This window comes from Chrysemys picta, chromosome 13, assembly GCF_011386835.1.
Source record: "Chrysemys picta bellii isolate R12L10 chromosome 13, ASM1138683v2, whole genome shotgun sequence".
NCBI lineage: Eukaryota > Metazoa > Chordata > Testudines > Emydidae > Chrysemys > Chrysemys picta.
Genome location: NC_088803.1, coordinates 44,210,364 through 44,345,972, shown reverse-complemented (window position 1 = coordinate 44,345,972; position 135,609 = coordinate 44,210,364). Strand labels below are relative to the sequence as shown.

At 42.4% G+C, this 135,609-nt stretch overlaps 4 protein-coding genes across 11 annotated transcripts in view; 2 read left to right on the top strand and 2 right to left on the bottom strand.

Annotated features, from left to right (window-relative positions):
• Positions 1 to 18,357: 18,357 nt before the first annotated feature.
• On the bottom strand, positions 18,358 to 43,398 carry RAB22A (RAB22A, member RAS oncogene family). The gene is made up of 7 exons (XM_005305821.5): positions 43,153 to 43,398; positions 40,686 to 40,765; positions 36,345 to 36,426; positions 29,177 to 29,248; positions 28,972 to 29,078; positions 21,136 to 21,245; positions 18,358 to 19,837 (listed from the first exon to the last, which is right to left on the bottom strand). Exons 1-7 carry the CDS (start codon positions 43,186 to 43,188, stop codon positions 19,740 to 19,742), a joined length of 585 nt encoding a protein of 194 aa, XP_005305878.1. The 5' UTR covers positions 43,189 to 43,398; the 3' UTR covers positions 18,358 to 19,739.
• LOC101945969 (serine/threonine-protein phosphatase 4 regulatory subunit 1-like) lies at positions 43,395 to 89,775 on the top strand. 8 transcript variants are annotated; one of them, XM_065566062.1, is made up of 22 exons: positions 43,601 to 43,629; positions 43,818 to 43,862; positions 52,632 to 52,744; positions 58,660 to 58,792; positions 59,948 to 60,054; positions 62,129 to 62,271; positions 62,778 to 62,924; positions 67,064 to 67,171; positions 68,106 to 68,171; positions 69,563 to 69,721; positions 70,477 to 70,670; positions 71,120 to 71,574; positions 74,463 to 74,680; positions 76,162 to 76,254; positions 77,005 to 77,190; positions 77,530 to 77,691; positions 78,584 to 78,684; positions 80,923 to 81,043; positions 83,357 to 83,491; positions 84,539 to 84,680; positions 85,967 to 86,077; positions 86,486 to 88,082. In XM_065566062.1, exons 4-21 carry the CDS (start codon positions 58,695 to 58,697, stop codon positions 86,032 to 86,034), a joined length of 2,703 nt encoding a protein of 900 aa, XP_065422134.1. In that variant the 5' UTR covers positions 43,601 to 43,629; positions 43,818 to 43,862; positions 52,632 to 52,744; positions 58,660 to 58,694; the 3' UTR covers positions 86,035 to 86,077; positions 86,486 to 88,082. The 8 variants fall into 8 exon arrangements, with proteins under 8 accessions (XP_005305884.2, XP_005305879.2, XP_042714317.2 ...); XM_005305827.4 differs by lacking the exon at positions 52,632 to 52,744 and having other exon boundaries at positions 43,395 to 43,629; positions 86,486 to 89,775; XM_065566060.1 differs by lacking the exon at positions 85,967 to 86,077 and having other exon boundaries at positions 86,486 to 89,775.
• Positions 89,776 to 92,716: 2,941 nt separating this feature from the next.
• Positions 92,717 to 106,299, top strand: ANKRD60 (ankyrin repeat domain 60). Its single transcript, XM_065565236.1, has 4 exons — positions 92,717 to 92,945; positions 94,588 to 94,736; positions 97,367 to 97,571; positions 101,344 to 106,299. Exons 1-4 carry the CDS (start codon positions 92,717 to 92,719, stop codon positions 101,655 to 101,657), a joined length of 897 nt encoding a protein of 298 aa, XP_065421308.1. The 3' UTR covers positions 101,658 to 106,299.
• A 25,476-nt stretch (positions 106,300 to 131,775) lies between these two features.
• The window catches only part of CIMIP1 (ciliary microtubule inner protein 1), a 6,521-nt gene continuing 2,687 nt past the window's right edge, over positions 131,776 to 135,609 (bottom strand). The window contains exon 3 of the mRNA XM_005305828.3: positions 131,776 to 132,343. Within this exon, the coding sequence (XP_005305885.3) occupies positions 132,188 to 132,343 (156 nt within the window). The 3' untranslated portion in view covers positions 131,776 to 132,187. The remainder of the gene's footprint in view (positions 132,344 to 135,609) is intronic.

Here is a 135,609-nt window from a genome sequence, read left to right as displayed (position 1 = left end):
GGCGCAGGGCGGGGAGGGGGAGCGCGCAGAGAGGGGCGCAGGGCAGGGAGGGGAGCGTGCAGAGAGGGGCTAGGGCGCAGGGCAGGGAGGGGAGTGGAGCGCACAGAGAGGGGCTGGGGCACATAGCGCAGGGTGGGGAGGGGAGGGGAGCGGGGCTAGGGCGCAGTGCTCGCGGAGCAGGGAGAGGGAGCGCGCAAGGCAGGGCCAGCCAGGGCACAGCGCTGGGTGTGGGGGAGGGCCGGGCGCCAGGAAGAGGGAGCGCAAGGCAGGGCCAGGGCACAGCAGCAAGGGGCAAGGAGAGGGAGCATGCAAGGCGGGGCCAGGGCGCTGCATAGAGGGAGAACCCAGGGCTGGATAACACTCCTGTGGGCCCAGGACTATGAGATTTTAGGGGACCCCAGTATACAAGTCTTTTTCCTAATTTAAAACAAAATTATCACAATTATGGCATCGGGGCTATTTACGCTATACTAAACTTGCCTTTTAATTAACATAAAGCTGTTCTGTGGTTATATTTCAGTCTTAAAACATAGAAATAAATTAATTCAAAATAGCCTACTTCTTACATTAGAACAGCTGTTGTATTAATTTTTTTCCAGGAAGGAGTTTGGGTGCAGGAGGGGGCTCCAGGCTGGGGCAGAGTGTTGGGGTGCAGGAGAAGGTGATGGATGTGTGCTCTGGGAGGGGTGCAGGAGGGGATTCTGAACTGGGACAGGGGGTTGGGGTGCAGGAGAGGGTGTGGGGGCTGGGAGGGAGTTTGGGTACAGGAGGGGATTCTGACCTGGGGCAGGGGGTTGGGGTGTAGGAGGGGGTGCGAAGTGCAGGCTCCGGCCAGGAAGTGCTTACCACAGGTGGCTCCTGGTCAGCAGCGCAGCAGGGCTCAGGCAGGTTCCCTGCCTTCTATAACCCTAAGCCGCTCCTGGAAGCTGACAGCTGCTGGCACGTTTGCGTGTCCCTGGGAGGAGTGGGGACAGCATGTCCATGCCCGCAAGTGCTGCCCCCACAGCTCCCATTGCCTGGTTCCTGGCCAATGGGAACTGTGGGGATGGTGCTGGGAATGGGGGCAGCGTGTGGAGCCTCCTCCCCCCACCCACCAGTGGCTGCAGAGATGTGCCAGCCATAGGTGCCGACTTCCCCTCTGCCAGGAGGGTGCCCCACCTCCATTCCACCCTCTTCCCCCAAGTCCCCACCCCTGCCCTGCCTCTTCTCTGCCTCCTCTCCTGAGCACACCTCATCCCCGCTCTTCCCTCTCTCTCCAGGAAAGTTCTAAGGGTGGGAAGCGCTGTGAGGGAGGGGGAGCTTGGCTGTTGGTGGGTGTGGAGCACCTGCTAATTTTTCCCTGTGGATGCTCCAGTATATTATGGATTTATTTTTGCGGGGGGGGGCCCCCTTAGCCCGAGGCTGCAGCCCCTAAAGCCCCTGTGTTAATCCGGCCCTGGAGAAGGGGAGTGTGCCAGGCAGGGCCAGGTCAGCTCCACACTGAGCAGGGCGGGATGTGGAGGGCAGGGCCAGAGCAGAGCATGGACCAGACTGAGTGCATTGCTTGGGAGGAGCACGTGATGGCAACAGGTGAATTTGGTGGGCCCAGAGCTAGGCTGGGCTGGCTAAGAGCCCCGGGGCTGGATTCTGCCACCCTTACTCCTGTAGCTCTCTCTGCAAGCAGTCCCATGTATTTAAATTGAAGAACTACTTGGAAAGTGCTACTTAGTGGCAGTAAGGGTGCCAAATTCTGGTCCTGAGAGCACTGGCCAGTGGCTGGTCTTGTTTGGTTGTGGGGTTGGGATGATGCAGACCACAGGACTAGTGAATGCTGGCTGAGTGCCAAGCCTGGGTGCAGCTTGTGCTAGATGGTGACAGAGCCTGGGAATATGAATATGATGCAGTAGTAGAGATACATAGTTTAAGGTGGTATTTAGGTAGGTGCATAATTTAATAGTCTGGGAGCAGTATGGAATAGGCTAGACAGGCATCCTGGGAATATCACAGACCAGGATGGGTTCAGCCTGGATGAAACAGGTGCTGGACTCGACATATACCTTGAGAAGAGTCTGCAGGGCACAGTCTGTGAGAACTGCACAGAGCTCGAACCTGGCCCGGGATAATGTGAAATGCTTGAATATATCACATAGCAGGTTGGGTGCAGAGCCTAGGTAAAGCACGCAGCAGGCTAAGTGCACAGTCTTTGAATAGCACGTGCAGAACTTGGGTGCAGCTTGAAGCAGGGAATTCTGGTTAGATATAAGAACTAGTCTTCCACATGGCCAAGAGTATTTATTCTGAATTGTAAGATGTTCACTTGCCTCTAGAAATAGCTCCAAAAATTTTAGTCTTAAAAAGGAAAAGGCCCAGCCAATAACAAGCAATACTTAAATGACTTATGAAAAAGGGTAGAAAATGCAATTTATAATAGACTCTCTATTCTTTCCGGTAGTACTGAGATGAGAAAAAGTATTTACCTCCACCATCTCATGGCAGCTTTATTTCATCCTGTTTGTTTAGAACCTGATTCTGTAGACCTGGGCTGCAGAAACACTTCTATTTATGCAATGAGTTCCCTGAGCATGGTAGGTGATTATGAGGAGCAATGAAAGGTTCTTGTTTACTTGTGGAGGTGGTATCTATATGATAAATTGCAGAGCCACAATAATAAATGAATCATACACCTTTGACCACCTCACCTGTATTTTTGCATCTGTACTTTTGCCTAATCTGTTTCCCCAGGATTTAGTCAAACATTCCATTTTCTTGAACCGCTTTAAATAATAATCATTAAAAAACCATCAAAGGGATAAAGAAATGATTCCTTCTTCTGACTCTAAATGTGGAATTTTGAGTCTGCAAAATTACCCCAGTCCAAGGCATTAAAGATATCTGTTAATAACTTTTCTATACATAACATTATGAGTTTAAAGTCTGATATCTCATGACTGTAAATCTGGAGACTGGATTTTTAGACCACAGAAAAGGGGAAATTCTGATTTTCCAATGGAGCCCTGTACTCACATCTACCCCTGAAATGGACTAAGATATACTTGAAAACTGAGATTTTTATGTATAGGAAAAGCAGTTTCATATAATTTTTAGGTGTTTTAAGGTTCTCTGAGCCTTGTACTAATTTGACTCATAGTAACTAAAGCACCTGGCTTTATGCATCAGGTGATTAAAAAAAATCTAATACAATTTCTAAAAACTTTAAAACATTGCTAAAATAGTTTTTCTGTAACAGGTGTGGCATATACAGAATATATGATGGTATAGTATAACAGTTTAATCAAGTTGGAGTTTGGAATAGCAGCAAAGATTATAGTCTATAATACTCTGACTTTTTACCTACTGTACAGAAAAACTGTCATTCATTCAGAGTTGAATTTTGCCTATCCTAGGCCTTGGAGAGGTGTAATTTGGGGGTGGGGGATTCCCATTTTCAGGAATGAGAAATCTTGAGGCAGGTTGACTTTTAAAAGGAGTGGCTGTTGAATGTGCGTAGGCGTTTGGTGTGTTAAAGTCCCAATTAACTGGATTAATAGGCAGAAAAAGGTGATAAACTCATTTTTTCACGAGTGAAACTCTGCAATTATCACATTGATACAAATGCCATCTGTTTAGTATGTAAAAGAGAAATGTATATTACACACATTTTATAACTATATATAATATGAATACTTTCATCCAAACACATGCAAATAATGTATACAGAGCTAAGAGGACCTGAAGTTTGCATTGACAAGGCTCTAGTCTTTGGCAAGATAGAATCATAGAATACTAGGGTTGGAAGAGACCTCAGGAGGTCATCTAGTCCAATCCCCTGCTCAAAGCAGGACCAATACCAACTAAATCATCCCAGCCAGGGCTCTGTCAAGCTGGGCCTTCAAAACCTCCAAGGATGGAGATTCCACCACCTCCCTAAGTAACCCATTCCAGTGCTTCACCACCCTCCTAGTGAAATAGTGTTTCCTAATATCCAACCTAGACCTCCCCCACTCCAACTTGAGACGATTGCTTCTTGTTCTGTCAAAAAATTGGCATCTCTAAGTGGAATGGTTATATCAGGAATCAGCAACCTTTCAGAAGTGGTGTGCCGAGTCTCCATTTATTCACTCTAATTTAAGGTTTCGCGTGCCAGTAATACATTTTAATGTTTTTAGAAGGTCTCTTTCTATAAGTCTATAATATCTAACTAAACTATTGTTGTATGTAAAGTAAATAAGGTTTTTAAAATGTTTAAGAAGCTTCATTTAAAATTAAATTAAAATGCAGAGCCGCCAGGACCCGGGCAGTGAGAGTGCCACTGAAAATCAGCTCGCGTGCCGCCTTCGGCACGAGTGCCATAGGTTGCCTACCCCGGGTTATATTATGATCTGCACCCCGAAGAAGTCTGTACAAATACATCTGCAGTATTTTTACCACATATCAACATTTCAGTTGCTCTTGTCCATAGTTGTTGCTGCATTTCAGCTGCTCTGACCTGGTCTTTCTTTGGATGCTCAGAACCTGTTCCATTTTCTGTTTTCGTTTGCTATGAGGCATCTTTGATCTTGGTTGGGTTTTTTTATATTATACCATTTAATTTTACATATTATATAGCGCAAGTGACAACTGATTATGGGCAAAACTGACCTGCACCACTGAAGTCAGAGAGTTTTACCATGGACTTTAATCGGAAGTAGTATTGTGCCCAAATTCTTTTTCTATATTGGAGGAAAAATGGTCAAATAATACCACAAGGTGAATTACATAGGTTTCTTTTTCTTTTTTTCTTCTTCTGTGCCTGGGCTGTCCCTCACTTCCATTCAACTGGCCAGGAATCAGAGACATTCTGGCCAACTATTACTGCCCTTTATCAGGTTCTAATTTACTGAACCACCATAAAACAAAATTATCAAGCAACATTCATTCAGATTTGAAACAAGGGGACATTTCATATATTTATTGCTCCAGAAAGTATAGAACTTCTTTAGGCCACTCATTCTCCATATTATAATTTTATGATGCTCTGAAGTTTGCCTTCTACAGTTCTGATAACCTCTTATGCTGTTTTGTTTATTTTCATGAACAGATTGACCCCATTAAGCTGGGTGTCAATCCATAACCATAAGGTTATGCAGTCAGTAGAAAGCTTGCAGACAGGTACAAAGCTTGGTTTTAATAAAATATCAGGATTCAGAGCAGGTCAGAGGAAAATCTTGGACTTCCAAGTGTCCTAAAAATTATCTGTGTAGAAAAAATATATTTACCCAAAGTAAATAAATAAGCAAGCATTTAATATGCTGCTTATACCTTTTCAAAGATCTTGTGCCTGAGAAGCCAAGGATGTGTAAAAACATTTAGAGATTCAAAAGATTTGTAGAGTTGCATTATTCTACTGAGTGCAGTGTGACTGGCATCTTCCAACCTGACTCGTATGCTTGGTTTTGGAGGGCTCATCTATATTCGCCTCCAGGATGAAATGTTTAAGCATGTAAAAATTCTAGTCATGAAGGTGAAAATTATGAATCTAATGTGAACATAGTTTGTCAGGCTTTTGTTACAAGTGATTAATGTGTGTATATTTAGCACTGTACGGATCAAATTTGCAGAGTTGGGCATACACCAGAACCATCTACAAGCTCAACTCTGAATTTTTTAACAGTCCAGTAATGGTGGGACTATATGGTAACTTGGTGCCAGGCAGATTGTGGCAAATTGTTAAGGCAGAGGTGCAGTAGTATGGATGAGTACCCTTTTGTGACTAAAAACTTCTGGAGCTGTGTGCTGGAATTATTTCTGTAGAAACTTCTAACTAATAAAACTCTGTACCTTAAACGGTGTGTTAGACTTGGTCTGCGTTGGGGAAGCTGTATGTTCACAAGCTGTGTGCACAAATCAGGCTGTTTGCATGTAGTTATCTAACTTTCAGGTGCAAATATGTGGTTTTGGGGGCATACTATTTTTCTTACCAGTACCTTCATATTCAACACTGAACATTTGGCTCTAGCCATACATTTTCCCAAGCACAAATCATTTCTGTTATGCAAGCACATTGACATCTTTGAAAACAATACACATGGCCAAAGAAATACCTTAAATGATGGCAGTAGGAGAGTAGCTGAGAATTATGCATTAAACAAGTTTTTCTATTGCTCCTGTGGCAAAGACATACCAGCATCTATTTCCCAAGTCAACTGCAACCCCGCTCCTTGACAGAAAGATGCTGAAGTATATATTTTGACAAAATAAAGATCTTGAAACAAAGTGAAATAGCATTATCATTAATAGACTTTTTTTCTCCAAAATGTCTTGCCTTTGTGAAGTCTGCTGTTGGATAAACATCTTAAAGTGTAGTATCAAAAGCTAGAAGGAGAATACTGCATGCTTATGGCATTAGTACCAGGTAGTAACTAAGGAGAGGGTTTCATTTCCATCTTCTATATAAATTTATAATTGATCCTATGCAGATCTTACTGACAGTTTTGTATAATGTTACACTGACCATAATCCTCGAGCTGGAAGCATATTGCAACAGACCTTTTAATTAAAATTCTAGCATCCCACACATCAAGTTTGGCTAAAAATAAATTCCTAGGTAGGTGTAGGGCAGAGGATATTTTGAGAGCTTGGCTTGATACACTAAGAGGGGAAAGCAGAGGGAAGATGCTGCTGTTAGTGGAGGCAGTTCTTTAAGGCTTCCTTTTTCTTACCAGCATCACCTCCATCTTGCCTGAGTTCAGCTTTAACCAATTACTCTTCAACCTAGTGGTACATGTAAGCGGCAGCAGCAGGATCAGTAACTGACTAACTGCATCAGGCCAACCAAGTCAGGGGGATGAGGTTCCCAACAAGCAAAAAGGGAAAAAGTGTCAACTGCAAGCAGGCATCTGACATGCTCAGAGGGGAAGGGGCCACGAGTAAATATAGTGGGCCTCCCTATTCTCACTTCCTTTCTTCTTCTAGTGCTAGAGCTATACAGTCATGGCCTACAACAGTTCCCTTTGTGGGAAAAAGGAGGAGCCTGTTAATTAGGTTGGGGGCCTTTTCCAGCACATGACCTCTGGGTCCAATGAGGATGTTGCACCACCCTTTATCAATGTGGAGGAACCTTCTTCTTTCTGCTTCCCAATGGTAACAGGGGTGTGGAGTAAGCAAGAGGAATAGTCTTCAGGCAGCTTGGCTGCCTCTTCTCTTTCTAGCTTCGACAGATGGAGGCTTGGGCAAACACCTGCAGCCCATTTTTCCCCTTCTACATCAGCAGGTGGGGACAAAGATGCTCCTTGCTCAAAACATCAAGATGAAGTACCAAGTACATTCACTACATGCACAATTTGCAGAAGCTGCACGATGATGCTGGCATGACCTCACAACAGCAGCAGCACATGGCTTTGTGACTGTGACAGACATGGCAACTTCCTGCCATATCCTTAGAAGACATTATTGAATTAAGTTTAAGTATCTTTGGGTTCCATTGTACTAAATGAACAGTTTATGTATTTTTGTGACCTACCACTTGGGGGAGGGCTGCCACACCTCCCCCAGGAACCAAAAACAATGGGTAGTGATTACAGCAGGTCACACAGATTGTAACAGTGCCAGAGAGGTATCACCTCCCAGAAAGATTCACATACTCTAGTTCAAACTGAATGCTCCAGACACCAAGAGAGACACACACAAAAGGACTTTTGGATAAATAGCCAGAGTTTAAACTGACTTGGGGATCTTCATCCTAATCTAGCAGATAGGACTTTCTGCCCAAAGGAGGGAGTCCCAAACCTTGCAGAAGGGTTGGAAAGACTTTAGCCTACTAGGGCCCATAAGACTGATGAGCAACCTCTGCTGAGCTTTTAGCATGCATATAGTAACAGTTTTTTAAAATGCTTTCTGGGTTATGCTTTTAACCTAAAGAAAACATGTGCTTGCTTAGAGCTTGTCTGGTAACTTGTAACTGCTGGCCATACACTAGTTCTAGCCCTTGGAGTGAGCCAAGGACAGGCACTGGCCTTTTAAGCAGACCAGCTTGCTGGGGATATCTGAGCATAGGCAAGGAGCTGTGCAGCCTTAAAACTCCCAGTCAGGAGGGAATGAGACATGGGTGTCTGCCCAGCAAAGGTGACATTTGGGAGCTGGAAACCTTTAAGTAAATGGTCCCTCAGGGCATTGAGGGGGAATACAGGTGCAGTTCCCTGAAACTGACAGTGTCCACACAAGGCATGATTAGAATAATTCTGTTGTAGAAATGCTTCACCATGCTTGCAGGTTGAGTGCAGAAGCCTACTTACTCCCTGGCTTGAGCAACCACAGTCATTATGCAACCTATCTGAGGCAATTGTGTTTTCACTGTAGGAGGAGGCGGCCCAAGTACATGGAACTCACTTGCCTTTCTGCTCAGTCTATTGCACACTGGTGGTTAAAGACATCTTTACAGAAAACCAATTTTATGTATTATTCTCTTTTCCATTTTTGTGGTTTAGAGCCCTTCTGCTTCGCTCCAATGGTGAGTGCTTGTCTTATTTTTAAATAGCGTGACCAGACGTCCTGATTTTATTGGGACTATCCCGATATTTCCTTGTTTGTCCCGCGTCCCGACCGACGTGCGGTCGGGACACTGGACAAGGAAATGCGCCGGAGCCCGGAAGTGCTCGCGCCCCCTCCTGCCCCGACTCCACCCCCTCCTCCCCCGATTGGCTCCCTCCCCGAATCCCTGCCTCCTCCTCCCTCTGCAAGCGCTGGAGGGAGGCCCGGGAGACTCAGGGGAAGCGCGGGGCCGGGGTGAGTGAGAGTCCGGCCTGGCCCCGAGCAGGCAGGACTCAGTTGGGTGGTTGGGAGAGGAGGGGGGCGACCCGCGGGGCCAGGCGGCGGCTGTTGTTCTCCCCCCTGGGCAGCGGGACTCGGGAGCAGCCGCTGCTGCAGCTCCCACTGCCGCGGGGGAGGAAGCGGACATGGCGCTCGGCGGCTGCGGCGTCCCCGAATCCCCCCGAGCCGGGGCCTGCTGCGGGGACCCAGCAGCGTGCACGCTGCGCCCAGCCCCTGGCCAGTCGCGTCTGGGCTGCTGCCCAGGTGGTGCTATCCCACGGCGGCCCCAGGGTGGAGGCATCGGCAGCCCAGCCCCGTTCGTTCCCCTGCGGGACCCGAGCGGGACGGGGGGGCTGGGTCCTGCTGCTCCCGCTCCGGGGCCGCCGCAGGATAGTACCAGCTGGGCAGCAATCCCAGACGCGACTGGCCAGGGGCTGGGCGCAGCGTGCACGCTGCTGGGTCCCCGCAGCAGGCCCCGGCTCGGGGGGTTCGGGGGCGCCAGAGCCGCAGCTGCCAAGCGCCATGGCTGCTTCCTCCCCCGCGGCAGCGGGAGCTGCAGCAGCGGCTGCTCCCGAGTCCCGCTGCCCGGGGATGAGAACAGCCGCCACCTGGCCCCGCGGGCCGCCCCCCTCCTCTCCCTACCACCTAACTGAGTCCTGCCTGCTCGGGGCCAGGCCGGACTCTTACTCACCCCGGCCCCGCACTTCCCCCGAGTCTCCCGGGCCTCCCTCCAGCGCTTGCGGAGGAAGGGTTGTTGGTTTTTTTTGGCCACCCCCCCCCCCCCGCGTCCCGATATTTGACTTGGGTGATCTGGTCACCCTATTTTTAAAGCAAGTTACACATGCAAAATGTGTATGCAATTGCTCACCTAACTACCATGCCACAAGCACGCCCGGAACTGCATGCACCTATGACCACAATTAGCTAGTTGTGTGCAAAACTGCAGTGACTGAACATTCAAGTTAGTCACATGATTACAGATTTGTTCTGTGTACACAACTGCAGATGTATTTTGTTTCTATAAAGCAAAGTTTAGCCCCTCAGCCTTATACTCAAAAACCCAAACCATATATGAATAGCATGAATCTCCATTCCTGAGATTTTGGTTTAAATTGACAATGCCAAAATCCATTTTACACAGACCCAGGAGGGGGTCTGTGTGGTCAGGGGAAGGAGTAGGCTGAAAAGGGAAGTGTCTTCCTAGCTTATGTACATAACCAATAAGAGCTATTGCAGATTCCACAGCTGCAAAGACAAGTTTGATCTGGCTAGAGCCTACTGTATGTTATGTTGAATTGACAGGTTTAATCTATGTTCTTGTACAGACACTGAAGACCTGGGCATAAATATATAGTTTCATTAGGTAACATTTGACTAATAAATGCCCCCCCCCCTTTTTTTTTAAAAGACATGATACAAAACCATTGTTTTTTTTTAAAAAAAACCTGCAGTTTAACAAAAGTTCTGGTTTACCCAATCAAAATAATACCAGCTTGTGTAACACTTCTGTGAGCCTGCAACTAGAAAAGCAAGCTAAAAGCAATGCATTAAACAGCCTGAGACTAGTAAATGTTTGCCAGGTCTTGGAGTGGCTGATGAAACTCTGATGGTCTATATTTTCCTCAGAGGCTAGGTTGCAAGTGAAAGGAAGCATTAAAGACAGATGCTGCATTTCCTGTCTTTGTTATTACTCACTCTCTCCTTTTGTGCAACTTTGTCTTGTGTTGCCTAGTGTGTGCATCTGCAACAAAGATTCAACTTTTAGATGGATGATGGTAGGTGTAGCATTGTTTTTAAAAATTATATGTTTGAAGTATTACCTGTACTCACATTTTCCTTGGGGTATTTCCTACAACCTTCTTCCTACACACTATGCTGTACATACTGAGATGTAACAATATTTTTGAGAACTTAGATAGGGAAATTGTTGAAACCAAGCCAGCACATTTATAAAAACATTTTATTAATAAAATGTTTACACCTTTTTTGCACAATACATCACATTGGTAGTGATTTTGCATGTTATTATAAAAGTTTATTATGAATGATTAAGCTGAAACAAAGCAGTTTACAATATGCCAACTCATTTGCAGAGTACGTACTATAACAATACAAATTAAAAAGAGAGATCAGAAGTCTAGCTTTCTTCATTAGCATCTACAAACCAACAATACAGACTTACTGTGTACACTCTCAGGACCAGCCCAAGAGAAGACCATAAAAAAAAAAAATCAAGTCTCAAAACATTCATAAGCTTGGCAATTCATTCTTACAATATTTCATCACTAGTAATCAGACTATATTTCATGCAGTGAAGCAATGGTTGTAAATTTGTGCACTTTACAGTACTACAAATGCTTTTGTAACTTTGAGCTTATATTTTGTTTTAGTAATGGATGTTAAGTAAGAAGGCACAGACCTTTTAACCCTTACACCAGGTTAACCCCCAACATAGTCTTTAAAGGCAGAACATTCTTAAGAAGGACCAGAATTGCTGGTACAAAGATAAATGGGAAAAAATAATGTTTATAGACAAAACACTTATACTGCAAGAATTATATGCTTAATCAAGATTTTTTACTTTTGTGCCCTAATCACAGGAATTTAAATGCTTTCCTTTTTTATTTAAACTAAAAAAAAAACAACCCTTAAGACATGTGGAATGATTTCTTCATCCTGAAGAAGAATAAAACACATTTGACAATGTATTATACACATTCTATATAGGTCTTTGTACCGTTTCCATCACTGTGCTCCATGAGCACACGGTGTGCCACACACACAGTATCTGTCAGCCTCATTACCCTGTATTCAAGAATACTAAAGTTAATCATTTGTAAGTCTTATTAACAAAGTCTTGCAAAACTTTGCCCATCCTAGGTGAGTAATGTTTTTGGCAAAGGAGTAACACTTCCTACATCATCCCAGGAGGATGTAGATGTATGTGTCTTGGCTGCTATGTTTTCACAGCAGTTTTGCAAGGCAGTACTAATGAATTACCATTTTGTTTACAAATATTTGCTGCTATGGCAGATGCTTCAAGAAGAAGAAAAAGATCTGTCACCCCTTACAACCTGAATCCCTTGCAGCATAGTGCAAGATGTCAAGAAAACATAATAGGTTTAAGGTACAGTATAGCTTCATGGAAAATACAAATAATAACACGAGTAACAAAACAAGACACGAAAGTAGAAGTGAACCCATCTTCACTGACTACTCAAGTAAAGGGTTAAAATATGTTCAAGAGCAATAACTGGATGGAATTACTAGAAAGGAAAAGTAAGGCTAGAGAGAAGAGTGGCTTATTTTCCAACATCTGAAAAATTACAGTACCTATGCAAAGAAGGGTAACAGGAATGAAGCAAAGAAAAATTAAATCACATCTAAAGACAAAATAAAAATACCTTTGAATAGATTCAGAGGTAATGGATTTCTTTACCACAAAAGTGAAGACCAATTTTGGGGATTATAATATGGCCAACCCCAAATTCTTAGATAACATAAGGGGAAAGTCAACAATTGTTCCTTTTGGAAGAATGCCAAATCTTGTAAGTGTCCTGGAATTAGAGTAGTTTCAACAAATTCTGTTGTAATCTTTAGAGGTTAGATCATACGCCTCATGTAGAGAAACCCGCAGGTGAGGAAGAGGGGCACATGGCAGCCACTCATGTCACCTCCCCTATTTCCACTGGATCACTACCAGTGGAAGTGAAAAGAAAAAGCCAACCATCAGTCTTAAAAATTTGATCCAATTTTAAATAGTTATGCTCACACTAAAGGTTGTCAACATTACGAGCAAGATTTCCAGAAGCCTTCAGCATTTAGCAACTGTTATTGTTGTCAGATGGAGAATTTTTGAAAAATCTGCCCACTTCATTTAGGCACCTACATTGATCTCTTGAAAATCTGGCCCTAAACCACAGTCAAACCCAGGAGGTACAGCCCTACAATGTACATTACAGTATGGGACCATCAGTTAGGGTCTCAGAAAAACTTCTGCTGCCAGTAAGGATTTCAGGTTAAGATAGACTCTGGCTTCAAATCTATCTAGAAGTTTTCTTCCGAACACCCTCTACAGGATTTCCTTTCTATGACACTGCCTGGATAAACTTCAGGAAGGTCAAAAATGTATAACCAAGTTTGGCATCTTTGGTTCCAGCTGTATTACCAGGAAGATCTGCATTTATTTCTCGACGCTCCAGAGAATCAGAAGGCATTTTTCTGAAATTATAGGCCAGTACGATTTGGCACATGGATTCTTACATAAGAAACCGAAAAACGTTGTTTCAAACTTGCTTCCTCCCACAAGTTGGAGCCACTTGACAAGGCATCTGCTGTCACATTCTTTGGCCAGAAAGAACTGACAGCTTACAGATCTTTTATCCTAGAAGCCATATTTTATTTTTGCCTCAAACATCCACATGCCAACATCTCATTTCTACACGCAACAAGTTTTTTGTTGTCTAATAAAACGTACAGCTGGGAATGTAAAATGAACATTCATCTTGTCAGTTTTCTTTGTAGAATTTTATAGTCATCTTTTACGTAGTTTGGTTCTGGACACATGGTTCTTCTATTAAGTGACTGACTGTAGCTCCATAAGAATGCATGAAGAGAATATTATTTGTGAACTCAGACTACTAGAAGAGTGCAAAAATCAATCTAGACATTTAGTTCTTATCTCTGTGGTGTTGGGATGACTAATAAACTTGATCAATTTTTGGAAGCTTCCAGGATCCTCAAGTGAGTAACTGGGAGTGGATGGGTCACTACAAAAAGTAAATTTTCCCTTTGCTGATACTCTCACCTTCTAGTCAACTGTTGGAGGTGGGCCACGTCCACCATGATTGCATTGCCTCATTAGCACTACAAAAGTAATCAGCTGTGGAGAATAGGCCACTTCAACCCTAATTGAATTGGTCTCCTTAGCACTGATTTCCCCCCACACACACTTGGTAAGGCAACTCCCATCTTTTCATATATAATACTGCTTACCGTATTTTTCACTCCATGCAGCTGATGAAGTGGGTTTTAGCCCACAAAAGCTTTTGCCCAAGTAAATTTGTTAGTCTCTAAGGTGCCACAAGGACTCCTCGTGGTTTAACCTGAAATTATTTGAACAAATAAGATGTGGTCTGGGATGGTGCTAGTAACAGTAGGTCTTTGAATAATCCAAATTCTTGCCCTTTAAAAAAAATTTGCTTTGAATTTTTACTTTTATTTAGTTATTGCTATTTATAAGCAAGGCTCACTAAAGGAGGAGTGACAGGCGATGGAGTTCAGACAGCATCTCCTGTAAATCTGCAATTCCCAAAGTAGTCAACACACCAAAAATATAAAACCTCATTCTCAATAAATACTAGAGACACTTCCACAAGGAGAGAAGTCATCCAAACATCACTGATAAATCTTCTTTTTTGTCTCCAGTAATATTAAATACGGAATAGTTTAGATTTAACATCTTCATGAAGAGCCTGTCGAGGCTAGCTTTTAAATCATGCAAGATATTCACCTTGAATGATTTTATTTTCAGCAACTAAATTGAAGGCTTTACTATCTACGAAGGAGATGGCTCCCTGATGAGAACTGGCCAGTGAACAATGAATGCCCAGTCTCCTGATCAATTTAAAGAATGATGTTTCCAGAACACTATAGTGATCATCATATTTTCCAACTACACCATCTTAAAGGAGGAGAAACACTCCCATCACATGTGCTTGTAGGAATGTTATATTCGTATTACATATAGTCACATAAAGGGTTTATTTTGCAGAGAATGCCCCCATCAAAAACATTAAGGACCAGACCCTGTAGCACTTCAAGCAAAAAATACTACTGATTTCACTGGAAGTTAAGGGCTGCATCAATTTAAAGTTTAAAGATAGGCAAAACAAATAAATAAACTATTAATACAAGATGTGGTTTCTCTAATAAGCTTCAACAAATAGCTCAAGAATTTTAAACTTCTTGGTAGCAAAAACTGTTAACTCCCAAGAGAACTCCGATTCCTAGCTTCCAGAGGATTTTCAATAATTTTGCCTCTAGAAAAAAAAAAAAACAGGAATGTTTCTGCCTTTTGTTAAAGTAAGTACACTAGCAGAGCATGTCCATTTAGAGGCTTAGTAGGAGGATCTCAGCAGGTGCACAAAAACATGGTACTGTAAAGCCACATACATCAGAGAAGCAGTTTCTAAGCACATATTTGGGACTAAAGAGTTCAATTCATTGTAGTTTTGTGGGATTTTGCCCCCCCAAAATTTAGAAGCATGCTTATCAAGCTCCCAGCTTGATCTTAGACACATCAGCCAATAGTTGCTACACTTTTGCACTTCATTTGAAAAACAACTAAGTCTTGTCCACAGTCTGAAGAAAGAGCTGAAATGTTTCCACTTTGTCAATTTCGAAAAGATGCATAGGATCATTACTGAAAGACATGCGTGTGCTACAGAGAGGATAATGTTACTTTCATCCATTACTCAAATCATACCTCAAAAAAATCCATTCCCTTTGAGAATATCAGAGGCTAAATTTTCAAGAGTGCATTTCAGTCATTTAAAAAGTTGAGACCTTAGAAGTGCTGAGCTTCTGAGCTCCTACTTCAGAGAAGAGAGTGTTTTTAGAAAGTCAACTAGAACCAGTGATGCTCAGTACCTCCGAAAGAACAGACTTAAAAGTTATTTAGGGACAAAAAATGTAAGTAACTCAGCTGAACACTGTGCAGCACATATGAAGGCTACATCTACACTAGAAACTTCAAAGCGCTGCCGTGGGAGTGCTCCCACGGCAGCACTTTGAAGTGTGAATGTGGTCATGTGCGAGTGCTGGGAGAGAGCTCTCCCAGCGCTCGGAGCCTGTCCACACTAGCGCTTTAAAGCGCTCAAACTTGCTGCGCTCAGGGGGGGTGATTTTTCCACACCCCTGAGCCAGCAAGTTAGAGCGCTATAAATTTAACTGTAGACAAGCCTGAAGGCTGATGGCTTGATGAGATGCACTGATACAGTAGAATTTGCAGGAAAGCTACGTAGCTCTGCCAGAGATGAAACCGCACCAAGCCAAACACTCAACTACATGGATGTCTCTGATCCAGGGAGATGTTTACTCATGTAACTATATTTCAGCTTCCAGATAATTTCAAGTGAACAATCAAGTTGGGATCTGGGATCAAAAGAATTTAGCTCTCAGCATTCTGACACATTTTAAACAGGCATGATACTAGCAAGACACTTTGTGGCAGCTAATGTTTATGAAACTATTTTTAGATAATCTGATAATGAAGGCATGGAAATGGTCAAGTTAAGTCTAACAGTGGGTGATTCAGAATCAGAAGACTTAATTGCACAAAGGGAAAAAAAACCTACACTGATATCTCATTCAAGCGGGTAGAGCTATAGAGAAATTTCACTTGTGTAGATTTAAAAAAGTAAAAGGAAGAAGAGTTACGAGGCATCAAGATTTAGTCAGAGGAAGAAGGATATAGGACTGGCTTGTTAGAGAAGATGATGTATAAATCTTAGTCTATCTTGCCAATGATCAAATTTACCATATGCCAAACTTTATTTGGAAAAAAACAAACGCTGGCCAAAAAGAGGGGCTTTTCCTTGGACATTTCTCAAGTTTTTAAAGATTTGCTAAGAAGAGATATGGCTATATGGCGTCATTGGATCCTGATTGGGGAGTCTATTGTAAGACGATTACTACAATTCTATAGTCAAATATCTTCTTTTCAAGTAATGCATATTTTATAGGTGTAGTTAAGCCAGTTATTCTCAGAGAGGAGATAATGGAGTTTAAACCTATACTTTTATGTGCAAGGACACTGAAGTGATAATTTAGAGGGTGTGAATCTGTTTGCAGGTCCCTGAACGGATCTTCTGCATGAGAGATGTTATTGATCTTTCACAGATATTTGTTTTTTTAATATGCTGTTCAATGTCTGGACACTTGTCAGATTTACACCGCTACCTCGATATAACGCGACCCGATCCAACACAAATTCGGATAGAACGCGGTAAAGCAGTGCTCCGGGGGAGGGGCAGGACTGCGCACTCCGGTGAATCAAAGCATGTTCAATATAACGCGATTTCACCTATAACGTGGTAAGATTTTTTGACTCCTGAGGACAGCGTTATATCAAGGTAGAGGTGTACAATAAAATTCTTATGCTCAAACACCATTAACAAGCCTGAAGAAATCCAAGGCAGGTGAACATATTATATTAAAGATAGTAAAGGTACCTAATGCCTTGGTGTGGAATGGGGAAGGAGACTTCTGAAGCACTGCCAACATCAACAGCTTACAGGTAGAACCGTGACACCATGCAACCATAGGATAACAAAATATGGTGTGTAGTAGCAGCTTGACAGAACCTACTATACGTATATACTGAATCTTATCTTTAGATAAGAAGCTGGAACAAAAAGCAATTATTTGTAATCGAAGGGTACAAAATATTTTCAGTGTGGGGTTACAGTGATAATACAAGATTACAAAACCAGCATTAGCATTACAAAATGGTGAGCTGATGCTTCCAAGTTAACAGCTCCCAACCCTAAAGAGAAATATATTTTGTGTTATCCTGAAAGGGAACTCTGCTACAAAAGCATACTGAAGTGCCAGATGAGTATACTGCTTGACATCTTTTTTGGACTAGCTTTGAAATCAAAATTTTTTAATCTATCTTCATTAAGTGGATAACCACATCCCAGTCTGTTATTTATTAGAACCCTGCCAGTTGGTTAACTGAAGACAGAGCAAGACTTTCAAACAAGTTTGGCATTCAATGATTGCCATTGTGCAAGGGCTTTGAGTAACTATATATAATTAAGTGGTCAGTTGATAGCCTGCTTTGATAGAACACTATCATAGCTTTTACAAAACTTTATGCTTATAATCTATTGCTTCAAATACCACCCAAAGATTTCAATCATATTATTATATATTTTAGGCTGAACCATGCTGCACACCAATACATAATTATTCTGTCTTTATTGTAAGATTCTTTGTTAGGGCAATTTTTTTCATAGGGGCTTCAAACCAGCCTCCATTTATGTGCATGCAACTTTTTGGGCACACACAATAGACTTCATATGCTCGTAACCCATCTGCACATGCAGGAAGTTTGAGCACGTGTATGCTACTGCAGCAAACAGAAGTGCACGCGCAAAGGACTGCATACCCACAGATAGAGGCCACATTTTGAAATCTTGGTCTTAAGAAGTTTTAACCCCAACATTTCATTAAAGCCTATTAACCCCATTCAGAATATGCTTTCTATCACACCAAGTTACTATAATAGTGAAATAGTTTGCTTGAGGATAGCTTTGAAACAAGGATTCTGAATATGATTTAATCTGAAATATAAGCTGTTTCATTTCCTACTTATTCTTTGAAATTTCCTTCAGCTAAAATACTTAAGATTGTAGAATGCCAAATTACAAATCAGGAACAAATATCACAGACATGGCTTTAACTTCAATATCAAAACTTAAACTCAAATATTGAAAATACTTTATTAGGCTCTTTCTTTAAAAATAAGAAGTTCTCCACTAGCTCTGGAGGAAACTAAAAATAAATAATGAAAATAGCGTAATAGGATACGGTCAATTTATAGTTTAATATAAAATGTAAGAAAAACAATACAACATAAGCTAAAAGCTGATTTGCTTAAAAAAAATGCCAAGTAATTAAAAAGTTATTTGATCTAGACCCAGGAACCAAGAGGTAACGATCTACGCTACCATACGTGACTTGGATTTGGTTTCCTGTTTGTGTTTTTGTGCCTCAGCCAGCAAGGATTGGGTGCACTGCAGAGGTGATCTGCTCAATGGACAAGCCACATGCTTCACCAACAGCGACATCTACCAAACATTTCAAGCAGAAATGCAGATGTGATAGGAGGGGAGCATCAGCCAACCTTCTTCTGGAAGAGGTCACTGATTGCAATGTAAGACCTCACAAGCAGGGACAGAATTGTTGGAGATCCCCAGAGATTCTATCAATGGGTGAGGAATGGAAAGACTGAAGAAAGCTGATTTCTCAACTGCTTTTACATAATTTATAATACTTTAGGCATTGGTCTCATAAATATAGTACAAACACTTTACACATGCAAAGCAATAAAGAGCTTTCCCTCAAAATATTAAAGTCTTACTAGAACTATTGACGGCACCTGTTGTCAGTCAGTCATGCTCAAGTTTAAATTTAGAAAGAGTTTTAGCTAGGTTCTCTTCGACCACCATCTTTAATAGTAAAAATGCTTACTAAAAACAAATAGGTGCTTATAAATGTATCAGTTTGCCTTTAAATGATTAAGCCAGCATGAAAAGGTAAGATTGTCTATGGTTTAAAATTCATTGCTTGTTTGTTCATAATACCTTTAAATAAAAAGTGCAAGTGGGATCTGGGGACTGGCTGGGCTGATTTGCTCATTTTTATCAGTAACTTATTTTGTAGCCATCTACAACCAATTGCCTCACTGTACTTTGGATTAGCTACAATTATATTTAAAATAATGCTCATTATAACAATTGAAAGGGTAGCAGAATAGCCTTAAAATTAAAGTCACTATTTCAACAGGGCTGTTTCTTCCCCCTTCCTCATCCCTCTGGATCACAAAAGTGCTCATTTCCCTTTTACAAAAAACATTACATATAATGTTGATTACAAAACTATTAAACATTTCAGTCCTACCATCCATATGTCAACATTCCTTTCACGCAAGGCCAAAGAACTGATGATGGATTCCCTTTGAATACAAGAGACACTATATATGTTGTAAGTAAACAGGCTGACATTATCATGACTGCAGTCTCTTCTGTGAGCATACAGATGTCAGATGAGCTGGTCCATTTTTGTGGGACCTTGAAGTATGAACATCAGGCAGATAAGTTCTAAGACCAATAATATATACCCAACATAAACTATTAGCTTCCAAGACCACCTACTTTCAAAACAAGTCTGATTTTCTAAAGTATCAGTCAACAACAGCTGCGTTTTGTCACTGAAGGCTGTCTTCTAAGTTTGAAGCCCTTACCGCTAGATGGGGGGTTGGTGTCAGTTGATGGAATTCTACGACCTATAAAGAGAGGGGAAAAAAAAAAAAAAAAAGGTTTTAGCAAGAGTTACATTAATTATTGAAACTACTTTTACAGAGCATCTGATATTTGCAAAAAGCGTTTAATCCAATGGATTGGACTTTGGAGGGAGCCCCTTGTAAGGGCAGGTTCCCTTCTTTCCTGAATAGCTATGGGGCTTTTACGACTCCTCATGCCTGCTCTGGTCCCTTTTCTCTGTGTAAAAGTGCCAGAGTAGTGCATCAGATCTCACCCTACATCCCTAAGCTTAATGCTTAAACATGATCTGGTTTGGCATTTTTCAAGCATCAACATTTATTCAAAATCAACTAAATGCATAAGAAAAATAGCTTCCTGATTTCCTTAAATAGTTATAAAAGAATCGAAGTTGTAGTTAAAGTCAGTAGTAAACAAAATATTTAATTACTTCCATGAGTCTTTAAATTTGTTTTAGTTTAAAGTAAAAAACATTAAATAGCTTCACAATCATTTGACAACTCTGATGTGTTTATGCAAGGATTGCCTCTAATTTTATATTGTTTACTTGACTCAAAAGACAAAAGCTGAGAGATATTTGCACATAAGTGTCCAGTATTTATTATAGCCATCTGAATTACAACTCAAATCCTCACTATAAGAGTGCAGTACTGCACTGTACTCCCTTGTGGGTACAGTTTGCATTTCTTCCATGTAAAAGTCAATTTGGAATAATGTAGAAAAAAATTATTTGTGGTCTAATTGAGGGACAGGGTTATCAAATTTCCTAAAGGGAATCCTCACAAAAATGCTTTGTTTTAAATCACATTTAGTAACTGTTGTGTGATAATTACAAAATTACTCTCCCCATTAGCCAATGATGCTTTGGATAATACATTCCCCTAATCAAATCTAAACACAGTACTCTGATTGGAAATACTATTTCCCCTTCTGTATTTGTGAAGGTTTTGGTATCCCTCATGCATTTCTTTCCCTCACCCTTCAGTGACCTTGAACTACTAATTGAAACATTCACCAACCGATAGGGTAAGAGGACACTGACTTTTATGACAGTGACCTGCTTGCTATTTATCCAGTGATATGGATCATCATAGTAGGTTTAGAATCTCTAGGCAGAAGCTTTTAGAGGTCATAAGAAGACCAGAAAACAGCAGATCATCTTGCAGTCTTGTATCCCTACCAGTGGTGACAAATATGAACCCAATGTACTCTCAGCAAACTAGAGCTACAAACTAATGCAGTAGTCAAGTTTCTGCTTAGGCTTCCTTCAGAGAAAAAAAGTGTTAACTAAAGAAGTACTTACTAATTTCTATAAAGAGTTCATTTATGTTAATTGCATTTTTAGCACTGGTCTCTACAAATATGGCATGGATGGAATCTGCATAGTCTTTAGCGTCTTTTTCCATGACTTCTCTAAAAAAGAAAAGAAAACATTGTGAACAAAGCAGAAACATTAATTATCCCAATTTTAGAAAAATTGGCTCGCTACTTAACAGTAATTTCAAAAAGTGATTTAGTGTCAACTGTTTGGCATCCCATTCCTCATGGAGAGTTCAATTTCTATCCTCAGCTCTTCTTTTATGTAACCCCAAGAACTGGACATAGTGTGGCCTGAACAACAGTATTTGGACAGCACCATCATATAAATTCAACAGCCACCTACCATTTTCCTCTCTGGAAAATATGGATGTGATTTCTTAAGAGTGCCAGAATGCAGCTCTGAAGTCAGCCGAGGGGGAAGGGAGGGCTTTATTCACATAAAAACAGCTCAAATTATCGGAAAAAAACATGTTATTTCTAATATCCATCTCATTCAGTAGGAATCCAGACTTTGTTTACAAACCCTAATATTCTGCATCACAGCAATGTTCTGTACAAGCAGAGTTTAAAACGTTCAGATTGTACAGACAAAAGAGACAGGAAATGAAAAGGTTCCCACAGGCATCTGAGCCATACTACATGGCACACCCTATATATTTTATGGTAGATATTTAACACTAATGTCAAGCTTCACATTTATTGTAAATGTGAGTAGAAAATACATACAAATTAATTTTGCTTTGAGGGGTCAAGAAACTAAAGTTAACTAGGAAAAAACGGTACTTACCTTTTCGTAACTGTTGTTCTTCGAGATGTGTTGCTCATGTCCATTCCATTCTAAGTGTGTCGTGTCCACATATGCGGTCGTCAGAGATTTTTGCCTTAGCGGTATCCGTAGGGTCGGCAGTGGTGCCCCCTTAAGTGCCACGCTCACGGGTCAGTATATCAGGTGCCGCCGGCCCTACGTCCTCTCGGTTCCTTCGGATGGAGCGACCACTAGTTCCTAGTCCCGGGCAGCTGTGTGGCTACCAGATGAATGGCATGCTGCACACAAAAGTCCCAAAGGTGGATAGCTTCTTGGGAAAGGGTCAACAACCTGGATCTGCCCTGCCTGTTGATGTAATACATCGCGGCAGTATTGTTAGTGAGGACCTGCACCACCTTGCCCCTCAGGTGGGGTAAGAAAGCCTGGCAGGCCAAGCAAGCCGCTTTGAGCTCCCTGACATTGATATGGAGGGCCAGATCGTCTCGCAGCCGGCAGCCTTGCGTGCTGAGCTTGCCCAGGTGAGCTCCCCAGTCCAGGTCCGAAGCATCAGAGATCAGGGTCAGCAACAGGGCTGGGACTGCAATGGGAACTCCCTGCAACACCGACCCGGGGTTCATCCACCAATCCAGGGACGATAGGATGTGATCTGGCACCCTGACTATTCGGTCTAGGTTGTGCCTGTTGGGAATGTAAACTAATGCCAGCCATACTTGCAGAGACCAGAGATGGAGCTGGGCATGACTGACCACGTATGTACAGGCAGCATGTGGCTCAACAACCACAGGCAGGTGTGAGCCATGGTGAACGGGCTGTTCTTCACATAGGAGATCAGGTCTGGCATGGCCTGAAAACACGACTCCGGAAGGAAGGCTCTGGCTCGCGTGGAGTCGAGCACCACCACAATTAACTCTATTCATTGGACTGGCCTTAAGGTGGATTTTTTCTTGTTTACCAATAGGCCCAGGTTGTGGCAGGTGGAACGCACTAGATAGAGGTTTCTCTGTACTTGTTCCCGAGACCTGCCCTTGATGAGCCAATCGTCGAGATACGGGAAGATCTGGACCCCTCAATGTCTCAGGTAAATGGCTACTGGTGGCATACATTTTGTGAAGACCCTTGGGGCCAGAGGCCAAAGGGGAGCGCCGTGAATTGGAAATGGCATCCGCCCACAATGAAATGGAGGAAATGTCTGACCTTCGCTTATTTCCATATTCCTCCTTCAAGTCAAGGGTGGCGTACCAGTCTCCCGGATCCAGGGAGGGGATGATGGAGGCCACGGAGACCATGCGAAACTTCAACTTCTTGAGAAACTTGTTGAAGCGTCACAGGTCCAGAATGGTCTGAGGCCCCCTTTTGCTTTCGGGATTAGGAAATAATGGGAGTAGAACCCCTTTCCTGTCATGTCCCAAGGGACCTCCTGCACTGCCCCTAGGCACAGGAGGTTCTTGACCTCTTGAATGAGGAGTTGCTCATGAGAAGGGTCTGTGAAGAGGAAGAGGAAAAAGGGTGGGAGAATGGGAGGGAGGGGTGGCCGAAAACTGCAGGGTGTAGCCTTGTGACACTCTGTCCAGCACCCAGCAGCCCGAGATGACCCACACCCAGGCAGAGCGGTAGGAACGAAGACAGTCAAGGAAAGAACAGGGTGGATCCTGGGAGTTGACTGGCGGGGGAAGGAGGGGCAGGGGAGTATAGCTGAGAGGGGAAGCCGCTCTCGAGCGCACCCTCAAAATAGTGCTTCTGGCCCCCAGGCTGGGCTGCTCAGGTGAGTGGGAGGAGGAAGGGTGGCGACGGTTGTAACTTATGTCCCTATCCCTTCCCCTTGCAGGCCCCGACAACGCTGCCAAGGCCTTGGCGGCAAGGGCAGCCAGAACTGTTCCTGGGAAGACTAGGGCTTATGCATGCCCAGCGAGTGAAGGGTGGCCCGAGTGTCTTAATCCATGCAGCCTCGCATCCATCTGCTCTGAAAAAAGACCGTTCCCATTGAATGGGAGGTCCTGGATCGAGGTCTGCATCTCTTGGGAGAGGCCGGTGGTCTGAAGCCACAAGCTGCACCCCATAACCACTGCCGAAGCAGCCACCTAGCTGCCAAGTCAGCCATGTCCTACGCCTTTTGGAGGGAGCACTTAGCCGCCATGGCGCCCTCCTCCTCCCAGCACCGAATTCTTGGGCTAAACCCTGCAGGAGGTACTCCTTGAACTTATGGAGGGAGTCCCATAAGTTAAAATTGTATCTGCCTAGGAGGGCCTGATGTTTTGCCACCTGGAATTGCAGGCTGGCAGTTGAATAAATTTCCCTCCCAAACAAGTCCAGTCTTTTGTCTTCTGTGTTTTTGAGAGTTGAGCTGGTGAGCCCCTGCTTGTCTTTTTCATTGGCTGCAGAGACAACTAGTGAGCCCGGGGGAGGGTGGGTATAAAGATATTTAAATCCTTTGGCTGGGACAAAGTACTTCTTTTTGGCCCTTCTGCAGGTGGGAGGGATAGATGATGGTATTTGCCAGAGGGCCTTGGGAATTTTGAGGACTGCTAGTGCGACACGGGTAGAGGCCAAGAGGACGTCGAACAAGGTGTCTGCCTGCTCGGCCATCTCCTCCACCTCTAGGCCCAAGTTCTCGGCCACCCGTCAAAGCAGGGCCTGGTGTTCTTTAAAATCATCTGGTGGGCTGGCCCTTGAGGGTTCCGCAACCGCCTCGTCCAGGAATGAAGACGATGACTGTACCACCAGGGGAGGCCCGGGGGCATCATCTTCTGTGGGGGAGGGAGGTTTAGGGGTGGGTGCAGTCTCCTCTGCTTCGACCTCCTAGCGTGCCTCATGCACCCAGCCCAGTGCCATTGGTGCTGCTAACTGATGCTCTGAGGTGGTGGCAGATGAGTGGTGCAAAGGGGGTATTGCCATGACCAGCACTCCCCATGTGCTCCAATAAGGCCACTGTACTGGCCACTGGCCATGCTGCCAAGACGGTGCCATTGAGGTCAACATGGCCCCAGGTGCCCTATTGCGCAGGTGGAGTCTGGGTGAGGGGCTGAACTGCCCTTCCATGCTGGAGGAATTCAGCCGCCTGAGTCTGCCTGCTGACAGTCGCTGACTGGTGTCCAGAATAAGAGGATCGGTGCCAGTATCGATTGGCCCAGTACTGGTGGGACTGGAGATGCGACAGGGAGTGCTCCCACGGGGCAGGAGAGCAAAATCTGTGCCAAGATGACGACTGATGGGAGGGCCAACAGTGCTGGTAGTACGGAGACCGTTGCCTCCCTTTAGGCAATCTGTGGTGAGACGGCGGGGACCACGATCGCGGTGCTGGTGACCAAGAGCGAGCCCCAGAGGATCTGAGATGCAACTTCACCAATCTCCAGAGGTGGAGACGCTGGCTTGTCTCGGGGGGGGGGTATCAGTGGCATTCTACTGCCCCCTGAACGTTCTTAGTGGCTGGCTTGCCCTCATGGGGAGCCTTTCCCATTTCCTGTGGCACGTGCTGTGTCGGTGGCGTGGGTGGAGGCCTCTGTTCTCTCAGCGCTGGGGGAGCTTGGGAAGGCATCGGTGCAGTCAGGGGTTTGGGTCCCATACCACTCCCAGGAGTTGGTGGTGGACCTTTTAACGGGCTAAGAGCCCCAACCTGGGAGGCATGTATACATGGCTCTGGAGTGGCCAGGCGGCCCGAATTGGGTCTCTTGCCTGATGACTCTTGCTTGGTGCCAGGGAGCCGTACTTCCTTGCTTTCTTTTTGGGCACCGACAACGGGGAGCAGTGCCGGGCGGAGCCGGGTGCTGGGGGTGCACTGAGGCCAAGGTACTTGGTGAGTCTTGGCGGGACGGCTCGGAAGCCAGACAAAAGGCAGACTCCATGATGAGAGCTCGCAAACAAATATCCTGCTCCAAGTCCTGGGCCGAAAGTTTTTACAAATACGGCACGTGTGATTCCGCCAAGCACTTGAGGCAGCTGCTATGGGGGTCACTTACAGGCATAGGCCTGTTACAGTCCATGCAGGGCTTAAACCCAGGAGACCGGGGCATGATCGCCTGGGGCAAAGTCCCCGCTGGGACTATAATTTTAACTATTAACTACACTTAACTACTTAACGCTAACTACCATAAACAAACTATTTACAAGGTCCTAAGGCTTAAAGTCAGTAGAGACGAAACCGCTAGCCCTTGCTATGCAAGAAAGGCGCTCCGACTAACCACCCTGGGCGGTAAGAAGGAACTGAGAAGGTGTAGGGCTGGCGGTGACTGATATACTGACGCATGAGTGCAGTACTCGAGGGGACGCCACTGCCGACCCTACGGATACCGCTAAGGCAAAAGTCTCTGATGGCCGCGCATGTACACCTAGAATGGAATCGACATGAGCAAGCACTCAAAGAAGAACTATTGATGCCACATTACTGTATTATTTTTGCATTCAGTTGTCTTTATATTCAGTGTGCATGCTGTCTTGCCTAGTCAGGCTCTAGTCAGCAGTTGTTAATATGCATTGAGAAGTGCACATTTCAGGGAAACATGCATGCTCTCAACCTCCTGAAAGCAATGCAAACTCTCAGACTCAGTGAAACAGTCAATTGTCAATACCCAGTACAATTTTCAAACACATCAAAACACCTTATTGATTTCTAACAATTTTTTTCTCCAAAACTGGTCAAGGACATGTTTCTCACAAAGGACTCTACGTTTCAAGTTTCATATTCAACGGTTTCCAAGTTGTCTGTGTTTTATAAAATACAGTGCACTATAGTCACGCTCCTGCCCCAGCAAAACACACCCACCCAGCCACCCAACAAAAAAACAACACTACCCGAGGCTTTAAGAGAATACTTCCCCTTAGGGCAGAATTTCAGCCAAGAATGGAATTAAAACAAGTGCAAATATAATGGAAATTGTTCTGCAACTTTAGTTACAGTGTGACTGGCAGTAAGTGCTAAAATGCCTTAAGTCACAATGCTATTTCACATTACTCCTGGGGGAATTCTGTCCTACTGCATGCGTGCATAATTAATGAGCCGTGCATATTTTAATTTTTTTGTGCAGAAAAAAAGCTTCTGCTGAAATGTTGCTGCAGTTCCACCTTTTGCCCACCAGAGGGTGCTATGGTGCAGAAACAGCAGAAGCTCCCAGCCAGCTAGCAAAGAGAAAGAACCTGCCTTCTTCGCAGTACCTGCCAGGCCAGGCCAGTGCTATGGGGAGTCAGACAGTGTGGGGTGCTGGCCAGGGGTGTGTGGGGAGGGAAGGGATTAGACAGGGGCTCATAAGGGTTAGTGGGGGAGGACAGACTGGGGCAGGGGCTGAATGGAAGTGGAGGCACAGGGCCACAGGGGGGAGAGAGGTGCAGGGCCACATTGTGATTGGGGAGGGGAGCAGAGCTACACAGGGACAGGAGAGTGGCTGGGTGGGGGGGGGGGCAGAGTCACATGGAGACAGGAGGAGGGGTGCAGGGCCACATGGGGGTGCAGGGATACATGGGGACAGGGATAGATGTGCCTGACTGAATGGGAGAGGCTAGGGGTCAGCCAATGTTTGCATGGGGGAAGCTCCCTAACAATCCCGCTCTGCCCCCCCAAAAATACCCGTTCCATACTTTTCCCACCCATAACCAACAATCCTCCAAGTTCACACCCAGGCTCCTTCACAGCAATTTACTTCCCTCTCCCTGAGCTCTTCCATTACCCCGACTCTCACAAGCCTCTGCACTGCTTCTGAGGGGTGCAATACCGTTCTGTATTGTAGTTTAAATGAATTATTACTCAGAGCTCTGTATTAAGATGCCTAGTAAGGAATCTATATGTCAAAAACATTTCTTGAATTTTTGTTGTTGTCTGTATTGTTATAGACATACTTGCTGACAGGTATTCTGAAATAAATGACCAAAAATAATTGAAACTGGTATGATTATATTGTGTTATTTTGACAAATAAAATATGCAGAATTTTAAAACAGTGTGTGCAGAATTTCTATTTATTGGTGCAGAATTCCCCCAGGAGTATCACATGTAGGTTTAAATAGTTTCTATCTTAAAATTATAATTCTAGTCAATAAAATTGAAATTTCTAGAGTAGCATGTACACTGCATATGGCAGCAAAGTCCTAAGTCAGACTGCCAAAAGTCATACAAAACCATCAGCATTTTAAGTATTATACTGATTAAAGTTCAGGAACCCTGTCATTAGTTTCAATGGGGAATAGCGTGTGCACAACTTATGGTGTTATCAGGCCCCAAACCATCAGGAGGGACAGAACTAGGTTTGGCTTCACCAACACCAAGGACCACTACGAAGCATGCAGTATTTGACTTACAAATATTTAGCTTTTAGTCATTTACTTCATATCAATTCATTCTTGGAGAATATAAACAATGTTTCTTAAAGATTTATATTGGTGTTTGTTAGGTAACTGAAATGTTAGTATTTTTTAAAATACCAGTGACTGAATTTTGCAGTCCTATCCCCCTTGGGATCAATGTCAACAAACTTTGCAATGGCTCTTTAAAAACCATATCTGCCTGTTTTAGCTGAGATGCCAGCTGTGGCAGTAAAATATAAACAAAGGAGAAGCGTGTGAGCAGGTGCCTTTCCCAACCTGCTCTGAAAAGAGTCCACACACTATGTAGAATCCAAACTCATTCATTTAGGGGCTTGGCTTCATTAACCAGACATCAGTAATAAAGAAGTTGAGTTCAAACCTTTTCCAAGACTTGGCCGCCTCTAGAATTCCTTCCTCAGGACTTCAGCCCATGTTCTAGATCCACTTTCCCCAAAGCAGTTCCCACCCTCTTTTATATTGGTTGGGGTAACAAGGTACCTGAATCAGCAAGTCAGCAAAAACCCACTTAAACTTTCCCAGAAGGATCAACATTTGCCAATAAGTGTTGCAGACATCGCAAGCCTTTCTAAATAAGCCTTTCTAAAATGGGCATGACATCTTGTACTAGTTTTTAAAAAAAGACTTGCATTTTTTAATTACTATACATCTTTCATGGCTTGGTAAATCCCTTAATCTTCCTAACAAATATTTAGTACCATCACCTTGTATCTGAACTTATACCTGCACTGAACTGACATCAATTTACCTTACATCATTAAGGTCACACTTATTTCCCGCAATAGCTACAACAATGTTTGGAGGTCCATGTTGTCGAAGTTCTTTCACCCAGTTCTTTAATGTTGAGAAGGTTTCCTGGTATGGAGAAGGGAGACAGAATTAAGGTTCAGAACTGGCCAAATAAAACATACATGAGTGTTTGTAGAACTATATTGCAAACCATCTCCTCTTACCTCTTTTGTGATGTCATAAACTATAATAGCTGCTGCTGAGCCTCGGTAGTACATTGGTGCTAAAGCACGGAACTGTAGGGAGAAACATCATATAGAATGGATTTAATGCTGTGCCAAAGATCACGTGGCTCATTGACCAGTTAATCCAATTTTCACTGCTCTAGTATAGGAAAAGAGTTTAGGTTAGTGGAAAATGTATCCTTAAATTTACAAAGAGACTGCCAGTAGGATATAAAAGCTTCACATGAAGCAATCTTAGCCGAAGGCTAGCCAGTGAACATTTTTGGGTGCTAGTAGTGCAAGATTACTATAATACAATGGACTATAATAAAGCCATATGATGACAAACAAAACTTGAGTTTATCCAGATTAAAGCTACTAAAGAAGTGGTTTAACTCCCAAAAGAAGACAGAGTAGAACTATAATTTAAACTTGTAAACCACTCTGTTCCTCCAAGACCACTCAGTGTTAAAGAACTCAGTTTTCTGGTTACTATTCAGGCAGTCTGTACAAGCTCATTTAGATGTGGAATGATGCTCCAAGGGGAAAAGTTTCTGTTCCAAGCCTCAGCTTCAGGGATAGCAGGAATCTAGTACTAGTAAGAAGAGGGCTGCTTCTATTGAAGGTAGAGTATACTGCTGAATCTTCTAGCAATGACTAATCTTTTGTGATAGAGAGGATTAAAAGAAAGGATATAAGGGACAGGAGCAATACAGAATGTCAAAGGCATGAAGCAAAATTCTTGGACTTCATGTTATCTCAGTCTCTAGTTCATAGTCCTCAGAAGAGGCAGGTTGCAAAGGCCAAATTATAGAAGGAAGCCCGATAGTAGTTATGTGAGGTAGGGGATGGGCTACCCTCATTAAAAAAAGATCTGTAGCTATACAGATATAGACAATACACACAGGATATATGCCTACTTTTGAACACTGAGGGAGAGGAAGGGTGGGGTGAATTGAATACATTTCTTCCTTTTTGAGATACTCATGTCCACAGAAGGAAAAATAAAAAGAACCAGTGTACATTATTACCAATCCAAAAACATCCTGAGAATGGCTTAAAAGTGAGATTAAAAAAAACCCAAAAAACAACGTTGTGTTCTTTTTATTTACCGTCTGGTATTTAGGATTAATGTTTTCAAGCTTTTCCCCTTGAACCAAAAGAGTTGGGGGGAGGGAGGGGAAATTAAGAAAAAATAAAAGCTGAGAGAGTCTCACAATCACCTGACCCCTGAAGCAAAGGATTTAGGAAACACGCCAAATATCATAAGACTTACAGGAAATCTCAGGACTTGGCAACAGTGACAATTGCTACAAATCTGAATGAGCCTGCAGTACGTAGATCAGGCCACTATCCTTGCATGAATGCTACTTGCTTTTTGACTCCATAAGAAACTGCAATGGTTTAACATATGCTTGGCACTATAAAATAACTACTGTTTTAGATGCAGTGTTCAGAAATTCTGCTAAGGTAAGAAAACAAACAACTCATCTAGCACTCTGAAGTGTCAGTGGAAGAACAGAATAATTAACTGACAGATGCAGTGTTTTGATGTATGGCTTTATATACACTATTTACTACTCAATAAGAAATCTATAGATATAAAAATCATGAAGACAATGTAGCTTTTCACAAAGCCTTATTTGGTTATAATAAAATACTAGTTTCCTTTTGGTTAATATAGTTCAGCTGAGAGCAGTTCTATACATCCTAAAAATCTCCTTTGTTATAAAACAAAATTCCTGCCCATTTAGATTTGGCTCACAAAATTCTTCTTTTGAGAATAAGCCTTTACACAAAGTGCACAGAATGAAAATAAATGTTTGAGAGGTGGGAAAGAGGAAATGTGGGATGCACACAACTCATCCAAGAATGGTGTAATATACCCCCTCCCCCCATAAGTACTTAGAATGTAAAGGGAAACATTTTTGATAAACTACTACTCAGACTATTTAACTACCTGGCTTTTTGATGTCTATTTATCTTGGGAAAAATCCAGCTTTCACTTGCTGATCTTGTATTACTAATTTCCTGCCTGCTAACATTTTGATTTCTTGTCTCACCTAGGAATGTCAGCAGTTAAAAAAAAAAAATTTCCCTTTAACAAAACAGATGTTTCCAGAACTACATTTTCTTTCAGCTGTCTGTTCAAAGAGTTCAGCTTTCTTGCACTGCAGCCCAACTCTGATTTGAGCTTTGGCACAGAATTACCAGTGAGAGTCAGTATAACACAAGAATTTGGCAGCATTGATAACAGACAAAATTCAGATAGTGGTTGAAGGCAGTTTCATACTAACTTTAGTCAATGAAAGAGAAATAGTTACTTCTGGCACTTGAGCAGAAGTGCCCCAAATGAAGTGTTAAATTTAAGTGAGATGTAATCCAAAATGAAAGCTTCCATCAGCATGAATACAGGAATGGAAACTATGTCACCAAGAGAAACCGAGTAAATAAATATGGACTGGGGGAGAGGAAATGCCGGCTAGTCAACACCACACTAAATTAACGTTTTCTGCATTTGGGTTCCAAGACATCAGAACTTATTGGAAATACAGTTCTAGAATGAATAACTGAAGTAGAGAGTGGGGTGAAGGAAAGAAAGAAGAAGGAAAAATATCTTGACAGCAACTGGTGTGTTTTCATTTTTAAATACTAGGCCATTATTTGTAACAATGGAAGCAGACACTTGAGATATTTTAGTGCCTTACAATGCCAATTAAGGCATACTTTACAAGTAGTCAGTGATCCTCTAACTTACTGTTTAAATTGGATTAAAAAGTTTGAACTGGCTGTCAATGGAAATACACCCATTCTGAATGAAACTGCTTTACAACAGAGATATGTTCGTTGCAGACAATCTGCATTTCTAAAGTCCTTGATTTTTATCCCTCCTTGTCAAATACAACAATTCAGGGACAAAGGAGAGGGAGATCTGTGGGAAATAAATTTAAATCAGGTGAAATATTGTGTTCTAGCTTAAAAATTAAGCTGTTGTTAATCAAGGTGTTTATGACAAGGAGTTGTGCAACCTGCTGAAAAAGAACTGCTCACTGATAAACCTTGGAAGTGCATTGTTAAAATACAGCAAATGATAAAACTAAAATATGGGGAACAGCAGATGATACTGGTTGGGAACTCAATGGTTCACATGGACCACTGCATCTATGTTTTAACACTGTGTTCAAATCCTGATGGCTGAAGTCATAAGTGGTTTGATGGCAGTTCTTGGTAAACCTGAGAAAGCCAATAATTTATCCTAACTACAACAGTCACTACACACTTTGCAATTTCTGCTGAAGGCGGCCCAGGAACAGAAAACTGTCATGGAAGTTTCAGGGCAGGAGATTCACTGATAGAACTGACTAGCAGCTTTGATCAGTCCTTTCTGTAGTTGGTCCATCCCTAGCCAATGTTCTTAACCCTTCATTTTAAAGCACACCAAGTTCCTTGGCTGTACAAAGATTCTGCAGTAAGATTTTCTCCACGCTAATTTTTTGACAGTTCATAGCCAGCTGTGTTAAAGTGAATGCAAATTAGATCTTATCTGGCAGCCGTACAAACATTATTATAAAGGGGAAAAATACAAAAATAAAACAAACAGTACCAGTATTGGAAAACAAAACAGAAAAAAAAAATATGTTGCAACTATGCTTGTGTATGAATAAATCCTGGTTCTGTGATGCATTACATTATCACTATCTCTTTAATCCTTACAAGACTAAGTCTTTTGAGCCTGTAAGCATTGTCCAAATTAAGTACAGGTAGTATGTATATGTAAGGAGAAGATGCACCAGTGATTAACAGTGTAGTTTATCATCATCAGAGTGGTATTAGAATCACTGAAAACTTGATATAAAATCCAATACCACATTCAGTACTTGATATAAAGTCAAGTGTTGGATTAAAGAGCCCTACAAGTCACAAAGTTATGATAAGGGAGTTTACCATGGTTTCTAGTGGCTACCCAATTTGATTGATGGGCAAGTGGAAAAAACCAAGAGCCCTGAGCTTTGTCAGTTTTTCTTTCCTGGGCCAACAGAGTTTGGGGGCATCACATACGTTCCCTAATGCACAAGAGAGTTTTGCTCTTACACCAGAAGCCGCTACTGATAAATTGGGTTATTAGTAAGTGACCTGTGCTATGACATGGGAGTTTGTATTTTACTGAATTGCTATGAAGCATTAATGCTTTCACATTTAAAACAAAACTTTCAGTTTAAAATATATATAAGAATATAAAAAGACACATTGCCCTGACTGATCACTTGGAAGGGTGGAAGTATTGTTTGTAAAGGAACTCTGCCTAACTCTAACATACTGTCTGTGTGGGGCGGGAGGTGGGGGAAGGGAGAATGAGGCTACATGGATGCAGGTGAACTTGTAGATTCAGCAATAGCTGTCAGGAGCACTCTTTAGTGGAGGTCTGGAGAAGGAACTAAGGTGACATTGGCACCTTCTTATGAAGTGTCAGAATCTTGTTCCTCCATCACTGTAGTCTCAAGATGTATGTTCTCCCTCAAAATAACCCCTCACCCTCAAGGTGTGGAGGGAGAAGTCTACAGAATCGGCAGCTCTGAGTCAGAGGTGGGGGGGAGGACATCTTCATCTCTTCCACTAAGACAAAGTGTTGTAACAACTTGCATGGAAAAAAGAAAAGGGCATCACTCTAGGGATAAGAATAGAAAAGAGGAAACATTCACTTCATACAAGCCGACAGCAAAAATTGTCAGCCATTTACAGATACACCTCTACCCCGATACAACGCTGTCCTCGGGAGCCAAAAAACCGTACCGCGTTATAGGTGAAGCCACGTTATATTGAACTTGCTTTGATCTGCCAGTGTGCGCACACCCCCCCGCCCCCGAGTGCTGTTTTACCGCGTTATATCCGAATTTGTGTTATATCGGGATAGAGGTGTATAGTTCCTCATAGATTGCCCTACTTCGGATTCAACATACTACATTCTCCCATTGCTTTCAAACGTGATTCAAATAAACAGAATGAAACTCTAATACGTAATGGAAATCCTTTGCCAAACAGCTTCAGGCATGTTTATAAAACTTTATACATAATTGCAGCTTTTGTTGTTGCTGCCTGTAGTTCATGAGCAAGGTAATTAGTATGCAGCACAAAGACATTTCCTCCAACTTCCTTTTTAATTTTAGTTTGTGTGCTTGTAAGTCTTGAATAAGTTTGTTGCATCCCCTCAAAGGTGTGTATGTTGCAGAAGCAGCCATCAAGTTCTTCTCCACCTTCTGGAAAGACTGCCAGGTTAAAATTTGTATTTTAAATGAAAAACTTTCTGACATGAGCTTCTAACACAATCAGATTAGAAATGAAAATTAAAAAAAAGTTCATAAGAACGTCCATATTGGGTCATACCAAAAGTCCATCTAGCCCAGTGTCCTGTCTTCCGACAGTGGCCAATGCCAGGTGCCCCAGAGGGAATGAACAGAACAGGTAATCATCAAGTGATCCATTCCCTGTTGCTCATTCCCACCTTCTGGCAAACAGAGGCTAGGGACACCATCCCTGCCCATCTTGGCTAATAGTCATTGATGGACCTATCCTCCATGAATTTATCTAGTTCTTTTTTGACCCTGTTATAGTCTTGGCCTTCACAACATCCTCTGGCAAGGAGTTCCACAGGTTGACTGTTTGTTGTGTGAAGAAATACTTCCCTTTGTTTGTTTTAAACCAGCTTCCTATTAATTTCATTTGGTGGCCCCTAGTTCTTGTGTTAGGAGAAGAAGCAAAACACTTCCTTATTTACTCTCTCCGTGATTTCATAGACCTCTATCATAACCCTCCTTAGTCGTCTCTTTTCCAAGCTGAAAAGTCTCAGTCTTATTAATCTCTCCTCATACGGCAGCCATTCCATACCCCTAATCATTTTTGTTGCCCTTTTCTGAGCCTTTCCCAATATATCTTTTTTGAGATGGGGTGACCACATCTGCACGCAGTATTCAAGATGGATTTAGAAAGAGGCAATATGATATTTTCTGTCTTATCTATCCCTTTCTTAATGCTTCCCAACATTACGTTCGCTTTTTTGACTGCCGCTGCACACTGAGTGGATGTTTTACATACACTATATGTATAATTGGGATTGTGTTTTTCAATGTGCATTACTTTGCTTTTATCAACATTGAATTTCATCTGCTATTTTGTTGCCCAATCACCCAGCTTTGAGAGATCCTTTCGTAGCTCTTCGCAGTCTGCCTGGGACTTAACTATCTTGAGTAGTTTTGTATCATCTGCAAATTTTGCTACCTCACTGTTTACCCCTTTCTCCAGATCATTTATGAATATGTTAAATAGAACTTGGCCCAGTACAGACTCCTGGGTGACACCACTATTTACCTCTCTCCATTCTGAAAACTGACTATTTTATTCCTACCCTTTGTTTCCTATCTTTTAACCAGTTACAATCCTTGAGAGAACCTTCCCGCTTATTCCATATTATTCCACCAATATTATTGTTTCAAATGCAGTGTATAAACACCCAGGCCCCAATCCTGCAGACACGTAAATGTCTCATAATTTTATTCCCATGATTAGTTACAATATTGAAGACAATGGGACTGCTCATATCAGTAAAGCTACACAAGTGCATACATTTGCAGAATCAGTGCCTTAGCTTGTGCAATTGAACTGGGATGATGGGTGTTGCAAAGAAATGTTCAAAGCCAAATAGAAATGCTTCTGTGAAGTAAAACTATTGCCAAAAAACACCACCTTGCAAAGTCTGTTTTTGTGACAGACACTGTCCATTTGGTGAATATAACCGGCTTTTTTCTAATCCCTCTTGACAGTTATAGCTCTCCTCTCATCTATATTCTCCTCAGTTGTACCTTTTCTAATGTGTCAATATCCTTCTCATAATAGTGTTCGAAATTGTGCTTAATATTCCAAATGAAGTCTCAGTAGACCTTTCCATTACTATAAAGATGTTATATAAATAGGGTATCTTTACATTTTCTAATAATTTATTTCCCTAGGGGAGCCAAATAACCAAGGTGAAAGATGAAATAAGTTATCATGGGCTTGTCTCCAGTGTACTTTGAAAGAATCATGCGTGAAAACATACATTAACATGCATAATTTACAGAATTAGATCACACAAAAATCTTTACAAATTAAGGAGGAAAACAACAGCTCTACTTACTCGTTCCTGTCCAGCTGTATCCCAGATTAGGAATTTATGCAACTCATTTTGATACTGCACAGTCTTTGTCATAAAAGATGCTCTGAAAGATTTAGTGTAACATTACCAAAATGCAAATACAAAGAAAAATCTATTTCTAGCAAAACTAGTTCATATCTCCAAATTTTTATATATAAAAAGGTCAATATCTTCAATTAACTTAAATATCATAATTTTTCATAAAATAGGTCTTTTTTTAAAAAGTGAAGTGCTTTTTACTATATATAAATGTCATCATACATAATGTTTGACATTAATTACTGTGCAAAGGACCCAGACAAGGATGCATGCACCAATTAGGTCATCCTAACAGAATACAGTACCAAGGATCAGAGAGGGAATGAGAAGCCTTGTAAATTTGCACTCTCCTTCCTCTTAACTTTTCAGTTGAAGGTGAGGGGATGTAGGTTTTGCACTGCCACAGAGGCAGCTGGGGAATGAGTGGCAGCATTCTTCACACCTCCCCCCCACAAAGGAACACCACAACAAATTCACGAAAATGCACATGAATATTAGAGGAGCTACTGAAAGGATACCACATGGAACCTCTGAACTAGCTCTTTCTGGACTTATGTTGACAGGAAATTTGGCTGCCATCCCCATTCTGGGGAGTCCCACAGAGCAGACACTGAGACCAGATAAGTTAATGCCGACTTCCCACCAAAATTTAATGGGTGTTTGGGAGGTGAGTAAGGCAGTGGAGTGTGCTGCCCCCAAGCCCTCTCCCTATCAGTGTACCCTGAAACCTGCAGATCCCCTCCACTTTCAAAGAAGGGCCATAAAACTTCCTCCTCCCCACAGCTCCCTAAATATATATAAATTTTCTGTGCAGGAAGATGGCAATGATGGGGCTTCAAGATAAGTAAAAGAGATTACCCTTTAAAAAAAAAATGCCACGACCCAATGCCAGGATTCTACAGGTGTCCTACAGGAGTTGGATGGCAACCCCAACACCTACCATGGTTGCTTTATAAGGGAAACAGTTCCCAGCTCTGCTTTAAGTGTTACTTATATCATCCACTCTTGGAAAAGAAACATTACACTGAATTTGGATCTGCAGATAAGTGTACAAGGTGCCGTAACTTTTTATTTTCTGGTGGCATGTGTATTTTGTTCATGGTCTGAGAACTCAAACAGTTTCTTTACATTAGTTTTTGTCTTTCAAAATACTGCATATTTACCAGGTAATTAACATAGGAGCTAGGGCCCCATAAAGATGTCTTGTGGACTTCAATCACACAGCAACTGAAGTTGCCTGCTGAAGTATGCTATGGCCTAAAGGCCTGTGTGAACTTACTAGCTTTAAAAAAAAAAAAAAGTCTGATAAGTGCCAGATAAGGTGTAATTTTTCAAGTTTGAGATGAAAACCAAGGCCCTGATCCTGCAATGAACTCTACACAGGATTCATCACCTGCACAGAGCCCCACCGAAATTAGGAGTCCACCAGCCCAAAGCCTATTACAGAAATGAAGCCCAAGGGTGAAGGTCTTTAGCACAGGATGCAGTATTGGACACTAAAATTCAGTGACACAGGCTTTAGAGTCCTCCTGGGCTCTAAGTATTGTCAGGTCATAGAAGTTATAACTATAAGCCCTTCATAATTTCAGTTACACATTAATAGCAGCTATAGAGTAGATCAACACAGTTCAACAGTCAGGGAGCATATAATAGTTAAGTTTAATGCATTTGTTTTTAAAGGAAAGCAGAAAGCTCTCAAGTTCTCCCTGGAGGTTAAAACCTCCCATCACCTCAGATGATTTAGCTAGCTAGAGTCTAGCACAAAGACTGCAAGATTTTAAGTTTCCTTTAAAAAAGCTGAACAAAAGGTTACAATGACCTTAATACGAGTTAATACCGAAGCACAAGGGTAAGAGAGCCAAACTTTAGTGGATTTAAACAAAACTAATTATGTACTTGAGCAAAGGATAAGGGAAAGTAGCATGTTAAAAGAAAGTGTCTATTGTAGGCATTGTAAGCACTGCCACTTTCTTACATTATAACACTGCTACACAACAAGAATGAGGTAAAGTGTGAAGACCATGAATATGATGTCCATTAACTGATGATTGTTAGTGTGTATTTAAAGTGTGTGGATACACATTTTAATCCATCATTTGAAAAACAGTAATTTATACACTGTAGTTTAATGCACAAAGGGGCCAAATTTAGGTTGCACAGTTAATCTTAATTTTCTATTTCCTAACTTTTAAGTTTTTAAATCTAGGAAATTACACTCAAAAAACAAACTGAAAAACACAAATTCTATCACGTGACATCATACTGACACCCACATGGTTCATTGGCCAGATTGGAACTGTTTGAGCTACTGGACAAACCTCTACCACCTGAGCTAAAAGACTAACTGAAAGCAGTAGTAGATTGTCATACTGTATGTGGACCATAAAGGGGGGGGATGAGAGACACTTCACCCTGGGTTTCACAAATATTTGCGGACAGCAGAGGAAGGGTGAGACTCAGGAATTTGAGATTCCATTACAGGCTTTGGAGGGGAGTGTAGTCTAGCAAGCACAGACTCTTCTCTTCGTTTTGCTGTCATGGGTACAGATACTTCTGCCTGTTTTGCCCAAGTTTGACCCCTTCCATCCCATACGTTCCAACCTGTCTCAGTCCTGTCTCTTTGTCCATGGGCTTTTCCCGCCTGAGCTTGCTGTCCGAGTCTTAACTTCCTCTACTACTCCTAATCTCTCCCCCTCCTCACAGCCAGTACCAGTTCTGTCCCCTTACGCTAACTCTCTCTCCCAAGTCTCCTTGCCCAGGCAGTTCTTATACTCTCCTGGCTCCTTGTCTAATCTGTCTTTTCCTTCTCTCCCACTGGCTACACATCCTAATCCACCCCCACTCCTAATTCTCCCCCGCATCATAGCTCCTTGTCAGATCTACAGCCCCCTTTTCCTTCCCATGATGGATATCTAGTCCCAGTCTCCTTGTCCGGCCAGACTCCGTCTTCCCACTCGCCCCAGTTTCTCATCCAACTAAGTGTCTTTTTTCCCCCACCACCTCCCCCTAGTGCTCCCACTGAACACCTTTAAATATCTCGCCCGTAATGAATATAGCTGCAGATAATGATTCTCAACTTTTTTTCATACCAACACAGCTTTTCCATATCCTCCTTCCCCCACATCTAGCTGGGACTTCCCTGCTCCCACTCCATTTAGTAATATAAAAAGGGCAGAGCGCTCACAACCCCTATGTGAAGAACCTCTGCGGTAGATTAATTAACAGATAAAAACTCGTAGTCCTTACGTTTTATGACAGAAAATGATATAGCTTTTGTTAATAAAAGAACAGGATTTCTAAACTGCATGATTGTATTTAATCCAAATTTGTGTACCATAATTAAAACATAGAAAAGGAAAACTAGATATTTCAAAGGAACGAAGGAAACACTTTTGATCTTTATTAGGAAGTGTTACTGTATTTACCCCATTTTGTTAATTAAGGGAATATGCATTTTATATTAATCTAATTAAAGAAACAGAGCTGGGAAGGAGAAAAAGATGCAGTTGACAAAAATATTTGAACCACCCTAGAAAAATCTATGTACTTTGTTTTTACATTACTGTTTAAAAACTCGAGCAGCCTGATGGTTACTGTACTCAGTTATTTTTGAAGTTCCAGAATGGTGTCTCAACATAAAGTGGACACAGATTTATGTTCTTCTGTTGATGAATGAGAAACAGATATTGATGTTTGCATCAGCAGAAGAACACACTTGTTTGTTCATAATCCAGAAATCCTAACAGGATATTTTAGTTAAGATTATTAATACAAAAACAGGACAAGAATTTAAACCTGCCCATCAGCATAAAAACTGAAACTGCACTTAGCATTTTAGTCTTTAAGGGTATTTAGAAAACTCAGCCATTACAATGACACTGTAAGGCAGTTAACGCGTGGATTTTTAAAACTACCTTATTTCCATGTGCATTAGTTATGACGGGGTATTCAAAATCATGTAGCTGTGTATACAAATGGAAGGTTATGTATGTAACTGGTGATTTGCATGCAGCTTTTACTACATGCAGTTTTGCTGGTCAAGCCACAAAGGACTGGCCTAAGGCTTCACAGCAAGTCAGCGTCAGTGCAAAGACTGAATTCAGGAGTTCCCGACTCCCACTTCAGCATTCAGAGCATGCGTTTTTCTTGCATTGAAATGAAATTTGGATAGATTTAACTTCTGCTACTTCATGCAGAATGTGTTTCATATGGGACTCTTAGGGATTAAATGATATATTCCTCTATCTTATTTACAATTCAAATACATTTTATTTAGTGTCTTACCCTATCGTTGGGTTGATGTTAGGGTCAAAGCTGTCTTCTACAAATCGCCACACAATACTTGATTTGCCTACACCAGTGTCCTGAAAAAGAACATAGCAGTTACACCAGTGAGAATTTAACTATCAAAAACAGTTGGGCACATTTAGACCCCAATCCGCAATAAGCTCCTCATGGAAAGACTGACCTCAGTTCCTATAGAGAGCATCACTGAAGTCAAAGGGGGTCCAGCCAAGTGGAACAACTCTTAGGGTCAGGGTTTTAGTAATCAAAATATTTCAGTGCAGCAAAATTGAAAAACTGAAGGTCCATAAAATAAGGTTTATATTGAAAATAGGAGATAGCTCTGTTAAAGATACATTATTCCAAAACAGATATAAAAGAGATTTGATAACTTTGTATAAGACTTTAACAAAAAGCTATAATGTTCACCTCTTGAAACAGATTATTCGGTATGCTCCCCTCCCATCATGCCTCCCACACCAAAAAGTCTGCATAAGTGCTTGGTTTGAATTAGGGATATTCGTACAGACCGAGAAAGAGCTGCTGCTTTATACCTCAACGGTTAAAGTGTACATCTGAAGCTGAATAAGGTAATTAATACGTACAAGTAGATCAAGGGTGTCACACTATTACAAGCATTACAAAACACATTTCAGCCTGAGTCATTCAGTCCCACCCTATTTAATGAAAGTCCTTAAACATCTTCTGAGACATACCTGAAACTAATCTTTTTTTTAATCTCATGGCCGCATGGAACAAGAGAGGAGGAAGTCTAATTTTAAGGTGACAAACCACGTTCTAAGCCACACCTTAGAAATTTAACACCAGGTTGTCTGTGTGTTTCGAATAGTAACTATGCCAACTCGGGCTTAATAAAAGAAAGAAACAAAAGGCATGCTTCAAGTTGCATCTACTTTCAGAACTAAATTAAGATATCTGATTGCTCACATGCCTTGATTCAGGTTTCAGATGGCAATTTAGTTAACATAGCTGAACCACGTCACAATCTTCAGATGATAGAATCAGATAATCTAGACCTCAAATTTACAGTTTTGAAAAAGATAGTTTACCAAACCTAATATTACGAAATGCATGAATAAAAGAAGCAGCTTGCTTTAATTGAAGCTTGCTTTCTGCAGTGTTTGCAGCCCGGATTTAAAATTTTTATTAAAGCTAATGTTAAAAAATTATATAATACGCAGGTTAAGAAAAGAGCGTCTGTACATCTGGGTATAGAGCTTAGATTATCCACAAATACCAAGTTTATTTTTAAAGTCATAAGATGCTAATTATGCACTATATGTAATATACTACAGCACTAATTTGTACACAATTTAAGTTTGCGCTAATCCTCTGGAGGGTTCTCGCTTCTTTTGGGAGAGGAGAGGGGAATTCAAAAATACTTATCACTTACATATTTTAGTGTTTAGCAAATAACAATGCAAGTCACATAAAGTTACACAGAAGAGAAAGGGAGCTGAAAGTAAATACGTTTCCTGGCTGAGACATTTAGAAGGGAAAATTTTCTTAGTTCCTCTCTTATTTCCCCTTTTCCCACTCCATAAAGATTTCACAGGTAGAGTTTGATGTAAACAAAGGATAACATATTTAGCAAGCAAAATTAGGGAATATATACCAACTTTCCAGGAAAAAGGAACAAGACTATCTAGAACCAGGAAATACATAGTCCAACCTGTCAAATTTCATTTGTTTAGGAGCAGACAGAACCCCCATAAGAGTGACTCCAGGAAAAAAGCTCCAATTGACTTCAGTTGGATTTGGTTTGGAGGACCCTTGACTGGGAACACTAATTTTGGAGCTAAAATTTTTTAAAAACTTCCATCTTTTCAGATGAAGATTTTGCCATATATATATTTCCAAACAAGATTTAAAGTCTCACCTACATTTGTTTTGAAGTCTCCTTCACCCATTATCTAGTGTTTGGAGAGGGCTTTTGAAGCCTGAAAATGACATCAAACTACATAAATACAAGGGCTAAATATTATTCAAATGACCAAAGCCTTGGACCGCATAAGGGGGATGGGAGCAGAGCAGTTTCAACACAGGACCATTTTTTAATAGGGGAGCCTTGAAAATAAAAAAGTGTGTGTTATTTTGTGTCTCAAACACAGACCACAAAAATTCTTCCTCGAGAGAAAGGCTTTACTAGCTGTTGTGGAGCGTCTCAGTGGAGCACACAAACAGATGCTGCAGAAATCAACACGAGCACTGGAAAGAGACCAAAATATCGTCTCACCACAGGAAAAACACCGTCACAAACCACCTTCGCTTTAAAGCAGTTTTAAGGGCTCTCATGATCACACATGGTAGAAATCCCCCCCTTACCTTTCAAATGAATCCCTCTACGAGGGAACCCCCCTCCCCATTCACCAAGACCACCCGGGGGGGCCTATACAACAGACACCCCCTTCCTTATCACCCTAGATACCCCCAGCAGGTCACTTACCCCCAGCAAGCAAACTTTCAGCTCCCTCAGAGCCATGGCCAGGGAGGCTGCTGCCTTAAAGAGAACCAGAGGCGCAGCCCAGCATCACCATCGCCCCCACCCTGAGCACACCCGCTGAGGAGCCCTCCTAGGCACAGGCAGCAGGGTCCCCCTGCTACCTCCCCTCCCGTCACTGCTTACAGGTAACCTCCGCTTCTCAGGCGCCACACACCAGACGCCATCTTGGACAGCCCATACGAGTCACCTGACTACCCCCCCTTCCTTCAGGGGCACACTTTTTTAAAGGCTGTAATTTTCCTGTCTCCTGGGGCTAGCTGGGCACTTGGGGGGCCACCTGACTCCCGGGCAGCATTTGTTTATTAAATCTAGGGAGTGGGGGGAGTGGGGGTTGAGCCGGGGTCAGGCAGCGCAGGCAGCTCCGCCCTCTGCCCTCTCCCCCCCCCATCTCTTTTCCCCATGTCCATTCCAAGATGGCTGGTAAGCAGCTCTCGCTCCTCTCTTCCTGCTCCGTGTGGGGGTGTGCGTGTGTGTTGGGGTGTGCGGGTGACTAACGCCAAACTGCCGTGTAACTTCGTGCGTGCCTCTCTCTTCCTCTGTCTCCTGTCTCTCCAGAGAGCCTTGTGAAACCAACCCCCCGTGTCTCTCTCTTTTGTTTTTGTTTGTAGGGATCCCTTTGTATTTTGTGGATTTGCAGGATGACTTAGATGATTGTGAGTAACGGTTTTTACTTGTTTTACTCATTCACCCCCATGCTCCTTTCTGCACCGCCCCCCATCTCCCTCCCCCACGCTTTCACCCAGGTTAGGGTGAAAGAAAGAGACTTGTGAGGCTCATTTTACTGATAGGTGAAAGATCAGAGAGGGCTTGGGTTTTCTTATTTAACACACAGACATACAGGCAGTCTTGCCTTTTCATGTTGCTGCTGGCAGAGGGGTCTCTAATGGAGTAATTTCTGAGCTTTACGCTAAATTTTTAGGGCTCCTTCTGCCACCTAACTGTTGTGATTTGATTTTTTTTTTAAATGCTCATTGACCCTGTAAAATCCTTTATTGTAAGAAGGGAAAGGGGCGGGGGGCTTTAAAATGCCTTATAAAATGATAGGTTATTTTATTTTAAATGTCTCACTAAAACACACTGCAGAAAGCTGTGGGTACAGGAGGGAATTAACCCTAAATGAAGGAGGCTTGTCAGATCTGGATTCATGGGATGGAGACCTGAATAATGGGAATAGGGGACAAGTTAATTCAGAACTCTCATAAGCTATGATACTTCGAATGAGAGATGTTTCTAAATTGTTTTTATAATTTTTTTGCATGTCTAATTGTAACCCCAAAATGTCAATCTTACTTTATATTATCTGTGTGTGATGAATTTCTTGTTTAGTAAAATGCCTAGCACATATTTGGGTGTTGCAAAAATAATACTTTAAAAACTGAAATGCAATTAATTGCCAGTGAAGGAGCCTACTTTCAGGTCAGTGTTGTTTATAAAGCTGAAAGACGAAGTGGGCGAGGTAATATCTTTCTCTCTGACCAACAGAAGTTGGTCCAGTAACAAGCTTTCAATCTCATACAGAGCTTTTCTTCATGTCAGGTTTATAAAGTTGACATTAGTTCTGTTGCTTGCAAAGAATGTTTCTAGCAGTTGGCCTAAGACAAGGACTTTTTGTTGTGATAATTTGAATGAGTGAGATTTTTAAATGATTAATTGAAACACACAGGACAACAATTTTTTACAAGGTGGTTATTTGTTTTGCGTTTCTTATGCCATTGTGAGAGTTACAGTGATCCGGAAAAAACGTATGATCACTTTCTGTGATCTAGACTCTGTCTCAAGTGCTAGTGAAGGATATGAGGGAGTTCAATGTTCAACCTGTTACTGTAATACTCCTCCCGTCACCCAGTTTTCTACAAACTTCTCACTATCCTACTGAGGTCTGTCTCAATGAGGTTGCAGGTCTCATACATTCTCCTTTTAGCATCTCTCATTGTGACTTTTTAAAAAATGTGATTGTACTACTTTCCAGAACTGCCACTGATTTCACTCATGGATTAATTTTGAGCCTGCTTTTAAAAACATCTCCTCTACTAATGGCAGATTTTTACAGAATGCTTCAATGTGACATTTAAAATCTCCCTCCAGATTGTTTGTACCCTCCCTTATTTAGGCCCTGATTATGCAGTGAGCTCTGCACAGTAGATTCTTGTGTCTATGTAAAGCATTGTTGAAGGATTGGGGCCTCAGGTCCCAGTCCTGCAAAGAGATGTGCATGTCAGAAGCTCCATTGTCAGTAGGACAACTCACATACTTAAAGTTGAGGACATGCATGTCCTGAGTATATATGTGTTTAGTGGCTTGAGGGCCACAGACTCCTAGAGTGTGTGTACATTGTAATAAAACATGGTGGTGGGGCTGTGTCAGCTGATTCGGACTTAGCGGGGCTCAGGCTGCGGGGCTATACAATTGCAGTGTAGACATTCAGGTTGGGCTGGAGCCCTGGCTTTGGGACCCCTGTGTGGTACTAACTGCACTTCGGATGGCAATTTGGGTTTATCCTTTGAAAAAAATGGTGAGCTTTTTTAAAGTTGTTGCTTGTGGGACCTGTTCTGTATTGCTTAGACAATCCTGATTTGTGGGGGAGATGGCAGTTCAGAGACTGGGGTATAACAATTGTCTTAAAGCTAATTGAAAATTATATGGAATCACCCTTTAAACTGATGAAATTTGGCAGGTCTGGATTTGTAGGGTTATGCTTGTTTTTCCCACTTCAGTTTATACATTTGTCTCTCTGGGATATTGGTTTTAAACAGAGAGACAGAGGGCTATTGCTTACTAAGTTTGTGCCATGACCTCAAACAACACCAAGTACCTTTGTTGAGCAGAGGATTTAAATTGGGAGCAGATTGGCTAATACACTTCTGTGTGCCCACACTGGATTTGAAAGAAGCTTCTCAAAGCTCAGTACATCCCACCTTAAAGTTCCATTAATAACAAGGGGAGCCAAAGTAGCTGGATCTGCAGTTTAAACCCATTAGTAGAGTTGAAAATCTGTTCTGTTTTGCTTTTCTCTGCCACAATTAAAATAAACAAACCTGCTAATAATCCAACCAGAAAATAGACTATTTATGTCTTGCCAACTAATTCTTCCCCCTTTGATTGGAAAGAGTGAAAGATCTTTGTCTGCCAGCTGAACTCTTCTGTTTTCAGTGCACGCAACAGTCCAAACCTCCCACAGTGTCCTGCCAATGTGCCTTGACTGACTTGGAGGATACCATCTCCAGGGGTGAAAGGGCAGATCATTCTCCATGGCCAATGAGTCCTTGGCTTCTTTGCCAAGGCTATCAGCAGAAGTGTCATTTGTCCTGGTAACTTGACTAAAATAGTTTTATGATTGTAAGCCAACCTTCTGGCTTGGGGGATGAAGCTCAAGTTTGCCTCATCTGAGGATTTTTTTTTAATTATTTTGCAGTTTTGAATCTAGAATGGTGATCCAATAATGGAAAAAGTGTGCTTTGTATATGTCTATTTAATTTTACATCAATCTATATGTACCGCTATCAATTTCAGGTTGATATAGACATAATGCAACATGTTGATTATCGCTATGTCATGGACAGAGAGAGAAAAATGTCTGACTTGGTGTCATTAACAATACTTCTATTTAGTTTTGAACTAGATCTTGAATTAAAAATGCAGAGTATGAACTGCTCCTAGTTGGTGTGAAAGAGCACCTAAAATTAAGATGCAAAATCTGAGAACTCAGTGTGTTGTCTTGATAGTTTTGTTTTTTTAATTACAAAAGGACCCAGAAGCCCCAATCTAGATCAGTTGTGCTAGGTGCAATTGTGCTAGGTGCTGTGATTAGTCTCAAAGGGCATGTCTGCACTGCAGTTGGGAGCTGGCTTCACACTGCAGGTAGATGGGAGCTTTGCTCGAGCTAATAGCAATGTGGGCATGATGGAACGGGTGACCACTTGGGCCAGCCTAGCCACCTGAGTGCAAACCTACCCAACCCTCTTGTTATGTACTTGGTTGGCTAGCTTGAGCCGCTGCCCGTGCCACTGTGACAACACTGCTATTTATAGCTCAGTGGCTCAAACAGAGCTAGCATGTATCTGTCTACCTGCATTGAGAAGCATGCTCCTAGCTGCAGTGTGGACATACCCTAAGGAAAAGGTTATGGGGCATTTTTAAGCAACTCATTGCAGTGAATCACTAACTAAAACGAGATCTATGATGTCGGAAGGAAAGAAAGCATTAAATGGTGGAGATATTGGTGAGGAGATGTAATGTGCTACAACTGATTTTATTAAAACAATCAAACAAAAAGAGCCAGAAGAGCTCCTGGGAATTATGGAATGGGAAATTCCCCCTAAATTCCAGGGGAGCTGATGGAGAAACTAATTGTGGATAGTGTGATACTGGACTTGAATAAATATTAACTGAGGGTCAAACCAATACTGACTTTGTAAGATACTTTTTAATTCCCCACTGTAAAAGCTGTCAAACCTGTATACAATTATTTAAGAAGATTAATAAAATAATAAATGAAGCTGATTCTGTAGGGGTTTTTTTTTTTTTTTTAAACCTCCTCTTATAAGGCTAAAGAAAATATTGGTTAAGAAATGAGGTTTGATGGTGGATTTAAAAACTGAGTAAGTGAGACGAATGTAGGGAATGACTGCTCTTTGGTCTTTTGAGAGATTAATAGTTCCACAGGGGTGGGTATTGGTATTAATATATTTATTAGTGTTTGGGTGGGGGAAGTGGGCGGTGAGATGGTGGCATTTGCTGATGTCATTACATTGTTTGGATAGTAAAACCTATGGCAGGATATAAGATTTAAATACCTTTGAGACAGTCAACTTCAGTAGTGCACATTGGCTACACTAGTTAAATTTCTTATACACTGATGGATTCTGAACTTGTCTACTTGATCTTCTAAGTGGGAAAATATGGTAGGCCTCTCAGTGGATAGTTTAATGAAACTGTGAGTCCTGTGTATATCAGCAATTGTGAAAGCATATTGGGTGCATTAGAAATAACAGTTCATGATTTTCTGTATTTTCTTTTACACGTGCTTATAATATATCCAGAGTACTGTGTGCACTTTCGATTTCCTCACTTTTGGAAAGAGAGTTGAGATTAACATGGGCCAGAGAAGGTCAGTGAAGATGGTTAGAGCTATGGTGGAATTTATTTTGTATGAGTTAAGAGGCTGCTAAAACTAGGATTATTTAACTCTTTACATTCAGTATATAACAAAAGTGGTGTGTTGTGTAGCTGCTCTTCTGGGCGCCGATCTTGCAAGCACTTTAAGCACGTGCTTAACTTTAGTAATTTGAGTAATCAGTGGAACTACTTAAGATAGTAAAGTGAAGCATGTACATAAATGTTTACAGGCTAGTGCAGTATCACTTTAGAACAGACCCATGATTGGTTTGTTTATTTGTTGCAATCAGAGTTGCAGGGTATTCTACTGCAATAGTCAATTTTATGAAGGGTATAGGGGCAACTGATCAGTTCCTTCATTTTAATGCTGTTTCCTAATACGAGAACAAAGGGGCACTTGATAAAATTAGTGGCTGATAAATTTAGTATGAATTAAAATAAATATTACTTCACACAAAATGTCGTTAGTTTAAAGAATTCACTGCTGTAGAAATATGTTTAATATGTCTGGATTTAAAAAAACCCAACTTTTATTATCAATAGTATTTTTCATTATACCGGGTCAGACAAGGGTAATCAAATCTCATGCTTCAGTATGTAAACTGATTGTTGCAGAGTCAGGAAGGAACTCTAAGCACCTGACACACAGGGCATAACTTATTCAGAACTTTTAGTGATGTCATCAATGTCTTCTGAAGCATCAGGGTTTGTTTACTGCCAGTTAGGATATTAGACGTGCTGGAGCACTAGTCTTATTGAGAAAAGCACATCTTATTATCTTAAACTGATCTGATGTTTGCTGCACTAGCCTGCACCACTTGTCAACCCTTCTTGGGCCTGAGTAATGTTGATGGGTGGGTGTGGTGGTGGTTTTTTTTGTTTTGTTTTATGCAGATACAAATCGTAAACCTGTGGACACTTACCTGTAGGCTGGTATTGTTTCTAAAATAATTAGTAATGCCACCTGCAAGAAATAGAAATGGCTACTTAAGTGGAAGTAAATTTTAGTTTCCAGGTTATAAGTCGCCTGTATACAGTACTATATCTCTGTGTGGCTATACTGCCCCTTCAGCTGTCATATCTGTAAAAGATAGTTGTGAAGTAGTTGGATGATTTAAATATCAAGAGAAAAAATACTCCGACCCTTATTTATTGGGGTTTTTTTTTTTGTTTTTTTAAACATTAGCATGCCTAGTTATGTGGTTGTGGGTGCATTTGATAACGCCGTCACGTTAATCCCAATTTTCTTCTGCTTTACTTTGTGTGCATGATTCAGCTCTTACTTTAGTCTCTTGTTGAGATAGTTTTCTCTGAAACTTCATATTGCAGTAGAAGAGGCCAGCTAGCTTTCTTTTTTTTTTTAAGAAAGACTGGTATCAAATTCTGTCATCAGCTATGTGCACACCATTCTCTTTGAAGGAAATTAGCTGTGTGCCTATCTAAAGGCAGAATTTGACCATACATACGTAGGACATCCTGTGTGTGAAACCAACTTTTTTGTTGGTTTAAATTTAATTTTATCGCTTGGCAGGAAGTCTGCAGTATGCTCCAAGAGCCCTAATTTATAATGATGATACTAGAGGGGCATGGGCCCCTTTCTGTAGTATTCAGAGTAGCAGCCGTGTTAGTCTGTATCCGCAAAAAGAACAGGAGTACTTGTGGCAGCTTAGTTAGTCTCTAAGGTGCCACAAGTACTCCTGTTCTTTTTTCTATAATATGTAAATGTTCCCCGATATTACTGATGGATACCTCTCTGTGAGGTTAGGGGGAAAAAAGACACACTTCCCTAGGATGCATATTGGGAGGGGAGAGTAAAAAAGCAAATTTAGCATTTCGCAGCGACTTCACATTTTGTTTTTATTTCATATGCATCACACCTGCAGAGTTGTGCTGAAAATAGCTATCTGCATAGTTTTAATATTTGCTGATTGATACTCCAAATAATATACCCATATCAGTTTAGTATTTATATACACTGCAGTATCACTCTAACACTATCATTGGTAGTGGAGCATTTTAATGTGGTTCAGAGCCAAAGTTCGTTATATCAGGGCACACATTAAGAAGATCTTTGGGGAAAAGTGTTGACCTTTTTAAAATTAATGCTGTAATAAATGAAGGGTGAGAACAGAAGTGAAGGTGTTTATCCTTATTAAATGCAAGCATTTGAACCCTGTGAAGAGTGTGGTATCCAATAGCTTGGAGAGTGTAAATGACAGATATAATTTTTTTAATGTACTGGCAAATCCTAATTTGAAAATGAATAGACAGATATAACAAATACTTAATGAATATAAGAAGTCTTGTGCAATTTGTAACATCCCATTTGGAGGGATTTTCGTTATTGGCATGTCAGCTATTGGGAAGGTATGTTACTCTTATTAAACAATACTTTAACATAAAGCTTTATTTCTTCAAAGCATTTTATATGAATCAGTTAATCTTCACAATGTCCCAGTGAGGTAGATTTAAATATTATTATTCCCATTTTACAGAGCAGGAAACTGAGATGCGATTAAAGATCCTTTCTGAAGTATGTTGCAGAAGTTCCATTGATTTCACTTGGACTAGGACTGGGTCCAATGTGACTCTCCCACCCGAAGTCCATTGATGGAGTCTGTCAGAGCCGGGAGATGCTAGTAGGGATTTGGAGCAATCAAATTTTTTAATTGCTCCGCTCCAGCTCCGGGCATAAAACCTACTGGTCCGGGTTCCGCTCCAAAGCCCTGGATGCTAGATCACAATCCATTAGCCTACACATGCATCAATTTAAAATTAAAGCATAACAGAATATACCTGGTCAATAAGTGCAGTAAATACCTGATTACTTGTTGTTTTTATTGAGTTGTTTTAAGAGCTGCTTAATTTTATATACGCAACAATATCATTTAGCATTTCTTGCTCTTTGAAAGCTTCCACTGGTTTGAGAGACTCCCTTAGATGTATAGTGAGGAATTCTGGTGCAACCAATACCAATGTTGTAATTATGATCACAGTAATTACATAGATTATACTATATATGTGGGCTCTGTGTATAATTCTTAGTAAAATGATGTCAACAGGTGCAGAAATTGAAGTTCAAGGGACAAAGTAGAAGGTATAGCTGAATGGAGGTCATCTTTAATATACTATATGCAGCTTAATTTGCTGTTAGTTTATTTCTTTAAGGACAGAGCTTAGAAATATCTTATCCTGTGGATCAAACTATTATACCTATTATTTATGCGTGGTCTGTAACGTTTACAGGACTAGAAGCCAGTGACAACAGATGGGGTGGAGAGCAAATGCTAACAGAGTACTGTTTGGGTAACAATGTTGTTAAGAGTCTGAAATCACAAGAAAATCACACTTGCATGGAGATGTTTATGTATCTTCAGTGGAAAACTCCCAAATGTGTCTGCAAGGGAAAATTACTAATATTTATTACGGAAATTCTGATCCACCCTGCATTTCCTGTCTGAAAATAAATGAGAAACAAAGTGGATAAGGTAATATCTTTTATTGGACCAACTTCTGTTGGTGAGAGAGACAAGAAGTTGATCCAATAAAAGATATTACTTCATCGCGCTAATATCCTGGGACAGTCATGGCCATAACTCTGCATACAACAATGAAAATAAATCATAACTTTCCCACTCTATCATTATACTAGCCACTCTTATTTGATTTGTTTAAAATTATCCAAATTAGTGTTTCAACCCCTTGCATTCAAAAAGTGTTAAGCTTCAAAAATCACAAGATTAACTTTATAATCATGAGGGGTTTTTTAAAATGAATCGTGGGTTTTTTATTTGACTTCTGTGTTTGAGCCTTTACAGTTTGTTTTCAAGCTTTTCTCCACAATCACAAGGACTAGAAATTGTTTTTAAAATGAAAGATAAGATTCTCATGTAACTAATTGCACGATTCCAGGAGCTATGGCTTCAAGAATTACACCACATATCACACAATTCACGATAAATTTGCGAGACTTCCTTCACCCCCCCCCCAACTGATTTTTGGCTTGGGTGCTAGAGTCAAATCAGTATATTTATAGAAGTGGGATATACACCCCCAATAAAATTCTTTCTTCCCAGAAGACCAAAACAGTTTGCTAGTTTCTTATGATATGTGTATCCCTAAAATGTCAACACTTGGTCAAAATTTAAACAAATATTCATTTTTTTCCAAGACAAAATCAAGTTTTTATTCTGAAATGTGGGTTTTTTTTTTTTAAGCATTATAAAACCTAATTTTAATATAAATATCTTCATGGCTTAAAGAAAAATGAAAAGTATTTTTGTTTGAATTTAAACATTCACTTACAGGGTTTGGGATGTAAACTCTGTAGTACTGAGCATGAGAATCTGAAAGTGAAACTGAATAGTCTTCACTGCTGAAGCTGAGGGGCAAAATGTAAGCAATCAGCAAAAACTGAAAAGTAAGATTATTTTTTCATTTTTAATAATCTAAGGAATTTTTAGTAACAGGTAAAGACAAGTTTCTTAGATATGATTTTTAACCTGACTGTACTTACTGAACAGCACTCAGGAACACACACAAATATTGAGAGCCTTAAGGCAGCACTATTTCCAAAAATACCTAAAAAGCTTATAGACATTGATTCTGGATTTAATTGTCCATGTAATCACATTTTTGGTGAATCGCCGTTTCTAAAGGATGATTGTGTAAGTTGAGTCTTTGGGTGTGTCTACACTATAGAGCTTTTTGCTGGCCATAGCTACTCCAGCAAAGCCCCCTAGTGGATATTCAACATATACCAGCAAAAGCAGTTCTGTGGGTTTAGTTACACCACCTCCCTGAGTGACATAGGGTATGTCTACACTATGAAATTAGGTTGAATTTATAGAAGCCGGTTTTATAGAAATCGGTTTTATACAGTCGATTGTGTGTGTCCCCACATAAAATGCTCTAAGTGCATTAAGTCGGCGGACCGCGTCCACAGTACCGAGGCTAACGTCGACTTCCGGAGCTTTGCACTGTGGGTAGCTATCCCACAGTTCCCGCAGTCTCCGCCGCCCATTGGAATTCTGGGTTGAGATCCCAATGCCTGATGATGCAAAAACAGTGTCACGGGGGGATCTGAGTACATGTCGTCAGGCCCCTCCCCCTTCATCAGAGCAATGGCAAACAATCGATTCGCACCTTTTTACCTGGGTTACCTGTGCAGACAACATACCACGGCAAGCATGGAGCCCGCTCAGCTCAGCTCACCGTCACCATATGTCATCTGGGTGCTGGCAGACATGGGGCTGCATTGCTACACAGCAGCAGCTCCTTGCCTTTTGGCAGTGGATGGTGTATTACGATTGGTATCCGTCGTTGTCGTCGTACTCCTCAGTGAGTTCGGTCAGAGGCACCTGGGCAGACATGTTTAGTCTCCTGGAGACTCAGTCCTGCCGGCAGTCCTATTGAACCGTCTTGACGATGATGGCTAGCAGTCGTAATACAGCATTTTCTGCCAAGCACCCAGAAGATGCCGATGGCTATCAGTCATGCTGCACCGTCTGCTGCCAGCTTAAGATCTAAAAAATAGATGGACCAGATTTGTTCTGTATTCATTCTCACCCCCCCCCCCCCCGTGAAATCAACGGCCTGCTAAACCCAGGGTTTTGAGTTAAATCTTTGGGGGGGCCATTCTGTGTGACAGTTGTTTGTGTTTCTCCCTGATGCACAGCCACCTTTGTTGATTTTAATTCCCTGTAAGCCATGTCATCACTCGCCCCTCCCTCCCTCCGTCCGTCAGATACTAGTTTCGCTCCTTTTTTCAGCCCAGACGCCATAGCACTGGGATCATGGAGCCCGCTCAGATCACCACGGCAGCATTATGAACACATATGAGCATTATGAACACCATGCGCATTGTCCTGGAGTATATGCAGAGCCAGAACATGCCAAAGCAAAACCAGGCAAGGAGGCGATTGCAGCAATTGCAGCGCGGCGACGAGAGTGATGAGGAAATTGACATGGACATAGACCTCTCACAAAGTACAGGCCCCAGCAATGTGCAAATCATGGTGTTACTGGGCCAGGTTCATGGCGTGGAACGCCAATTCTGGACCCGGGAAACAAGCACAGACTGGAGGGACCGCATCGTGTTGCAGGTGTGGGACGATTCCCAGTGGCTGCGAAACTTTCGCATGCGTAAGGGCACTTTCATGGAACTTTGTGACTTGCTTTCCCCTGCCCTGAAGCGCCAGAATACCAGGATGAGAGCAGCCCTCACAGTTGAGAAGCAAGTGGCGATAGCCCTGTGGAAGCTTGCAACGCCAGACAGCTACTAGTCAGTCGGGAATCAATTTGGAGTGGGCAAATCTACTGTGGGGGCTGCTGTGATCCAAGTAGCCAACGCAATCAAAGACCTGCTGATACCAAGGGTAGTGACTCTGAGAAACGTGCAGGTCATAGTGGATGGCTTTGCTGCAATGGGATTCCCAAACTGTGTTGGGGTGATAGACGGAACCCATATCCCTATCTTGTCACCGGAGCACCAAGCCACCGAGTACATAAACCGCAAGGGGTACTTTTCAATGCTGCTGCAAGCCCTGGTGGATCACAAGGGACGTTTCACCAACATCAACGTGGGATGGCCGGGAAAGGTACATGATGCTCGAGTCTTCAGGAACTCTGGTCTGTTTCAAAAGCTGGAGGAAGCAAGACTTTCTTCCCGGACCAGAAAATAACTGTTGGGGATGTTGAATGCCTATCGTCATCCTTGGGGACCCAGCCTACCCCTTAATGCCATGGCTCATGAAGCCGTACACAGGCAGCCTGGACAGTAGTCAGGACCTATTCAACTATAGGCTGAGCAAGTGCCCAATGGTGGTGGAATGTGCATTTGGACGTTTAAAAGCACGCTGGCGCAGTTTACTGACTCGGCTAGACCTCAGCGAAGCCAATATTCCAGTTGTTATTGCTGCTTGCTGTGTGCTCCACAATATCTGTGAGAGTAAGGGGGGAGACATTTATTGCGGGATGGGAGGTTGAGGCAAATTGCCTGGCTGCTGATTACACGCAGCCAGACACCAGTGCGGTTAGAAGAGTACAGCAGGGCGCGGTGCGCATCAGAGAAGCTTTGAAAACTAATTTTGTGACTGGCCGGGCTACGGTGTGAAACTTCTGTTTGTTTCTCCTAGATTAACCCTCTACTCCTCCCCCCTCCCTCCCCGGTTCACTCTACTTCCCTGTAAACTAACCACCCTCCCCTCCCCCCTTCGAGCACCGCTTGCAGAGGCAATAAAGTCATTGTTACTTCACATTCATGCATTCTTTATTAATTCATCACACAACTAGGGGGATAACTGCCAAGGTAGTCCGGGAGGGGTGCGGGAGGAGGGAAGGAAAAGGACACACTGCAGTTTAAAACTTTAAAACTTTAACACTTATTGAAGGCCAGCCTTCTGATGCTCAGGCAATCATCTGGAGTGGAGTGACTGGGTGGCCGGAGGCCCCCCCACCGCGTTTTTGGGCGTCTGGGTGAGGAGGCTATGGAACTTGGGGAGGAGGGCTGTTGGTTACACAGGGGCTGTAGCGGCGGTCTCTGCTCCTGCTGCCTTTCCTGCAGCTCAACCATACGCTGGAGCATTTCAGTTTGATGCTCCAGCAGCCGGAGCATCGACTCTTGCCTTCTGTCAGCAAGCTGACGCCACCTATCATCTTCAGCCCGCCACTTGCTCTGTTCATCCCTCGATTCAGCCCGCCACCTCTCCTCTCGTTCATATTGTGCTTTTTTGCACTCTGACATTGATTGCCTCCACGCATTCTGCTGTGCTCTGTCAGCGTGGGAGGACATCTGGAGCTCCGAGAACATATCATCCCGAATCCGCCGTTTTCTCCTTCTAATCTTCACTAGCCTCTGTGAAGGAGAAACATTTGCAGCTGGTGGAGGAGAAGGGAGAGGTGGTTAAAAAGACACATTTTAGAGAACAGTGGGTACACTCTTTCATGTTACATTTTGCTGTTCACATTACACAGCACATGTGCTTTCGTTACAAGGTCGCATTTTTCCTCTTATATGGAGGGCCTGCCGGTTTGGTGTGAGAGATCACTCACGCAGTGCCAGGCAACAGATTTTGGCTTGCAGGCAGCAATGGTAAGCCACAGTCTTTTGGCTTTTTTAACCTTCTTAACATGTGGGAATGGTTTCAAACAGTAGCGCCCCCATTTCCCATACCAAGCACCTGTTGGGTTGGCCATTTAAAATGGGTTTGCAATGTAAAAGGAAGGGCTGCGGTTTCCGGGTTAACATGCAGCACAAACCCAACTACCCCCCCCTCCCCCACACACACACCCAATTCTCTGAGATGATCACTTCACCTCTCCCCCCTACCGTGTGGCTAACAGCGAGGAACATTTCTGTTCAGCTGAGCAGGAACGGGCAGCTCTGAATGTCCCCTTAATAAAATCACCCCATTTCAACCAGGTGCCTGTGAATGATATCACTCTCCTGAGGATAACAAAGGGAGATAAGGAATGGATGTTGTCTGCATGCCAGCAAACACCGTGACCATACACTGCCATGCTTTGTTATGCAATGATTCCAGACTACGTGCTACTGGCCTGGTGTGGTAAAGTGTCCTACCATGGCGGACGGGGTAAGGCAGCCCTCCCCAGAAACCTTTTGCAAAGGCTTTGGGAGTACATGAAAGAGAGCTTTCTGGAGATGTCCCTGGAGGATTTCCGCTCCATCCCCATACACGTTAACAGACTTTTCCAGTAGCTGTACTGGCCGCGATTGCCAGGGCAAATTAATCATTAAACACGCTTGCTTTTAAACCGTGTGTAATATTTACAAAGGTACACTCACCAGAGGTCCCTTGTGTGCCCTCAGGGTCTGGGAGCACGCCTTGGGTGAGTTCGGGGGTTACTGGTTCCAGGTCCAGGGTGATAAACATATCCTGGCTGTTGAGGAAACCGGTTTCTCCACTTCCTTGCTGTGAGCTATCTTCATTGTCTTCATCATCATCTTCCTCATACCCCGAACCCGCTTCCCTGTTGCGTGATTCTCCATTGATGGAGTCAAAGCACACGGTTGGGGTAGTGGTGGCTGCACTCCCTAGCATGGCATGCAGCTCCGCGTAGAAGTGGCATGTTTGCGGCTCTGCCCCGGACCTTCCGTTTGCCTCTCTGGCTTTGTGGTAGGCTTGCCTTAGCTCCTTAATTTTCACGCGGCACTGCTGTTATGGCCTCTGTCCTTCATGGCCTTTGAGACTTTTTCTAATATTTTGCCATTTCGTTTACTGCTACGGAGTTCAGCTAGCACTGATTCATCTCCCCATATGGTGAGCAGATCCCGTACCTCCTGTTCTGTCCATGCAGGAGCTCTTTTGCAATCCTGGGACTCCATCATGGTTACCTGTGCTGACGAGCTCTGCGTGGTCACCTGTGCTCTCCACGCTGGGCAAACAGGAAATGAAATTCAAAAGTTTGCGGGGCTTTGCCTGTCTACCTGGTCAGTGCATCTGAGTTGAGAGTGCTGTCCAGAGCCGTCACAATGAAGCACTGTGGGATAGCTTCCGGAGGCCAATAACGTCGAATTCCGTCCACACTACCCCAAATCCGACCCGCAAAGGCCGATTTTATCGCTAATCCCCTCGTCGGAGGTGGAGTAAAGAAACCGGTTTAAAGGGCCCTTTAAGTCGAAAAAAAGGGCTTCGTCGTGTGGACGTGTCCAGGCTTAATTCGATTTAATGCTGCTAAATTCGACCTAAACTCGTAGTGTAGACCAGGCCATAGTATTCAAAAGCACTCTTCTGTTGTATCTTTGAGTATACACCTGGGATTTTGCTGACATAGCTACGTTGGTTGGGTGTGTATGATTTCCCCCCCACTCCTAGCTGACATAGCTATTTTGGCAAAACTTTATAGTGTAGACTAAGCCTTAAGAAGGAACGTCACTTACATGAAGGAGTTTTGCATTTTCCAAATATAAACCAGGTAGGGCTGAGACTTTCGGAGCCATCAATAGGAGTTAGATGCACAGCTCTCATTAATTGCAGTGGGAAATATGTGTCTAAGTGGCTTTGGAAATCTCAACCTATATTACGTATAAGGGACAAATCGTGACTTTTGCAGTCATTGTTAAAATTCCCATTTACTTCAATCAGACTGACTTCACTTCTGGATTCATCCTTAAAAGCTTAGTTGTTGAAGTGCGTGGGGGTGTGGCCATTGACCTCTCTAAGTGAAGTTGGATTCTATCTGAGCAGTTTTAAGCACTGTACTGATAGGTGGCTCTGTTATGCAGAATATTTCTAAAAGGGATTCTGCCAAGGAGATACATTCAATACTGTGATTTCTTCTCTTACTGACACGTTTGTTTGTTTGTTTTTAAAGTTGGATTTGAAGACTATGGACCAGATTGTGATAGCATGAGGATAACTGCATTCTTGGACATTCCGGGACAGGATAACTTGACTCCGCTTGCTCGTTTGGAAAAATATGCTTTTAGTGAGAATATATTTAATCGGTAAGGACATGACAATTAGACTAATATTCTTAAAGACAAGGTTAGACATTTCTGCATTGTTATTTTACTCCCTATTGTTTTCTAGCCATTATGTTAATATTTTTTATTTTATTCTGAATCTTCTTATGACTTTTAAATGAAGAATAAAATATTATGTTACCATACCTCTTGTGCATTTTTAAATGCATATTTATTATAGGTTTTATTGTAGTAGAAACAGAATTTTTGTTGTACATAATTTCTACAAGGGCCCAATTTTCAGTTTTGGTCACCTTAACAGGACATCTATATCCCACAGTTCTACATTTGGTTTGGGATGTAGCCATACTGTGTACCTGTTCTGTATGCCTGAACATTTAAAAAGAAGATTGGCCATCATTTTAAGGTGCAAAATGCTGCACTTAGGAAGGAAAAATCAAATGTACAAATATAAAGTTGGGAATAACTGGCTAGGGGGAAGCACTGCTGAAAAGGATCTGGGAGTTATAGTGGACCACAGAGTGAATATGAGCCAACAATATGATGCTTTTTTGCAAAAGCTACTACCATTCTGGGGCATATGTATGACCACAAGAGGTAATTGTCCTACCCTATTTGGCACTGGTGGCCTCAGCTCAAGTATTGTGTCCAGTTTTGGGCACCACGCTTGAAGAAAGATGTGATCAAATTTGGGAGAGTCCAGAAGAGAGCAACAGAAATGCTAAAAGATTTAGAAACCTGATCTATGAGGAAAGGCTAAAGCAAACTGGGTACATTTAGAGAAAAGAAGACTGAGGGAGGACCTGATAAGTCTTCAAATATGTTAAGGGCTATTATAAAGAGGATGGTAATCAATTGTTCTCCCAGTGTAGGTAGCTAGATCTATTAGGAAAAACTTGCTAACTATAAGATAGTTAAGTGCTGAAATAGGTTTCCAAGGGAAGTTGTGCAATCATCATCATTGATGATTTTTAAGAACAGGTTAGACAAATGTCTGTCAGGGATAGTCTATAAATAATGGCCCTACCTCAGTGCAGGGGACTGGACTAGATGACCTTTTGAGATCCCTTCCAGCCCTGCATTTTTATGATATTCTCCCCTGCCCCTTTTCCCCCCCACCTCTCCCCAAAGCTGTCAGCAAGATGTTAAAGTGCACATTATGTTGTCCCTTCACAGACAGATTATTGCCAGAGGTCTACTTGATGTCTTTCGAGATTTCAGTAATAATGAAGAAGATTTCTTGACGGTAATGGAGATAGTGGTCAGACTGTCCGAAGATGCAGGTTTGAGATTCAATTTCTTAATTTTTTAAAACTCCTTATTTAGTATTTCACTGACTTACTACTGCTTGGTTTGGGTTGACAAATACTGTGTAAAGGTTCATTGAGCAGGCGGGACAGGTCTATGTACTGTGAATACCTTGTGACCTACTTTTTATTCAGCTCTCCACTCTACCTTTGTATATGTGATATACGCTCTCTTTGGAGTGGTGTGACATCTGTTAGTGACTGAAGGACGTGGCTTCTGGCAGCAGTTCCACATGCAACACTTAGCAGCTAGGTGTATCAATGAACTCTTCTCGTCTCTTAGTTTAGAAATCATACTCATTTTGGAGTATATCTTTGATCCATCTGGCTCTGAAGAGGAAGAGGAAGAAGGAATGTGAATGTGTTAAAGCACAGGGTAGATTGAGCAAAACACACTTGCTTAATGTACCTCATGTATCTTATATGACACCCATTACTGTAGAGTTTTAACTATCTCACAATCTTTAATGCATTTATCCCATAACATCCCAGAGGTAAAGAAGGGCTGTTTATCACCATCTTGCACATGGGGAACTAAGACCTAAAGAAGCTAAGTGACTTGGCCAAGGTCACACAGGAAGGCTTGGGCATAGCAGGGACTTGAACCAAGATTTCCCGTAATCCAGTGTTCTAGTCACTGGACAATTCTTCTTCTCTGGAAACGGTTAATGGCTTTGCCATATGGGAGCCATAGAGACTGGAACACCAGCTTCTGTGTTTTTGCTTATTTCTCTATGGGCTCTGTCTTAAAGTCAGCTCCTGACTTAAAAAAATCAGAAGGCAAAGTCTGTACATAGAAAAGGTACAAACATAAAGACTTAAGCCAAGGTACTAAGAGAGTTAGGAACCCAGATCCCATTAAAATTCTATGGGAGTTGGGTGTGTGACTCCCTTAGGTTCCTTTGAAAATCCTGTTCCAAAACGATATTCCTTCATTTTAAATTAGCGATGAATACTTACAAATTCCATTGAACTCAGCAGGGAGCAGCAGGTTGTCAGGACCTCTAAAAACCAGGCCACTTAATGTAGGTGCCTAAGAATAGATCTGGGTGCTTAACTTTAGGCACCCAGAATTGAAAAAAGTTATTTCCCAAAACATTTCTCTACTTACTAAGAGTAGTTAGGGTAAAAATATATGTAACCCTCCCCCGCCTACATGCCCCCAAAAGCGCACCCACACTTTGCTCATACTGTGTATATTATTGTGGGCAAGTTAACATTGATTGAAGAATTTTGTATTTGAATTTCCTGATGTTTGGGCGGGGTTGGTTTAACATATGCATTAACATATGGTTTTGGGAATGTTTTTTGGTCACATATTATTTATGTATATTTAATATGACAACTTCTGTAAGTGATTGCTTTCTTTGGGTTATAGTGTGCTGAGTTTACGTCTGAACTAGTTAACTGTTTAAAGTTTTGTTTCTATGATATTTTTCTGCTTGTTTCTTTTAAACGAGTCTGTCTTAAAAACAATTGGAAAATGTTAATTGCAATGAAGATCATTTCAAGGGAGAAATAGCTTTAAAATACATATCTCTACCTTATTAGTAATTATATGATATGTTTTTTATGACAGACTCGTTTAAAAGAAACAAGGATACTTTTCAAAAGATGAAAAATATTCAGTGAACCTTAGCAAAACACAGGAAAACGGTGTGAAAAATGTGTGCATCCCTTTTCTTTTAGACCATTAGCTCCATCTGCATGCATTGGCTCATAGTTAATGAGGTACTAGTACCCAGAAGCTGTAAGGAAATTAGTTATAATGCATGAAAAGGGCAAGATTCTCAAGGAAGATAGCTATCCATTTGTTTAAAAATATGGCTCTAAGTCTCTTGGGCTGATGGGAGGTTATATTTGAGACCGTTTGATTTCTCAGCTGACCTTTAAACACAGATATTTTAAATGGTGACATTTCTAAAAACAGGATTTTTCTTTTTTTTGTGTGGCTTTTCATAGTTTCACAAGAGGAAATGCTATTTATTGAAAGTATCTGGTTCTAACTTTAAACTTACTAAAGCCATTTTGACTTTCTCTATGCTGCCAGAGCCTACTGTACGGACAGAACTGATGGAACAAATACCTCCCATTGCCATTTTTCTGCAAGAAAGTCGACCAAACTTCCCAACAGCATTTTCTGACTACCTTATGCCCATTGTAGTGAGATACCTCACAGACCCTAACAACCAGGTAGGAAATCTCAGACTGTAAAAGTTGTATAGTTAATTCAGTATGGCATGTGGACCTTTCACAATACGGAGGAGTTGTACATTAATTTCTATTAGTGCTAATAATACTTAGATCTTACAGACGGCCTTTGTAAAGTGCTATATATCATTCCCATTTTACAGATGGAGGAACTGAGACAGAGAGATTGGAAATGACATTCCGAAGGTCACTCAGCAGGTCAATGATAGAGTCAGGAATAGAATCCAGGTCTCCTGAGTCCCAGTTCAGTGTTCCAACCAGGAAGCTAGTACCCAAAGTTGGGTTAAAAGTCCCCTTAAAATCCTCAAGGTTTTATGTTTGTTACTAAGAATATCTTAGTTCTATTAAAAGTTATGAGCTTTTCACTGTTTTCTTGACTTTTTGCACTCCATTCCGTGAAAACAGATATTGACTTTACTTTTATGGTTCTCATAAAATACTGCATTTACAGTGTATTTTTTTTAATTTTTTCTTTTGCATGTTACTAGGTTAGAAAAGCAAGTCAGGAAGCACTGCTGATACTGCTAGAACAAGAACTCCTTGCTCAAAATGATATTGAAAATAAGGTGTGTCCAATTCTGTTGGACCTCTCTGCTCCTGACAGTGACGATGAGTACAAAGTGGAAGCAGTGAATGTAAGTGGCAGTGAAAAAGATTTTTTTGTTTTAAAATTGTATCCCCTATTTGGACACTTTTTTTTTTTTTTTTAAATTGGTGTATACATTGGTCAGTGCAAGGATCTGGGAGATGGACTTTGTATTCAAACTTCTAACTTGCTAATTAAGTAAACTAGTTAACTGGAAGATTAGTTTTAATTCTGCCTGTATTTCTCAGTTGTCCCATTACAAGTGATCTTTCTGTAAAGGACTGACCAGTTTCCCAGCCCCTTTCCAGTGTCTCAATATGCATGTCTGCATGTGAGATTTAAACACACGCGCACACACACACACACACACACCCTAAAAAAACACAACAAAACTAGCGAATGAAAATTAAACTCAGGCCTTGGCTACACTGGCGCTGTACAGCGCTGCAACTTGCTGCACTCAGGGGTGTGAAAACACACCGCCCCCCCCACCCCGAGCACAGCGAGTGCAGCACTGTAAAGCGCCAGTGTAATCAGAGCCTGCAGCGCCGCACGCTCGCTCGCAGTGCTGCAAGCTACTCCCCTCAGAGAGGTGGAGTACATACAGCGCCGCGAGAGCTCTCTCGCAGTGCTGGCGGCGCGACTACGCTCGCGCATGGCAGCGCTGTGAATTCCCGAGTGTAGCCAAGGCCTAACTTGAGTTCTGGAATTTGCTGTCTTCCAGCCTCAGCCAGTGCTGGTAAAACATTTCTAGATCAAGGAATATGAGTTGATCAAGGTCCTCTTTTGTAAACCTTCTGGAATAGAATTAAAGCCTGATTTAATGAAAAAAACTTAGAATTATGATTAACACGGAGATGCAAGATGGTATTGGCCATTATTTTGAGAAGTTAGAAACCAGTGTTAAAATCCTCTCTAAGCTTGGAATGCCAGCTTTAAATATGGTAAGCCATTGAGGTTTGAATTTATGTGGTCATTAGTAACTTGTTGTATTGGGCCCCTTGTGACCCCAAACTTGCATCATTGTCATCAATGCAAGTTGTGCCATTAACTTGGATGGGAGCAGGGTTGGGCTCTTAAACACTAATTTGGATCTCTTGTAATGAACCTTATCTAGTTCATAAGAGATCACCAGCTAAAGTTGAAGTGGTGAAGAAAGCAAGATGGTAATGAGAACAATGTCACAGTAAGGTTTTTCGGTCTGCCAAAGATAGAAGCACTTTGTGAACCAATTCAAATAACTTTTCAACTAGTACATTTTCTGGGCCTAGTACCTGTGGTCAGACAGAAGAAAATTCTGAGCCCTACATCAGTGAAGTGTTTGAGGAATCCTTTGGACTCCCCTGCTTTTGAGACTGTTATTTATAATAACTCCTCTTCTTGGAAAAATCTTTTTTTTTTCTGCTTGTAAATGTTGTTACACCCACCTTATATAGCTTTCAGTCAGACAGTTAGTCAGACTTTCCAAATCTTATTTTCCTAAGTAATTTTCAAGAATAGGCATCATTATGGTGTTGACAAACAATTTTAGTTGAGACACTGTGAGGCTACATCTACACTATGAACTAGGGGAGTTATCTTCCGGCTTGCATACACATACGGTAGCTCATAGCAGTATAGCCACGGTAGCATGCGTAGCAGCAGTGGAGGCACGACTTAGCCTGCAGAGTACAAACCCACCTGAAACCAGTGGTATGTACTCAGCACAGCTAAGCCATGCTACAGCTGCCACTACTTGTGCTACTTTGGCCACACTGCTATTTATACTCACATTAGCTTGATGAGAGCTAGTGTGAGTATGTGTAAGTGAGCAGGGGAATTTCACCCTAGCTTGTAGTATAGACGTAGCCTGATGGTGTGTCTACACTGCACTTGGAGGTGTTATTCCATCACATATAGATGTAACCGAGCTAACTTTAATTTAGCTAGCTCAGGTACCAATAGTAGTAAAGCTGTGGCAGAACAGGCTTTGGCGTGGACTAGTTGCCTGAATACATACCCAGGGTCCCAGGTGGGCTTGTACAGCCTGTGCTGAAGCCTGTGCTCTTGAATCTTCACTGCAGTTGGTATCCAAGCTAATTAGATTAAAGCTGGCTAGAGTATGGACATACACCTGTACCCTGATATAACGCTGTCCTCGGGAGCCAAAAATTTCTTACCGCGTTATAGGTGAAACCGCGTTATATCGAACTTGCTTTGATCCGCCGGAGTGCGCAGCTCCCCCGCCCCCCAGAGCACTGCTTTACCGCATTATATCCGAATTCGTGTTCTATCGAGTCGTGTTATATCTGGATAGAGGTGTACATGCTGCAGTTCCCCCCCCTCCATTGCTTTATGGACATATTCTTAAAGAGACAAAATTACCTATATTAAAATTATAATGTAGTTGGCTTAACTGTCTGTTTAAGGAAACTAATAGTAATTCATCACAAAAGGATATTTTTTCTGTATATAAAGTTCTTGGTATGTAATGCTCTAATAAGAACTCTGTTATAAACGTGTGCCCCTTCCTCTGACTGCAGTATCAGTTAATCTACAATCCCAGAGTAGTGCTGACATCACAGTGTTGATGCACAAACAAGCAAGCAACAAAACCTATGTTAATTACAAGTGCAATTAAATTCATAGGGAAAAATCAATGTTCTCCATATTTGGGAAAAGATCAGAATCAGAGTTTATATTTTCAAGGTGCTAAAAGATTGTTAGAAACGGAGAGCAAATAAAATTAAAACACTTGGGCAGCATCCCTTAAATAGATGCAAAGGTCATAATTTCCTCCAATGATCTCTTTCTGAAGTCTTCAGATTTCTACCCTGGTTCTTGTTAACTTTACAGAGAGTATGAATGATGATTAAAGTCTTAAGTGTCTTGATGAAAAAACAGATTCTGTTCACTTACAAGAAATCAGATTTGGGTTCAGGAGGGACCTCTGACACTTGACCTCTAAAATAGCTTTACCAGCTAGATTCCCCTTCCTTGTCTGGAAGTTGGTTATTGCTCAGGGTGACTTCCAGGGTGACATCTGAATACCAGATGTCTGTTTGAAGGACTGACAGTTCCATTTAAAAATTGGGATTGTACGGTATTCTTCCTTGGTTTTTATTTGGCATTCTATCACAAAGATGGAATATTCTTGGGAGCAGTACTTGTTTTTATGGAGGTAGAAATTATATATTTTCTGAAATATTAAAATAAAATGTAGAGTTCTATTGAGTCAATAATATTTGTGTCAGTATGCGATTCCTGGCTCTGTGGGACACTGACCTTATCAGTGGAAAGGCATGTGGAAGCCAGTAAGCCCTTCCTCTCTCTGGAGTCACAAATTTGGGACTCTTCATGCACTGTAGTGAAAAGACAGCTGAAAGAGTGTATATGGCTAAAGTAATTAAATGCTACAGGTAACATGGTTTGTGGTGACCTTTGAAATTGACAACTTCACACGGAAGCTTGAATTAATGAGGGTTTTTTTAAGCTGAAGTTTATAAACTAACAGCTAACTGAATCTGAATTCTGTCGAGCTGTGCACTAGCTAACCATATAACCATGTTGTCTTAATCATTGTTTCCATTGTCCTTCCTACCCTTTGTCTGTCCTGTGGTTGGTCAAATTCACTTGTTTTTTGTCTTCAGTTTAGGCCCTGGTCCTGCAAAGAGCTGTGCACATAGAATCATAGAATCATAGAATATGCCTAACTTTAAACACCTGAGCTGGCTAATTGAAGCCAAGGAGACTACTTGCATTCTTAAAGTTAAGCATGTGCTACAATGTTTTCAGGATTGTGGTTTTGGACAGCACCTACCACAGCGGGGCCTCAGTCCTGGTATAGTCCCCCAACACTGCTGTCACAAATATTTAAGTGTAATCCACACTATGAAATAGTTTGAGAATCCTGGAAACCATGTATAAATTATTGATTTCTGTAACTCATCCTATGCAATTTAAAAAAAATAAAATCTCAATCCTCTAATACAGAAATGTTATGCATAATAGTATGATGTCAGTGGATTTTGTAGTTTTAATAACTACTGGCAAGCAAAAACAATGTCAATTTAACTCATACAATAGTTGTATTTTAAAGTAATAGTTTGCCTTTTGCTTGCAGAACTCTTCTTTTTAGAAAGAAAACTTGAACTAAAAGTTCTTGGAGACTATTGCATTAATGTTTTTTCTCCCTCTTCTGTGTTATAGATAATTTGTAAAATGGCTTCTATGCTAAGCAAAACTATTGTTGAACGTATGCTACTTCCCCGTTTCTGCGAGCTGTGTGGTGACGGGAAACTTTTCCAAGTCCGTAAGGTTGGTATGACTTGTTTCAAAACTGAAACACTTCAAGTACATTCTAAAGTATTTTTAATATCTACATCAAATTATCTTTAAGCATAGTATTGATAGTAATATGATTTCAGACTTTAGCAGTGCCTTTGATTCTCCTTTTTCAATGTAAAGGAATTGCCTTATTTGTTTGATTTGTGTGTTCTATGTTTAAAATATAATGCTCATGAAAGTGACGTACCTACACCCCTGGCTTGAGCCAAATATAGGCCTTGATTCAGCAAAACGTGTAAGCGTGTGTTTGAAATTAAGCCACTCAGGGCCATAGTGAAGATAGTTTTGTCAGTGGTTTGAGCATTGGCCTGCTAAACCCAGGGTTATGAGTTCAATCATTGAGGGGGCCATTTAGGGATCTGGGGCAAAAATCAGTACTTGGTCCTGCTAGTGAAGGCAGGGGGCTGGACTCAATGACCTTTCAAGGTCCCTTCTAGTTCTATGAGATGGGTATATCTCCATATATTATAATACACTTAAGTACTGACCTGCACACATTTTTCTTCTGCTCCATTTTTGGCAACCTCTTTAAAATATTCAGGTGGCGAACCCCTGCAGTCCATTCAGAGTCCATTAAAGTTGATGAGACTCCTTTCACTGATGCAGAGGTCCAAGCTAGGGGTGTTATTGATTTCAACGGTGCTGTGTATGTACCACAGGGAGCTGCCCTAATGAATCTCTTGTCTAGGACTGAGGCCTTAGCATTTACAGGATTTAAATTTGTCAATAGGATTTGTATTGTAAAAGACATGCAAACTACTGAGTCCAAATTTGATGCTTAGGAGTGAACAATAAGGGATAAAATTCTTGACTCCAGTCAGTAGCAAAACTCTAATTCATTTCAGTGGGGCCAGGAGTTTACCCATAACTTTTATTGTTATGTGTGGTTTTGTTTTTTTTTTAGGTTTGTGCAGCTAGCTTTGGCGATATTTGTAATGCAGTTGGACAAGAATCCACAGAGAGATTTTTGGTATGTAAAGTTTAGAGATACACAAAAAGATTTGTATTTTGCTTGAGCTTTCATATCTGCTTTTACAACTGCAATGTTTTAACAAGGAAATTACCGATAATACCATTTAGTTTTCTTTGAGACAAAAGAACAAACTTCTGGATAACTCTTCCTTGAATGTAAACCTGCTTCGCTGGTTTAGTCGCCATTGGTGGCAAAAGTTTGTTTTTTAAAAAAGACATTTCAATTTATTTTTTAAAACACTGTTTGTTTATGCAATAAGGGAGGGTTCTTTTCAGTGAATGTATTAAATTATCAGGAAACAATCAACTTGAAATCTCAACAATGGTAAAAAATTGAGTTAAAGTACTTTCATGTTTTATACCTATTCATGAGTGTCCTGGCAACTTTTGTAGTTTTACATTACAGTTTATTATATTTTAAATGTTTATTTTCTTTCTCATCCTGATGTTGTATAAAAGACGCACACAAACAGTAGAATTAACTTACAATATTCACTTTTTTCTTTAGGTAATAGTGAGTAGTTTTTAGGTGCCAGGGCAGGACAGGAACTAGCTGTACTTATTGCAAGTGAGAGTCCTGGTAAAACACCACAGTTTGTGCCACTAATATTCTGTCTATTGCTTTTAGCAAAAGGCAAGGAAAAATCAATTTTGATTTGAGTGTGATTGCTGTACGGATATGTATAAAATAGCATTTTAACAGAAACATCGAGGTGTTTGCAAAAGTCTAATTAAAACAGATTACTTTCTTCTGCGAGTAGCTGGCTATTTTCCCTTTGCTAGACTTTTTAAATAAAATCCCAGAAACTTGTGTGAGAGAGGAAAAAAACAAAGGGGGGGAGGAGGTGGTGGTGGAATGTTCCTGAGGCAGTGTTTCCAAATGAGGAGCTGGTCTGGTACTGAATAGGAAGACTGTATTTTTCAAGTTAACAGTTTTATCCCTCACCTCCAACATACTTTTGTGCTTTCAACTGTGCTTAAAAAAAAAAAAAAAAAGTATTTTTAAAGTGATCTGATTTTTCTGTCCCCATCCCGCCACCCTCCCCAGACTAGAAAGAATTAGTTTCCCATGCTTAATAAGTTATCCTTATATCAAGATACGCTTGCAGAAAAGAAAGCCTATTACTAATTTTCCCTATGCCCTCCGCTTAATTTAAATGAAAGCAAGACACAACTGAGATGAATGGGAGAGGGAAATTTTAATTCTTCAATAATTAATATAATAATTATTTTTCTTCTCAGTCACTACTTTCGCATCCTTTTTCACCCATTGCACACAAACTACTACTAACTACTTTTTTCCAAGTAATTAAACCAACCGAAAGTGGTATCTCGTACTGCAGCTTCAATACCTGTTTGATTAGCTATAGTTTCATTCGTTTTTGACAGATTCCAAAGTTTTTTGAACTCTGCTCTGATAGTGTGTGGGGAATGCGAAAAGCTTGTGCTGAATGCTTTATGGCTGTGTCTTACACCACTTCTCCAGAAGTTCGCAGAAGCAAACTGTCCCCTCTCTTTATCAATCTCATCAGTGACCCCTGCAGATGGGTAAGTAGGTGGTGAGGTACCTCTGACCTAAAAGACATTAATGTATGCAGTCTTGGTCTCTCAAATGGAGGACACTGAGGGCAGCATGGATGCAACACGCATATGCTTTCTTCATGCACACATGCACACCCTGTAAAATGTAGTGCTAATATAATTAGAGGACAGATTAAAATCCAATTACATGGGCACCATGTACAGTCACCACCAAAGACTGAAAGCTGGGTATGTTAGGTTTGTGGTCTTCTGCTCTTTTTGGTTTCCATGTTCACTTTAGAAATGTAAAATGCCATGCTTAGAAGGTGGGTGTCATTCTGGGCCTTCTAAATTTTGGTCCGTCAAACTTGGGGATGGTGCTTTAAATTTTTTTTGAAAATGTCATAATGGCGATTACATTAAACACTGTATTTTCATTGTTGTGATACTGGGTGCATGGGGCTTTTGGACCATGTATGTGAAACAATTATGATTTCACTTGAATCATGTAGTGAAAAGTTAAATAAGTCAGATGAACTATATTTACTAACGCACATTTTGCTTCTTGAATCCCCTTACTCTGATGTCTTGCTTGTTCCTGATAAACTCTAGTAGTAAAATGTATTAAATGAAGCCAGGACTCTGAAAAGCTTAGATAATAGCGAAGTATAACCTTGTAATATAGTAAGAGCTAAATTTGAGCCATATTTCATGATTAACAATTTACCAAAAGGCAGCATGGCTACAACATATGTCACATCTTTATTTTTGTACTGTGCCAGGTTCGCCAAGCTGCTTTTCAGTCTCTAGGCCCATTTATTTCTACCTTCGCAAACCCTTCTAGTGCTGGCCTTTATATTCGGGAGGATGGGACCCTCAGTATCCGACCATCAGCACAGGATGTGACTTCCAGTTCCTGCCAAGCAGGCAACAATGCAAACATCACATCTGCCAGTACGAACATTGTATCCTCCAGGTAAAGCTATGGTTGAGGTGTGAAAAGGGAGAGGAAAACCGACAAAATATTTTTTCCTCCACAGTCTTTCAGTTAAGTCTTTAGTTGATATGATCTTGTGTTTAATATACGTGACTACCAAAGGTCTTATTTTTAATGTAGGTGTAGTTTCAATAATGGTTTAAAATGTGGGCTACATAAGTCTGATGAATTGCCACATGATTTAATCTAGCTACTTTAATGTTTCACCAGTAATTTCTTGGAGGGGAAGGGAAGAGAGGAGGGGGAAAATGTATTGAAACTAGAGGTGAAACAAGTAGTTCTAAAGCAGGATTTGTCCTCAAGTAGAATAGCTCCACCTATTGTAATTGCTCTTGCTGCCTTATCTGGAGTGTGTGTCTTTTTAACTGGAAAGTGCTGTTCTAGGGTCTGTACCTTTTGTTTTCCTAATGCTATGTCTCTGTTCTCAGTTTAGAACAACCAATAGAAATTAAATCGGAATCGTCAACTGAAGGGACTTCAGCAGAAGCCAACCCCTTGATCCGTGTTGAAAGCCCAAGGACAGACCTACTGAAAGGAAGTTCAAATAGTTGTGGTGGTCCTGGAGAGGCTCTTACCAGATTGTCCCAGAATGACAATACCACTGCTTGTGTGATAGAAGGCATTAAAGACTGTCACGTGAGCAATTGCCAGGGAGTGAACTCAAGGTTCCAGTCTGCTGAGGATATCTTTAATACTTTCCTGTACTGGCGCCCTCCACTCCCTGATATAAGCCAGGATTTGGAGCTGCTTCAGTCCAAGACTGAGAAGCATGAAGAAGGTTGCTCTGTGTCAAAAGCTATGTGTAATAACTGTGTTGCCAGTAGTGAAATAAAAAAAGTGCTGGAAAGCTTGCAGGAGCACATGGATGATCCAGATGTTCAAGGTAAAAGCCTACAATAGTAGTGATATGTGGAGGTATATTTTCTGATATCTCAAGTTGTGAGGGTTCCTCATACCCTTCAAAGCTCCTTATTGTAGCAGCCCTCTCTTGCCTAAAGCCAAGTTTCTCAGCCTGTGGGTCGGGACTCAAATTCGGGTTGCCAGAATGTTTCAGGGAGTCGCATGGCAGTTCCTATGGCTCCTGTCCCAGAGGGCTGGCTGGGCTCGTCTCCCTGCTCCAGGCACTGCAACCTCTGGAGTGCCAGCACCACTCAGGTTTGGCCCAGACGTTATGATGACAGACATCCGGGTAGGCCAAATTTCAGTGAGTGGTACTGCAACCCCCTGAGCCAGGTCACAACTCGACTCTCATTTGATCCAGTCAGGCTGGGAGGGGCAAACCAGTGTGACGTTGCAACCCTGGAGATTGCAATGCTTGAGGTGGAGAGCCAAGTCAGGCCAGCCTCACAGCATAGGAGCCACCACTGTGGGGTAAGTGCCGGGCAAGACCCAACCACCCTGGGGGGCAGGATCCAACCAGTACAACCCCAGGGCCTCCACCCCCAGACTATTTACTGAGTCACGACAGGCCATAAACATTTTCAAATGGGTCTTGAGAACCACTGGAAAAAGTGGAAGGAAAAAGTGAGTGGTGGGGACAGAAGGCACAATAAGAAATATAAGAACAGAAAACTCAAGGGGAGAAAGATTAATGTCTAGGAAAAGAGCAAGAAGTGAAGTGGAACTGGAGCATAGGAGTTGGCAGCAGAGTCGGGAGTCACATGGCTGACACATATACAATAGAAAATAAAGAAAAGGGTTTGAGGCTATTAAGAAACAGTGAAGGAGTTAGACAAGTAAATCTGTATCTTTTCCATCATACCCTCTACTGTAATATCCTTGCTTTTCATCATTCCTCAGCTAAGCAACCTTCCTCCCTTTCAGAATAAAAGGATGTGTGGATGCTCATTTCTCTTCCTTCCTAGCCAAGCTGCCAAAACCCTCTTATATACCTCTACCTGATCTGATCCTTGTCTCTTTTTTGTGACTGTCATCTCATCTCTTCCCATCTACTCTTAAATGGTCGTTACTTTTGGTCCCAGTATATGCTCTCGTGTTTCACCTTTAAAATCTAGTCACCGGGAGCTGGACCATTGTAAATATTTTGAAAGCTATTTGAAAATCTGAGTTCGTGGAGCCTTTTTTGTTCATTATTTTCACAGAATTGTGCATTACATAGAAATGGAGCTGTGTTCAAAACTGCATTGGCGGAATCATGGCAAAACACTCATTTTTGTTGTTTTGATCCATTCCTGAAAGACCGTTTGAGAGACATTCACTAAATACTTCCTCTTGCTTATATTTGATCAGAAATGGCTTCATCTGTGTGTATGTGATATTCTGGGGATCACCCACACTGGTAAGGGGTTCTGTCACTGCCTACCCTGGAATTTTGGGGTGCCTTAATGCTCTGCTGCTACGGCTCAGATCCCTGGCACCAGTAGGTTGCCCACAAGCACAAGGTCTCACCCTGGCTTCCACCAGCTTAGTTACTCTTACAGGCAGGGCCGGCTCCAGGCACCAGCTTTTCAAGCAGGTGCTTGGGCGGCCGCTCCGGAGAGGGGCGGCAGGTCCAGGTATTCGGTGGCAATTCGGCGGACGGTCCCTCACTCCGCCTGGGAGTGAAGGACCTCCCGCCGAATTGCCGCCGCAGATCGCGATCGCGGCTTTTTTTAGATCGCGATTGTGGCTTTTTTTTTTTTTTTTTTTTGGCTGTTTGGGGCGGCCAAAACCCTGGAGCTGGCCCTGCTTACAGGGCAACACTAACAGCCCTTCCAGTCCCAAGTCTCATCTAATCTATCCTCCCCAACTTCTTAACTACCAGAGTCTCGGACTTTTGCCCTCTGGTTCATCACCCCCGAAGGTATGAAATCAGCCACCCAGTTATCAACTCACTTGTTGCACAACAGAGATCTGCTTGGGGTAAAAAATTCAAAGATGCAATAGTAAGGGAGAACAAACATAACATACAAGTTACATAGTAAATAAATACGAAATGCAACTTCTGGCATTTACACTTGTAAGTTAGATACAATTCCTTTTCTATTACAAGTTACCTGTTGCCTTTAAACAGTTTCCCATTATACGCCCTAACTGCAGGGGGGATCCAGAGTTTCACAGGCAGCCTCCCACCTAGAGGCTGGCCTTCAGTTTCTGGATGAAGGCCTCAGTTTCAAGCTTCCTTTCGAAAAGTGCTGCCCCCATGCCCCACTCTCCATGTTAAATTGTTTTAAGGATAGTGAAATAGGACACGATCCAGGGTTCCTTGTCATCCGAGATTATCAGAGGTCTGTCCAGAGAATGGAAACAGATACTTATATGCTTCTGCTGGAAACGGTAATACTGCCTCTAAATCTATGCTCACAGCTTCTCTGAAAGGTTTTGCTGAAGTTAATTCTAGACCTTTTTTTGCAGAGGTAAATATTTCCTCTCATGTTTCTATGCATTTCGTTGTGTGTTGTTTTTTTTAAATCTCTCAGTATAAATAATTGTAGCGTTAATACTCCTTTAAAATGAAGCACAGAAAGGAAACTAAGGACCTGTATACGCTATGCTGGCGAAGGGCTGTGTTTTGTAGAGCGCTCTAGCTGCCCTGTGTAGAGCCTGATGGTGTGCTCTAAAAAGTACCTGGTTCACGTTGATGTTGTCCCATTCTACACAGGACTACGTTAATGTGAACTAGTTATCTTTCAGAGTGCATCATCAGGGGCTGCACAAGGCGGTTAGAGTGCAGCCTCTTAGTGCTCTTTACAAATCACATCCATCTGGTGCACTTTGCCAAGCTGTGTAGACAAGCCCTAAATGTGCCCCTGATCCCTTTACTTTATACAGCCCAGGTTCAAGTATTGTCCGCTGCGCTCAGAGCTGCTCAGTTGGAGTCCATCAATGATTATGAGACCAAACGCACAGAAGAGAGCAATGGCAAACTTCAGAATGAATTGTCCACTTTTGAAGCCAGCCATGCCACTGTGGAGAAGAACACTTTGTCCTCTTCATCATTCCAGGATGATGTAAGCGACCAATCCACTACCAGTATACTGAAAAGCACAGTAAGTATACACTCATCCTCTGGATAGACAAGTAAGCTCTTAAGGTACGGACAATGTCTACCTCTGTTTCCCCAGCAATTAGCACAACAGTGCCCTGTTCTTGACTGGGGGCCCTAGACGCTACTGTACTACAATTTATTATATCCACTTATAATATAAAACAAAATTTAAAGTTTGTCAAGGAGGTTATTTCTATTTGGGTTCAGGTGAGCCAGGAAATAGAAAGCTTTAAGTGGCCGTACAGGAGCTTCATAGAAAACAAACGTAACAAAATCTTCCCTGTTTCTAAAGCAAATATAAGTCATTTGTCCCCAGACAAGGGACTAAATCAACCAGTGACAATACACATTCTTCCTGACTGCCATTTTACAATACTCTTAATGTGCTTGTAGGCTAAATAGGAAAACTTTTTCACAGTGCTTGTAATTTTGTCTTTATGATGGAGCTAATCATAGGAAGATACTAAAACCCTGCTTGTCCCCTAAAATAACACATTCAGTGCTAGCATTTGTGTTAACTACAACTTGATGTTCGCCTTCAATTCCTCCGCAATACAGGAGTACATTTTTTAATCACCAGCATTTTATTAGGAATTCATAAGGGGGCATGCTTCACAAATTGACATATTGATCTTGGATTGGAGTTCACCAGAACAGTTTCTTCACTGGTCTGTGGGAAAATAAAAGCAATATCTTGTGGGAAATGCAGGAGAATTAGAGTTTTCAGGAGTGTACTCCAAAATGAATACAACTTTTATCGGTGTATTATTTTTTCTGAAGCAAATATATTGAGCTGCTTTGTCAACATCTGCTAAATTTGCAGCGAGAGTAGAACCTTTAGAGAATAAATAAGAAACTACCTTCCAGTATCTGAAGGATGTTAGGTTCATTGCAATTACAATTAATAATTGATTATACCTTTTTAAAGTATTGAAAATATTAATCAGTTGCTCAATCTGAACATGGTTCTGAATTCACAGAGTGTGAGCATGAAGGCAGAGGCGTTATTTCAACATTGACCTTTTCATTGAAATCAAAATATTCTGGCTAGTGTCCCATGGACATTTTAACAATCCTAAAATTTGGTTAAAGAAAGTCCTTTGGAGTAATATTTTTGTTGCCATAGTGGGTCAATAACTAGATGTGCAGTGTCTGTTAATCATAGTGATTGTTCTTGATCTGACCTGCTATTCATGAAGCTGAAAACTGATCCTTTTTTGATTAAGACATTGCATAGAATCTGTTTTGTTGTGGGTGATTCTTATATGGCCAAATTCTGCTTGCATTACTCACATAAGTAATCATCTTGACTTGGCTACTTACATGAGTAGTGTGAGCATGATTTGGCCCTCAAAGACCTGCTCTATATCTGAATTGTGTTGCTCTTCAGTGTAATGCTTTGAGATATACTAAACAGTAGTTCTGTAATGAAAGAAAGTAAAACTAACTGTTTTCATCATAAAATCCAACATCCTTTTACAGGAGTCAGAGGAACAACACAATGGGACCATTGAATTTTTAAAGAAAGAACAACATAATAATCCACCCATTGAAGTTGATAAATCCAAGTTACAGGTGATTTAAAATATTCATTCATGATGCCTTACCCTCAACTCTGTGGCATTTCTTTGTTTGTCTGTAATGTGATAATTTGTAAACCCCTGTCCAGTCAATTCCATAATTTCAGAAAATATTCTAGGCATTAATGAGTAGAACTCTATTGACTTCGATTAAAATAATTAATGGAAATCCAGGCTTTTCCTTTTCCAGGCAAGCCCACAGAGTGCATATTTGGTGCTGTAAACAGAGGAATCTCTCTCTGGTATCCCCAGCTGCTGCCTACACATCACAGGCAGCAGCTTAATATGCTGCTCTCACTGGGTATGCAGATTGGCCTACAAACAACAATTTCGTTTTTAAATTGCCAGAGAAGTTTATATAAACAGAACTGCATTGGAAAAATCTAGCTGTTAGATCTAGCTGCATAAAATAACTTGATGCAGCACCCAAAATGATGTTTATTCAGTAATAAAAATCAACCTTTGCTATCTTCCTGATTTGATACATAGACTGTTGCCTACTGCTTTGTCTAAACTGGATGACAAGCCACCCAAGGTAGTGACTCGTGCTGCAGTTTGTTGCGCTAGCCTGACATAGGCTGTGGAGTGTTCAGTCATTTGTTCTGTCCTGGCGTGTGCCTCTGGTGCACTTGCCATCTGTTTAGAGGCAAGAGAGAAGGCTGTGCTAGAGCAGATGTCTTTCCATACTGATGATATCTTCCTCTTTCTTTAATGTATTATTGTTAATAATTTACTATCTTTGTAGGATATCATACCTCAACCTTTATTGGACCAGTACTTGTCAATGACCGACCCAGCTCGAGCCCAGACTGTTGACACTGAAATAGCAAAACACTGTGCATATAGTCTCCCAGGGGTGGCCTTAACTCTGGGCCGGCAGAACTGGCATTGTTTGAAAGATACGTATGAGACCTTGGCAGCAGATGTACAGGTAAAGCTGCATTTTCAAATAAGCGTTCCGAATTCTAAGCAAATTATACAAATTAGAAATATAAGCAAACTATGCTGTAGTTCACAAGAAATAATATCTAAAATTGACAGTGAATACAATTTTATGATAAATCTGGAATGTTGTGCCAGGTGCCCTTTTTTTTATTTAAGAAAGGAGACTTTATAAATGACACACATGCTATGCAGCACCTGGCTTTCATGTAACGAATTCTGCTTTTTCTGCCCATACCCTTCAAAATATAAGGGTACTTCTATTTAAGAGTTGCTCAAGAATCTCTATAGTGTTTAATCTAGATTGGTTTTTCTTAACTATGGACAGTGGAAGGTCCGTCGGACACTAGCTTTTTCCATACATGAGCTGGCTGTTATTCTGGGGGATCAACTAACAGCAGCTGATCTGGTGCCGATCTTCAATGGATTCTTAAAAGATCTGGATGAAGTGCGGATTGGAGTTCTTAAACATCTCTACGACTTCCTTAAGGTAGGAGATTATATAGCAGTATAAATTTCTGCTTTCATTTTCTTAGGCACATACAAACCTCTATTTTTCATGCAGCAATTGCCACAGAAGCTTTTTGTGGATTCAAATATATCATTTAATAGTTTTTTGGGTTTTGGATTTTTTGCAGAGAAGTTAATTTTTTAATTAAAGATCCTCCACTTTCCCCTCTGAAATTCAAACTAAATCCAGCTGAAAAATCTGACTTTGTTTGCTTGCTTTTGTAAGCTGTTGTAGTGGAATTGTGTTCAGAGCAATCTAAGTGGCCTATGATTAGTTGAGAAATACAAAAAGGTATGAGCTCATCAAGTCCATCCTCAGGGTCCATTGCAAGATTGACCCCTGTGGTAGTGTTTTTAAAAATGTTTTGCCCAGTCTTGTTTAAAATGTCTCCAGAGATGGGACTTCCACCATTTCCCTTGGAAAAGTAATATGTTGTGCATTCAAGTGAGGGCAGGCCTGAACTTATGCTCTCTACTGACCTTAGCGGGTAGAAAAAGTGTGACTGGAATAAATCTTATAAGGATTTGTGTGAAGGCTATGCAGGCCTAATTTGTTCATGCATTATTTGAGTAACTGCACAGGCAGAAGTGCCTCGGCATATGTAGCTACCCCAACTGGGTGTGCATAACTTTCAGAACCTGGGCTTTAGTTTTCTGGAGAAAAAGCAGATTCCCTGTAAACTGTAATCTGATTTTAAGAGTTCTTTCTAGCAGGAAAATACAAATAAACAGGAGTGACAGGGAGTAAAGAATAGTAGAATAACCCTGAAAGAAGTGAAAAGTGTTTATAAAGCTTCAAACAAAGTTTTGAACTGTTGGATTAATCAGTTGTATTTACTAATCAGTTGTTTGTGGAACGACATTTCCTGTAGTTGCTTCATGCAGACAAAAGGCGCGAGTACCTTTACCAGCTTCAAGAATTTGTTGTGACTGATAACAGCAGGAATTGGAGGTTTCGTTACGAGCTGGCAGAGTAAGTAAAAATTGTTAATGTGTGGTTCCATTACCTTTCATGGTAATGTTCAGAATTGTAACACACCCTAAATGTGAGTAAATGGCAGTAGCTTTCCATTTAAAGGGTCAGGGAGATTATTTTTAGGTTAAACTTTGAATTACATTAAGGCCAGAAGATCTTGTACAGTTGCAACAATTTAGGTTACAACATATTGCCCCACCAATGAGCCTTAGCCCAACCTTAGGGATCATCTATTAGACGAGAGGATAGATCAATATCCATGATGGATTTGTGATGTGGACTCGGTCCATTAGGAACTGTACCCTCAACTTATTTCATATAGGTCCCTATCTCGCTGAACCGTACTCTGACAGCATTTCTCATTGTTGGCAAATAGTAGGGTTATCTAATTACATGGGAGCAGTGAGTATGAGTAGGGAGGTAATTTTACACCTGTATATAGCATTGGTAGACGTTTTAGAATACTGCATAAAGTCTAGTGTCCACAATTTAGAAAGGATACTGAAGATTAGAGTGGGTGCAGAAAAGAGCCATAAAAGTGACTCAAGGGCTGACGAAAATGTGTTACAGTGAGAGACTTAGAGTTCAATCTGTTTAAATGATCAAAAAGAAGATTGAGAGATGACTTGACCCCAGGATAAAAGTACCTTCACAAAGAGAAAATATCAGGTAATAAAGGACCGTTTACTCTAGAGGAGAAAGGCATAGCAAGAACAGGTGCCTAGATGCTGAAGCTAAACGAATTCAAATTAGAAATAAGACCCATGTTTTTAACAGAGTGATTAACCGTTGCAGCAAGTTACGAAGGCAAGTGGTGGATTCTCCTTCTCTCAATGCCTTTGAGTCAAGGCTAGATGCCCTTCTGGAAGATATTATTTATTAATCATGTTTACTATCATAGGGCCAGCCAATGGTCCCTTTTGCAATATCTCTGTATAAATAGAGTACCAGGCGGAGTCAAATGCAGGTTATTGAGCTTGATATAGAAGTAACTGAGTGAAACTCAATGGCCTGTTATATACAGGAAGTCAGACTAGTTTGTCAAAGATTCCCTTCCAGGTCTTAAAATCTATGAAACTGTGGTACATTATATTAATGCTCATTCAGTTAGTTGTATGTCAGTGGCAAGAGCCAATGACAGGTATGATCCTATTCAGTTCTGGCGCTTATGTATAAATCAACAAAATGTGTATGGCATTGGTTTTTCCATTTGTACAATTAGTTGACTCATTTTGGTATTTTCACTTAAGTGGGAGTGGAATGGGATGGAATAGGGACTGGTAATGGTTCTAGTAATGGTGGCTTGTTTCAATACAATTTTAGGATCTAAATGGCTAGCCTGTAGATAGACACATTCATTGATTGATGTTTCTAGCTACTTAGACTCTTTTCATAAAGCATTTTAATGCATACAATTAAAATACTTTCCTTCACAGTAATCTTAGTTCAGTGTGCTTTGTTTGGGCTGTTGAGGTTTTAACCCCCATACCATGCTGCTGGTGTAATGTTATCCTTGTATTATAAACCCAGTGAGGAAAACTGCATTGAATGTTGTGTAAGTTCCCTGACATCTAGTGGGAGAACTTTGTAGCGTCAGAATTATTTTTTTTGCTGTGATTGGCAGAATTTCACCAGCTAATTGTTATTCTTATGGCTATGATATGTGCAGTTTCCCACAGATGATGCAACTTGAGTAGGCGATAATTACATATTCTCTGCAGTAATTCAAATATTTCTCATCTTAACTTCCTAAGAGTATGTGTGGTTGTGTTCTGCAGTTAGGAAGAAATTTCCCATTATAGCATAAAAATTTCAAAATTCCTCAACATTTTTATCTAATAATAAACTATTTTAAAGTCTTCGTGAAGAAGGAATGAGGGGAAAGTAAGATAAGGAATTTGAGAATCCCTAAGTAACTTACTTTGCAGTTTCTGATAATTCCCTTATACACCTGCAATTTATGTCAAGTCTCATCACTTTAGCTGCATTTTTTTGTATTTAATTTTATTGAAATGTAGTAGTTCTGAAATGTGCACTTCATGTATAAATTTTAGTCTGGCTGGGAGACTAAACAGAAGAACAAAATCCCAAAGCTTTGCATAATAAAAAATGATTGTTCTCCCAGATTTTCAACAACTTTGTTCGTGAAACCAAAATGATTTCCCCCCATCTTCATCAGGAAGGCAATAAAGAAAAGAGAGGAATGTTTTGACTCAATGATCCCTTGTGTTTCAGACAGTTGATCCTGATATTAGAACTCTACAGCCCCAATGATGTGTATGACTACTTACGGCACATTGCGTTAACTCTCTGTTCGGATAAAGTATCGGAAGTCAGGTGGATCTCCTTCAAACTGGTAAAGCATTTTACTTGAAATTTTTTTTTATGAAAAATGTATTTAATATCAACACTTTTACTTGAAAAGCTTATTGAAATTATATAGTAACAACAGATACTATGAACACACATATGTTTCAACTAGACCTGGTCAAAAAATGAAGAGACAGGTTTTTTTATGAAGTATTGTGAAGTAGTTTCTGTGCTCCAAATGGGTTTTTTGTTTTTTAATTTCAGTTGTCAAAAAATGCCTGCAGGGAGGAAAAAAAGACGTGGAAAGGAAGAAAAAAATAAACCCCAAAATGATAAATGAAAAATTTCAAAAAAATCTGTTTTTGAAAAATTTTATTGAAATATTTTTTTAAAAATCTACACATTTTAAAATTTTGAAAAAATAGTTTTTTCATTTAAAAAAATCTTGTTCCAAAAAAATCTGGACCAGCTTTAGTTTCAACATCTACCATGTATGCTCGTTTTTTTCTGGGCACAATACAATTATACATGCACTTTTGCAGAGACAAAAGTGGTGTGGAGAAAGTAAATAAGGAAGTGTTATTTACTCCTCATAACACAAGAATTAGGAGTCTCCAAATGAAATTAATAGGCAGCTGGTTTAAAACAAACAAAGGGAAGTATTTCTTCACACAATGCACAGTCAACCTGTGGAACTCTTTGCCAGAGGAAGTTGTGAAGGCCAAGTCTATAACAGGGTTCAAAAAGAACTAGATAAATTCATGGAGGATAGGTCCATCAATGGCTATTAGCCAGGATGGGTAGGGATGGTGTCCCTAGCCTCTGTTTGCCAGAAGGTGGGAATGAGCACCAGAGAATGGATCACTTGATGATTACCTGTTCTGTTCATTCCCTCTGGGGCACCTGGCATTAGCCACTGTCGAAAGACAGGATACTGGACGAGGTGGACCTTTGGTCTGACCCAGTATAGCCGTTCTTATGATAAAAGGTGAAGTCCTGGCCCCACCTGAAGTCAGTAACAAAACTCCAATTGACTTCAGTGAGGTTGGGATTTCATGCAGACTTTTTCAGGTGCATTTTTGCAAAGGCAAAATCAGAGCTTTCCTGAGCAACATGGTTTAAAAAATTCTCACCCACAGTCTATTACATTAGACTTCTGTTTTTTAAATTGTGGCTCAATAAAAGTTTACAGCATGGACTGGGCATTGGGTATATTGACTGAATATTAATTTTACAAATCTATAAGCCTGCTAATTACATTGTTAACCAACAGAACTATTTTTAGACATATTTCAAGATAAAGGGGGAATTTTAATGTATGTACCCAGGTCTTCATAGACTTTTTTTTTTTTTTTTTTTAAACTTACTGATAAGAATATATATGTATAAAAGAGATTAAGGAAAACCTAGTTCTTTTTTTAAGTAAGGCTAACTCGTATGTTCAGAATGTCGGGAATACAAACTGAAATCCTGACTACTTACTATAATCTGATGTGCTGTAGTCCTGATAGTATGTAGTGCTGCACGTCATGTGGTGGTAAAATATTAGACTGCACTTGGAAGATGTGGCTGCTTTGAAGGGAAAGCTGAACTTTGAATTTCCCTCCTTTCTTCCTTTGTGTCATAGTGTTAATGGTAATTTTCTTTGTGAATAATCCGCATATGAGTAACTGCTATTTTCTTTGTCTTCCTCAAAACTAAGATTCTCATACGTAATCATAACTGTTCAGGAGATAGCAACACAGTCTCTTGAATTTGTTTCTAATGACTTCTATGAGCCCATTTTGTGTCAGACCTTTCCTGTTAAATGTAATATGCCTTCTGTAGAGAAGGACATGCTAGTAATCTGATACATGAAAAAGTAGACAAATGATCTTACTGTTCACTGTTCTTTCCTGTAAATTGGTTTTATGCTGCAATATAGGTTGTTTAATAGTGTTTAGTAAGTAGAGAACTTGTCTATATGCTGGCACCACAGACATCACAGGATCTGCTCTTTGCTGCTTTGGTCCTCCACAGAAAGGTGGTGGTGGTGGTATTATTATTATTAGCAAGGATATCACTGAGAACACCCCAAAGTGGTGTTGTAACATTTCTTTTAAAACCAGTGTTTTAGTGAGACTATAGCAAAGTAAACAGTTGGGTCAGTAAAGAAGCTTAAAAATGGCCTCTTCTCTCAACCTTTGCGTTTCAGAGCTGTGCTAAGTAAAGCTTTTGTCAAAACAAACAACACTATAGTTTAATGATAACTATAGTTCTGCAGAGGTTTTGGCATTCCTAAGTAGTAGTCTTCAAGTGAAGTGATGCCACTTAAATGCTAGTATTCACAGTGTAAATCTCCCCTCTGATCTTTTCACAGGTTGTGGCAATACTACAGAAGTTCTATGCAAATAATGCAAATGCGTTGGGATTAAATTTCATTAATGAGCTTGTAGCAAGGTTCCGTCATTGTTCCAAGTGGATTGGAAGACAAGCTTTTGCCTTCATTTGTCAGGTTAGATTGCCTCTTTACATGTATGGGTGTATCAACAAATAATTGAGAGGATTCATAATGCTGGCAGGAATTGCTTTCAGAATTGGTAGAGGAAAATAGAGCCATTTACCCCCAGAGTATTTAAGAACTATTCCAAATCAGTAATGAGTGAAAGTCATTATCTTCTCTGGGTGGTTCAGTGGCTTATGTGAACTGAAGTGTCCAAATCACAAAAGCAAACCTCAGAAGTAGCACCCTCCCTTGTCAGCACTCTTGGCAACAAAGCAAAATATAGATGAGACTGAAAACAAGCTGTGTTTCGTGAAATCCACCTATAGTACTGGCAGGAGCATATCGTCCTGCTTTGACAGGGACTATACAGTTCACATGTGCTCTTTGAATTAGTGGTGGTGGCCGGGTGCCCAGAGTTGGTGAAGAACAGGTATGTCTCTAAACTTGTTTGCTACCAAGAGGAGGGGGAAGGGAAGTGGTCATTGACTGCCCTACTCTTCAGTTTGGTGGTCAATACTAGCCCCTGAAAAGGCCATATATCATTTCTTTTAGCCAGGGAAATGTTTCGTATTAGTAGTTCGTTATAAGGCAGAGGGAAGAGAAGAGGCAAAGTCAAGGTGTTAATGATTCCCAGAATGAAGATTGAAAGTAAGTCCACTGCCTTCATTGGGCCAACTTCAAATGAATCCTGACATCCTAAATTCATATCTAGACAGGGTAGAAGGACCAAATGATACTTATCCTTGAGTGGGTCAATCAGATACTTTGATTGCGGTGTCCTTCCAGAAACTTGCAGGGGAAGGAAGGGCCATTAAAAGAAAAAACTATATACAAGTAACCTCCCCTTTGTTGAAAACATAAATTTAGGCTGCTTGTGTGGAACAATATACATTTGAGAGTTAGGAATACATCTGAAATAGTCAGCCAGACAAGTAACATTTTTTAAATACAAGCCAAACTTGAGGCAAGTTGGAAAAGAATGGGAGATAATAGTTTTTGTTAAAGATACACTGATTATTCACCTTGCTTTCTTATGTTCTGCTTTTACCTCCACAGGCTGTAGTAGAAGAAGAGTGTATGCCTGTTGACCATTTTGTCGAACACTTACTTCCCAGTCTTTTAAGTCTTGCTTCTGATCCTGTGCCAAACGTAAGGGTTCTGTTAGCCAAGGCTCTAAGGCAAACACTGTTGGAGAAAGGTACGCTAAACTAATTCCTTTGATGTAAGAACTAATTTCTCATTAATTCCATCGTTTCTGTAACACCGCAGCTTTTCACAAATTGACTTGCTCAACTGATAAAAAGAATGTTCAGATTTACTATATAACAAAGGCAGAAACTAGGACATGATAATTTGGGGATCCTACATTTAAATTCAATCTGTGCAGTGCTTGATATGAGTTAGTTTGCAGAAAGAACACAGGCTTGTTTTTCCTTTCAAAAAGTTTTTTTTTTCTGCTAGCATTAAAAGGCTACTGTATACAGGGCCGGCGCTTCCACTAGGCGGTCGCCTAGGGCAGCAGGATTTGGGGGGCGGCATTTTGCTGCCCTCGGCAGAAATTCGGCGGCGGGGGGTTCTTCCACTCCGGGTCTTTGGCGGAAATTTGGCGGCAGGTCCTTCGCTCGCTTTGGGACCCGCCACCGAATGCTCAGAGGAGGAGCGCTGCCGCCTAGGGCGGCAAAAACCCTGGCACCGCTCCTGACTGTATATCCTCTGTAGTTTGTCACCCTTTTGTGTTTTTGACATACATAATACAACAGATGTGATAGTCTATTCAGTGGAGGGCAGTTGAATGCCTATTTATAGTGGGAAAGTCACATAGCATGTTATAGAAATTATTTAAGGTAGGAGTTTTCAAATTTCATTGCACCGCAACCCCCTTTTGACAACAAAAAATTACTATATGACTGCAGGAGGGGGAACCGAAGCCTGAGCCCGCCTGAGTCTCACTGCCCGGGGGGAGGGGGGCGGGACAAAGCCAAAGCCTGAGCCCCACCAGCCCAGGCGGGAAAGGGGTTAAAGCCGAAGCCCAAAGGCTTCAGCCCCCCGCCAGGGGCCCTGTAACCTGAGCCCTGCCGCCCAGGGCTGTATCCCTTGGGCTTCGGCCCTGGGCAATGGGGCTTGGGCTTTGGCCCCGAGCCCCTGCAAGTCTAAGCCAGCCCTGGCGACACCATTAAAATGAGAAGTTTTGAGAAGTGCTGACTGAAGGCTAAGAGGAGATATCAGTGAATTATAGGTCCAAAGAGGAGATGCTTTTGAGAAATTCAGAGGTTCAAAATAAATGAAAGTAATTGTAATCGGATGTTTAAAAGGTTCTGCACAAACTGAGTTTGCTATATTCATCAACTATTTCTCAGTTCTAGAGAATGAATAGTATAACAGTCTTGTTTGCAAATATGGTCACTCTTCCACTCATAGGCATATTCCTGTATTGGTGTTTCTCAAAACATTCAGGCCACCTCTGATACATCTCTTTTTATACAGGGAGTCTCCCTTCCCCACTCCTCACCGGAATCAGTTATGTCAATGGGAGTATTTTGATAGTACTTTAAGAAAAAATGAACATGGCAGCCTGCCAATTTTCCTTTCTTACTGGTACGTTTCCACTTGGGGGCCAGCAAAAGCAAAGAACCACTTATAGAAATATTGAGTATTCAACACAGAGCTCTCCCTTTGCCAAGTCCTAAGTGAAAGAAATTAAGAAAGAAAAACACAGCCGCCTTTCTCATCTTCCGTGGGCTTGCTTTAGCTTCCCCAGGGAGGCTAGCCTCAAAGTTAGACACACTTCTCTGGATGAAGGAAGACGCTAACACTAATCTCACCATGTCTTTTGTGTGATCTGTAACTTTAAATTAATTTAAAAAAAAATTAAAAAAAGCAAAGCTTCATTCTCTCTCTTCTGGCATAGGGTAAGAATAATTTTGTGATGTGCCTGGACAGTACAGCACACCTTTGAATAAAACTGTTTTTCCCCCTCCCTCTTTCTCCCCCTACTTGTTCTAGCTTATTTTAAAAGTGTTGGCAACCCTCATCTAGAAGCTGTGGAAGAGACTGTTCTAGCTTTACAGTCTGACAGAGACCAAGATGTGTCTTTTTTTGCCACTGTAAAACCAAAACTGAACAATATGGACATGACTTCCCTTGAAAAACAAAACTAAAATGTTCATCTACTACAAACCCCGAACATCAAAATGGTGACACCCTTCATGTTCTTGGAGGAACATGGAACCAAGCAATTTATTGCCTCCCTGGTCTGAGAGAAAAGGGCTTGTTGAAAATGCCATTATCTTCATTCAGTGACTGCTTTTATATCTACAGCTGTTCTTCAGATGGGACGACTACATTCATAATTTTGTTCTTTTCCTTGTAAACATGACTTGTAACTCATCTCTACAAAAGGTCCAGTATTGTAAATACCCTCTTACGAAGTTGCACACATACAGCATTTCAGTATCATCCGTTACAGTAATATATTTTTAAATACTGTATTTTAAAAAAAATCCAGTAATAAAGCGGTTTGCTAGAAACCCCTCTAAGCTTGTAAGTTTAAAAACCTGAAGTTAGTAAGCTTAAGTGTAGCTGCTTTCCCCCATTTTATTGTGGTTTTTATATTTTTTTGTTTATAGTATTGCATTTTATTATTTACCTGAAAAAATGTACATATGTGAATAGCTCCTGAAACTTGGCAAAAGAACTGAAAAAATTGTAATCCTACACCAGTGAGAATCATATAAGCCATTTTACGTTATACAACACAGGTGGCTTGTTGGAACTAAAGCATGGCTTAACTTCTACTTTTAACATACATGTGATGTTTTTAAAATCAGGGCTTGACTTTCTCTGTATATTGGGGCAGTTTTTATTATTTTGTCTTTTGTAAACTGTATTACTATTATTAACATTTTTTCTCACTTCCTGCTGTTAATCCTTGGTCTCCTTTTCTCACTGCTAGTACTGATGGGTGTGTAATATACATGGACTGTTAACTCCCCAACTGGAAATTGCTAATTCTGCCCTAGCAAAGTTCATTTCATTCAAGGAACTTGAAGGTCACAGATTACATGAAGTCTCCGCAATAGGAAGTTAACCTCTATAAATGCTCTGCAAAGTGTGTAAGTAGGGATGCACGTGTATGGGAGTGCATCACATACACCTGTGACTTGAAAAACACTGTATCTGGTTCAGCGTTCAGATCCCTGGGAATCTGTCTCTCTCTACTGTAATGACAGAGAGATGTTCTTATGTTGTGGTCTCTGTACATTTCCATATAGTGCAGATTTCCAGAGTACAAAAGTTGACCTATTTTACTTTGCAAATTCGGTTTGTAGTATTGTAGCTGTTGTCATGATTCTTTGGATTGGATGTAAAACAAAAAATGAAATGGGGGAAAACCAAGATTACATTAACTTGACAGGATACTGGATTCTTCTCATATCTAAACAGGAACTTCAGTAGAAAAAAGTAGGACGAAATCTTCTTCACTAAACCTGGCAGTTTTGCAAAATAGTCACTTAAGCTAAAGAACTGATGATCTTTGTTGGGCCCTGCTTATTTCAGCTCTGCCTTCCCCTCTGTACAAAGACTTGACCTAACATAGGACCTGATCCAAAACCTATTGAAGACAATGGGCTTTGAATCAGAACCACAGCCTTGCAGTATATATACTGCATTATGGGGAAATGATCTCATTTAATGGCAAGTAAATTACTGTGTTCAACATTTGCCTAATGTGTAAACAGACCAGTGAAAGAATAGTTCCTTCCACTTTATTTCATTGTTATAATATGAATTACTTATATTGTCTGGAAGTGAAAAATACCACTCTCTTAAAACTGGATTGTCAGCCTCATAGCAAGTAGCTTTCCCAGCCTGATTTGTGTGGGTTTTTTTTTTTTTTTTAGTGTTTAATTTTGTATAAATATTTACCAAACTAGTTTTGCATTACAATGTATAGTATTTGTAATAAATTGTTTGCTTGCAAGACCATAAGATGCTTTTAGAAACTATAGGCAGAAATATATTGTTGCTATTTCAGAAAACAGTTTAAAATCTGTAAATTCCACAACTTCCATCCTTAATTTTTTTATATAATTTAAAACAAATGCCTCTTCAATGCAAACCAATTTTTTATGACCACAATTTCTCAGAAAAAAAAATGCAAGTTAGTTTTTTTGTAGTTTTAATATCTTTTTCTAATGCTAACATTATACTAATATTTTTTAAACAGTTCAAATTTTCTAAGATTGTTCTGACCAGGTTTTATTTTTGTTGACTATTAACAGGTCGTTAAATTTCTCAGCACTGATCATAATGTTTTTAAGTGTACATAGATATGTTTTAAATGTACTGTATATAAACTGGTTACTTTGAACATTAATACAACCCAGCTTTCTGCTTCCAAAAAATTACCTTGACCTGCAATAACTTACTGGAAAATACAAACTTCTGTATGTTTGTGAAAGTTGGGATAGTTTTTCATGATGGTATTCTTAGAATCACTTGTAAGCCACCAACTAAGGTCACTAAACATTCAAAACAAAAATTTGTGTTTAAATCTTTTTTTGGCACCTTTCTAATTCCAGAAATTCACGTCCATTTTAAATGATGTGATTTTGGGAGGTTTTTTAGTAGAGCTTTTAAAAATTCGTTAAAACTCTATAGTTGCATGCACTAGAGGGGACAACATAGATCTTCCTTTAACTTCAGACAACATGCAGTTCTATTAAACTGGCTCACTTTTTCCAAGGTGTGCATTTGTTTTCATTTTATACTGGAAATATGACTTCAGCATGACTAAAGACTGCACTTTACCACTCACACTAGACAAATGGTTGCAATGAAGATGAAAGCTGTGTATTCACATGCAATTCTCTGGGCTGTTTAAATTATGCAAAAACTGTATTTGAAAGCCAAATGGAGCAAAGTGAGGTAGTCAATCCACTTTTGCAAAAGCAGCAAGAATATCACTCTAAAACACTTTTGGCTAAGGGACATGAGAATAACATTAGTGGTGCAATATTGCTTGGATGCTGTAGAAAATTATCAGGCACTTGTAATCCAAAGCATGTTAGTCATGTTGCTTAGAATTCAAACTCCCTGTATCCGCTATATAGGATACACACTTGGCAACTAACAGGATTCTGCCCTAGTGGCAGCTGTCATCTATAAACAGTGTTGTTTAGAGTCCAAATAAGTGGAGACACTCTGGAAGTGCCACTGATTTGCCAGAATATAGAATCTATGTAACTTTCTATTGTATTTATCTCAATAAATCTCATGACTGTTTTATGAAATGTCTTTGTGGTAATTGACTCGTGTTATAAATAGCATATGCAACTTGTTTTCTTCACCTGCTTCAAATACAAGTTCAGTACTAGGGGTTATAAAGTGGTAATTATGTGGTTAAAAATAAACCACGGACGGTTATAGATTAACAAGGAAAACAGGAATATAAAATACCCCAGTGCATACGTGCAATGTGGCAGAGTTAATGTTGCTGTTGGAGCCTTAATAATAGAATTTCCTCACTTTTCTGTGCTTGATTACTTAATGTTGCATCAGTGCTAAGTTTTCCATATAAGGGAGTGGGGGAGGAAAGAGGATGTCACAGGGGCCATTCACTGCTGGGGCACCTCCTCCTGGCCCATCTGGGATTTAGCTCCTTCCAGGTGCTGCCCCCTCCTCTGGTGGTCTCTCCACCCAGCTTCTTCTCTCACCCTGCAGCCCGTCTTGCTCCAGGAACTGCAGCTTTTTCCTCAGTGCCACTCAGGCAGTCTTCCCATTCATTTCCCCATGGTGCCACTTCCTCCATGGCTGGCAGGGGAACCTGGGCCTGCCCTCTACTCTGGGTTCCAGCTCAGGGACCCTCTAATGAGCAGCCAAGGTCTGTTCTCTCCTGGATCTTCCTACCTTTCCCTGAGCCTTCCCCTACCTTTCTGTCCCCCCCCCCCCCCCCCCCGTTTGCCTGCCCAAACTCCTTCCTCCCAGGGAGTAACTGTAGGCTACTTGCCTCTGTAGTCCCAAACACATTTCCCTCCTTCCAGGGAGTGACTGCAGACTATTTCCCCCACAACCCCCCAGCTGCTCTCAGCTATTGGGTTTGATTCAGGCCCTTCTTGTTTCACCCCACCTGAGCCTCATCCTGCTTCCTGGCTCCTCCTCCAGGTGCAGCCTGGGGAGTTAATTGGCCCACTAGCCACCTTAACCCTCCCAGGGCTTGTGGGGGTGGACACCCCATCACAGGGGGGATGCTGGTTATTAATTGTCACCCATCTCTGTGCTGCTCTCTGCCTCTCAAGGTCTGTCATCCTTCCTCTTCTTTTTCACCTCCCCTAGATCCCTGTGCCTTCCCATAAATGGGTTGTGAAGGTCTCCCATACTTCTCCCCAGCTGTTACTTACCCCTCCTGACCCCAACCTCCTCTGTACCTGTCTCCCCTTCTCAAGGTGCTCTCCTGCACTCCTTCCCCAGCTCTTCCCTGTTTTCCCTCTTTTGGGTTCCTCACCTAATGTGCTCCTATGCCCAGTCTCAAGCTCCCCCCGTGTCTATTCCCCACTCCTGCCTTCACCAAAGAGCAACTCTTCTTCCCGCTCCTCCGTCAGACTCCTCCACATTATCATAAATGAGAACTCTCTACCTATCGCCTCCACCCTCTATCTGGCTTCTGTGAACGAGGAAACGAAGCTGCTGGTGGTGAACGGGCTGGTGGCTGTGACTCCTCCCCAGCTGTCTCAACTGCTGCCCTTTGAGGCTCTGGCCTCTGTTCCCCTCTGAACCGGAAGACAGGAAGGACCCCAGTCCTGCAGAGCAGAGACTTAGGGCTTGTCTACACTGGCAAGTTTCTGTGCTGTAAAGCAGCTTTTTGCGCTCAAACTGCCGAGGTGTCCACGCTGCCAAGCCACTTTGTGCGCAGAAACGGCTCCGCTGCAGCGCTGCAAAAAACCCCCACCTTGGCGAGAGTCATAAGGCTATTTGCACAGAGGCTCCAGCGCTCTATTCCCAGTGTAGACACTTGATTGCTTTCTGCGCTGTAATTGGCCTCCAGAGCTGTCCCATAATGCCTCAAGTGACCACTCTGCTCATTGTTTTGAACATGGCCGCCCTGGAGACATGCGCCCCTCCCCTTTCAAAGCACCGTTGCTGATAGCCCTAGTGTGCTGTGCTGATCTGCTCCGGGACACAAAGCAAACCATTAATGTGGAATGCTTGTGCTGTTGAACACTGTGTGTGTGTGTGTGTGTGTGTGAGAGAGAGAGAGAGAGAGCAGTTGCTGTGCCAAGAGCCCAGCGAGGGAGGTGGGGGCTGATGGTGGGGTCCCCCCTGCCTCAGTACTGATTGCTTCCTGCTGCTGTCTGAACATGCTGACACACTCTGTCCCCCAAAACACACTCTCTCCCCCCTATACATGCACACACTCTCCCTGTCACACACTTTCCCCCACCCCCCACTTCAGTTCAAAAGCAGCTGGCAATGTCGTAGGATGTCCATGGGCCAATGGGATTGGGAAAGCTGCATCATGTGATGCTGTGCCTGCCCCATGAGGCATTGCAAACCCTTCCCAAAGCACCCTGCGGCCAGTTGCACCATGGGATAGCTACCACAATGCACTGCTGTCTTTGCCGTTGCAAGAGCTGCTAATGTGGATGCGCTCCAGCATCACAAGGAGCACAGTGTGGACACGCAACAGTGGTTTAATTCCAGTGGTTTAATAAAAGTGGTATGACTTGTGGCGCAGAAACTTGCCAGTGTAGACATACCCTTAGATGCAGCCTTCACCCTGCTCCCCAGTGAGCATCTGAGTACAGAAAGAAGGAACCGAGTTGGCTGAGTTACTGCTCCCAGCAGGCTCGCTCCCTCTCCCCTTCCCTGGCTGCCCTCCAGCCAACTAAAAGCTCTTGTCATCCTTGGTGAAAGTTGGGGGGGTGAGACTGAGCAAACAGGCCCCCCTTTAATCACACTGCATGTGCCCTGATGGAACATATGTTCAGAGGAGCTATGATGACACACCCATGCCACTGTGATTGCAACATGACATCATACTTAAGCTGCCTAGCTAGCTATTATGTCACATGTACGGTGTACATCTGAGCCACGTCCTTCATGCTGCCCAGATGTATTCTGACATGCTAATGCTGCCCAGGTAACGTCACCTGGAGGGTGTTTAATAGCAACAGCCCATTGGCAGGAGGAGGGAGTGGCCACCACCAGGTCCAACCCCAACCCTTAGGTGGTACTATGTTTTGGTTCAACCCCCGCTCCAAGCGGGGAAAGAGCCACGAAGTGGTCCCGAGCAGCAGTTTGCCCCACCGGCTCTTCAGCATCACACTCCACCTGGCTGAAACTAGTGAGACTTTCCCGTTAGCCGGGTGCTACAGCGACTTGACTGTGTTGAAGCTGAAGCACCATCTGGAGCTGCTGACTGGCATCCCCCTGCATTTCCAACGCCTCCAGTACCTGGATGAAGGTGGGGACTTCTAACATCCTGGGGGTTAACAGTCTGGGTTCCTTGCCACATCTGGTGTCCCCAGTACCTGCTTTAAGGTCAGGGGCCACCCCTGTCAATTCCAGTGACATTAGTACCTGGATGAAGATCCGAGACCTTCTTTCCTTTTTTCTACTCCATTCCGGGAACCCATCTCTTGCTTCAATCTTTAGCATTCTCTCCTCCAGCCCTGGGATGCCCTGCAGGGCTTGGAAACCCCACTCACCCATAGCTGCTTGGGAGCTTTCCCTAATGGATGCCAGGGCTGAGCTCTCAATTTTGGCAGAATTTAACCTTTCACTATTTTTTTTTAATTGCCTAGTGCTCAGGGCCGGCTCCAGGCACCAGCCGAGCAAGCTGGTGCTTGGGGCGGCAGATTGACCGAGGCGGCGTTCCGCCCAATCCTAGGGCAGCACGGCCGCTGCTTATTTTTTGTTGTTGTTCTGCTCCGGTCGCCCTGTAGGGGGCGGCGGCATGGAGGACGGGAGCGCCCTGCAGCAAGCCCGGCAGGGCAGTCCTTGTCCTTCCCTCCCTGCCGACCGGAGCGGAGCCCTCCCGGCAGGCGGCGTGGCGGGAGGGGCCGCATGGCAGCACCCCGCTGTAGCCCTGGCCGCCCCCTTCTCTCTCTCTCTCTCCCCCGCCCCTCCGCTAGCCGGTCCCCCTGCACCTGCGCTCCGGCGCACAGATCACTGTGGGTTTTTTTTTGCTTTGCCGTTCTGGCCGCCCCGTTTTTTTTTTTTTTTTTTTTTTGCTTGGGGCGACCAAAAAGCCAGAGCCGGCCCTGCTAGTGCTTAAGGCTTTGGTGAAACCCTTCCAGTGTGAACAGAGTGCGAACTGAAGCAAGACCCTCTTCTTGAGCCTGCAGAAAGGCAGCTCAGAGCTTTGCCAAGCTGCAGCACCGTGAAACTAACAAGATTTCTGGTCAGTTTCCCTGCTGCTCTTTAGAACCCAGTGATAACTGTCCAGAGTTACTTTTGCTGCACGACTTCATATTTTTGGAGAGTTTATACAAATGTTTGTCAGGGATCCCCTCCTCAAAACCCACCTATACCTTAACACTCATTTCAAAACAAACAGCTCCTTCTCTCCCCGCCCCCTTTGTTTTTAGAATAAAAAGCAAACAGTTGTGTGTGACACACACATGCTCTGTATATATTTTGACTGTATCCCTCTTTACCTCTTACCCTCCCCCCACCATTCCACCTTTCATATGTTACATGCCGTCTTAGGCCCTGATCCTTCAATGAGCTCTGGGTTGAAATGGGTCTACTCACATGGAGCTTTTTGCAGAATCAGGGCTTTAGATTATAAACTATTCCAGGCAGGAAGCCTGTGTTTGTGTTTGTGTTTGCACAGCACTAGCACAATAGGGCTTTGATCCTGGCTGGTGCATCTGGGTGCTTTTGCGACCTAGTTCTCAAAACAATAAATGAGCAAACTGCAAAGCCAGTTCAATGTTCAGTTTACTAGAGAAAAACCAAGAGCTTTTCAAATGGATGATATCCACCATCTAATGGTCTCGTAGCGAGGGAATCTCTTCAGTTGATGTGCATATTCATTTCTCTCTTAATAACCCAGGTCTTTGCAAATGCTGTCTTGACTTCTTGTTTTTCATTCCCTCCAGTAGATCTGCCAGATGAGTCTACGTTTAAGTACAATGATATTGTCCCTGGCGGAACAATTACTATACGCATCTGGCGACAAGATGGCTGGGGGCTTCTTGTGGCAGCTGCTGCTGAAGGAGATATTACCCAGGTTGATTCCATTGCTTTTGTAAACGATAGGTCTGCTTTGTGCAAACGCTCTAAAAGGGGGATTGTGAAAAGATTCATGTACTAGATGAATATCTTCAGAGAGCAGCAAATAGTGGGGAGGCTATCTATGGGGTTCTAGGTCAAAACCCAATGAAAGGTTGACCACAGGAATACTCCAGGACTTCAATATGTCCATCCATTTCTGAGGGAAGTTTATGGACAACTGGGAATCCAAAGAGGATGAACAGCTTTGGGAAGGAGGGAAGAAGTTAAGGGGAGAAGATCTTTGATGCAGTTGGTTCACTTTAGCAGCCAGCCCGCTTGTTTTGGTTAGCTATGGCCTTAGTTGTAGTGGACTTCCTTCTGTCGCCACTACAATTTGGCTTTATTTTTGGTAGTGGTATTTCCCAATTCTTTTTCCTGCGCACAGTCATACTACTGTTTGATCAATATACGACCACATGGGAGAGTCTTTATTATTCTCATTGCAAATTGCCACTATTTTAACTATCTCTTCTCTTCTGACACTTTTTATCACCATGCTTTTCCTGTGGGTGCCAATAATAATAATACTTGGTATTTACATAGCACTTTTCATCCATATATCTCCAAGTGTTTTAAAAAGGTGAGTAAACCTTTATTATCACAGTTATAGCTAGGGAAACTGAGGCACACAGGATATGTGAGTTGCCCAAAGTCATGTGAGTCAATGGCAGAGCTGTGAATATAACCCATCTCACGTGGTCCTTTATCCACTGACTCCTGAGTAAGGACCATAGGCTAAGGACTCCTTCAAAGCTCATGAAGCTTCCAAAATCAACGGAAGGGAGGGACTATTGTAGCAAAATCTGCATCTTCTCCACAGTTCCTGGGAGTTCCATTGGTCTGCAGCCATACTATCTTGAGCTGTGATCTTTGACTAGCTAAGTAGGCTTTGGCTGGGTCAGTTCTGAGAGGGGAGATCTCTGTGGAACACACAGTCTTCAGTGATTCAGAAGATGGCATTCTTCTCTCTGGAATTAGTACTGAACCAGGGTCTGAATTAGAGGGTAATGTGCTGTAAATTCAAGGTCCTGACTAGCTGTGGTTATGAAATATCCCATGGCATGTTAGGAGGGCTCTTTACCCAGTTGTCTTGGTTAAATTCCAACTTGGCTAATTACATTGTGCTCATCTACATTTCCACAACTATTTGACATGGATACAGAGGTGTTCTTCACCTCCTGTTTTACACTGTTGTGTAATGTAGCAATGCACTGGTAAGTAGCTGCTATGTTTTGAGCCAGAGGTGGCTGTATTTCACTGTTAGGTAAACTGAAATTGGTTATAGTGTATATGTCAGTTTGAAGGCCTGATTCTATGTTCCGTGTGCACCCAAAATTCCTACCAATCCTGTATTGGCTGGGCAGGCAACATAGGAGTGGGTCACAAATGCTATGGTGTCTTCTGAGATGAAACATGCAGTGTATTATTTTATGCATTATACTTTTAGCTGGTCAAAAAAATTCCTGTAAAAACTTTTTTTCGCCCAAAAATTGGATTTTCAACTAAACGACCCTGAGAGTGCCATGATACGTTACCTCCCTTCACCAAGAGGAATGACGATGGTGCCTCATTGGAGATATAATCTGACCAGGCAATCCAGCCTATTGAGCATGAGACACCTAAACTACAACTCCCATGAGGCACCATGGCAGCTTTTCAGAATTGAAATATTTTGGCTTTTGATTTTTCATCAAAAACTCTAAAGCGTTCGGTGGAGGTGGATGGGAGGGTGTAGTGGGGTGGACACCCGCTTCTGCCCTGAAGGGCTTGAAATCAGCCCTGGGAGAGGGCTGAGACTGTGAGAGGGCTGCTGCTAGGAAAGCAGCAAGCCTCGGCTGATTGGGGAAGCGGCCGCAGCTGGGCTGGGAGCTGGCGCTCAAGAGTCTCTCTCTGCATTCAGAGAGAGAAGGGCCTGGCTGCCGGGAGCTAGAGACAGGGTACCTGAATGGAGCAGGGATGGAGAAAGGCAGAGGAGCCGGGGAGCTCCAGCCTGGAAAGCCCCACGCTGCGGCCTAGCATAAGGCCAACAGGTAACTGGGGGTTGCAGAGGGCAGCCCAGGGGTAGGCAAAGGCAGCAGGTACAAACCCAACCTTGCCAGCGATGAGTAGGCTGATACTGCAGTCTGCCCCAGGGCGTGGGGGCTAGATGATGACTGGCAGTAGCCTTATACTGAGGCGAGGTGGGGATAGTGGGTGGGGGTTTCCTGGGGAGGGGAGACCCTGAGAGAAAGGGGTTACTGCCAGGGGGCAGCACCCCAGCTAACAGGGCACCGGGATCCAGGGAAGGACACGGGGGCCAGAGGACAGGCGGATCACCGGCCTGCAGAGGGTGCTCCAGAGCTGGAACGAGGTAATTCCTGGAAGTCACCAGCAGGAGGCGCTGCAGGGGTGAATCCGCTCCTCTACGGAGGAGAAATCTTTTCTGATCAGCTGTAATTATAATTCCACCTACCAGAAGATCTGAAGACCCAAAGTCTTCTAGACTTTTTTTTTTCCTGGTTCCAATGCACAAGGGTCACTTTAAGTTTAGAATGTAAGACCCTGTAGTTTGAGTCTTTATAGGTATCTACACACCTTTAATATTGGAATTGATTGATTGAATAATCGGTCAGCATTTGTGTGATGTTTTCATTTATTTTCCAGCTAATAAGTTTAGGAGTTACAAAGGGATCCACATGCAACACTCCAAATTCACAGTTACTGAGACCAGAAGAGAAAAGGGAATGGATCGCGCACCGAGCATTCGTGGCATTGTACGTTGCCAGCCACAGAGGCCACATTCCAGCTGTAGAATTTCTCCTGGAAAATGGTAATATTCATTCATTTTTAAGGGGCCCTTATGATCATCTGGACTGATTTCCTGCATAAGGCAGGGGTAGAATTTTCCCCAGTGATTCCTGAATCAAGCCAAATGCCCGCTTTAGTTCAAGCGCAAGTCAACTTTTCGAAAGGCATTCAGTGGGAGGAAGAATCCACCCCAGCCCTTGGTAAACTGTTCCTATAGTTCAAGACCTTCACGGTTAAAAATGGGCATCTCATTTCCAATTTGGATTTTTCTGACTTCAGCTTCAGCCACTGAATTTCGTCGTTATTTTTGTCATATTTATTCCGATAGCACCTGTAGTCACTTTCAGCTCTTGGGTGGCTTCACCAGCCAGGGAAGGGGGAAAAAGCACCCAGAATTATTTGTTGAAGGCCTGTCCTCAGGGCCTGCTTGGTCACACACAAAAGCAAACCAACTGAAAACCACTAGGCAATAACCCCCAGAGATTTCCCCTGCTGGCTGCCAGCCAGGGGGAGAGACACACCCTTCCCCTCCCTTTTATACTCTGCCTGGAGCAGCCATGTGACCAGCTGGGACCTGTTAAGTTTGCAGTCTGCAGCACCTTTACATAGTTATTCTTATTTGCTTAAAATCTGGTATTCCCCTCCCCACCTAGTTTTCTTTGGAGAATCTGCTATAGAGACTAAAGAAATGATTTGTTTTTGTACCTTCTAACCCAGGGGTAGGCAAACTATGGCCCTGGGGCCGCATCCGGCCCTTCAGACGTTTTAATTCGGCCCTCGAGCTCCCGCTGGGGAGTGGGGTCTGGGGCTTGCCCCACTCTGGCTCTCCAGCCGGGGAGTGGGGTAGGGGGCTTGCCCCACTCCATGCGGCTCCCAGAAGCAGTGACATGTCCCCCCTCTGGCTCCTATGCGTAGGGACAGCCGGGGGGCTCCACATGCTGCCCTCGCCCCAAACGCCGCTGCCGCAGCTCCCATTGGCTGGGAACTGTGGCCAGTGGGAGCTGCAGGGGTGGCGCCTGCAGACAGGGCAGCCCGCAGAGCTGCCTGGCTGCGCCTCCACATAGGAGTTGGAGTGGGGACATGCCACTGCAGGGACATGCCACTGCTTCTGGGAGCTGCCTGAGGTAAGCGCCACCCAGAGCCTGCACCCCTGATACCCTGTGCCCCAACCTCCTGCCCCAGCCCTGATCCCCCTCCTGCCCCCCAAACCCCTTGGTCCCAGTCCCACCCTAGAGCCCACACCCCTGCCAAAGCCCTCACACCCCCTGCATGCCCCAACCCGCTGCCCCAGCCCTGATCCCCCCCTCCCGCCCTCCAAACCTCTTGGTCTGAGCCCAGAGCACCCTCCTGCACCCCAAACCCCTCATCCCCAGCCCCACCCCAGAGCCCGCAACCCCAGCCGGAGCCCTCCCCTTGCCCCAGTCCGGACACCCCTCCCGCACCCTGAACTCTTCATTTCTGGCCCCACTCCAGAGCCCCCATCCCCAGCTGGAGCCATCACCCCCTCCCGCACCCCAACCCACAATTTCGTGAGCATTCATGGCCCGCCATACAATTTCCATCCCCAGCTGTGGCCCTCGGGCCAAAAAAATGTGCCCATCCCTGATCTAACCCATATATAACTTCACCATCTGGCTGGTCCTATGAAAATTGACAATGAAAATAAGACCAACCAGGGCAGCCCTCTGTAGGGCATGTGGAAGATGCTGCACATGTCCTCTTTTTGTGATGGGCTCCCTGGAGTCCCCTTAAGGTGAACCTTGGTGACTCCGAGGCTATTGACTGGCTCCTCAAGACTATTTAGCTGTCGTCGTGCCCCCCCCCACCCTTACTAAACCTAACCTTACTTGTCTTGCCCACAGGCAATCAATATATGGGAAATCACACACTCAGCCATGTGCTTTGAAAAGCCAGATGTTTCGTCTCAGGTTGTTCCCATACTGAGCAAAAGCCGGGCCAACCAAACACCGTTTTTGTATTTTATTATATCTTCATATGACACTAGGAGTCTGATCCAAAGTGCATTGGAAAAAAATGGGATCCTTTCTATTGGCTTCACTGGGGTTTGCAGGCTGTATGCCAGCCTTTCTACTTCAGCTGCCAGTGTGCACTGTGATCCAACCCCTACACTTTCCCATCTGTACTGCATGAGTATTACTTCATCACTGTTTTGCTTCTGGTGAGGCAATCTCCATCGTTAACAGCTGTGCTCAGATCCTGAAGTCTATTGCTTTAAACCTCAATAAATACTTGACCCCACCACTGAAGTTAGCTAGGAACTACATAGAATCATAGAAGATTAGGGTTGGAAGAGACCTCAGGAGGTCATCTAGTCCAACACCTTGCTCAAAGCAACACCAATCCCAACTAAATCATCCCAGCCAGGGCTTTGTCAAGCCGGCCTTAAAAACCTCGAAGGATGAAGATTCCACCACCTCCCTAGGTAACCCATTCCAGTGCTTCACCACCCTCCTAGTGAAATAGTTTTTCCTAATATCCAACCTAGACCTCCCCCACTGCAACTTGAGACTATTGCTCCTTGTTCTGTCATCTGCCACTACTGAGAACAACCTAGCTCCATCCTCTTTGGAACCCCCCTTCAAGTGGTTGAAGGCTGATATCAAATCCCCCCTCACTCTTCTTTTCTGAAGACTAAACAAGCCCAGTTACCTCAGCCTCTCCTCGTAAGTCATGTGCCCCAGCCCCCTAATCATTTTCGTTGCCCTCCTCTGGACTCTTTCCAATTTGTCCACATCCTTTCTGTAGTGGGGGGCCCAAAACTGGATGCAGTATTCCAGATGTGGCCTCACCAGTGCCGAATAGAGGGGAATAATCATTTCCCTCAGTCTGCTGGCAATGCTCCTACTAATGCAGCCCAATATGCCGTTAGCCTTCTTGACAACAAGGGCACACTGTTGACTCATCCAGCTTCTCGTCCACTGTAATCCCCAGATCCTTTTCTACAGAACTGCTGCTTAGCCAGTCGGTCCCCACTGTAGCAGTGCATGGGATTCTTCCATCCTAAGTGCAGGATTCTGCACATGTCCTGTAAAGTGCGGGAATTTGTGCCTACCATTCAACATTTGCCTTACACATTTTACTGTCATGAATCTTATAAATGATACATTGATTCAGTTGGGAAAATGTGGTTCTTGACATTAAGGAGACATTAATACAGTTTAACCTAGAGTATTAACAAATGGCACTGAAGAGCATCCCCGATGTTTTTATAACATGGCCTCAGCTGTACCTATTCAGGCTGTGAATCCATGCAACACAAGAGCAAAGCGTGAGTGGTTTACTCATGTCACCCAAATCCCCTAAATGGAAGGACATTTCTTTACCATCACTGACATGTCTTACTGGGGAGCTGCTAAGAGGCGAGGAAAAGGATCCAGCAATGATCTTCCGGTCCAAGGTTCTCACACCCAACCTTGATAAAGATGGCTGTTCCCGGCCTGATTATCATCCTTGTAACAGTTTGATCAGCCATCAGGAGCTCCAGAAAAAAATCTGGTTAAATAATAATTCTTCATGTGCCCTACATGAGGCATGGGCAGACTCTGGTGCCCTGAACAGAACAGGTGTATATCAGTTCTCGGACGTGATGCTACCCAGAACCAAGGCAGAGAGATCATTTGGCCTGTAGATATTTGTTAATTTAGATAAGGGTGATTTATTCAAAATCCTTTCTTAAGGAGGATTTAATTTTCACCGTCCTTGAACATGCCAAGGGACGTGCATTCTCCTCTTCTGGCTTATTGGGTTCTGAGTGTGCATTATCTTCTCCGCAGGTGCAGATTTGCATGCTAAAACACCACTGGGGAGGACTGCTCTTCATGCTGCCACTGTCATGGGCCGATGTGACTGCATTGATCTGCTCCTTAGCTGGGGGGCACAAACTTCTGACCCAGACAACGAGGGACAAAGTGCAGTGAGCCTAGCCCGCCTCTGGGGCCAGAAGCAAAGCGAACGCAGACTGTTCCGTTTCCAGTGGCAGCAGAGAGCAACTGGCAGCACGTCACCCTCAGCAAGTCAGAGCTTACATCAGAAGTTGGATTCCAGGACACAGGGGTCTCAGTCACGTGCTAAAATACACGTGGGCTAATTTATTTAGTGCTGGCCAGTTTCAGGGGACAGTCAATAATTCTCCCAGAAAGCCACATGTTAAATATTGGGGAGGGGGGGGAATCCGTGTGGTTCAGATACTAAATGAGCTTTTGTGTTGGTGATGCTGCAGCCTTGATGACAGAAGGCTTGACAGCACAGCTCCCAGACACGCTCTTAATTTGTAGGTTATAGGGATCTGGAAAATTGTTACATACCCGTTTAATTAATACACTTAGTAGTGAGACCTCAGACCTGCCTGTGAACTCACCTTGGAATGCTCAGTGTTGGGGTAATTTTTTGATGGTTGGCACTAGGTTGTGACAGTATTGTCTAGTGGGTGTATCAGAGGGCTAGGAATTAGGACTTCTAGGTTATTAACTCCGTTTTCCTGCTGACTTTCTATGTAATGTCTGGCTGGTCACTTAAGGCTTGCTTTATTCAGACATGGGGGGGGTTCTGTTCCCATGACTGTATGTAAATCAGGTGTGCAGGTGAGTGGCTAATTATGGTCACTGGCAGGTGCAATCAGGATAATTGTGCATGGAAATTCGACAGGCCATTGGGTGCCCAGCTTTTTAAGCAATTCGGTCTGGAGGAGGGTGGGTTTTCAAAAGCACCTAAGGGAATGACACACGCAACTCCCATTGACTTTCAAGAGGTGCTGGGCACCCAACTTGGATTCATTAAGAAAATCCCATTTTAATTTTTGGGGTCCCATTTTTCAAGGGCCCACTGCCAGATCTTTCAAGAGCTCTGCTCCCATTTAGGCACCTAAATGAGGGGCAGATTTTCAAAAGTGCTCATCCCCCAGCAGCTCCCATTGAAAATCTGCCATTTAGGGTCACCAAACAGCTCCAGACCTAGCAGCTTCTGATTAGGCAACAGCCGTGGTTTTCAGTGAGTGCCGAGCACTTCTGAAAATCTGGCTCTCTGCCTTGGTAGGCTCTATGCATACCCGGGGCGCTTTATAAATGGTCACAAAGCGATTCATTCTCCGTTCCTTGTGTCCAACCAAAGTTTTCTTAATTTGCTAACGGGAAAGCACAAACATTTCCAATTTAAATAGCATGTGAGTGGATTTCAGAGTCAACATCTAGGTGTTTTTATGCCGAGATGAAATGAGCATATCCAAAATGTGATGGACAATGGTGGACTGTTATGGATCATTGCTCTCAAAGCAACATGTGAATCAGGAGCACCTGTAAGACACTAATGCTTGTGCAGGGCTAAGGTCCTCTGTGGGTGGGATTGCAGCTGTAGTGTTGGACTTTGAGTTGACTCCAGAGTTTGTACCCAGCTCTGCCACGGATTTTATTGCATGTCCTTGCCAAGTTATTTGGGGTGGGATCCGTGAAGGGACTGGGATATTGCAACTCTGAGCATCATCATCACCCTAACTTTTAGGCACATAGTAAATCACAGAAACAACACGTGAGCCACAAAGCCAAGTTCGGTGCCTTGGCTCCCTGTACCAGGATTAGGGAACCCTCTGCTGCAGGCGACAGAGGCATTCTCTCTCTGGCCCAATGACTGTTCACTATGGATAAATACTGAACTACCCTGGGGTCAGTTCCCCTGCTCCAATCACTGGTTCATTATTTATCCACAGTGGAACAATGGAGGGAGCCCCTGGCCTGCCCCACAACAGAAAATCACATAGCTCAGCTGTTAGCGCACCCTCCTGGTAGGTGAGAGAGGGAGGAGTTGAACCTGAGTCTCCCACCTCCCAGGTGAGTGCTCTCACCACTGGTCTAGCAGTTTCAAGGTGGGTGGTGCTGGCCCCACCTCCTCCTCTGGATTTTGAACGGGGCTTGATCTGGTAGGTGTGTTCAGAAGGCAGCCTACTGGATTGGTCCTGCGCGCAAGTTAGGTGACCAAATGCCTGTCTTTCCCTGATTCATGGATCGCTCTGGGGCTTAGTCATCCAGATGCATGAAGTGAGGCAGCAGTCTGCATGCTCAGAGGCAGGAACATAGGTGCCTGGGACACTTTTTACATTGCAAACGTAGGCACTGAGGGTTTGTCTACACTGCGATAAAAAAACCTACGACACCGAGTCTCAGCTGACTCAGGCTATGGGGCTATAAAATAACAGTGTAGACGTTTGGGCTGGAGGCCGGACTCTGAAACCCTCCCCCCTTGTGGGGTCTCAGAGCCTGGGCTCCAGCCCAACCCCAAACGTCTATGCTGCTATTTTCTAGCCCCACAGCCCAAGCCCTGTGAGCCTGGGCCAGCTGTGGCTGTGCCGGTCTTTTATTGCAGCAGTGCATCTTTAGGTGCCTACAGGGTTTGGTGGGAGTTTTGTGATTCACAGGGAACCCAAAACTGGGACTTAGATGCCCAAGTCTGGGGGTTATGGGCCTTAGCACTTCTGTGGCTCCTACCCCTAGAGTCTGATTTCTCAAAGACACTGAGCTCTGGCACATTTCATCGACTTCGGAGTCTGTTGTGCCCGCTCATTCCCTCTAAACATCAGGCCCTTACCCTTTCTCTACCATACTCACCCCATCTGTAAAACAGAGATACTAATTCTTACCTACTTCACAAGACTCTGTGAGGTTTAAATAATCCATGTTTATAAGGCGCTTTAAAAAGCTATGGGTAAAAGGCAGTGTGCGAGAACAAAGCAGCATTACTGTGCTGGAGACACAAGATGGTGATCCGATTTCGCATTCTTTCACACTCATTCCGTCCCAGGGGTGACCACACTACAAATATAAGGTGGGTGGAGAGATGCATGGAGAAATAGAGCTTATACAGCTGAGAGATGTATTTCCAATTTCCAATGCAACTACATCAGCTCAGTTTTACTTTATAAACAGTTTCCCCTCCCCCCACGTTTAAAATGTGTTTCAACCTCAAGGAAAAGCTCCAGGTTTTTTTTTCAATCCTATTAATAAAAGTTGTACAACAGAAATGGCATGATATGGAATTAGATGATCATTCTTAAAATTCACAGCAGAGGGCACTCTGGGATCAGACATAATGATACAATAGGTCACTCCTATTTAGAAACAGGATTATTAGTAAAGCCTGTGTTTTCATAGACTCATAGGACTGGAAGGGACCTCGAGAGGTCATCTAGTCCCATCCCCCGCATTCATGGCAGGACTAAGTATTATCTCTAAACCATTCCTGACAGGTGTTTGTCCAACCTGCTCTTAAAAATCTCCAATGATGGAGATTCCACAACCTCCCTAGGCAATTTATTCCAGTAATTTGGATGCCAAAACATCCTTAGTATTACATTTGAAATACCGGAGAAGACGTTGATGTTTAAGGAAGCAGACACACTGTTGGTGTAATATTGTTTGCCATTCATGTTGGGGGAAAAACAACTCACTTTTTAACTTCCTTCATTTATGATTCAGGTATATTTTTATTGTTCCTGTCTATCGTAAAACAGAACATATGCTGAGTTTGGGGGCGACTTTCAAAGGCGGCCAGCTCCCATCGACTTTCTGGACCTAAGTGACATATGTGCCTGTGAAAATGCTATGTGATAAGTTCACATAGCTTCCTGTGTTGTTGCTCTCGTGAAACAGTAAATGAAGGTTCAGATGTTTAAAACATCGGGTGCATAATTTGTACGTGGGGGTAACTACCTTCATTCTGGTAAACATTCCATATTGCTTACACCAACCAAGCATAATTCTAACAATCTGAGCATAGATTTTCGACAATCCAAGGGCTCCAAAGTAAGTGTTTAGCAATGTTCTGCTCTTGAAAACAAAAAAATAATTTTAGTAGGAAGTGAGATGGTTTCCTGGAAACCTTTCTCTGTTCACTCTGTTCCTTAATACTTCAAGGTTTAAAAATGCAGTTGTTGTAAAATGACAGCTGACTGGGAATGATAGGCCCTACGTTCTATAAGTGACAATCAATGGAGCTGATATAAAAGAGGTTGCTGCCGGCATTTTGCTGAGTAGTTGCATATTCCAAGGGAGAATATACAGCTGGTGTCTCTGGAAGTCCTTTATCCTTCCCTTCTTTTATCTGCATGGACTGTCATTTAATCTACATCCAAGATCCTAGAAACATGCAGAGGATTTGGAGCTTTTTCTGAACCGTTTGTGGTCTGAGGAATGATAGCCGGTGCATTCACCTTTGGTATCAGGAAAGACCAAACGGGGCTGCTGAATCCACAGAATTACCAGCACCTTTTGCAGTTTTTGCTTTAACTATTCGAAAGAACAAAAATTCTAGCTCAGTGTGGATGAAGGGAGCATGTTGCTTGTTTGAAAATTGGGCAGTGAACCATGCCATGATGCTTATCAATACATAGATATCCATGAAAAAGAGCATCTCGAGGGGTAGAAATCACTAGAAAGAAAGTGTGTTCTAGCAGCTAGTGAAGGGGCTGGAGTCTAGTTTCCTGGTTGCTGTTCTTAGTTCTGCCACTGTTTTATTACACGATGTCAAACATCTGTTCTTGGGTCTGATTTACAAACATCAATGTGATTCTGTATAAAAATATACAAATGCATTGTGCGCGTGGTACAGCTGTGTACATAAACTGGTTACCTGGGCAAATGGCAAGGTATATCTCTAACTGGCCATTTATACATGCAAATACCTGATTTGCTAGTGCAACTATGGTATCAATGTGCAAATTTGGCATGCAAATACACATGTATTTTTGCATGCATTCCTTAACCTCTCTTTCTGCTGATCTACCCCACAGGGCTCTTGCGAAGCTTCATTAAAGTTTGAAAAATGCTTTGAGATCCCTGGAGAAATGTTGTTCTAGAAGGCAAAAGTGAGATGATTATAAACAAGAGGCTGCACTAAAAAAGCCCAAGCCCTAAAACACAGGGTTAGGAAACATGCAATGTCTGCTTTTGCTTCACAATATTAAGAAATATGAAGCAGCTGGTTTCCGCTGGATGTGAAAGGCAATAAGAGTGTAAGTTAATAGTAATGACAAGCACAGCAATAACCCATCACACTTCCTCTGTGTTACCAGCTCTACTCCTTTCCCTGTGTGGGAAGGGCCTCTCCAGTGCTGCCTTGGGCCATCACGTTGAATGTTTTCACTAGAAGCTTGATAAAGCAAAGGTTCAGAGATCCTGAAATATCTGACCCTTGCTATTTAGGAATAAAGTTACCTTGAGCAGTACCTGTCCTACAAGTCTCCTAATTGTCACCCTCCGTGCCATTTGTTGGTGAAATTTTGCAGCGTGTTCTGACAGTTCCTCCATATAGGATGCCCTAGAGGTTTCTTCTTCATTCCCATCTGCTCCAGAATTACATTTTGATCTTGCTTATATTTGTTATGTGATAGAATTCCTCTTTTTGGTCCAAATTCCTCCTATGTGGATAGTGCAAGTCAGCAGGATCTTTTGGCACAGTTGTTAAAATCAGTTACTCTCTGACCTCAACAAAAGACTCTCTTAGCTAATGGCATTGCTCAGAGGTTCTTTGTCACAGCCGCATTGACAAGGTAAAGTAAGTGGGATTAGGCCTTAAGTAAATAACAATGCACTGAAATGCAGAAGCAAACATAGCTGAAGAACACAATGTCACTGTTGGAACTGGAAGTTGGCTAAGCTGCATGGGTTAACCCTCCCATGGAGTACCGAGTACAGTACCATGGAGAGTGAAGCAATGTGGTAACCTGGCTGCAAAAAAGCAGGTCGCTCTCTGACTCCGTGTAACGGTATCGGTACCCACTTGTCGCAAATGCCCCCTCTCTGGCTGATACGTGCCTGCAATCTCAGTTTGGAATGGGGCAGCACCCACCTTCCGTGAGCACCCCCCCTTCTGGTCAAGTGTGAGCCTTGGTCTTTCACTGGGATGGCACCTATCTCTCGCAAGAGCCGCCCTGGCCGATGGTTCTTTCATTGGGTCTTCAGCGACTCAGCCCTCCAGCTGAGTCACACACACTGTCCCCACCCCCCTTTGGGGAATACAGTCTCTAGTTCTTGCTCACGGTGCTGGTATGGGGCCGTAGCACCAAGGCTTCCTTCCTGGAGAGCTCAAAAAGGCCCATCTCGGTGCCCTCAGTTGGTATGTTCTTTTTGGCAGCCCTCCTGGGCTCAGTCTTTAACCAGACCAGCAAGGCCCATCACGGTATCCTCACCCAGTCTGGCTAGATTCTAGGCTCAGTCTGCCCTCCCTGACCGGTCCATGGGTCTGCTGCTCTTCCAGCCAGCCAGGCACCCAGTCCTTCCTCTTTGAGCTCCAGGCAGCAACTAACTGCTCTGCCTCTGCTGCTTTCTGTCCCCCGATTGGTCACTCCAGCAGCCCCTCTGATTGGCTGCTCCCCTGCAGCCACTCTAGGCTGCCTGGAGGACTTCTCCTCTGCTCTTTCTGGGGTGGGGTGAGGCCGGGGCCACAACCTAGTCCACCCCATCACACTCGCTTTCATCATGAATATAGGACATGTTTAGATACAGAGGTCCAAATCCTCCTTTCTATAGTGGCCCCTTTAAACTTCTCTGGTGGCATAAAAGGGGCTGCATAGCTGGTGCATCTGGGCATAGGGAAGTACTCCCAGCATAGGAGGAACCCCAGTGTAGCATGGCAGCTCTACATCAAGTTTCTACATATGTGCTCCTGCAAAGGAGGCATGGCCAGGGGGAATGGCCAGAGCTCTGACACCTACTCTGCTCTTACCTAGCTTGGACAGACCAGAGAAAGTCCAGTTATGAAACAGGTGAATCTATAAAGGTAGGTAATGAAGTCAATATGACTCGTAATTCCATATAATCTAAAACAACCTCTTCTCTATACAGTCACGTGTCTTTCTGTTTGTCTCACCTGCTCCCATCTGTAGTGTTTCCCACTTACCTCTGACATCACAATCGCACCTCTCTGCAGTGACCTGTTCCATGGGAGACTTGTTTCTGGGGGTCACAATTCCCCCCAATCAGCAGTGAACTTTATGGTCCCAAGGGCGGCAGCAGCAGAGGGGATAGGAAAGGTAGGACAAGGTTCCTTTGCATGTTACAGGTCTAGCCACCTGTTCATTTTTTTTACTGATACCAGCTAGCAAAGGTACCACTTGGTTGATATCAGTGCTTGGACACACTTTTTCAAGGACTGTACCAGAGACAATTAAACATAACAGTAAGACTCCAATACCTCCACCAAAATCTCTTGAGCTATTCAACTATAATAAGCAGAGAAGAGTGGAAACCAGGCACACATGAGTGGAGGGAGGTAGATCTCCAGAAATTGTTTTATTAAAAGGTAATTGAGGCTAACCACATCCCCTCCTTTTCCTTTGGCTGCAGTAGAAATACTGCCTGCCTCAGCCAACCCAACAGCCTCCCATAAGGCTACTTATCATGATATGTATCAGGGGCAGATTTAAATGCGAGCATCTGTAAATGGAAGTGACATTAGAAATCAGCTGACTTGCTCTATTCTTATGTCAATAGCTTGAGCCAAAAGAGAGAAGAGAAACATTTGGGGATTAAAAAAAAATCAAGTTGTGATATTAAAGCAGAGAATCTGTGTGACTAGAGGCCCATAAGACTTTTTGCATGGTCTGCCACACCTACAGCCACTCTAGGTTAAGTCATACATTCTGGCTTTTCCACTTATACATGAAAAGCTTTGTTCACTAATTTGCAAAACCTCTAGTTCCTAATAGCACTTGCATACGTGGGTCTTGTTCTCCAAAATCCCAGCCAGTCTGTGACACAAAAAGGCCTTTCTTCATTTCCCCATTGCCTGTGCTTTTCTACCCTTTTTTGGTGGGAACTCAGTAATCCTAACTAACAGTTAACTAATCGTCCAAATACATCCTTCTCCTCTCCGCAAGCTCCTTTTCACAATAGCCAGCTTTGGATCAGGTCTTAACACAGCCTTGTTGGGAGAGACTCCCAGCATTTGCATGGTGGTCAGTGGTTTTGGATTATAGTGAGAATGGATCAGAAGATTCTTCATGGAGAATGTAATCCAAAAGCCCTAATCACCAGGCAAATCCTTGGATCATCTCTCAAAGAGGCTATGTGCAAGGCCTGATGCAAAGTTGGTTAAAGTCAGTAGGAATCTTTCCATTGACTTCTGGAGGCTTTGGGTCCTTGGCCCATAGTGACCAAGTCTCTGCTCAGGTGAAATATGGACTACAACAACAGGGAAAGACCACACTTCCCTTCCCTGTTGGGATCTGTGTATTTGTCTAATGATGAGATCCATCCAACAGAGAGCTAAGATTACTGTCTGTCTTGCACTTTGTCAAAGCTTGTATAACTTGCTAGTTTGATGAAGTATTTTAAATAGAAAATATCCAGCCACTCCAGGTCATTATTAAATCTATTCCATAATGGGATGCCCTGTGTTAAGCAGTAGGCAGCAAAGAACCATTGCAACATTTCTCCACTACGTTCATTCCTTAAAATGAATCAAATGAACAAAACAATTTAAATTCCAGAGTACAATATGGTTTTAAAAAGAAAAATCTCCCAGTAGATATCAGGAAAGCTCTTAGATGTTGTTTTCCTCTCACTTTAGAAAGAGAATTGTAGTTAGCTTGCAATCTTCCTGACATTGTTCATGGAGGCAGCAAAGAAAAAGCACCAGCGAAAGAGAACGACTGCAATTTAGTTAATTTTATGCAAAACAGACTCAGCATTTAAGCTGGGAGTTACTGAGCATAAACGTAGTGATGGAGAAGCCAAATATTCCATGTATATAAATGGATGAATTATTAAAAGGATTGCAAAGATACTCCATGCACCTGTTTCTAACTATGAGTCTGGGAAGAGACATGTGGTGAACCCAGGCTCCACTGAAGTCAATGGGGCTATGACTTTGTTCATGACAACTTAGCTCCTGGAGGAATTATTGGGCTAGATCCCCAGCTGGTGTGAATTGGTGCAGCTCAGTTGAGGTCAGTGGAACGATACCCAGTCACACAAGGTGAGGGTTTTTAGTTTTGGAGGTAGAATGCCCGGAGAGAGATATTTGTTATCAATAGACTGTACTGTGTCTTCAGCAGAATGGAATTGGAAATTCTGAAAAGCAGTAATAATTTTTCCCCTTAAATCTTAAGGCCTACAAGAATATCACATCAGGTGGGAAATATAGGAAGAGTCATGGATAGCAAATCAACTGCTTATAAACATGCCAGTTGTAGAAGAGAGGAACATTAAATCTTCAGTCAGGCTACTAATAGCTTTGGGTTTAATTTTGATCAAACACATCAAAAATGAAATGAAAATGTGAAAGCCAGAAGTGGGAGCTTGTTGGAATAGCTGAGTATCTGTCAAATATCTGTGTTTCTATGTGAAGGAGGAAGAGGTCTAGACTTCCTTGGTCACTTGCTGGGATCTTGATACCACATGGCCTTATGGTCTGTTTTTATTTTTTTTTCACTGGCTTGCGTCTTAAAAAGTATTTGTCTCTGCTCATGCCCCCATGTGAATTCTCTGAAGTAGAACATTAGTCATTAACCTGGGCTAAAAGAGAACAAAGAATAATGGCAAAAAATGACAGCTCATCCTAGAACAAAACAAAAGTCTTAAAGGCAGCTAGTGCATAAGATATCAGTGAGCTTTAACCATATGGGAAGTTTGAAGCCTCTCTATTGTTCCATTATTAAGATCTCTCCAGACATAAGTGATCATTTCTGACGCCAGGTGCTCAATCTCTTAAAGAACCCAAAGGACTCATTTTAAAATTAATTTAACTCTTAAGCTAAGTCACTGACTTGTAAATTCTCAAAAATGTATTCTGTGCCCAAAGAGCAAGCGCTGTAATTTTGGGGAGGAGCTGCTGGATCCTTCAAAGGTAACCAGACAGTTGAATTCCTGCTTTAAGTGTATAACTTGGATGAACTCAACTTGATTATGAAATCACAAGTGGTGCTTCCTTGTCTTTTGCTTATCTTCCCAAGAGTAAATGTGAGTATGTTCTCTCCATGCAGGCCTCTCGGTCCTACTGTAATGCAACCAATTAATAACAATAATGGGTCTGTTTGCATGTGCACCTTGAGGACCAACTCCCACAGCCTTCCTTAGGTGATGCTCCCAATGATTTCAATAGGAATTTTGCCTGAGTAGGAACAGCAGGATTTGGCCAATATTTATATTGTGTATCCACATTCCCACTTTGGATCAACAAGCTGATGTCACTAAAAGCATCATTTTGTTAATATGGATGGTACTAATGTTTAAACTTGGGTGAGATTCTGGCCCCATTGAGGTCAATGGCAAAGCTCCCAGTGACTTCAGTGGGGTCAGGGTTTACCTGAAATGCGGGCTAATGACTGTGATGAAGGATGATTTTGTGATTAAGACTTGTGACGCAAGAGTTCTGAGTTCAATACGTGGCTGTGCTGTAGGTGTTCTGTATGACCGTAGACAAGTTACTTAATTTCTCTGTGCTTCAGTTTCCCATCTATAAAATGGCGATAACATTTCCATCCTTCACAGGATAAATTCACCAATGTTTTTGTGAGATGTTTGGATGCAACAGTGATGAGGGGCATATAAGTGCCTAGATGGAGAGGCTAATGCTAACCAGCCAGATATGGGTGTTTAGTTGTATGGACCAAACTGTGTTGGTTTCTTCCAAGGTTTCCTAGGTCTCATCACAATATTCCACTATCTTCTGGTTGAGTTGTTGTTATATCCTGGGTCTTTTAAAAGTCATCATCCAGTTTGCATCGTTTCCCTCCTCCACTGGGGTTGCTCTCTTAGGCACATTTCTCTGCCTTTGTATATTTGGTTTCTAAATTTGCTATATTCCCTTGGTGTACTATGTTCAAAGGGGATCAGAGTTCTGCTGTGAGGATCATGTTGGCCATTAACATTTAGAAGGGATGGCATTTTCAGAAGGAAGCTAAAAAAGGTACACCTCCAAGTATGCTTTCAGGATCTCTTTTGTGTTGGTTGATGCCTACCCTAGACTTCAAATGGAGGATTACCTGAGGTTAGTGCTTTGGAGCTCCAGTTCACCATATATCATTCTATTTGCTTTCTGCATTGTATCTCTTACTTTACATTAAATGTAAGGCTCAAATGTTGACTTTGCTGTGTTGTAAAGAAAAAAATTCAGGGAATAAGAAAAGGTTGCAAAATGTGGTTGACATTGTTGCCTTGTGTATTTTGGAAGGATTCCTGCATGCACAGAAGCTGAAAAACTAACGGTCAACTTTCAAAAAGTAAATCTTAAAACCTGCCATCTCCGGTCTGGATGAAGAAAGGCAGACACTCCACTGCCAAACCTCTGCAGTGGAATTTGTGATCTATTTCAATTTCTGTGGTTTTCCAGGTAACCAAACTACTGTGAAAGTCAAGTAAAAGTCAAGGTGTAAAAACTCCTTGTTTTATATACTAGGCTATAAATTAGAGGAGTGATCTGTAGTACAGAAGTTGTCTTATATCCCTGATGAGCGTTTGTGTGCATAATTCAAGTGCATGCGTGTGTTTGAATTCCAGCCTATATTGATTGAATTGGTCTCTTATAATAAACAGGATAAATAAACCTGATGTGAGTTAAAGCAGGTATATTGATGTGTTATATGGAAAACATTTAAATTCAACGCAGTGATCTTGAGCAGGATGTAATTTCAAAAGTGACTTAAATATGCTGACACTGACACACACACACACACACACACACACATACAAAGGGGGTGGAGTGAGGAGGAGGCAGAGGAACAGAACAAACACGTTCAAAATGATTTGGATATATTGGGATTATGGGCTGATAAGTGGCTTATGCAGTTCGTTGTAAAGAAGTGCGAGGTAATGAGGCCAGGGACCAAAACTAATCCGAGACTGCAGCCTGAGTGTGAGAACAATGCAGAATACAGATTGGAGCGTGGCAGAAAGGCACGCATGGTTTTGGGGTAGGTTTTGTTTACGATGGATGGCCTAACAGACACCAGGGCGCCTCCTCCCTTCAAGAGACCACTTCCACCACTGTGACTGCAACCTGGCTGGGATTCTGTTGGTTCCTCCAAAAAGGCTTCTGCTCAGTATGACTGTTTCATGAATTGGCTTGTAGATCAGATTTTTTTAATGTCCCATCCCCCCTCGGTTTTAATTCCCCTTTGTAGACTGGTGCCTTACTCTCTGAGCAGTCCAATTAATTTCAAAGGAAGTATATGTGGAATAAAGCCCACTCAGCATGGGTAAGGAGGACAGAATTAGGCCTTATCTATATGTATAAAACCACCCAGGACTCCTTTTACTTTCACTTCTAAGCTCTCTACATATTTGACCGTGTCAGAGATTCACCAAGGACTTTGAGTGGTTCCTGCCAATCCAATTTTAATAGAATTCCGCCCAAATTTGACTTACTCAGTGGTCAAATTGATACTCGCTGTCCTTCTCCAAAGGAAATGTTAAATATCTAATGAGCTATCTGACATTCCATCACCTCTGCTTATGATTTGATATGCTAGAACCTCATATCACTTGTCTTGTCGGAAAAATGTAAAGCCACATTTTTTTAGCTTGGCTCCCTGCTATCAATCTGGTTAATGTGAACTCAGTCTAAAGTGCTGCTGATGGGCAGATGCAAAGTACTATTGATAGTCAGAAGCAAAACAAACAATAGTCGATGAAGTGTCTCCAGCATTTGGAGGTAAGTTACCAAGGTTATTAAAACATTTGGTTTCTTCTATTTTTCTTTTTAAACTTATTTCTGCATATCTTAACTTTTAAAACGGTCTTCATTTCCCCCCTAAACGTTAAGTTTTTGATCTCACTTGAAATGTAGCCAAAAAGCTTTTGAAACCTAGTCAAGGAGAGAGATAATTACAGAAAAGGAGAATTTGTATCTCTTTCTGAATTTAAAATATATCGACTCATCTAAAGCATCACTTCATTTTATTAAATAGCACCTTAACTACTCCTATGTAAAGGTACACCATCAACCTTAAAATCATATTTCTGAATATCTGTTTTCCACTTAGATTTTTTGCTTAACATCTTAGAAATTTAGAAATCGCTTTTCATACCAAATATTTCTAACCATTGCAGTTTAATTTATATCCAGAAAAAGCCCCATATTTGATTATTTCAAGCTTCTGAACCATCCTGAAATATCAGTAACATTTAGACTTCTCTTTGGCCACTGCTTTACCAATCCTATGGTTTGGTGCAGCATTAGACTGATGTCTGGGATTGTCCATGTAATCTGGTTCAGATTTGACCTAGGAAATGTGGCTGCATGGGTTATGTTTGCAGGGGTGTTTCTGTCATTGGGGAACTGGAGGAAGGCTTCACTCAGAAAACGGAGAAAATGAAACCAGAGTAAGAAAAATATTCCTTCCTTCTAGTTCATTCAGAGCTCCGTCATTAACACAATTGTCCTTCTGGGTGAAGGATCCATGGAAGAGTAGTGCTCAGGTGTTCCTGTGTGTGTCATTCACGTGTGCCCATTCTTACGGGGGTAAAAAGCAGCATCAGAACTTCATAGGCTAGCATAGCAGAGGACTTAGGGACATGTTAAGTGCCCTCTGTTACCCACCTCCTGGGCAGCTAAGGCAAGTTGTGGACTGGCACTTTACCTAAAACTCTCACCCTTAGCTGCCAGTGGGTGGGAGGCTGCATGCCTGTCTGTAGGGCAATCTGCGTGAGGATGAACCGCACCTGAGATCATTGCACAGCACTGTGAAGTTCATTTGTATAAAACTGAGGGCCACATTCTGCTAACAGTTACACAGGCATAAGCGTGGAGTAACTCCATTGACTCCAAGCTGATTTGAGATTAGCCGGGCCCAGAGTGTGAGGGGGTGGCGGAACACTCAGAAGATGTCTGAGACGCATCTGGAAATGCTTCTATTCTGGGTTTCTTAGGGCTTAGTTGCTGCCTGGTACACTGGCACTTCCTGAAACAACTGGGAGCACATTGTCTTGCAGAATGCACTTTAAGTGAGGGGTTATCCTGCCACACCTGCTACTGGCGTCGTATCTCTCTACAGTTGCCCAGCAGCTGTTCTTTGTCTCTTATGTCCATCTAACTCCTGTGCCTAATAATGAGGGTGACAAAGAATCGTCTCCACATCCTATTGCTCTGTGTTTTCGCTTGCTGTCGATCCACCACGTCGAATGGTCATTACTTGTTGGAATTGGCGACTTTTTCTTTGTTGTCAGTTCAGGCTGTTGTCACAGAGTTAGCTAATACCCTCTAGCACTTTTATTCCTTATTCACATGCACTCTTAATGTCCTTAGTCATTAAACTGAGAAATGTTAACCTTGTCATAGCTAGTGACTGGAAGCAGAAAAGTCCATTTAGTTCTCAGGGGGAATGAATTCTAATTTTCTGCCTGTCAGAAACTGACATTTTACATATTTTCCTCCCCCCGCCTCCCCACCCCAGTTTAGTGCTAAATTTAAATGTGTGTGCCATAGGGAAGGACCTTTTGCTCATGCTAAACCCCAAAGCCTTAGGAGATATCCAAAGTGTGAGGCTCTTGACCAGTAGCTGCTGCTGGAGCTAATTTCATGTGCTGAAGGGAAAGGGAGGTGAGAATGAAAAGTTGCAGATGAGAGGTCTCTGCAAAGGCCACATTAGAGTTCCATGTCAGAAAACATTGCCTCCTGCCCCCCTCTCCCCCCAGATAGAGTGGATGAAAAACCACTCATCAGGAATTAAAATATGAAACAAAGAAACAAATTATGTTAATCAAGCAGACTGGTATCTAATATTTGTCATTACAATGTAACACCTCTTATTTAGTGTCACAGACTATTGGAGGCCTTTGACAAGCGTATTGGTTGAAATGAAACATGTCTAAAGATATCAAGAGTTCACTGTTCTAGGCTCAGGTAATATATTGCTCATGTCTTGACAAATATATATGATACCGTGATGGGGTGTATACAGCCCCTACAGGCCCATAAAGAGTGAACAAGAGCCTGAAAGCCCAGTTAGCCCACTTTATTGCACTCAGCAGGTCTGTCGGCCTCAATTTAGTATTAGACCCAGCAGGGGAGAGGCTGGCTGGTTGCCGTAAGTTCAGAGCAGTCGTGAGGGGAGACCTCGACCTGAGGAGACACTGCCTAAGGCCCAAGAGAGTAGCAGGTTGGAACTTGTCTCCTGGTGGAGAGTCTGAGGAAGGACATAGGGAGTAAGAGAGGAATAAGTTGCAGGAGTCAGGATTAGTGTCTAGGTGGGCTGCTAGGGTGGGGCAGAACTTGAAGCAACTGTCCCCATGGATCTTTGTCCTAATAACAGGACTGAGCACAATGGGAAATTGGGAGAGAGACAGAAATCTCAGACCTGCAATGGAGGTAGTGAATTGGTTAGTGTTTTATTGTTTTGATGTCACTAGGCGAAGAGAGAGGAACTGAAGTAAGACCCTCAGCTGGGGAAGAAGACATTTTGATTTGCTACCTGTGTTTTAATAGGGATTAAGGTCATTATGGTCACAGATGCCCTGGAAGGGATGGGACTCCAGAGGGACCTGGCCATTACATGAGATTGATGATGGTGCCACAAGAGCGAGCTCTATGATGGTAAGACCACTACAGACATTTACTGGAAAGAGCCACATTCATCCTGCAAAATCTCCAGTTATTTGTTATGTTGCTTCGGTGTTGTATTGACCATATCATCTTTAATAAGTATTATAAATTCTAGCGTATTATTTTTACTGTAATGGTGAGAAGCCTGACCAAAATCAGGGTCCCATTGTGATAGGTGCTGTACTTATACCCAGTAAGAGATGCTGCCTCAAAGAGTTTGCCATCTAAATAGAGAAGAGGGTAAAGAATGGAACGAAGGCGAATTCTCCCCATTTTACAGATAGACTCCTTTTATCTCAGTTGCCAGTGCCAGGGCTAGGAACTGAACCCAGAACTCTTCATTCCCACTCTGCTGCCTTCATCTCAAGATCATCCTTCCTTTCCCTATTACAGCTGAAGGGGGAATTAGGATGAGGTGTCATACAGGCACTACATGTGTTTAATGAGCCGAATTCTGACGTTGGGGGCTTGTGTCAGTTAGTGCATCTAAAGGCTGGAGCTAACACACTGGATGCAAAACATTATTAGTATTTATTCCATGAACCATCCACCTGCGAAGCTTGATGTGAGATTCAACCCTTCCCATTGGTGTTTTAACCAGCCAAGGAATAGCTGTAGACTGGAGTGGAGATGGCAGTCCATTGTTCCATTAGTTGGGTGGCTGCCTCCTCAGCGGTTGAGTGTTTTGGCCCAGTTATGTGGCCGTGGGTGTTATCCCAATGCACCCAGGCATCGAGTGGTACTTGGCACATAATAAATTATCAGTCAATACAATAAACAAACAAAGCCTTCAATAAAGGTGGCCTGTCAAGTTTCTTCATTATTTGGGGAAGGAAGGAAAGACTTGTATGCATATATCCTATACTCAGTATATATCCCTCTTGTGCTGCTCCATGGTAACTGGATATAGGCTAACTACAAATACAGAAAAAATGTTTATTTCGTTTATTCCTTTGTCTTCTGTTGCTACTTTGCTCCTCCATCTCATCCTAAGTGTAATAGGACCATTATGGCTTAGAGATGGCTACAAATCCATTTTCAGCACATCTGGATAGATGTGATCTTGCTCAAAGCTTCAACTCTTCAAAAAAATAAGAGCCACTGATAAACACAAATGAGCCCAATTCAAAATCCCAGATCTAAGCATCCCTCAAACTCTGGGTCTGTTAGAAATCCAAATCCAGAGCTGTGTCTTAGAAGTAGCCCCTAATTTTACAGGGAGCTGAATCAAACACCCCACAGCTGAGCAAGCACAGATTTGGGGATGTTCACAATCCAACCCGTTTCTAACCTTGTCATCAGTTGGTAGATATGTTTTATGCCATGTGCCCACGGGCATCTGGCTTAGCAGAGATTGAACCCACGCCCTTTAGTATCAAAAGCACACACTCCTGCCACTTGAGCTAAAAGAGAAACTCATTAGCTGTTTGTACGTAGCAGTCACCTAGCCTCATGTGGGCCATTCCGTAGAGGGAGACATGGTCACTCACACTTAGCCACTGATTATACCCTAACAAAGTGTAATAAACTAAATGACAAATTAAAAGCCCAAGTGCAGACTCCTTATACAGAGAAGTATGGGAATTTTGACTGAGTAAGCAATAAGGGTGGGATCCATGAAGGGACTTAGGTGTTGCCATGCTGAGCACAAAGGAGACTAACTTTTAGGCACCTAGAAAACCACAGGAACAACACTGTGATCTACAGAGCTGAGTTAGGCACTTACACTCCCTATAAATGAAGAGGGAGCGACAGATGCTTACAGATGTGATCCACAAAAGCCAGCACCCTAGGCAGGGAGCTGCCTAAACCAGCCAATGGGAGATGCCGACTAGAGAGGTGTGTGCTAAGCCCTGCCCCTCTCTCTGAGATAGGCACGTAAGTCTGGGCTGCAGGAAGGCACCTAGCTTTGCTAGCAGCCCACGCGTGCAGACCCACTGCTTGGAGTCAGATGACATAGGCAGCTAAGGCGTTTCTTGAGGGAATGAATTAGGTGCTGGCCTTGCCCACACAAAAGTGGGGGTGGTGTGGGGCCTACAGTGTAGCTTTTAGGTCAGGCGGTAGAGCACTCCCTTGGGATGTGAAAGACTCAGGTTCAATTCTCCCCTCACTGCCAGATGGTGAGAGAGAATTTGAAGAGGGAGAGTGCTCTGCCCACTAAGCTATGGGATATTCTGTTGCGGGGCTCCCTCAACTCTGCTATTGAACTCTGGATAAATAATAAAAGAGTGGCTGGAGCAGGAGGACTGGACCTAGGGTCTCCAACCCCCCAGGTAGGTGCCCTAACCATGGGAATACACAGTCATTTTCTCATTTTCTCATGGGACCGGTGGACCTCCCGCAGGCATGCCGCCAAGGCAGCCTGACTGCCGCCCTCATGGCGACCGGCAGGCCACCCCCTGCAGTTTGCCGCCACAGGCACACACTTGGTGCCTGGAGCCACCCCTGGGTGTCTGTTACCTCCTGCCCAAAAGGAACATTTCTGAGGTACATTACCTCCTCATGGCCTGCCTTAACTCCAAGACCTTAAGAATATACTTTTTAGTATAGTTCCTTAAATATTATCCCCACATACATTGCACATGATGACCAGTGATGGGCTACTTGTTCTCAGCAGAGACCTCACATGCCACCCTTTGGTGCACTATTATGCATATATCCAAGCCAGTGGGTCCATGGGTCACAGCTACTCACGAATCTCCATTTTCTTGTGAAAATCCCAGTTAGGTTTCTTACCCACTCAGTGCTTCTACATTTTACAAAGGGAAGAAAGAGCCCATAAGACACTTTTTAAAGGAAACTACAGGCACAAAGTTATGCTAGTAAAATCACAGCCTTTGTTCATTTGCTTACAGTTGGTTCAGAGAGGCTCCTGTGATGTTCCAAGACTGGTTCTATGTAGCTTGCCCATGCTGTGAAATGTTCTCCCCCTAATCCTAGGGGAAGTTGGAATTTTATTTTTCTGTATTCAGAATTCCTAGTTTTCAATCTATGGCTTGTTACAGGACATCTGCTTATGAGATCTCATTCACACGATTAAGAATATGGTTCTTGAAAGCACAAAACATCTGCAGTGGCAATTTGGAGCAGAGCACTTACAAAAAGTGTCTTTTTTTTTTTTTTTAAGAGACACTAAATATTTTGTTTTTGTTTATGAAATAAACATAAAACTGAGCTGGCAACTGTGAGCAGTGCATCGTGGGGAGCACAGAGAGTGGCTGCAGCTTACGTTGTAACAAAGGACATAACCATGCCTTGGCAATAGGAGGAGAATGGCTGTTTAATTTCTCAGACAGGAACTTGTAGCTCATTGTTTTGTTTTCTGTTCCAGCTTTGAAGGATGAGAATGTTGTGTCTGATGCATGTCAGCAAGGAAAGAGGATTCACTAGCACAGCTGAGTTCATTTCTCTCCCCAGTGAGGAGTAAAAAGCATTTAACCGTCTCTCACTTCACCCGGGAAGGAGGAGGGGGTGTTTTCAGCCTGCGAGAAGTGTGAAGGCATTGTCAGGTTTAGGTCAGGCGGTAGCAGGGGGCTGTTTGGTTCTCTCAGTAGGCCAGATTAGTCTGATGTGAGACGGCAGCCTGGAGGCAAAGCACAGGAAAAGTGAGAACCCCCAGGAATGGGGTGGGGGAGATTGGGGAAATTGCCATGTTTCCTTGTGATGCAAGGCTGTTCTCTCTGACAATGACCTTTCTGGAAAGCAGATTCAGAAAGACTGGTTTGTGTAAAGAAACCGTACCAAGGAATTTGGACTGGAGAGGAAATGGCCATGTTTCTAGTCCTTAAACTGTAATTGTAACTAAAGTTGTGGTTGTCTCTCCTTGAGCTCTTACAAACATTTCTCCATGAGATTCCTGTTCAGATATGTACCAATGCTGATGACAACAAGACCTGATCCTACAGTCCTTACTCAGTCAGACTCAAGGAAGATGACATCAAAATGAGCAAGGGTTTCAGGGTGGGGCCCATTCTTTACATTCCTTTTACCATTGTGCTTTCCATAGTGCCTTACATCCCAAGGTCTCAGGATTAAGTGAGTCACGGCACACTCCTGTGGGCACTGGGCACATGGGAAAATGTGAGACAGAGACAGACAAATTCAGAGTTGAGTGTAAATTGACATAACTTACACAGTCAGGGACCGCAAGGTGTAAGTTACACCAATGCAAAGTACCTTAGACGGACACACCACCTCTGAAATTCACCCAGATTTTTGTACAGCTACATGATTAAGCGAGTCATGTATCAGTGGTGGCGTCGCGAATAGAAGTCAGGTGTCCTGGCTCCCAGGGATAAGCACAAGACCATATCCTTCTCTGGTGCTCAGTCCCTGAACTCCATGGTTCTGAAGGTCTGAGTTTCTGAGGTAATCCCCTTCCTCCTCTCCATTCTGAAGCAAGACAAAAATCTCCTAAAATGATGGCTTTGCTCACTTTTGCTATGCATACACGAAGGCTGTGAAGTTCGTCACAGCTTGTCTGAATTCCACCGGCAGAGCTGTGGAAAATGTTCATACTTGACCCTTGTCTCAGCCAGCTCAAACTCAGCCTGAATTCAAAGTTTGCTGTGTTTTGTCCTGGCGGCGGTGTGGAAATTACAGTAGGGTGAGTAAAATCAGTTCAGAGGGATTGGTTCAGCCCACAAAAGAGTATCGTTCAGGCCTAACGTTTGGATCATTGGTGTGAGGGGGGGAGCTGGAGCTGGGCTCTGATTCAAGACCATCTCTATTTAGAAAGTTTAGAGGGCCTAAATGAAGAATCTTTTGGGAAATCTGCTAAATTTTCTCTGTATTACGCTGCTGTATTTTATACTATGTGTTCCAGAAAGCTGGCTGAATTTTTTTCTCTAAAGAATGCTGTAAAATAATGGGATTTTGATGGCAATGACTTTTCATTGTCATTGACATTTTGAAAAGAAAAAAATTCAAGAACGCTTACAAAATATTAAGACCTTTTCCTTTTGAAATGGTGGGGGAAATGCCAAAACAAAGCAAAACATTTCAAAGTGAAACATTTCATTTTATAATTTGTTGTTGAAAAATGGAAATGTTTGTGAAAACTTGGGAACCAAATGAAAATCTTTTGGTTTGGTTTTTTCCCCCATTTTCCCCCCACAGAACATAATGATCTTTTTTTGACCATCTCTAGTATTCTGGCTTTAGCCTGACCTTTTCTTTGTTATTGGTACAAGTCAGGGGTAATTCATTTAAATGATATGACATTTTGTTATCCTTAGAGGTGCTCTCTAAAAAGGATGATTTAACATATTGTACTATACTGCACCTGGAACATCTTTCCCATAAAGAGTAGCCTATATTATGTATTAACAGTTAAAGAGGAGGAAGCACTTTCATTTTATTTTCAGCACTATTTTCAGATGCTCTTATCCTTAAAACAAAAGCTTGGGCTGTTTTCTAAACACACAGCAAACTCTTCACATATGCCATAATTAACCCCGGGTTGTGCTAAACTGCTTTTGAGAGATCAACTTCATTATAATAATAAAAAAGGAAGTACTAAACCATGGAAAATCTTATAGTGTATTTCAGGCATAGTGCACTGATCTCTGCTTATCTGCTCACAATCTTCTGTAGGTGAGGGGTTCCAGAGAAGGGCATGCTGAGTCACATGTCTAACTGGAGCTTTGCATGATACAGTAAATATAGCTGCATTTGTTTAAATGATTAGACATTATAATTAACCTGCTGCATTTATTGTAATGTCTGACCCCATGTGATCCTTCTCAGAAGATCTGGGGAGCCCACTGCCTGGACATGCGAGGTTCGTCCGCTCTCAGATAGCCTGAGGCAGTCTGAAGCTACAGGCATAGGTGGATGGTGCTGTGGAATGTTTAGGGGCTTTAAGTCACCCTTCAGTGCATAACTAGGAACTCTGGTGCTCTTTCCATATTGGTGGTCAGGTGATGCAAGACTAAAGTGGCATCTGGAGGGCACCACTACCTTGGATTTGCTTTCTACAGATTTCCTCACTCCCGCAGGAGCCTGCAAAACCCAGTGCTCTGTGTGAGGAGTGTCTCACTTTCAAAGGGGTAGCACTATAAATCTTGCTGCACTGAGATGAACATATACCCAGGGCCAGCGCAACCCACTAGGGCGCTACAATTTGGGGGGCGGCGACCGCGGCGGTATTTCGGCGGCAGGACCTTCCGCCACCTCTGTGGGGGGCGGCATTTCGGGGCGGGACCTTCCGCTGCCTAGGGCGGCAGAAAAGCTGGCGGCACTCCGGCATATACCCTGCAGTACTGTTCAGATTATACCAGTGAATTTCTAGTTGGAAATCTTTATGGAAATAAATCCTGCACTGCTGTGGATAGGAAAGATTGTTCTTTAAACTCTGTATCTGGTCTATCTGGTGCAAGAGCAAGACTTCAGCTTGAAGCCGTAATGTAAATCTAGCTCCAATCCATCTGAAAAATAATGACCCTATCCAGTGTTTTACTTTGATACTATAAGAACCGGATCCTTGCAGTTTCCTTATTGTTTACGCAGGTTTTCTAGTTTTGTTTTAAGTATTTCCCATATTGTTTACTGCTGATCATTCTCACGTACAGTGGAGTCCTCAGTGAGAGAAGACTAAAGGGATGCAGGTTTGCCCATCTATAAACGAACCAGTTTCCGAGTACTTAAGAACAAAAGAACGGCTATACTGGGTCAGACAAATAGGCCATCTAGGCCAGTATCCTGTCTTCCGACGGTCACAAATGCACAACAGTGCATTGTACAACAGTGTCAGTTTACAGTACCATTGAATTTAATACAGCAAGGCTCTCGAAATAGTTAATATGCTTTCAGCCATTGAAATCGATGTAACTACATCTCCTTTGCCTTGTTGCTTACAAAAAACTTGACAACAATTAGGATGCTGCTGTGCTGAGACCCTACTTATCATGCTGACCAATTGTCTCCTTGTTTCCTTGTACTTTCCTATTAATTTGTATCCACCTGTTGTCTCTTGTCTAATACTTAGATTGTGATTTGGGACAGGAACAGTCCTTTTGGTTCTGTGTTTGTACAGCACCTAGCACAATGGGGTCCTGGTCCATGACTTGGACTTTTCAACGCTATGATAATACAAACAATGTGCTGTTTTCCAGAAACAGATATGTCAGTTTTACAATACTAGTGAGAGTTATTTTCTAATTGAGAGTCCTCCTTGCACAGTAAGTCCATCACATATACACACACTGCAGCTGCTTATGTAGTCCTCTCACCTCTCAAAATGTACAGCAGCACTTTACTGGTGACTGGAATTCCAGCAGTGTTGCTTATTCAGAATCATCATTTGCCTTTCATCTAATCAAAATCTCTATCCTCTGATGCAGAATGCAGCTTTCAAAACAAATAACAATCTCCTAAAACTAAGTCTCATACAAATCATCTTGTATTAGTGCAATTATATGTAGCAAGTGTCAATTCTAGGTTTTCCATGCATATTTTAACAGCACAAAATGTGAATGGAAGATGCACAAAGTTTTTGTGACCTAATTTCGTTGGCCTGTAAATAAAGTAACTGTTGCTTGTGGACAAGTTAATTCGATGTTAATAGGAGTATTGTATGGTAAATTGTAGCTGAAACCCTTATATGCAAAATGTTGCATGGCCAATTATATACCACAAAAGATATGTGCAAGTGGCAAGCGCGCACCCAGTTTGTGCAAGGCGTTCAAGTAACTGTGTGGGTAAACAATAGGGGTCTGCCAAGTGTGCATGAGTGTTTAGTTTGCATAACTAGTCATCGGCATAGAGCCACAAAGGGCTCTTTGCTTTGTTATACCTTAACTCTTAGGTATCCTGCTGCCCCATGGAATTTAAAGCTCAGAGTTAAGGCTCCTTGTGCATTGTACCAGGAAAATTAGGCGCCTAAGAAAGGGATTCACTGAAGCCAACAAGCTGATGGAGGCACCTCTTAAACTAGCCAGTAGGAAATACCCAGGAGAGGGATGGGGCCTAAGCCCTCCAAGGCAGTTAAGTGTTTAATTATGGGCTGGAGGGAGGCACCTTTCTCTGCTTGAGATTCCCAGCTATGAACCCTCTGTTGGAGTTAGGCTCCTAAATCAGGTCAGTCCTTTCTTGTGAAAACAGACACCTGCCTCCCCCCCTCGCCCCATTATGGCCAATATCCAGTGGTTTGGGCACCCATCTGGGATATGGGAGACCTGTTCTTAAATCCCTGCTCTATCTGCTGTGGAGCACGGACCAGATCTACCACATTGCAAGAGAATGCTCTAGCTACCAGGGTATTCTGGGTTGAGTTTCTGGGTATGTCTGTATTTGAACTGGGAGGTGTTATACCCAGCTTGCATATATGGACCCATGCTAGTTCTGCTTGAGCTACCACACAAAGTAGCAGTGTGTCCACGGTAGCTCGAGTGTGCCTATAGAGTACATACCCGGGGGTAGGTGGGATTGTACTCAGGATGGCTAGGCTAAGCAGCAGCCGCCTCTGTTGCCACGGACACAGTGCTATTTTTAGGTGCTAGCTCAAGCAGAGCTAGTACAGGTATGTCTGTGCAAGTTGGGAATCACCTCTCCCAGCTCAAATGTAGACATACCCTCCATATTTCCCGTAGAAGCCATTTCACTTTGTATGAAATAATTCATGGGTTGGGGGCAGGGGGAAGAGAGATGCAAAGAGAGATTGACTTGATAGCCCAGGGGTTAGGGCAGTCCCTGGGATGTAGGAAAGTCAGGTCCAGGTCCCTGCTCCAAATCACACAGAATGGAGATTCAAACTAGGTGAGTGGTCAAACTGCTGGTGTATTGGGCATAACTGGACAGGCCCCTTCCCAGAAAATTCCTGGCTGTCCTTTTGTCTGAGATAGTTGGAGAAATGCCTGGTTTGAAAACCCTACCAGAGCTTAGAGCGTGAGCTAGGGTGCTGAGCAGGTTGGCGGTGTCTTAGACTTAGGCAGCTTTGCGCATGCCCAGTGATGGAAGCTTTGGAGGTGCCTCCAGGATCAGGTTGCAGCTGAATGAGGTGTTTTGAGGATCTCGGTGGCACTTATATGTTGGATTTAGGCACTTTAAGCTCATGCTGACTGTACACATAAACAAGACTTTTGTACACGCATTTTTTAAAAAATGCATCTATTTCCCTGCTTAAGAATACTGCTATTAACGCGTAAGAACCTTGTCTACAAGCAATGTTTAAAGGACAGGATGGCTTCAATGGTCTGTGAAAATGTTAGAAAACTAGGGAACCGCTAATATATATTCCTTGGCTAATGAGATTATTTAACTCTATTTGTGTTAGTCAAAGGTTTTGAGAAACACATTACTCAATGAAACTTTAATTGAAAAATAGCAGATTTTTATATACTCAAGTGCAATTTTGGGCTTAAAAATTAGCAAACTGTAATTTTTGTCAAGTATCAGAGGGGTAGCCGTGTTAGTCTGAATCTGTAAAAAGCAACAGAGGGTCCTTTGGCACCTTTGAGACTAACAGAAGTATTAGGAGCATAAGCTTTCGTGGGTAAGAACCTCACTTCTTCAGAAACACTTCTTGTTTTGGTTTTGCAAAATAAAAACCCAGGAGTTGTTTCTGAAGAAGTGAGGTTCTTACCCACGAAAGCTTATGCTCCCAATACTTCTGTTAGTCTCAAAGATGCCACGGGACCCTCTGTTGTAATTTTTGTGTACATTCAAGCTTTGACTCATGCAGAACTATGTATGTAAAAGCTGTACAAACAGAATTACAGCTGTCTTGCCTTTTGCTTCATTTTTGAGTTTAATCGTTTAAAAATCGGGGAGTTCATTGTCTTGATATTCCACTAATGTGTACATTGAGTTTACTAATACTGTACTGACCTTCAAAATGGTGTGCTATTTTACAGTGTGCAGTGACATTTATGTGCCCTGTTGGACTCCAAAAAAGATGTTAATTTTCATAGATTATATGTCAAGTTTGAAACAGTACAAGGTAATTTAGTACTTCTACGTTGTCCATTTGCACTCATGGTTGGAGCAGTTGACTGGACAGTTCTCTCTAGTACAGTTACAAAAGAAATTGTATTAAATACAGAAAAGGCAAAAGAGGAATCTTGGGAAAGTAGATACAATCAGAGCAATACAAAATGATTTTTTCAAAAGTTTAATTAAACAAAAAAAAATCTCCGCTGATTTGTGGATCAAGTAATGATTAATTCAGATTAGATGAAGTGATTCAGATCCTGCGTACGAGTATTTGAACATCACTGTTAGGTAGGGCTCCGTGTTTGTCACGGAGATCATGGAGGTCACGGATTCTGTGACTTTCTGCGAACTCTGTGACTTCTGCGGCAGCCAGTGTGGCTGACCCCAGGGCTGCGCAAGCAGCTGGCTTCAGGGGCCAGCTGCTCAAGTGGTCTCAGGGACAGTCACACCGGCCACTGCTGGAGTGGCTCCTCAGCCAGCCGCTCAGGCAGCCCCTCAGCCAGCCACACCAACCACTGCTGGAGCAACCCTGGAGCCAGGGAACGCAGGAGCCGGGGCCGTTGCGACTGGGTCCTGGGACTGCCTGAGCAGCGGTCCCGGGGGCGGCCAAAGCAGCCACTGCTTGGCGGCCCCCAGCAGTGGTCCCAGGGTGTCCAGAGCTGCCGCTGCTCGCCGGCCCCCGGCAGTGGTCCCGGGGCAGCCCCCCAGAGCACCTCCCCCAGCAGCGGCCCCCCCCAGACACCTGCGCAGTAGCAGCCCCCCGGGGCACCCCCTACCCCAGCAGTGATCCCTCCCCCAAGATTTAGTCAGGGATATTTATAGTATAAGTCATGGACAGGCCACGGGCTGTGAATTTTTGTTTATTGCCCATGACCTGTCCATGACTTTTAGTAAAAATACCCGTGACTAAATCATAGCCTTACAGTTAGGTTACCATCAAAAGGCCTCTTAACCGAAGCAAAGTAGAACACAAATACTTATTCTTGGTCTTGAGTTAGTTTTCAGGTATCAGTTATAAACACCAGCAATTTACAGTTGCAGATTGGCAAGCTGGGAATTATTTTGGGTTTGTAAAATGTTGTCAGTCTTGTTTTGGTTTTGCAAAATAAAAACCCAGGAGTTGTTTGGAGCTGAACCACATTTTATACAAATCACCCACAGGATACAGGGTGCCATTTCTGGTTCTTCTCGAGTCAGTCAGTATTAAAAAAAATTCAAAATACAATCTCAACAGTGTTGTCTCTCCTTTGTTTGGCTCCATCTACGCTGGCATTTAAAATAGTGCTCTCTGAATTTTATGTGCCTTTTCAGCTATTAAATTACAGGTTCCTCTGCAGCACAAGCATTTATCTGAAACCAGATTGGAATTCAAGGGTCAGTTTACACTTGCCTTTAAAATAAGTCTGAGAACCATTTAATGGAAAATTTGTTAAATATAATCAAAATGGGCCACCTTCCTGACAGCAATATAAACACAGCTCTGGCAAGGAAGGAAGGAAGACATTGATCAAAAACACTGACTTCTAGTATGGCCCTATCTGTTCACTGAGCACTGTGTTTTCTGTTTAACGCTGTGTTGTTTGTAGCAAACTTGAAACTTCAGATACTTTCCAGAGTCTGATTTTAAATTACTCCTTTACTCTGGTTCTAAAGTAAATTGTCTGTGGGGTGATTTCTGATATGGGTTCTCATTCTTTGGGTAATCTTTCCAAAGGATGTGAGTCACCTCTCCATTATTTGTAAAGAATATGGAGAAAGTCAAATGTTCTTTTGTGGGCATTTGGAGTGGGATGTTAAAGTAAAAAAATAGATGGGCTGTTGATCATCATGAGTCACTTCTTGGGAAGAAAAACAACAACTCACTAACAGCTGACCTACTGCCATTTGTGCCAGCGGGTTGTTGCTGACTCAAGAAGTAGGTATTGACAGCTGCAGGATGCACTGGAGTTTTGATAGCAATACTACAGATAGAGGATTTTTGAGGTAGGGAGAAGTCACCTGTTAATTTCTGGGATTTTTTAAATCTTCCTTTAATTTCAAATATCTTCACAAGTTAAACAACCTGCAAATGGCTGTAAATTCAAAATAATCATAAAAATATAGGGCTGGAAAGGGACCTCAAGTGGTCATAAAGTCAAGCCCCCTGTGCTAAGGCAGGACCAAGTAAACCTAGACCATCCCTGACTGTTGTTTGTCCAATTTGTTCTTCAAAACCTCCAATGATGGGGATTCCACACCTCTTTTGGAAGCCTATTCCATTACTTAACTATTCTTACAGTTAGAACGTTGTTCCTAATATCTAACCTAAATCTCCCATGCTTCAGATTAAATCCCTTACTTCATGTCTTACCCTTAATGGACATGGAGAACAATTGATCACCGGCTTCTTTATAGCAGCTCTTAACATAGTTGAAGATTGTTATCGGGTCCACCATCAGGTTTTTTTTTTTCAAGACTAAACATGCCCAGTTTTTTAACCTTTCCTCATAGGTCGCGTATCATCTCTGGCACCCTGCATCTGACTCCACTCCCATGGCTTCCAGTTCTGAGCAATATTGCTCTTCATATCAGACGAGAGGTTGCCACTGGAAAGTTACTGGAGAAAGTACGTGACAACTCAAGCCTGCCGCTGCACAATGACCTTTTTAAACCACCAGCTGCATGTCTGCTGTCATGTCGGCCATTACGGACTCATCTGCCATGCCAGGATGTTAGGATGGAAACACTCTGGCGAGAGGAATGGATATCTGTTATAATCCCCAACCAGTCCCTCGTCACTGACCCCACAATTTCCCTGCCTGGTTTTGACCTGCCCCGTCACCAATGGTCCCTGTTGAACAGGTTCCGGACCGGGCAAGGTCTATGTGCAGCCAACCAGTATCACCGGGGTCTTCGTGACAGCCCTTTGTGCAGCCGCAGCACAACACAGACTATGACGCACATTGTCAGTGAATGCCTGCTGCCTAGGTTCAGTGGTGGCTTAGAAGAACTGCATCACACCACTGAAGATGCCATCGCTTGGCTAGACGACTATGCACATGCTAAATAAATAGGTTGGAGTTATTAAACCTTTTATCACTTATTTTGCCCTCCTCTGGACTTTTTTTTCCAATTTATCCACATCTTTCCTAAAGTGTGGTACCCCAAACCCGACACATTACTCCAGCCGAGGCCTCAACAGTGCCGTGTAGAGCTGGACAATTGCCTCCTGTGTCTTACAGCTGACACTTTGGTTAATACACCCCAGAATTATATTAGCCTTTTTTGCAACTGCATCACATTGTTGGTTCCTATTCAATGTGTGAGCCACTATCGCCTCTAGATCCTTTTCTGCAGTACTATTGCCTACCCAATTATTCCTCATTTTGTAATGGTCCTTTAATGGACTTTCAGCTAGGTGGCGTGTATTGAAGTGTTAACACGGTAAAACAGGACTGAACCCTGCAACAACAGCTCGTTTTCACTGGGATAGCTAAACCACTGTAGCTGCACAGGGCAAATCATAATGTTGATTCCACACTGCACCAGTGTAAAGTGTGACTTGCACTGGTGCACGGCTCAGATACAGGCGACTGATTTCAGAAATAAAGAAGCCATGCTATAATAGCCAGACTGGTATGACATAAGTTTTTCCACCTTAAACAGTACAGCAGCTCATTTGTCCCCAAATGTAAACCCAAACAAGTGAGACTGGTCCCTGATCCCCACATTTGGTAACACCACAATGATTATTATAAAGTCCTTTGTACCAACAGCAAGAGGAAACGGGTACCTGTTAGAAGCCAGTGATTTCTCAGCACAGATGAGAGGGACCAGTTTGCACATAATTATTTGAGACCCACTGAAAGAACTCAGTACCAATGCCCAGTAAACTCAATAGGAATAGGAATCTTTCCATTGATTTTAATGTCAGGTGGATCAGACCCTCAAATGTATCAGGTGAGGCAGAGAAACCTCATTCTGGTTTGCATTCAGGCCTAATTTATGTGCAGTAGCAAAGTGCTTTTAATTTTAAACCTGTGCATGTTATATTGCACTCAGCTATGCAACTGTGAGACTAATGTGCCTGTTTGATAAGTGGGACACAGGGTGCACTCTATAAGCTCTCTAAACGTCATGTGACAAGCATTTTCAATCAAAGAGTGAGTCGTTCTGTAACCTGACGGCTGTTCAGTGGGTTACTCAGTGACCTATAGGCAATGCTAACGGGTTTGTATGATTTTTTGTTTTTCTTTCTTTTTTCAAACCCACAATGTTTCTGAAAAATTAGTGTGAGGGTTTTTTTGTTTGGTTTTGGTTGAAACACGAGGCATTGTGTTTGCTTCTGTAAAATTTACATGTTTTGTACATTGCTGGATGGCTTTGGAGGTGTTTGAATGCAATACAATTACTTGTATTTTGCCAACTTTGTTGCTTTTGTCAGCTTTTTCAACAAACTATTTCTGAGTCTCTGACCAACTCTAGATTATGTAAATTATTTTAATATAATTACTCTAATTCAATTGCTTGAGAAATTATTGTAATATTATATACAGTTAAATGATCACCAGTGTACATATGGATACCTTTTTGATCATTCATCTAAGTGGTTCTGATACTAAAATAACTGATCTTGAAAGCAACCTGCTTGCATGTAGATAAATAGAATCTATGGGAACTATTTATACTGATCAGGCAGCTCAACAGGGATCCACTAAATAACACAAATGTGTTCATTACACAAACTACCTATAAAGCATACACAATGCAATATACAATGTATTTAGTAATTTATGGCTTAGTTACACATCTGACTCACCAGCACAGTTACAGATGAGTTGTAATGCAGACAATTAGAAGAGTGCTACTTAAATAATCTTCCTAAGATTCTTTTACAGGAAAACTTATTGCAGAATATAAGGTGTTTAAATTAGAGCTGCTTTCCTGGATAAAACATTCCAAAATGTGCACTAACAGTATGTATACAGTAGACTTCAATAAAACAGTAATAACTGACATGCTACATTGCTCACATATACCTCTCACCTAATATATTCCTGACATTATGCACAAACATTTATCCTCTAATATCAATTTATGCAAATCTGACATTTGTTCTACTGAATATTAACTTAGATTAAGAAAAAATGGCTCAATATGCCTATTCATTATTTCTTAATGTCAATCAGAGGGTTCATCAGGCCACTTCAGATCCTTGTGAAAGGCACCTTTGCAGCTTCTGATCTGATAATAACGTTCAAGTTCCAGTCCTGGCACAGATGATCTCCAGCCAATAAATCCTTGAGTTGTTTTAGGGATTGGAGGAGATGGGTAGACCTGAAATAAGAGTAAATAAATAGAATTAAGTATATTTCTTGTCCATTTCTATTGTACTGCCATGCAACATGCTCTTTTGTATTCTAGTGTTGATGGAATGGACAATTTTTTTAATTGATGAATGCTAATACTACTTCAAAGTTTAAATGAATTCTGTCTTTAAAGTAGTGCCAATTATATGCTGTGCCATCCTGCATAGTGCTGAATAACCTTCAACTTCCAAGAGTTGACTAGCACCCTACCGGATTGAGCCCATAATACAGAGGTCATCATTAAAAAGCATCTAGAATATTTTGGGGGCCCATTCTACAGCAAGCTATGTTGAAAATATTTTTAATAGCAATGGAAAATATTAAGAGGTTCTGGTTAAGCAATTGGGATTTTTTTGACCAACAGGCTTAAAAATTATTGCAATGCCTAAATCAGTGTGTATGGAAGAAAATAAGCTAGTTCCAAAGGTAATAAACAAGAGGTAATCAGAAGTTAAAAGGAAAGCATTCCATTTGCCATCCAATCCTCAGTTTTTATCAACATACATCTGATTTTTCAAGTTTTCTCGACTATTGAAAGGCACCTTAAGCAAAAAGAAGAGTATGAAAATTAGCCTTAACTTAATTTGGCAGGAAAGACTTAAGTGTTTAATATATTTTAGATTATAGCGTCTCATCATTATCTTTGTTTAATAAATTACTAGAGCCTTTGTTTGGTTTTCACTGTTAGAAGCAAAATTTAAGCCAATGCTTTAATTGTTTCCCAACTATCAAATATTAAAATAATCTCTGGGTAGGTAACATTTCTAAACAAGGGAAGCAGACATTTTGGTACCAAATTGGATGTAACATAGCAAAGAAATAATAGTTCTAAGGCCAAACGCTGAAGCTATTACTGAAGCTGGCTCTTGCACCGAGAACTACTTATCCTTTAAAGTCTGTTTCTAGCATAAAAGATGGTTCTGCATCAAGTTAATCAGTAAGAAGGAAACAAAACAAAAGCCAGCATTCTCCGATCACTGACTGCGCTGCTTACTTTGGCTGAATCAGCCTACTAAGGCACATTAGAAGTGCTCTCTGTTGTACCACTTTAACATCTGGGGACTTACTCAGTAGAGAAATACACAGGGAGAGAACCATGTTTCAGTTTATTCTTTTGCCAGAGTTGTTTTGCTTTGTTCCTTGGCCAAGACTGAAAAATGTTTTTGATATTTAGGTGGAGCACGTCCTTTGAAGAGATGATTTTCTATTGCCATAAACGCCACCCACTGAGCAGGATAATGGCGAAAACAATGTCCCACCTCTATTTGCAGGAAAGAGAAGGGGACGAGAAGGCAAGGGGATTGCATGTCTAACCCAGCCAAAGGAACGGACATGTCATTACTGTGCATTGCCATGAGAGAGAGCAAATGGGATCATTTCAAATCACCGATTTAGAAACCATGAATATGGATCTTCATGTAAAAGGATGAACTGCTGCATAGATCCCAAACTAATTCTTGCTCTCCTTGGCAAAGGTCAAATCTGAAGCCTTGGCCTCTGTTTCTGTGCACACACCATTGGCTGCACATGCTAATCTTACAACTGAGTGACCAACTGCCGAATTTGTAATACACACGTTGAATGCACAAGACAGGTGCAGGTGCAATTACTTGTGCCTACAAATTAAGGGTAGGTCCACACTGCAGCTAAGAAGTGTCATTCACAGCTCAGGTAGCTGCATGTGCACTAGCTCTGCTCGAGCTAGCACGCTAAAAGAAGCAATATGGTCACAGCGGCATGGGTGGCAGCTCAGGCTAGCTGCCTGGGTATAACCCCATCCAAGATATGTACTCGGACAGCTCGCCCGAGCCGCCAATCATGCTGCTATGGCCACAGTTATTTTTTGTGCACTAGCTCAAGCAGAGCCTGTGAGAGTGCGTCTAACCGAGCTTCACATCTTCCAGCTGCTGTGTAGACATACCCTAAAAGTGCAGACATAGGTAAGCTTGGCTCTGACTTGAATATTTGGACTTACAACACGATTTAAGAATGTGAAGCTCTAACAGCAGAAAGGGTGGCACTTTTTCAATTCTAACATTCTGCACTAACTTTTTCTTTAATTTTCAGTTATTTTGATTTTGATAGCAGCTTTGTGGCTTATTATTTTTGTAAATCCTTTAAAAAGAATTTTTTTTCCACCAAGAAGTGGGGTTTCTAATGTTACTTTCTTCCATAATATGGTACGCATCTCAATAGAGATATTGTCTCATGGACTAACCTCCCCTCCCATTGGCAATCGCATGACCCCCAGCTCACCACCTGTTTCTGACTGAGTATCCTGCTCACTGGCAATTAGCAGTTACTTAATTGCTTACATGGAAGAGAAATATTAAGAAATTGAATGTATTGTTGGCTTCTTTAATATGAGCCAACAGCAGGAACCAAGAACAGCCAATACCATGTCACAAGTCAGCTCTCAGCAGACCACCAGTGATCAATGGATCTACTGCTATAAGGAAAAGGCTACAATAACCAGGCCAAAGGAGGAAGAAGAATTCACTTCATAGTTACAGACACTGATGCAATGTTACAGCAGATTCTGTAGTAGTACTGATAGAGAGACAGGTATTCATAGTTCCTTTATAGATATATGAAACAGGAGCGCTCTCCCAAGGAAATGATGATATAAGGCCCTGACTTAAAGAAATCTGCCCATGCGATCTTTTACTCCAGCACAGTTCTGGTCAGTTCAGTGGGGTGAAATAAGGGTCCGTGGTGGTGGATGTCTTTGTAGGATTGGGGCTTATGGGGCTTTCAATCCTTATGCACACAAGTAATCCTTTTGAAGCCCCGGGGGTCTCTCTAAATTCTACTATCTATTAACCTAGCAGCTCCCAAATGTCTTCCGTTGGTGCCCCCTTGAAAAGGATGAGTGAGAGTCTTCTCACATTACAGGTTGGCACCATTGCCACCAATTTTATTCTGCCCATTTTCTCTTCTGTTCTCTTCTGCCTTTTAATCTTCCCCTTCTCATGTGCTTTTATTTTTGCTTTGTTTTGTGGCTACATGCTGCTCTTTTGGCTACTGAGCAGAAGATTGCCTGGGTGGGGACATCCACTTGACGTACAAACACTGTACAATTATGAATTAAACAATGTGCCAGGTTCCACTGTCAGAAACAGGTGTGTGTACAACTCCCACTGGCATTCAGGAATATGAGTAGTAACGACCTGCTATAAAACCAAATTGCTGAATCATCAGTTAGAATATAGCCCAGTAGGAGTAGCAAGAAAA

Excerpts from the sequence above, each read along its gene's own strand:
- LOC101945969 (XM_005305822.4), top strand. Across the intron at positions 67,172-68,105 it reads AACTTTTCCAAGTCCGTAAG|GTTTGTGCAGCTAGCTTTGG; the intron begins GTTGGTATGACT and ends TTTTTTTTTTAG. Across the intron at positions 77,692-78,583 it reads ATCTCTACGACTTCCTTAAG|TTGCTTCATGCAGACAAAAG; the intron begins GTAGGAGATTAT and ends CATTTCCTGTAG.
- RAB22A (XM_005305821.5), bottom strand. The coding sequence starts at position 43,188 with ATGGCTCTGAGGGAGCTGAAAGTTTGCTTGCTGGGG. Across the intron at positions 40,766-43,152 it reads TGAAAGTTTGCTTGCTGGGG|GACACTGGTGTAGGCAAATC; the intron begins GTAAGTGACCTG and ends GTTCTTTTTCAG. Across the intron at positions 29,249-36,344 it reads ATACAGCTGGACAGGAACGA|TTCCGTGCTTTAGCACCAAT; the intron begins GTAAGTAGAGCT and ends TTCTCCCTACAG.
- ANKRD60 (XM_065565236.1), top strand. The coding sequence starts at position 92,717 with ATGTTTTGGTTCAACCCCCGCTCCAAGCGGGGAAAGAGCCACGAAGTG. Across the intron at positions 92,946-94,587 it reads CCTCCAGTACCTGGATGAAG|TAGATCTGCCAGATGAGTCT; the intron begins GTGGGGACTTCT and ends CATTCCCTCCAG. Across the intron at positions 94,737-97,366 it reads AGGTTGATTCCATTGCTTTT|TCGGTCAGCATTTGTGTGAT; the intron begins GTAAACGATAGG and ends TTGATTGAATAA.